The sequence below is a fragment of the Pieris brassicae genome, chromosome 2 (assembly GCF_905147105.1).
Source record: "Pieris brassicae chromosome 2, ilPieBrab1.1, whole genome shotgun sequence".
In the NCBI taxonomy this organism is placed as follows: Eukaryota; Metazoa; Arthropoda; class Insecta; order Lepidoptera; family Pieridae; genus Pieris; species Pieris brassicae.
Genome location: NC_059666.1, coordinates 11,148,374 through 11,284,483, shown reverse-complemented (window position 1 = coordinate 11,284,483; position 136,110 = coordinate 11,148,374). Strand labels below are relative to the sequence as shown.

The 136,110-nt window shown below is 35.7% G+C and overlaps 3 protein-coding genes and 1 non-coding gene across 9 annotated transcripts; 3 read left to right on the top strand and 1 right to left on the bottom strand.

The window, feature by feature from the left end:
• Nucleotides 1-13,193: 13,193 nt before the first annotated feature.
• On the bottom strand, nucleotides 13,194-13,266 carry Trnar-ccu. Its single transcript has one exon. It is a non-coding gene; the product is annotated as a tRNA-Arg (tRNA).
• Nucleotides 13,267-43,949: 30,683 nt separating this feature from the next.
• Nucleotides 43,950-123,991, top strand: LOC123720193 (ecdysone receptor). Of its 5 annotated transcripts, none has more exons than XM_045676727.1 (9): nucleotides 43,950-44,213; nucleotides 55,826-55,870; nucleotides 69,582-69,857; nucleotides 118,448-118,618; nucleotides 119,195-119,487; nucleotides 119,796-119,960; nucleotides 120,136-120,294; nucleotides 120,381-120,603; nucleotides 120,678-123,991. In XM_045676727.1, exons 3-9 carry the CDS (start codon nucleotides 69,635-69,637, stop codon nucleotides 120,971-120,973), a joined length of 1,530 nt encoding a protein of 509 aa, XP_045532683.1. In that variant the 5' UTR covers nucleotides 43,950-44,213; nucleotides 55,826-55,870; nucleotides 69,582-69,634; the 3' UTR covers nucleotides 120,974-123,991. The 5 variants fall into 5 exon arrangements, with proteins under 5 accessions (XP_045532683.1, XP_045532681.1, XP_045532682.1 ...); XM_045676725.1 differs by having other exon boundaries at nucleotides 119,781-119,960; XM_045676726.1 differs by lacking the exon at nucleotides 55,826-55,870 and having other exon boundaries at nucleotides 119,781-119,960.
• Nucleotides 123,992-125,139: 1,148 nt separating this feature from the next.
• Nucleotides 125,140-129,747, top strand: LOC123720194 (macrophage mannose receptor 1-like). 2 transcript variants are annotated; one of them, XM_045676729.1, is made up of 6 exons: nucleotides 125,140-125,300; nucleotides 125,510-125,776; nucleotides 126,684-126,878; nucleotides 127,119-127,367; nucleotides 127,489-127,669; nucleotides 128,924-129,747. In XM_045676729.1, exons 1-6 carry the CDS (start codon nucleotides 125,246-125,248, stop codon nucleotides 128,928-128,930), a joined length of 954 nt encoding a protein of 317 aa, XP_045532685.1. In that variant the 5' UTR covers nucleotides 125,140-125,245; the 3' UTR covers nucleotides 128,931-129,747. The 2 variants fall into 2 exon arrangements, with proteins under 2 accessions (XP_045532685.1, XP_045532684.1); XM_045676728.1 differs by lacking the exon at nucleotides 128,924-129,747 and having other exon boundaries at nucleotides 127,489-128,917.
• A 1,433-nt stretch (nucleotides 129,748-131,180) lies between these two features.
• Nucleotides 131,181-134,290, top strand: LOC123720797 (macrophage mannose receptor 1-like). Its single transcript, XM_045677558.1, has 5 exons — nucleotides 131,181-131,573; nucleotides 131,788-132,054; nucleotides 132,580-132,774; nucleotides 133,156-133,404; nucleotides 133,524-134,290. Exons 1-5 carry the CDS (start codon nucleotides 131,519-131,521, stop codon nucleotides 133,730-133,732), a joined length of 975 nt encoding a protein of 324 aa, XP_045533514.1. The 5' UTR covers nucleotides 131,181-131,518; the 3' UTR covers nucleotides 133,733-134,290.
• The last annotated feature ends 1,820 nt before the right edge of the window (nucleotides 134,291-136,110 follow it).

Here is a 136,110-nt window from a genome sequence, read left to right as displayed (position 1 = left end):
AGTATTTGTAATAGATTCTTTTTAACGTGTACATACCACCCACCCACTTATTAGCACAATAGGGGTAAACCATTTTTTACAGCAAACATATTTCTTTTAAACCAAATAATAAGCAGCCAGTGGCATTACACCCGTCTAGGGGCATATTTCTGTATCTGTTTCAATTATACATAACTGACGCAACTGGTCGATTTTTAGGTCCAAATAAGCCAGATTTTCCTTCATTTTAAAGAGCTCGTATGATCATTGCGTATAATTGATTTAATTATTTTTTCCTAACAGACTATATTTAAAAGACTGCACAAAGGCCGTCAAGTTCAAATCAAATCTAAATGAGCAAAAAATGCATTTCCGATATAGAATATCTATAAAAAATTGTTCAAAATATATTCCAATGTTACCTTCGGATTTATGATAATGTCAATCACACAAAGCAAGTTTTATGTTCAGTAAGCGATATGTCTTAGACCGCAAATGGGATTGCATTTGTAGCGGTTATAAGTTTCAAGTAACTTTGTTTCTTTTTACGAGCCCTTGGAGTTGACACCAATCCTGAAAGTATTTATTTCAGTATTATATTTCGTATTTTTTCGTGACGCGGCTATTAGCTTTTGTATGTGATTAGTCATAGTATTTAATAAAGTACGCAACATAGCTTTAGGTTTTCCTTCATCTGTGTCTGTTTCACGGTAGAAGAGGGGTCAGTTTTTGGAAGCACATAATCTGGAACACCTTGTTGTTAGAGATTATTTTGACGAAGTGATTTATTCACTTATAAATGGATGCAATTGAAGACAATAAAATAACATAGAACAATTCTGAAACCGTGAAAATGTTAAACAAATTGCACACCTTTAAAAAAAAATACTTTTTGTTTACATGTTACGTAATTGTAAAAATAAGATATTGAAGCAATTTGTTGGCGTCGCCCGTGTCGAACCGCACTATGGGCCATTTAAAAGTAAACTATGTACAAGGTAAGCTAGTCTCGTTAAAATTAAATGACACAGTTTTACTTTATTATTAACACATTCGTAAATCAATCAACGAGGAAAAGATGTTTTAAGGAGATCCTGATACCTTATATATCCTTCTACCTCAAACATAATTTGTATATTCAATTATTTTTCAATTCGCAGCCGGTTTATTTGAAAAACAGCTTTTTAAGTTTTTCAGTTTCCTTTATGACCTACGAACCTTAAATCTAAGTACATAATATAATACAAGAAATAAAGATGCTACAACAATGCGTACATTTTTATTCAGACGAAAGAAGACCAGGCTAAATCTAGATAAAAAGCAATAAAAATTCTTCGTCTTTATCCTCATAAAACTCGACCTTAGCGGGAAATTGTCCGGAGACAAGGATCATGGTCCTTGAGGCTGGATAGGACTTAGAGACATTTGTAAGCCGAAATGATTAAATTGCACAGAACATTCCGCACGCAGGGTCATACACCCACATTAAATAAGGCAAAAATACACGGCGCAATACTACTACTTCACTATTCAATCAATTATAAATATTTTATGAATTTCTAAATAATTGAGAGATACCACTGAAATTATGAGAAGAAAAATGCATGAGACGCAAATACATATAGTATGTCTAAAAAAATATTATCACATTCTATTTTTCCTTATTGCAATCGGAATATATAATTAAAAATTAATAAAACACATTCTTATCGAAAGAATTACACGGTTGAAATGCTTATACCTAGGGTTTTTTTTTAATAATTTGGATGTAGCGTTGCAAATACAAAAGTCCTATTAAGCCGATAGTGATCTTATAGGACTCATGAAATATCAAAATAAAAGTTATTTACTATGTAAAAGTAGAAGCAGTATTAGTAGTATGTAGTTTATTACTATGTAGGTTAAATTGTAAATACTGTACATTAGATTGTTATGTTTAGGTTATATTTCAATAAATATATTACTTTAAAGTTTTTATTTCAAATTTACGGACATTGAAAGAATATAATCCTTTGACAACGCTTAATATAAAAATACATGTTTCGTTTTAATTTAAATTTATCAACGTTGAAAACCATCCTTTATAAGTTTAGGATTTCCTATTCAGTGTCGCCAGTGGTGTTGGCGTGGCCGTAAACTGAAATAACTTGCAAGATGTAGACAACAGAAGATACAACTCACGGATGACAATAAACAACAACACTTCTTTTCTTCTCTACTCAAAGGTACAGCTACAAGTGCTTTTGAATAACTTAAAAACATTATTTTTAGCCCTCGTTATTTAATTTTTGAATTCATAATTGTCAAACTAATGCTTATTTAGAAACGATGAAATTGCAGGCAAATACTTAAAGTTTGGTAAGTATGCGTATAACTCATGTAAATGATATGCATCATTAATTATTATAAGGGAATTAGGGCATGAAATATATAATTTACTTTGATCATTAAACGAGACTAGTGTCCAACACTAGCAATTGTGCTAGTAATCCAATTTGCAATAATATTCGTAATTAATTAATGATACTTATTTACTAATCGTTATTCGAGTAATTTAATCGGTAAACTACTACACATAAATGTTATTTAAGTTTTATATTTCAAAACATGATTTAGGAGCGTCTAAAGTTATATACGAGCTGTGGTAACTCGGATTATTTAGTTGTCGTGCTTATGACCTCCTTCCGGCCGCATCACCGACGCCCATTGGAGACATGTGGTGTAATCACAGCACCCATTTCGCATTATAATTCGTTGTCTCTATACCTGAAAAGTTACTATGCCTTCCATAGATTTATTTATAGCTTATTAGGTTGCCCCATTGTTGGTTGGCGCATTGGCAAACACAGCAGTAAGGTAACCTAAGCCATCGAGGATAAATTACACCAAGGACTACAAATACACGAATTTATAATCGCCAGTTGACTCTTGGTGTCAAAAAACGCATTTACAATTCAGTCACACATAACATATAATGTAAAGGCCGTCTCATGAGAAGGATATTCCTATTAATGTAAAAATAATCTTACGATACCGTTGTCTAGGCAATAAAAACTACAAGATTTCAATAATTTTAAAAGGCATATGTACTACGAAAACTATAGAACGGGTAAGAAATCCCTTACTCACCCGACCTGAAAAACTTATAGGAGATTATATCTGGTAAAAGTAAAAAGTATTGTTCTAACCGCAAAATCGGGGGCGGGTCCGCTACTTACGAACGACTGGAATTAGCTCTACGCTGCGGTTGCAATGCGCCTGCGCCTGATGAGATCAAGTGCATTCCTGCACGAGATACTGTTGTGCACATTACTGTAACGGACATTACAAATATCAACTTCGTTGCAAACATTTTTTTTTCTCCTTTATTTATCAGGAATCGACTTCACTTAGTCATAATCTGACGTGTTCTCTTCTCTTGTTCTCTTCTTGGTTTACACTGTGTGGCTAATGTTCAAGTGAACATCATGCCAGATTCAATCCCTAGTATAAGTTTAGAATTTGTTTTCTTTTATTCTGATTACATCTTCATTACTATCTAGAAGGTTTTTAGTATATTGCTATGTTCCTTAAGCCTGTTCATGTATCTTGAACTACAAGGATTAAGTGTTTCTTTATAGTTTCTATTTCCAGGTGATCGTGGATTTCAGTGGTTCTACAAGGAGCACTGGATATGGTTCTCAGAGCGATATTTAGAAATCTCTGTAGTATTTCTACATTGGAGTGACTTGCAGAGCCCCAAAGTTCAATGCCATATGTTCAAATTGGCTTGATTATAACCTTGATCCTACAAGCCAAGATAGGCTCTTAAACTGTAGATTTGCTTCTTTTCGTTTGGTATTTATGTGGCTAGCTCATGTTAATCTTCTATCTAGGGACACACCGAGATATTTGATGCAGTTATTTGTTGCCAGTACTTCGCTCCCAGATGTACAGATGCACATTCTCCTCTTCTGAAAGTGAAAGTAACTTGTGTGGATTTCGTAGTGCTAGATTTTATGCTCCATTTGCATACGCAATCAACTTTATCAAGCTGAATTTGGAGTTCCTGTGAAGCTTTTCTGAGTCTTCGTCATTAGCAAGACATTCTGTATCATCTGCATATGTGGCAGTCTCTACATTAGTTTTAAGAAGGTCTGATCTATATATTGTGTGATACTGAGGCATTTAAACTACGCAAATCAGAAGTTTCTTCTTCATACTTTACTTGGAATTTTCGTCCATCTAAGTAAGACCCAAGGATCATGTAAAAGGAATTGGGTAAAAGTATTTTCAGTTTATGCAATAGTCCTCTATGCTAGACCCAAGGGCTAGCAACTGAAATCAAATGCCTGCTGAATGTCTAAAACTGCAGGAGAGCAACATTGTACTGTTCCACAGTTGACTGGGCTTGGCGAAAACCAAACTGATGGTCTGAAATTCTTTTGTCTTTCTCTAATATAGGTGTAAGTTTGGTAAATAAATCTTTTCAAAAACTTTTGATAGCCCTTCTATTTTCTTATCTTAAGTAACTTCTTATCATATAAGCCGGTCTATATGAACTGAGCTCTGAATCCGATTTCCCTGGTTTTAAGCAATGCTATTAAGCATATCTGAGACACTTTCCATAAACTCCAATAGTGTTGTATTCGAAGTATAGAATTAAATAACCTAGTTAGAAAGACTATCGGTTTCTTCGGCAACTGTAGTTATAACTGGACTATGGTCAGACAAGGTATCAGTTTGATGACTTGACATCCAAATATGCATCTAATAGAACTTTTATGATGAAAAAGTTCAGTAAGTCTGGAGTTCTGTGTGTATCTGTAGGTGTCAATATGTTGACTCTCCTATTATATACCCATATTTGGTATGGTGATGTTTATTATAACCATAATAAACATCACCACCAGGGTCCATAATATTGTACCTAGCTGTAAGCCTCATAAACATCTTTTGTAACGTTATGGAATGCAAATAAATACATGAATACATGAATATTGATAGAGAAGTTCGTTCAAGACTATCAATACACTTTTTTACTTCTCGCCCATGGGTGATCAACCTAGATCCCCAGTACAGGTGTTTGCAGTTACAGTCCCCACCACACACGTATTTGTTGTCAAGTTGTAGTGGCTTGTAAATATTCTTCCCTTAACTTACCATGTAGGTATTGCTTAATATTATGTTGTATTATTACTGCTGATGCTCCATGGGAAGAATCACCTGGATGATTTGTTGTAATAATCATTATATTTCACAGATTTTTGTTAATTTAGGTGTGTTTCTTTTCTTTTGCTACGAATGTGATCTATCATAATTTTATAATTTTCGATAGATTTTGTAGAGATAACTAGCTGATTGCTTGATATGATCTTATAAGTATAATCGGTTTCATTACGCACTCTTAAAATATGTTTTGTAAGTTCTTTAATACCGTCTTTATAGTTGGCGGTTTCGTAACATTTTTCTTAATTTTAGCTGTATTAGCATCACAGGCTACTGTCAGACGTGATAGCTATGGTATAAGTTATTCTCAGGAGACTCATCTATAGCTTCCTCACGTGAAGCTTTTGAGGGTTTATTTTGTTATTTCTCATTTGGTGAGCGATTTCTTTTTTGTTTCATTTTAGGTATTCTTTGCCAGGTTACATTAGACTTCTCATTCCAATTTTTCTTTTTCTCTATTAAGTGCCTGTTGAACAGGTATCATTTGTTTTTGTTGGACTTGGGAGGCGTCACTGAGTGCAAATGAACGAGTTCTATTAAATAGTGCAGGGTGATAAATAATTGACTATAAAAAAATATATTTTTTTCCTTCTTCGCTGTGGTTGATTCCGCCGAGGATGTATTGTGTGGAACCCGTTAACAGATCTGTACAGTACCCAGGGCATGCGACTGGGACGCTTGTGAATGGGTCTTACGCGTGCGAGCGATATAGCCAAGCAACACACTCGCAAGGCGTACGCTGGCAATCACAGCATTTTTTAAGCACTACTTGTCTACTTGACACCCTTCCCCCCAAATATATAATAATTATATAAATATAGTGTTAGCCTAGTCCATAAGGCATATTCTTTCAATGTGCGCCAGTAAAAGTGCCTCGAGAAGTGAAGTAGATCATTGTAAGAAAACCGGAATGTCAAATATCTACAATTGACGACGTGTGCCAGGCATATAAACAACATGAAATATATATATACCAATTTTAGGACAAATCCCTATCAAATAATCAGATAAGATATAATTTTATAAATTAAATATTTAAGAAGCAGCTTTATGTTGTGTATGAAGTTTTCTCGTGAACCTTCTAATGAACTATTAAAAGGTGCACATGCCGTTACACAAGCAGCATGTCAGCATGTTAACTCGGTGTTTTACTTAAAGCATCTTACAAATTGCTGCTTAACAAAGGTGACAATTGCATTGTTTTGATCAAAAGTGAAAATTATGCGTGTCACATTAAAGCCGAGGTCTGCGCCGTGTTCCGTCCCCAATTCGCATCCGAGCGTGAATACAATTGCATCATTTTAGACATAATTCTCTCAATCTGAACTCACTTTAACACTGGTTGGAATTTATCTAAGCAGTCAACTTTCGTACATGCGTGGTCGGTAGTGAGTAATTCCGATACATTGACCACTTAAGTTTCTTCCTTTTTCCCGACACGATGAAAACATTAAAGAGAGAGACGCTGCCTAACATAAACCCTGTCTAATATAACTCCATATTTTATCCGAACTCGTGTATTAATATCACCGACGAGGGAAGTTCTGAAAAATACTATCAGTGATTAACACTTAATATATAATAATATCTAAGTAGGTGTATCGTAATTCCATCGGATCAAGTTCTATTATAAGATCTCATAGGCCTCTGCAAGGGTCACAATGATTAATGGAGGCGGACATGGCCAATTTGGAGGACCCTCGGCACGTGTATTGGGCCCGTTAACTTGGTACAGAGATTCGGCAGAACGTAGCCCAAACCACCTTTTACTTGGTTATTGATGTGGGCATTTTTAAATGCATGTAGGTACCTATGCACGCTTGTACCATTGAACCACATACCCGGATGGTAGTGGTGCGGATAAGATATTTAGAATCTTTACTTCATTCATACCCTTCTTGCTATATTTTGGACAATATCATTTTTTGTCCAATGACGTTATTGTTGCGTTTAAATAAAATCCTACATCGTTAGTCATATAACTGTTAACTTAAGGCAAAGTATGTTTGCGAAGTAAATCAATTTTGCAATGGCTTTCACCTTTAACGTTACTCGTAACTGGAATTGTGTTCAATAAAAAATCGGATGGGATACCTAACTGTAAATACAGATAAAAATAACTTTCAAATTAAAGTATCATTTCCTTGTGTAAAAAAATATAGATTCACCGAAAATCAAACACAAAGCGTCCTGATTGTATGCATTGTTCGTTTTATGTGTGTGTCTATTTTTTCCGAGGTTCGAATACCAAGAAATACCTACCTAAAGTTATTATTTGCAATATCTTTAATGAAGTAATTATCAAGAATATTATTGAGTTTCTAATGTGTTGAATATTTTGGTCTGAATAACTGAGTATTGCTAAATAGTATATTCTGTACGTGTCTCTGCATATTTTTAATTCAATTAACACAAGAGATTGAGTAAAATTATTGCAGGTGTAATATACTCGGTCCGATAAATATACACATTTGTGAATGATAATATGTTTTTATTTTATAATAATAGATATCGCAACTGCACCAACACAGTTAACCTCATTGAAAACGCTAAACGCTAAAGTTTTAATGAATGAAAAAGTCTTTACATTTAATAGAATTACTAAACAGTAAGCAGAGGAGCGCGCATTGTCATCTATGTGCTGCTCTATGGCATATAATATTGGACGCTGCCAGAGAATTTGTCCAAAAAAAGAAGAAGCGTTCAAACTGACGTACAGACTTTGCGTAAGTACAGAAGACACATAATTTAGTATGTGGTGAAATACTAAATTGTGTGTTAAAAGTCGGCTTTTCGTGTATGACATAATGAAATTAATTCTCAGAAGTGCACTTCACTGAAGATAATCTCGGTAACGGCTTAGTTCATTAAGATAAACTCCATCCGCATCGTAATTCTTGGGCAAGTGCGTTCTAAGTGATTATTCAACGCGAGCCTAAGGTGACATCCGGTCATTGTCATAATTGCTTCATATGGCTATCGTATTTACCTTACGGATAATGTACAGCGCGTGTGTTTATAATACACACGCGCTTCGTTTGTTTCAGGAAATCTGAAAAACTGAGAAACTCAAAGCATGATCTTACACAAACTCTTGTCTTTCGGTAGGTCCAAACACCTCGGCATCATTTTCAATAATATTCGTATAGTCTAAATAAATTTCGCCGACCAATTGGAAGCATCGTTCGCTGGTGGGCATTATCTCACAATGTAAAAAAAAATATATTTTTATCTTAAGCTATAATTTATTAAATTTTCATTTGTGGTTCAATATAGAGTCTGTGAGAGTATGTGGCGGCATCAATGCGTCGGGTTGTCTCTCTCCCTAAAATATGGCGAGGGGGCCGATGGCTGGCCGTGCGTCATACTCGTGAAAGGGTGCTACTTGTGGTGACTGGTCGTACTTTAATTCGTGTATGCGGTGATGTTAGTTATTTGTGTGTTAAGTGTTGTTACCACGGGAACGTAAGTGCGTTCTCCTATTGCCCACGATGCCTCCTGCTGATGTAATGTGGAACATGGTGTGATGGTTGCAGGTCCTTACAAACATTGAGCAACACAAAAAAAAACTTGGCGATTAAAAAGAGTGGCGGAGAGTTTATTGCCAGTTCTTCCCTTCCGTTCTACGCCCTTGATTTGAGAACTGGCAGTAAATGTAAAATTAGAAGCTTTTAATGTATATTTCTCTTTATTGACGTTCATAAGTGTACATTGTGTTACCTATATGAATAAATGATTTTGACTTTGACTTTTACTTTGAGAGTATATAATACTAGAGAGGGAGAGAGAGAGGATCTCTTTGCACCATTACAAGTTATTCATTACAAAATATGTACTCTATCATATAGTTTTGTTCCCGTATACGATGATGTTTTACACAGAATAATTTAATTATCTATAAGCTAAGCACACTTCAACTATTAAAAAGGTCACCCGTAGACTATTATCTAACATATGTAAGTATTGCACTGACAGTGGCACACTATTCGAGTTTCAAATATTTTGATCACCCGTCTCTCTCGTTTGTAAAGTAAAATAAGAGACCGAGAGATCCCCTCTACTTTCTTGCACCTTCGTCTGCGCATGCTTCTGTCCGAAACCCACTGACATACTTTATGCCATCGAACTTAATACATAGACCCTTTGCATTACATAATAGATTACATTAATGTTAAAACGAAATTATTCTCGTAAATAACTTACGATTCAAATTCGCATCACAAGTCTGTATTTTTATGCGTATGCCTTACCTAGATTGTATCTGTCTAAATAAATAATATTAAGGAAATTGACGTAACCGCAGATAAAATACTATATTCTTACATAAATCATACAGTAGATAAGATATATTCCGAGATAAAGATTATTAGCGGAACATAAGATTGTGATCTATTTGCAAAATACAGTAAACATTAATGTCTAATTACTGCTGTGTGAGGATCTGAGTGATAAGAGAAAGTGAAAGGCTGATTAAGATGCGGAAGATTGTTCTGGATTAGTCTTGGAGGGCACACAGCTCCACGACAAAACATCAACTATCTACTAGCAACCCCAATGAAATTAATTAAGATTATTTTAACTATTAAGATGGCACAACAGAACTGTAAGATACATTAAGAAAGAGCTGATAAGGATTATCGAACCTCAAAGCTAAACAAATGAAGCTCTGAAGGTAGTCTTATAGTATACAAGGCATCTGGTGTATTGAGTTCGTCTAATATAGACGGCTATGTTAAATACTTTGTATGTTTGTTTGAGATTATGTTCCATTGTTATATGGCGTGTGCCGTATCAGAGCTGGAGTAATGTCGTAGCATGACGGTTTTTCCTCTTACATTACCCACCGCCGTGACTCACAAACGTCCCTGTCACGAACATTTAATGGTTTTCATTTCGTAAACACAACCTCTATGGAATTGTTAGGATATTTATTTAAAATCTTTTTTGGAAAGCTTTTATTGATAAATATCAAAAAGGTTTAAAATTCTGATATGCGAGTTCTTGGGTGATTCCTATTATTATTTACTTCGCTGTGCTGTGTTTTAGTAACAAATGACTATTTTTTTCTAACATACGCTTCTGTAGGCAATATTTTTTTTAATACTTTGACATAGTAATTATAACCACGAAAGGTGGCATTTATAATTATTAGCAACGCCTGGTGCTGTGAAAGTATGACATAATGGAATGGTAGAGGCTGCGGCTCGCGGACGCGTTTGTTTGCGAAACGCTAGTCCGACATTACGTCATATAGCACAGCTGTTTATGTCTTGAAAACTGACAAGACCAAAACCAGATCATCTTCAAACGTATAATTCCAAAATAGATGTACAGTGAAGAACTGAGTTCCTTCTCTTCACCGTCCCATAATTAGTTTACAATATTTTGTGAATGCAAAAATTATCAAGAGTTATTTTTTTAATTTACAATTTCTTTCCAAATAAATTTATAAGATACATGTACGATAACCCTCCACTACAAAGCAGGCGTCAGGGGATTCTCTATAATTACAAAAAAAACTGTTGTTGAGCAGGGGACTTGGCGTGGGTGTAAGGATTGAGCCGCCAGAAGACCTACAACAGGCTTTCTTTCCTATAATAGATATCTATGAAACAGATTTGTGTTTGTTTCCATTCGCTTCAATAAGGGTAACAGAACGGTATTTCGTATACATTAACTATTAATTTTATTTATATAATTAAAAAAATATATATTTTTATCATTAAATAAGGTTTCAAAATTTGTGCGAAATTAATTGTATGTGAGATGATGACCTCTTATGAAATATGAAATGAAAATGTCATATACGTTGTTTGACCTGAGAGTTGTTCATAGTCAAATATCCAAGAGCAACGGTCTTATTAAATTTTTACAATTGGGATGTATACAAGATTTATACAATGTCAAATTTCCCTTAAACTCAAATTCAATTCAATCGATACCATCATCGCTTTAGCCGTAAATACTCGTTATTTTGGTTAGGTTACAGCTTACATATTAAATGGGCATTAAAATCCTTTCAAGTTACAACTAAATCGATAAAGAAACTCAAATTCATACTGGTTTCGTCATTTTCCTTATTGAATAAAATCTGTCTTACGAATGTTGCAGTGACTCACATTCTTAGAAAAGTTTGCAAAAATCAAAAAAAGTATGCTAAAATGAAAACGTACCTACACATTCGTAAATTTTAAGTGTAAATAAAGGCTAATATGATAAAGGATAATATTAGCGCATATCAAATAGACTGTTTTATTTAGTATATATTATTGGTTACATTTGAAAAAAGTGACATCTAGCTTAACTTTTTTACATAATTTACAAATGCTTGATGTAGACAAATCACGATGATAGATGCCGTTGTGGTTTCTGCGTTGTAGTGTCAGGTTGTCCGTATAGATGTCACTATAACAAATTTTGTATGTAGAAGAAATGCTTACATTTCACGTTCTATTAATTAATTCAAGTAGTAATGGCGCGACTTTAAATAGTATGTTTGAATAGTTTTTATTAATATGGTTCTATGATGTAGTTTTATTTGCTATTGCAGTTTTGATTTTACACATATTAGTGCATTTTGAATATTATTTAAACCAACAAAGGAAATTCAATATTTATTTACATTTCCTCACTTATTACGCATTATTTTATAAGCATCGAATTTAACGGTCCGATGATAAGCGATAAAAAGTCATACGTAATTTGAAAAAGACAATTTAGGAAGATGTTTCTCTAAATTTAATCAAATCCTGTCAGACGAAATATTGTAGCAGGGTACTGAAAATGCTTACAACCTCTAGGTGCGGGCGTTGAACGCCGATGACTTTGATGTAGGGCGAGGCTTAGGTAGGCCTCACAAGGCCCACCCCACACCACCGGCTTTCGTCGAGGTGACAGACGGACTATGTATACCTATTGGCATTATATATTATTGGACTAATGCAGTCTTTGTTAAGCTATTTTCAACCCGTAGTCATTTATTGGTCTTTACACGAATCTTAAGTTTTTCAAAAGACTGAAAAAACCTCCTTGGAATAGAAACCGATTTAAGCTTCGCCAATTCTGTATTCACAAAGTTTTCATTAGAAAAAATTATAAGAACGCGTATTTCCTTATTTTGACACGTGTAGCGAATTAGGCTGTTCATTCAAGTCCTCTTCCCATTCTGAAAATAAATTATAGGCGTTTTGGGTCTACATTTATTAATAGCCAAGACTTGTAGTTCCATACCACTTTCGGCACAATAACGCTTTAGGATAATAGTATCCCGATCAATGTCCTCCTTTGTAATATTATCTAATCAACATGGTTAAAAAGATGAGTTCGATAGTGTTGTTTTATTTATTTTTAATTTAATATTTACTATGCATAAAATCATCGGTGATGCAAGTTAACCTTGATGTCACGTTGTATTATCATTATTTCTTTGCGAGACATGTTGAACAATGCTTTAGAAAATATATATGAGGATCTAGTTCGTGTAGGTAGTTCATACTACATCTTATTTATTTCGTTATCGATATTTATGACAGGTAAAACAATAACTTTTCAAAAAAATATCTAAAATTTTCAACAAACAATGGCAATAATAGTCAAGACTAAAACGCACTAGATAACGCTCTGTGAAATATCGACTGAAACGGTCCCACCCTCCAGCCGCCGCATTTTCCAGAGGCTGTTAGACGTCCGACCCTTTTCAAGGTCGCAGACGCACGCACACTCGCACGCCACGCACAACCACCTGCATTTTATGCCCACGTAAATGAAATGGTGAATATAATGTTCATGAAATACAAAATATTGTTTAGTACCTATGAGCTATTATTTCAGATATTGCTTAAGTGATTTGGGCGGTCTGCTGACTCTAATTATAAACCTTTAATTACAACAAGGAATTATTCATTTGTCGTTACAGAAATCAAAAACAATATGATGAATCTTATTGTATTGTTAAGTAAAATTTAAATTCACTTAATTTAGCAATAACGTAATAAAAAATGTGATCGTACCCCTGGTGGGACTCGAACCCACAATCCCCGGCTTAGGAGGCCGATGCCTTATCCATTAGGCCACAGGGGCTGCGAATGTACTATTCAAATTGATGATTTGATTGTCCAACTACCCTCGTAACTGTATTTTTCACACTTAAACATAGTTACTACGCAATTAAAGTATTTTTTGTCTTTAAACATTACGTTACTGATTTTCATGATTTGAACACGATTAATATGTGATTCGATACACGTACTAGCCGATGGATTTTATAAGACCTAAAACCATATACCTGCAATAGACACATGTTTTTATTCAATCGTTTTTGGATTGGAAAATTTCTCTGGCAAAAATTGTTGACGTCATGATAATGCTTCATCAAGGAGGCTCGTGCTCAAGTATGCTTCAAACAGCACAGCTACATCAGAATCAGGTCATTCTTTTTTAATCGCTTTTGGTGCACTAAGATATTAAGCAACTTAAAGAATCATTGTAATCTTCAACCAAGTAGTGCATTATCTAATGGTGGCGTTCGAGATGTTGTTTATTCGTTTCAACATTAAACTGCTCATCACCTTGTTGGTGTATTTATGACAGGAATCATGAGAAACAGATATGAGGAATATCTGACACAACTGGTGTAGACACTTCTTTTACACCGTCAAGTAAAATTGTCTATAAATCATGTAGAATAAAAAGCAAGTTTACACACAATAAGCGTATATGTCCTAATTATTGGTTTTGACGAATAACAATTAAGTAAATGTAATTTCAGAACACTTTGTTCCGTTCACGAAAACAATATTCTTTAAAATCTCCAGGAAACTAAATTTAATTCCTTAAGAATTCATTTTAATACTGGATTGGAAATAGACGTTGAAAAGTAATAAATCAATTTAACAAGATATCCTTTGCATTTGATTAATATTCCAAATGCAGCAGAATTTGATAATTGCATATTATCTACCAAAATGCAGAAGATTACTTTTATTGTACTGATGCAAATATAATTTCCATTTTCCAGATCCGATACAGGTATAGAGAAAACTACGATAAATGGTTGCTTCTTCTAGACTAGATAGACATAATATTTCACTCTTTTAATAATTACTATTACTTGAAACAGCATTCAGCATTAATTATTATTACTTGAAGCAGAATTCTTATTTACGTCTTATATAAATAAGACGTAAATAAGAATGTTTTTCTCCGTTGTAGGTGTCTGGAAGGTGTCGTTGAGTGATTGAAATGCGGGTCCATCGTTTAACATAATCTTGTATGCATTTGCGCTGGTTACATGGAGCAAAGATAAATATCATTGCGAAATTGGCCGTCACTAAAACTAAGAAGTTGGTTTCAATATGTAATTAAAATAATTATTTACCTCTAATGATATGTTAATTATAAAGTGTAATATTTTTTATGATGTTTATTAAAAAAACTTATTCGTAAACAGCAATCATGAACGCTAGCGAATTATTATTTATATTTACAATGAAAGCATCATAACAACGAAAGTACAGTGTTCTATCTGAGATTAGGGCGAACAGAATACAACGATATATTTAAATCTCTATTTTAGAGATTTAAAAGATATATAACTATATAAAATATAGAGATGATTCGTAGGTACAAAAGAATCGAATTAGTAAGCCAGGAAAGCTATAATCCCTAGTGTTAAACCTATCTCGGGGATTTGCCACGCAGTTAGCATTGGAAATTATAGTATTGATATTCTGTATGTGCCCAAGACGTGTCCGTTCATTTTACATGTGTGAATGATTCACTCGCACTTAAGCCAGGGGATAATAAGACTTTTACTTGCAGAGTTCTAATCGAGTTTTAATAGAAATAATATATTGTTTATGACACAAGATACAAGAATCGTATACACATGTGTACACACACAACAAATGTGTCTTATAGCAACTTGTTCATCATTTTGAGTTTAGAAATCATAGACATCCATTTGAATTTATTAAATGAATTATGCTCCTAACACTGTCGTGATTTCATACATATAAATTAAATTTTAATAATAACTTTAAATTCATATAGCGTAAACAACAGACGAACGATAAATCATTTTTATTGGTTGATCCTAAGTTTTTGTAGTTTAAAACTTTGTTATAAAAATAAAATATAATTCGACGCCTCAAGAGCATTTTATTGATGTACCTGTTAGGATTTTATTGCGCCTCATGCAATATTAAAATGTTTATATTTGAGAATTTGACGAGTAGGTACTTATGGAACTAACGCCTTTGTCCAAATTAATTAAACATATTCTTATCTATTATAGCATATGTGCTTTCATTGTAAGCTCGTAATTCAGATTCTTCTTCTAAATTCTAGTAAAATAGGATTGTTCGAAATACATAATTTCAATTTAATAATTTTTGAGGAGGGTGATCACAAATATTTTTTACACGGCCAATCGTCACATTTATTAGTTGAGTCATTGTTGAGATTTACTCGGGTTAAAGCTTTTTGTTCAATTACAATATATTTAAAGATGTCATTTATATAAACGATTTGTCGAGTTTCGCTTCAAGAGCTAAGGCCATTCCTAACATCTCCGCTAAAACAAAAGTTGATTAATAACTCAACATTAGGTTGTTAAAGATCTCATTAGAATCGCATGCAACAAAGCCACAGGGATTTAGTAGCTTCCAATAAATCATGTCATGTGTCTAAGGTCTGTACTCAAGCTGGCAGCTTTGTCTTTGTCTTCAGCTTGAAGATTTTTAATCATTAAAAGAATCAATCAAAATTTTCAAATGTGGTCTAGCATTAAATATTTTAGATATTCAATCAAAAAAATTGACGATCTAATTAACCTAATATAGTTTACTCCCGTTTCACATACAAGTACGGTTAGAAAGATCAGTTAAACGTTGAAACATGGAAAGAGGCTATTAGTAAATGTCGACGCTGACTGTGCTGTTGCAGTGTAATTTTGTAGTTAAAGCAAGTAATTGAACGGACTCTCTTTTAGCTGAAAATCAGGGATTGTATGACCTAGAACATAAAGAGAGGTTAGTCGACTGGGGCCAGACGTGGGTGGGGGTGGTTTAGCATCTCAAGGTCAATCTTAAGCTACGTTAACTTTGTAAAATATATCTTGAAGTCCTTTCAGCGTCGTACTTAGAACGCCCACAAATTATCCTACGCCACAGCGCGTACGTGGGACGTTGGTGATATTCGGTAAGGTTAAACTAAGTAGAGTGCATATTGGTAGGATTCGTAAGATTTAAAAATGAATATTAATTAAAATGTGTTTTAAATATTTATACCACACTTAGGAACTCACCTTAAGAAAAGAAAAAAGCTTAATATTATCATTATATAAAGATTGTTAAAAAATTACTCTTTGATACTGGCTACCATATCCGCTATAAGGTTTTACCTTCGTCTATGAATTGTCTACCCCGCGAGTAAACATCTGCTGGTGCCGGTCACTGGGGCCTACATTGTCAACTAATATTACCTAATACCCGATAGACGAGTTCAAGGTTGGTATTCCTAAAACAAAACGCATCCCTTTGCGCTTTTATCAATACCGTGGGCTGTAGCGCCGCCTGCCGGCCGGCGGCAGTGACGCTCCGGCCTCCAGTGCGCACGCTCCGTATCCCTGACGTACTGCATTTACATTGCCCACAACTCTTTTCCCTAAATCAATTCTATCAAAACAATCCAGTTTCTAAAACGTGTAAAATCACGTTCAGTGTCCGCGCGAAATGCGGATTCCATCATCGGAACGGAAGTCCAGAAGTCTGCTTCGTTTCGCGCTACTAATGTTTGTTATTGTACATCGCTGGATACTATTTTCGCCCTAAAAGAACAAACTGCAACGAAGCAACGGTAAGTGATCGTTTTCCTGTTGTGTTGCGTCTGCATTATGTTATGTGTATTCGGTGAAATGGGGTTACACTAAAATAACCAATGATTTTTCTATGTAAAGAGAATCTGCGCAAAGCGCTTTCGGACGTCAGTGCATCTCGAACTGTAATCGAAAGTGTTATGACCTAATTTCCATTGACAGCATATTTATCGGAGGGATATTAATAAATGTTTCATGTTAAAACTTCGATTCAACGCTAGAAAGATATATTACAACGTGATTAAGAGATTGCTACCTGCAACAGGTCCTAGTTTATAAACTTTCGGTATATCTATACCAGATCTTCCCTTTGGGCATCGTAATTTACTAAAAGTTTTCGTAATGGCATATTTAAATCATATTATGTTAAGTAATCACATAGAACAAACTTAATCTATACTATCTCATAAATATTCATCAATATTTTATATATTCATAACATCGCTACAAAATAAGTTTTAAAATTCAGGATAAAAGTAAGTATTATGTTTCAATATTGGAATGTACTTGCAATGACAAAAACACGAGGAAATATAAGTTCCGAGCTTATTACGTAGAAAGCAATATCTGGTTGCGTATTATGATATAATGGTGTGTACAGGAAGGTTACACGACCCTTTCAAGTAAAACAAACTCAGAAAGAACATAATCAGACGAATAAATAAGGTTCCGCAGAAGCACAACTATTATTTTTTGGGAAATTGTGCGTAAATTTAAATCCATAATTTTAATGACCATAAAGTATATTCAGGAAACTCAACCCTGATCATGTCCATCATCAGTTTAACTATGAACTATATGAACCTAGGAATGGTGTGTGTATTGAAAACGCACTTATTACAAGACATACGTAGGAACGTGATTTGTCCCAAAGACTTCTTTTGGCGGGCAAATTTAGAGATTTCTCTTTTGAACCCTAAGGGAGATCGACGCTGCTTGCATTACCCAATATTTACCAGCCTTTGTGCTCGTAATAAACGATGTCGTTTTGCATATTACACGTAATTCCTTTGTGTCCTGTTCAGCATTGAGTCGTGAGAAAGTAGGGCAAGTTCACGGCCAAGTATCATCAGCCATTTGAGTGTTTTTATTTTATTTCCAATAACGTAATCGAGGGGCTCGCGGAACCAGTTCGAATAAGGACTACAAGGTAATAAGCGTGTTCTATTTCACAATGAAAAACCTTGTCTAGTTTGTTGAGTCTAGTCAAAGGACAGCTGCTGAAACCTGTTTTATTTTTGAACTGAAACTCCCTTACTACTTTAGCAGCAGTTAGGGAGTTTCTTAGTAAGCTTGCTATTTTCATAATGTAACAGATCAGACTTCTACGCTATATTTGAGTACACAGATAAGTGAGGCATGAGGCTTCTATGGTTCACACACAGCCTCGATTTATTTCCTCAACGAACCAGTAAGTGTTAAATGCGTGTCAAATACTGTGTTAAAACTACAATTTACATATATTTATTAATATTTCGTTTTAGACAAACTAAAACAGTTTATCCATTAATAAAGCTACTGTGGAAAATGAAGACATGTACATCATACAAAAGTTTATTAGCTCGTCTACCTTGTGTTTTTAAGAAATTGAAAAGCTTAGATTGAGAACTTCATCCGTACGTCTATTGTAAAAAGCTATAAATAGATAATGTTTATCATCTGTACATTAATTGTTAGGAGGTTTAGGCTAAATGGTTTTGAATAGGATTAGGAGTATATTACATTGTAAATCTTTTGACGTCGGTATACTGGTATATTATTATATACCGTATAGACACCACAAAGACAATTATTGTCGATACAGTTGTATTTATAAGTTATTCAATGAACCTTAAAATCAAAGGTGTTTACTGTGAACTTTGTTATACATACTTTTACAGTTAAGTAGATGGATGAGGTGTTGTTTCAGGATTGTATCGCCTACGCCTCGCCATTACTTTTGTTTTTCCTTCATTCTATTTCCTTTGAGACGTCTATACGTATTTTGGCTTGTTATACTAATACGAAACCATTATTTCAATACCATTGAAGTGACGAAATATTCTAGAAGGTATTGTTAAAGATCAAAGGTTTGGCTAACATACGTACAAATCAATTACAAACAACATGAAGCCACGTACCGAATAACTTTCAAGTTTCAAAGACGAAAATCACAAAGTAAGCTTTAGAAACTGTTATATTATTTGTAAACAAGTCTATTCCAAGCCCGGAGTGTCCCAATTTATTTAGAAGTAAGTCCTTGATGCAATAAATTTTGGGATCTCCAATTAATTTGAGGGACACATATCCAGCGATCCAATATTCCCTCTCGTACATCACTTTGGGACTCTAAAGCAATTTTGTTGCAGACCACTAATTGTCTGTTGCATTTCATATGTTAAGACCACATATGATCATATTTTACACCATACACCCAGCACATATCTAATTTAATCTCTCATTTAAATAAAAGTGAAAAAGTTACACATGATAATATTTTATAATTATAATCCTGAGACTTGTCGTCCGAAGACCAAAAAAGCAAAGGCATCGACCTCACACTAATTTATTCCTTTCAAATTCAACACTATTGTGAGCTACACATTATTAACACAAAAAGTTTTCGACGAAAAACGATACATTGAAGTTTCGTCCTCTACTTTACCTTCACACTTAACGAAAACAATATGTCTACATGATTTTATCTTATTCATGATATCCTAGTCGGATAATTACATCTACTAACTGTTTGTCGATATACATAGGCTATATACAGGTTTTCAAATTTCAAGTAATTTACCATTGTACTGCTGCAAATAGAGAAAAATATAAAAACATTTTAGATTTTTGTTAAAACTGATTACGTAATTTATATTTACGAAAACTGTGGAACTGGTATTAACTATGGAAACGTACTTATTCATTTTTGAGCGCTGTACTACAAATATAAAATTGCGAAAGATAACAATATTTTAAACATTTTTACTTCATTTGTAAAAATAAACAAGATGGCCTTCTTCATTATGATAAATGAATTACTGTCGGAATTTAGGCCATGACAAACTGCTTCTAATTTAATTTAAACATTGTTGCGATGAGACCTGGCAATTTTTTTTTTAAGTTTAGAAAAGAAGAACGAAAGAAACTTTAGAGTCTTTGGTATTATTATGGTTATTTATGATTATTATTTAATCTGTGGTTAGAGCTCATCTGTCAGTGGACTCGTCTTCCGGCTGCGTTTAATAGTTCAATGCCTCGCCAGATTTGCGTGCGACTTTCTTAATTTTTGGCGCATAAAGGTAGGCCTATCTCGAATAGTTAGTAGTACTGCAGCTAGATAAAATAATAATAGTTATACAATTAAGCATTTTCGCCAAGAAGAGAACATACACTTAAACACAAACCTAACCAAACAGTTTGTAAAGGAACACAACTTATTCCTAAATATCTGCAACAATTACGAATATAATTTATAATACTTATCTTTACCTAGTTCATATTCAAGATAGATTTAATAATCCTAGGTTATATTCGAATTAATCGCTATTTTTCGTTGAATTCTTTGCAACATAATATCAAGGTTGAATAGAAAACAACTTCCACTTTACTTCAAATTGTAAGGATACTCACACTGCATTGCCAGCCTTTTAAGAATTGGTTCGGTCTTCTCTTCGCGAACCCTTAGTTGAATTGGTTCGGAAATAATTCAGTGGGCAGCTGGTTCCACATAGTGTGGTGTTAGTCCTAACAACTCCTCTGAACACTCTCCATGGTAAATGCAGTAGAAGATGCAGAGGGACCCCACATCTCTAGTAGAGATCAAGATTACGATGTGGGATCAAGCCGCTTGAAATGTGACTGGTCGTTGAAGATTCGAATCACTCTTCGTTGAATACTGTCAATCGGAAGGAGCTGGTACTGGCGAGCTCCCGCCCAGAGATGAAAACAGTACTCCATGTGGGGCTCACTCCCTTCCAAATGACCGCGAAACTGATCGTCATTCGATATGTCCACGCCCAGTATTCCGATGCTAACTGAGGCTTTTAGGAAGATGTCTTCATAGAGAGGAGTAGCGTCAAAGGGAGTTTTTTTAGCGGAAAACGCACAGACTTATGTCTTCTTGGGTTTAATTGGACTAGATTTAGTCTACCCCATTCCGAGACTCCACTTAGCAGAGTTTAGAATTCAGACATAAGTTTGTTCCGGCTCTCATCGACAACTGCCCGAGAAATACCTGCCCAGCCAGTGTAAAGACTATCACCAGTGCCAGTCGTCCGCATAGCAATGAATGTTGCTAAGTTGCAACATATCATTGATATGTAGAAGAAACAGGGTCGGGGATAGGACACAGCCTTGTAGGACCCCAACTTACCGCAAGCGCCTCCCCCTAGGACTCATTAGCCTCTTCCCACCTGTGTAAGGTATACACGAAGGTCACCAGCTGAGCTACCACGGCGAAGGCCCTCTAGATACCTCAGGAGCTAGCCGTTAATAATAGTTTCCTTTATTTTGGAGAACAAGGAAGTTATAGCTATTGGGCAATAATTGGACGGGTCTGAGCGATTGCCTTTTTTAGGGATTGGATGGTTTGAAGCGATTTTCCAGCACCTAGGGACTGTACCGAGCGAGTACAGGTGCCGGAAAAGGCGCGTTAAGTCCGGAGCTAACTCAGGAGCACATTTACGCACACAAAAATTGGAGGGATCCCATCCAGCCCGCTCGACTTATGAATGTCCAAGGAAGATAGTGCCTTGCGGACAGCACGTTGCCAGAATATAATTTCCGGCATCGAATAATCACACCGCGAAATGGTCGTCAGCGACCTCCCTTGGTCATCCAGAGTCGAGTTTGACGTGGAGAGACGGCCCAAAATGTCGGCCTTCTTCTTTGCGGCGTGGGCCAGTGAATCATCCTCCCTGTGCAGTGATGGCTGACAAAAATTCACTTGGACAGCTTTGTCAAGAGACCAGAAGGCTCGAGTCCAAAGGTGGGCCAATTTCTAGCCAAATTTGGCAATGTGTTCTGACTTTGCCATTTATCGTTTGAAGGACCTGGAGGCTGACTGCGATCATGGACGATGAATACGATCAAGTGAAAAAAACTGGGGCTGGGGTGCTCCCACCCAGAGGTGGCAACAGTAGATACTCAATGTAGGGTCGATTTGCACTTAATGTTTGGAGATACAATCAGAGTTCTCTTCTAATAGCAATGGATGTCATGACCCCCACAGCTTCCGTCGGTGCAGCCGAACCAAATTTCCAATTTGCATAGCTATCATCTTATTTACTCAGACGTGAATAAATTATTTTTTATTGCACCGCTGCAGCAGACGCTGTCGATCATTGGTTTGACATTCAAACAGTCTAGCTAACTCATTGCAACGACTCGGAACTCTGTACAAATATGTACTTTATTATTGGAGCACTTGAGGCTGAAATCGCGTATATTTGATCGAACCACTTAGAGGAGTGACGGGACGCTTTCAGTTTATTACACTACATTTTCGTATCCAAGGGCAAGGGTACGAATTGGTTTTTGTTTGTAGCGCGATTCTTCGAAACACGATAATAACTCAGCAGTTTTGCGGTCAATCTATTGTTTCTCCATTACTTTCAATAAGTCTCTCGATTCTAATCGCACGTACTGTTCTTGTCTTTGATTACATTTCACCGCAGTGTGGTGTGTATGAAATTACCTTTTTAGATTTATTGCAAATGGCTACGAATTTATACGTTTTATTTTCATTATTTATACGAAAATCTCTGGTTTGACTTTATAAGATCACTGAGATGATATAATGAACCTCAATTTTTACCTAAACCATAAAAAATAGATTTTATTCTCGTTCTTAGCACCTAATTTCCAGGTTAAACTAGGAACACAATCAACTTTAATCACTTTACTATTAAAGAAAAATGTTTTTTTTTTATTTCCATCTAAATATTAATTTGGTATTATGTATTGTTACAGGTCTAAATCTCTCTCACGTGCAACTTGCCCATTCGTCAATTGAAGCAATAATATAACTGCCAATTAATTCTAAGTGCTAGGTTAGTGCTTTAAACACAAAAGTGGAGAATTTTACGGCTCCCACAACCAACGCCGGGACAACTCCGGTGAGCGACAGGTGAGATTCCATTGATTTTACACGTTTACTATTTTGCAATATTAATAAATAACTTGAGCAAAGGGTCGATTCGATAATCCCTTTTAAGCCTAATTAGAGGAATTGCGCGCGAAGGTGAAGTCAGGTGTGATTAATTAGCCGCTGGCTCACGTTGCCACTATCTCCGTTCATTATCTAGTCGAGGCACGATTTTGTAGATTTCGCCGACGGAAAAAAGATATTTGCATATTGTAGAGCTAGGCTTGTTGCAGGACTCGATAACATACCTGAGGAACTCGGCTAGGGCTGAGAGTCACTTAAATCATAAATACCGAAGTTTCACAAAAAACACGATTCCAATTTTGAATATATCTTTATATCTGCTGCCCACATCCACACACCATAAGCTTCTCATAATAAAAAATAATCAATAGGTACTTAACTTACTTCACAAACACGTTTCCAAATTGTTTTCTTCACGCAACCCACCAGGCATACAGACGATACTATTAATGGTTTAAAGTAATTTATTTTATTACAAGCGTTTAAAAGTATATCTTAACAATGTGTGTCAGCCCTATCTGATGGATAATTATGCACACGACAGCTTTTCGATCTAATAAGTAACCCAACGACAAAGAATTTAATTACTAACTACATCGGTAATGAAATGTTGCCTTATCATATAAGTATACTTACTAATCAGCTAGCTCAAACTTTGGGTAAATAATAACTTAGGTAGTACTTGGGTAGTATAATTAGAATAATAATAATAAAAATAGAATGCAATTAAATAAAAACTTAGATTGCATTCGTAATCCAAAATACCTTACTAAAGATTCTAGAATGACCGACAGAATTCTTATAGTTTGATTCATTCGAAAAACCCTTAAATTATTTTAATACACAACAATACTTTATCTTTTGCAAGGGTAAACATCGATCTCGATTTTCGTTTCTTGGACAATTCCATTACACTGTTTTCGGTCACTGAGTCTTTACTCGGCAAACCGATGAATCATTTCTCGATTAAAATCGACATTAATCGAATAATGGCTCAATCGAATTGCGCCTTCAATTATTGACATCGGTTATTAAATTAGGCATAAATGACGTAATTGAATAACATCAAGATTGTGATGTGATGAAAACATATATTTTAAAAGCTCTATAAGATACAATTAAAACAAACTTATTGATGCGATACTTGATATTTATATATGTATCGTATGTTTAAACATTTAATGACCAAATGATTTTTTTTTATAATTACGTACAACCGTTATTATAAATTTGGTAATGCGTCTTTATTCCAAGCAGATGATGATTATGAGCGTAATGCAACGTCGATTGCATTGGAAAACACATAATGGTGCAAGGTCCTTCTCTATTGTAGTAACTGAATCGTGAAGGTCGAGCCAACACATAAAACATGTATGAAATATTATTAAACTCTGAGTTTGCTACAATTTATTATAAAAATCTAAAGGCTTTAATTTTTAGCACTGCATCTTATTATATCTCGAACTTCTAAGACAAAGGCCCTACAACAAAGACATAGACCATAGGATATAGACCAATTTCTGTCATGTATAAAGTTTTAATTATTTATTATTATTAAAGGAATTTGGAGTAGGTAAGAAATTCTTTATGCCTATCTTCGATATTCTCTCACCTATCGGCTTACATATAAACGATTAACCCTATTCAAAGCCTATTCGACAACGTTACACGTGGCATCTTTGCAGATCCCGAGTACAAAAACAAAAAGGTCAAAAGCCGACGACCTACTTTCCGACAAAGGTCACCCAGACATCGGCCCGGGAAGTTGATAACGTTGGCAAGGCTGAGCACTGCACGCGAATCTATGCTTGTGTTACGCAATATAATTTTAATACATATCTATTATATTATACTATGGAAAAAATATTACAATGCTTTTTTATTAAGACGTCATGTTAAAAAATTCTTGGCCGTTTTCATTACCTAACACAAAGACAAAAATCTTGTTTTTTAATTAAAAAAAATAAAACAAACATTCAAAATAATAATGTGCTCCAGAAGAAATAAAAAGATTATCTGCAAAACACACACATACATAAAATGATGTTACACTTGATATTAAAACAATCCCGCTGTAGCTCTTGTGTCTTGAGAACTTATTAAAGTTGAGCAAGTGTAAGGTGGGATAAAGCACCGAAGATCCTGATTTAGTGCCGGCGTTAGAAATAGTCCAGATAAATTCTCACTTCTATCGCTAAAATTGCATTTGAAATAAAACACAATACATATGTTTACAATATAATGGTTTTTATAAGCTATCACTACAATATTTTTCTACAAAGAAGATAAAATAAGGTATCAATCTAAATTGTATGATTAGGATTTCGGATTTTCTGATTTAATTTTTTTTCTTAAAATATTTTTTATGTTACGTTGTTAGAGGCTTTCACAAGTCCTTTATAGAAAAAACAGCGTATACGAAACGCTTTATTTACAAAGATAAAAGCTTTTATGAAACAGATTCTTATACAAAGCTTCATTGAATGTAATTCAAAAGGCACTTAAGTATTACACTCATATTAGATCCGTAATGCGATCTCGTAGAACGTAACAAAAGAAATAATGCCTTTATACATATAGTAATGTTATTGCTTTCCCCAAAACATATTGCCAAAATAATATTCACTAGCTGTATTCATTTCTAAAACATAATAATAAAGCCGATTTATTATTTTCATTTAACAACATACGTATATGGAAATCGTTATGCAAGTAGATTAGTATTTGTTAGGATATACAGGAGACTGAGTACATTTTATGATTGTTTAGTGAAATTATTTCATAATTTCAAACATATATATATATATATATATATAACATATGTCACCTCCAAAATTGATCTCGTTTGATTGATATACGATACAGTACACACATTGCAAATTCTATTGAATGCAGCTCAAAGCACGACCTACATTCGTCTATAGTCTTACATTTGATGTGACACAAGAAATGGAGCTTTTCGGATAATATTAATAAATAGCGTTGAAGCCGGGGTAGAGGGAGGCTCGACCTAGTTTTCATGACCTGGTCACGAAGCCCGGACCACCTGCTTGTTTAACTAGTTTATCGACTGTTGAATGGAATCCAAATACATCTGGCCTATAAAAACAATGGCTAACTCGTTAATGATCTATTTACATATATCCTGTGACACACTGGCTGCCTGTGCACTGTTACTCGTATTGTGACGATACATTATATTATTGATAGATTTGGCAATAACAAACCCAAAATATAAGCAAAATCCTTTTTACTTTGTCTGCAATTATGGTCAAAAATCTGCAAAGACTGTTGTGAAAGTTGCATCCGGTATTTATATTATACGATATTTATGAATGTTAGATTAAAGTCAACTTGATAGAACTTCATACATAGGCTTCAAATGACGCCTTTGAATTAAACATATCACAGTGAAAATTCGATGCCTCAGTGACATTTCTCATGTAATTGCTAAATAAACACCGTAACGATGTTTACACAAGACGACCGAGTAATTACAACTTCTCACTTCATAATGATACTTTGATGATTGGTTTGAAGATTTAGCTTTTATATAAGCGTTTTAACCGTATCACTTTATAATTTTCCAGCTTATGCTCTTAGAAACTCGTCAGCTTAACTTCAAAGCTCTCAATTTTAGTCTAAATAAAATATGCTGTAAAATAAATGCTGTTTTATTTTTTCTAAATATAACGCATTATACCCTATATATTTTATACCTAGATTTATCGGCTAAAACCTCTGAATGGCCGTTGATAATTGTTTATAAAGAACAAACGGAGGGGCATTCAATTAGACCGAATAATACAAAAAGACAATCGTACCATGAGGGATATCGATTAATTAGTTCGGGTGTGGCGTGCGACCACTTCATAAATCCGAATTATAGGGGTTGGAATTGTTGTGAAATCCACAGCTACGCAATGGTTTAACAAAATAAAACAATTTCGTTGGAATTAATTACCTTTAAAATTTTCAATTTCATTGGAACTTTACAGAAACCAGTTTGAATTTATATAAATATATAAATGGTTGAAATTGGTTACTACCAAACCATATAAAGTGTGATCTTGTAATTCGTTTTATTTTCATTCCAAATTACACATTGGCAAATTCTAGAGACTATTCAATTACTTCGTAATGGATACAATTGAAGGGTGGATCATGAATCTGGAAATATTTGAATCTTCGTGCTGGTCCGATTAAGTCAATTTTGTGGCATTCATGGTCCGTTTGTGGCGGTCACTTCCGCGCCAATGACCCTCGATCGCAATGTCATCACATGACAGGCTTTTTATCAATCAATCGCTTTTAAATCAATGTATTTAGTCAAGCCGGTGACCATACAAATACTATAATTAATTTACGTTAATATTAAAAACTTATATTATTATTATAAAAGAAACCGCCTCTATGTGATCAAATAAATATTTGGGCACTACCGGTGACCCATTTTTGGCAGCAGAAACTAGCAGCGAGATTGGTAATTTAATGAAAACCGACAAAAATGACAGAAAATGTTTTAACACTAGATTTAGTGCACTTAAATTTTATTTATATAACGTGCCGATTAAAATTGAAATTACTAACCAGCGATAAGCTCGAAATTAATGTCGGACAATGCTTGCAGCGAGTTCGCAGTCCTTGACTAAAGGCGTATGAGTCATACTTCTATTTCTTATTTTCTAAGAATACTTTGAAAACTGCATTTATGACGCACTGCGTAGGACGATGACCTGCTCTTATGTAAACATAGACAAATTATTAGACCGCGAGCCTGTTTCCTCAATTCATTAACAGATATTATGTAAGACGAGAAATAATTAGTCTTAAAATTCAAAAACTCGTTCGGTGAGAACTCAATTATTTTAATACGAATCTCGGTATAATTTACACTGAAATTTACCTAATGAGTTAGGCGTGACATCCATTTGTTTAAGTCATCTGGTTTAGCATTTGTATCTGTCAAAAAAGAATCCCTCACCGCGCCCTACGCTTTTTATAGTAATATTTATTTAATGCATTACGCGTCCATTTTTAAAGATTGAACGCGAGTGAAACCTCTGGGCAGATCTAGTCATTAATAATGATTATCTATCATCCATTTAACATTGAACTTGAAACTCACAATGTACAAGAGAATATTTTTCTAATTCTTTAATTGGTACAGGCGACGTGGAGTTGTATTTTCTAGAACAGTACAGCTTAAAGCAACATTCTCCTCGAAGCAAATACTTTCTTAGATGAACATTTTAACTTAACAAGAATTAAAGGGAAAGCGCTGTCTTTGATATTATACCTATTTATTTACTTTAGTTTGGGGTGAGGTGAGGTGAGGTGTGGTACGTGGGTGGATTATACTGAAGCAGTACAATTACAGACTAAAAGGGATAAGTACAGTTACTATTTTCATTGAGGATCCGGTTAAACATTGCAAACAATGTACCAGTAGACAACCTTTTCGTAGGAAAACATTTGTATTCCATAGAAAATGTATTATACTTATAATATTTACTTCCTAAAATATATCCAAAAAGAATTGTTTCGAAATTAGAAACTTAACTAAAATGATTATTTTTCTATGATCTCGATTGATAACATTGTTATAAATAAATAATATAGTACGAGAGAGCAATAGCCCTAAACGCTCTAAATCGCTCAGAACAGGGTCATCCGTCTCTGGGGTCGGTGTTCAATGCTCCGTTCTTATACAGGGTGTTCTAATGAAATGAGATAAGCGAATCCGATGATTTCCCTTGAGGTACACTCTAAATGCTTGTGATTGCTTTACTCAAGGCTGAATATAGAATCTTGACATGCGACATTGAATTTTACGGAAAACATTCATTATTAAGGATAACCTCTAGAAACCATCATGTCTCATCGCATTTAGAGGCGTGAGACCTGGAGTTCATGTTTATATGTTTATTAGGACTTTTATATGTAAAGTACGAGTTGAAGACTTTACTACGATAAAGATAAAAATCAAATGCGGTCACCAAGTAATCACCACGTAACTACTGGTATTTGAACTTGTGATAATTAAGATCCGTAGCTACAGGTGTTTATATATTTTGTTATTTTGGTGCTGTTATCTGAGATACACCAAATAAACTTTGGACACACACTCTTAAACTTTATACTAAAAATCAGAAGTACAGTTCCAATGCCGAGATAAACGTCTGGACTGATTAATTTCAATCTCAGCCTCTTCCAGAATAATGTGAAAAATGTCCACATGATTACGGGCTGATATAGCATGAGTTCGTTGCGATAATTGGCTTCCTGAACGTCGGCGAAACTATTCAATTTCCTGTCTACTTGGATATTGCAATAGCATTAGTGTAATACCAAGAAATTATTTTCTTGGCTAAATCTGAGAGGTTCTTTGTATGGTTCACATTCTCTTAAATAATTAACCGTACGCTAGGAAAGAACATATACATTATAAATTGTCATTATGAATGCTTCAGACTAGTTATTTAGAGAATATAGAAAATGTTAGGAATACTTTATCTAATCATGATTCTGCAAACTTAAATCTAAAATCGTATATACATCGATACAAGCCAAGGTCAGGGTCGAAATTGCAGTAACCGAGACGAGAATTCAACACTTTGAAGGGAGTTGGGCGGACCCCGAGGGAGGATTCGCCTCGAGCGACTCGTCGCTATAAAATAGAAGATAAAGAGATTCCTTTACCGCACCATTCAAAGAATGGACTAAGGAAAATATTAGAAACACGATCTGTTTTCTTTATACCTTTTTATTAACATCGTATTTTTCATTCTAGACAATCACCCCCATTTCTTTAAGAAATTAACCTTTAAAAGTGAAATCGCCTCCATATTAAAAATATTTCTGTCTTCAGCAATTGTGCATTCGAATACTGGAATCCGCCAATTCATGCAATAATATAAATGCACAATTAAAACCAACTTTGATTCAAATTATTCAGAAGGCTGGTGATATACCTACTCGCCTATTTTTACGAAATATAATTGAATGCAGAATGTCAGTGGCACAGTTGTACTAATAGATGATATGATTACAAGAGATATGCAGATAATTGATGAATAATAATCTGATATCGATACAATTTATTCCTTACAAAGACGCGATAAACGAGTAAACAGAATATTTAATTAAAATAAAACAATTACATTACATTAATTAATCGGAAAGTAATAAGTCATTATTTTATTCACATCGTGACTCTTTCCACTTACTCTTACGATAATGAAATATTACACTTAAAACTCCTGATTTGCTAATGAAGAAATAATACAATACACTCTGGAATTCTCACCTCCCCGAAAACATGTCATTGCTTTATGATTGTTTAAATAAAAGTGTGTTTTGTATATATACAGCTTCTGATTTTAACTAAATGTATATTTAGTTGACTATATATGAACACACATAACAATATTTTTGTCCATAGTGCGACTTTGTGAGTTATAGAATAATATTATTTCTTTGATTTAGAAAAAATGTAATTCTATGGTTTCACTTAGAAAATGAAATATGATTTTATGTATTAACAAAGTTGAACAGTTAATAGCTATTTTGAAACAAAATAATCTAAATTATACTAATTTTCTAATATCCAATTAAGATTTCGAAACACGCACACGACTGTGATTTGCATAAGTAAATATAAATAATCGCATCGTTCAAAAGCTTTAGGTCGGCAACAAATTATAATGTATTGCTTAACATTTAGAATATGTACTATGAGACTATAACTTTCATCTTTCACTGATATTAGTGAGTCTATGCATCCAGTTTAAGCCTTGATTATTTAGAAAAATAAATACAGCAGTGTATTTTTTTCAGATACAGTGTCATTCTGACGATATCTACCTCAACCTCCGACGGATACTCTTTGATAAACGGTAAGTCCGTTCAGTTCTTGTAGATGTAAGTTTTGTTGATTTCATTACCAAACAAACGTTTGCCAACGTACCGTTACTAGTTTCGCTGGTACCTATTAATAGTCATCTCCGCAGAAGCCTCAATGTAATGCAATTTCTGACTTAGAGTAATTCTGCTAATTAGACTTTCGTTTTCACCAAGTCATTGACATGAAATTCGAGTGGCCGCCACATTAATGAAATAATGAATCAGACGCACTCTTTGTTGCGGCGTTTTAAAATAAAGAGGACTTAGATTAGGATTATTTCATAAAATATTGACATTTTATTAAACACATTTAAAAAATTGGGTTCGGTCTAGATATAACTATACGGCTTAGATAGAAATCATATTAAATTTTCTATCGATATATCTATGTAATGTATATATATAACAAAAAAATATTAGAAATAATAGAAGCCGAAAAATCATGTAAGTACATTTTTGTTTACGCTCTCGCCATTCCAAAGTTATCTCAGTTTAATTACGTAAATATTTTCGCAGGATACATTAAAACTTGTGTAATTAATCCACAAAATAAATTATAAATGCGTAATATAAAAACATATCGCGTGTAAACATTTTCCTTTTTCAAATATAGATTCTCGAAATAGTGAATAACATTAAATAAGGCTCTACATGTAAGTTGTCTGGATTTTGAGCCGTAAAAGTTGCAGATGTCTTTATGAAGTGGGCTTTAGGCGGGAGGGCGACGCAAGGGCGCCGAATGTCAGACGGTCGATTCTCCCGGCTTTACTTGCCTAATTGCTAGCTAATAACTTGCCAGGGCCCGCATTTTATTGATTTTCATTAATGTCTCAAATTAAGAATTCGCTTCGATATAAAATGCAGTTAATAAATAACCTTGAATAGTATCCACTTCTTTTTTGTCTCGCGATAATGATGTGCATTCAAAAATACAATAAGTCAACTTCGACTGTGACAAAGCCGCAAGAATAATGGCGACCGACTGTGCGCTAATTTAAAAGGCGTCCTATTCAATGTTTGGAGCCTCATAGGATAAAGAATGGCAGGTTAATTGTACAGATGTAGCAGAGGCTCACGTTAGTTGCGAGGTGAGGCGAAGACGGGTGGCGCGTCAAGGTCACCCGTGACGTCATCACCCGCGCACAATGACCTCCCGAAACGAAACATTGACGGACGCAATTCCGTCGATACGACACTTGTTCAATGTTGACTGTTGTTATTGAATTTTAATGAAACGTTCAATTTACGATCACAAATTCATCAATTTTATCATTTCATCATCATGCGATTCAGATTATCATTATTTAATTGGAACTTTATTTGAAAAAAATGATTGGAATTTGAAAAGAAAACGCAAAGTATAATCTAGTAAATAATTAGATGTATATCTTGGTGATATGAATTATTCAGAAGTTACTATTTACTGTGATATTGGAAAAGCGACCGAGAGTTGAATGAAGTATAAGAAGACTCATTTGTTTGCCAAACAATGTATTATCTTAAAAAATACTCCAATAAAAGTGGCCAATGCTTTTTTATACTTTATTAAGTGCATTATTTTCCAGTTTTATAGATGTATTTTATCCGGGAAGTCTTTATATTTTTACTAACACAAAAGCAATTTAGAATTTTACCTTAATTGACCGTTAATTTTATTTATTTACTATTCTTCTTGATTCTATTTAGAGTACCGGATGAGCGCGAATTGTACATAAATTTGCTTTAATTATAGTATATGTGTAAACAGAAATACAAATTATATGATGCAAGATAAGTCATAATACAAATAAAAAATTACAAAAAAGATTTTTAATTACGTGCAAAAAACGTTATCTTGTATTATATATATTATTTTATTATCTATTGACATATGATGTATAAATAGGAAAGTTCTGTGTCTTAACTTAACCTATCATTTAATTTTTTTTAAGGAAAATAAATTACACTATTTTTTCCTAATTTTACATCATATAATAGATAAGTCATACAGTAAATTTATTAAGGGTACTTTGAGTCTGGTATCGACTTTATTAGATACATTTTTATTCAATGTAACGTCTAAGTGATAGTCGAAGCACATACAACTGGATTTACTGCCTTGCACAAAGTCAAAGGTCTTTATTGCCAACATAATTTACATATCATTGGTAATATTCAACTATAGTGTGTTATAAAACGTCTGTTGTTTACTTTTCGCTTTTCCTTATTCAGTATAAGTAACAACTACCAAAATTGCTACTACGACGTGCTAGATTGTGTACATGTACGATACATAACAGGGAATAATTTTGAAACGTCACAATTACAGTAAGAGACAAAGGCTGATTGATCTAAGTATTTTATTTTTATTTTGCAAATAAATTAAACTAAATTTTGAAGGAAACAAAATTGTAAGATTCACGTAAACACGACATTTGGTATCAGGAATTATAGTCATGGATATACGTCATCAATCACGGAACATGATCGGTTTTACGTGCTAACGTGACTACGAAATTATCCCTTGTCACATTGCTTCAAAATGTAGGTATGCGAAATAACCTTTCACCCTTTTCGACTAATAAAATTGAAACGAAAATGAGAATACATCAAATAAAAATATCAGTAATACATACCTAAGTTTAGTGGTGTTATCTCTATTTTACTTTCCTTCGCAAGTACGTGTGTTTACCTACTGCGTTGACTTTTCTGTATCCAGCAATACAATAGCTGAGCCGAGTTACTATTTTTCGGTCCGTATCGTATAAAGCTATTTCAGTTAAGTTTTCAGTACAGTATTGATCAGTTACACAGTTAAACTCCGCGGCGCTTCGCTCAGGTATTTATTGGTCCATTACTTACTCTTCGGTCTAATTGATTGCTTTGTTTACTCCAGCTGGCCTGTCTGGTAGATATTTTAATAAGGCATTCAATTTTGTCTCGCAAGTCGCATTTGAAAGCCGCTTTTCTCATATAAATCTCCAGACAACTTGATTGAGTATGATTAGTCTCAACGCAGACTCATTTTGTGAAAGGATCGAGGGTAGTGAAAATAGGTGAAAATAATCAACAACGTCGAAAAAGAAACTGTTTTTTATTATAATTTGTGAACGAATAAATACCAACTGTGGCAGTTGTTTCTAACCATGCAGACTTTGTTCAGAACACAAATAACATGTCTGAATTCTATTGAAAAATAACATCTATAACACATTCCTATCACACGCCGAGGTGCTAAAATAGTACATACACGTCCGCGATGACCGATAAACACAAGTACGAAATATGAGCTAATGTTTCACCGTCATTGTCTCCAGCCGGGGGCCATCGGAGCTTAAGCTATTATTCACCTTACTAACCTTAATGATGGGGAGAGAATAGGCTGAATAACGGTCAGCGACCGGCCTTGTGCTTCGTAATTTGACCAATATAATAGACCCTTGTCACGCATGTGTATCCAGCTTTAGGCTCCAACCGCAGCCAGCGATCGACGAGGCATGGTAATAATATTTTTAATTTTGCGGCGTCACCTTCGATATGTCAAACGTGGTTTACACTTTTCAGTTGTGGCGATTCATCGGTCCATTTAGTTTGCACTCCATTACAAGGAGTCTAAATGGTTCATGCGAGGTCTAGCGTTCAACGTGAGTACAACGCATGAGGTCATAGTTGCAGTTATACGGTTGCTATTTTGTCTGGCGGGTGCAAAATGGTCCCGATGTGAGCAAATTGGTGAGGCAGACAGCGCGTCGGATGTTGCAATTGTCATAACCCCACTTGTCGTACCCAAACATCAATTCACCTGAATCAATCGAAATAGGTTCGGACACTTGTCTTAAATTGACAAATGAAAAAAATTACTTTCGGTTTTGTTAAAGAGTCAACACGATTTGCTACTTTAACTAATTAACTATGCTAGTACTAACAAGGAAACTCTTTAAATGTTTGCTTTTTTGTCGTACGTGGCCATATTAGTATCTACGCGATTTAAATGACAAATTGATTATGAACTTATATTGTCATTTCGATACACATAATGATGTACTATTCGGACGTAGCCTTGAGGTGCGCAGGCGCATAACGTCGTCTATCATAGATCACACGTATTCCGGTACGTTGAAATATTACTCCTACACCTAATTTATTGTCAACCTTCAATATTTACATTGAGTATGAACGCTGATGACGATGTGTCAACGTATTTTAACTTCCGGCTCATTATTTTTGTCTCATAGATAAGGTTATTACATATATTTTGCATCATAATGAAGCCGATCGTTTAAACTTTTAAGTAACAACATCTTCTCACTTACTTTTTCCTTGACAAACCCTGACACTTGCCATACATTGTATTATTGGCATATCGAACGACCAGTAGCAGGAAAGTAGTTGTATGCGATATAATAAGTAGGCTTGACATAAAATGATTTATCGGATTCGTAGCTCAAGGTTAGAGATGTCAGCGAACGGTTTAGGACTTATATCCTGCCGTCGACGTCCTCTTCAACACGTGATTTTACAAGTGTCTTTAATAAAAATATGATCTAATATTTCACATCCTGTCTCGCGCCATTACTCTCTACAACATTTTTGTCTGGCAGCTAAAAGTAATGCTGTAGTTCATTTTCAATAACACTGACCCCACGATGACTTTGCTTTATCGTGGTCCTGTGCTAAGTCCTTCAGACGGATATAGTACATATTTACCTTTTGCTCTTTTAACTTTTTCCAATTAAAGAGATGTCAGTGAAGCCTTCAGAATACTAGTCACAGAGATAATTACGGTCAAATATATTGTGGAAAACATTACAAATGGTCTGCTATAAACAAGACTCTAATAAACAACAAAAGTACTGGCGCTGGTGTCAGCCGCCATTGTCATTATGTCATGTTTAATCAGTTTATAACGGTTAATGTCGTGGTTGATTCGAATTGGCAATATTGCAAGATCTACAAATTAACGACTATTTGATAGTCTACAATAATAGATATTTTACTACGGCCGGCAACGCACTCACGAGCCCTCTGCCATTGAGAGTGTCTATGGGCGGCGGAATCACTTAACATCAGGTGAGCGTCCTGCCCGTTTGCCCTCTATTCTATAAAAAAAACATTAATTATTATTTAATTTTTAACCTATGAAATTAAACGACAGTAAATATTGAAGTATGTAATCTTTGTGACTCGTTCTTATGACTGCCGTTTGACTCTGAACGAGTACACGAAATGTCACGAAACTTGTTTATCATACATATCCGTCAGTTCGATTGAGCGGTCGACCCAAGCAGAGGCCTTTACAAAGTAGACTCTTATGTCGAAATTAAATGGTCGATGCCAACAAACTTTAATTTTTGACGTCATTGTCATCAATAATTTATCTGCAGGTCTGTTAAAATTCAAGTCGTGCTTTCTTGATATTGTGCCTTTTCTCCTTCTAGTCTTTTTTTGTCTTACCATGTTTTTCCGTCGACTGTCTGTCTTTGTCATTCATTACGTCTTATCGTAATTGCTTACTATACATCTTTTTTTGAAATAATCTATTTATCTACAAGTCTGCCTTCAATTTACTACAAATGAAGTGTCAATATCAAATAAATAAAGCAAGCCGAGTCAAACTCTAATCTCAATTTCAAATTGTTTGATATTTTATTGGCAAATGTTATAGCATCAATTAGAAAATCAAATTTATATACAAACCCTAATAGCTAGTAAGTAGTTAAAACATAAACGTAAATTCACTGCAGTAAAAATGCCTCTTAATTAGCTTTTAAATAACTCACGTTGCAAGAGAACTTTGTTTTATTATGGCACTATAAAGTTTGGATTTAGATTTACGGAGCAAAGGCGGGGAGGGTTACTACCTATAATATACATAACGACAATGCAATAGTTGTACTATCAATATATTTATTAAGTGACGCCTTGATGCAATAATTCTTATATTTTTTATTGTTATCGTCACACATGTATTATATTCTAGACAAATGTACTTTAAAAATCTTCATGAAATGACTGCTGTAACCAAATAAAACGAAAGTCATACACTAAAATACAACCAGTGATAAACAAAGCAACAAAAGAGAACTGTCAATGTTCACATCAAATTATTTTGAATAAGCGCATGTGCAGAAAAATAAATTAGCTAAGGAGGAACGAAAATAAATCTTGAAAAAATATATTTTCCTTTGCTGTACCGATGTAAGCAGATAAGTGTCGTTGGCTGTCACTCACTTTTGGCGATCGTGGCAACACTCCAAGTCGATTTCATTACTTGCTACACAGGTTTTGCTATCCCAACTATAAATAGTTTTGACTCGAACTCGAAAGGACCATTCCTTTGCCATTGGCCGGAATGGTCCGGCCGAACTACGCTCGCCAAAACAGCCCGAGCTGAGCTGTAAAGCGAGATTCCATACAAAAAAAAAGAATGGCAAAGGAATAGCATCCATTCGTGCGAGGCATAGACGTCTAGATCTTAAAGAGCCCTATGTTCACTTTACGGCGATTGCACTTGCGATTTGTTTCGATCTTCTATAAGTTATAACATTAATCTCAAAGCTCAATCGTCTTATAGCAAAGCGATGAAAGTGACAAGTCTTAGAGCCAAATAAAGAAATCACGAAACTAATACAATCCGAGGCCATGAGCAAGGCTTCTATAATTTTCAATTCCCTTAGTATGAGAATTATTTGATATTAAAGATAGCGAAGGGTTGCATATAGAGATGTTATATATGGAGGCGCATAAATTAGTGACTAGTAGGTAATGTTATGGCGGACGCGGTTGCTTTGTGCCTCTTTTAGGTCTGGCCTGCACAATGTCTTAGTTTAAGATCAAGCCAGCCTATAAACGAAGTAATTGCTATTAACTATAGATACGTAGGATTAGTTTGAGTCTGTATTTATACGTATGTATACGTTATGTTGTAATTAATACAAATAAACAGCCTTATATTTTGGATATTACACATTATTTATTAGATTTCTTTGTGAAGCTCGTCTAGCTTTCAATATATTTGATTACTCTTCTCTAGAGCGTAATAGAAATAAATAAGTTATTATAACAAAGTAATATAAATATCTTATCTTATAAATGATATATTTGTATCGCATATATTAGTGACTCTTACACAAGCCTAAGGAGCACTTATGTTGTTATTCATTGAAATGATATCACATATCATTTTATTTCGCTCTCTATTAGAGTTAATAAAGTGTACATGTGTATAACGCATTCCGCTATAAGCTCATGAATCGCCCTTTGTTCAATGCCACTTATGTTTCGAGTATTTTAATTTTCTACATGAGTGTATCTTGATGTTCTTTGAGCATAATTAATCACGTGAATTGGATTTTTTTCCTTTGAATTTGCCTAATACATATTTAACTCGAGGTCAAACTCTAGCGATTTTATTATGTCAACGTGGGCTAAGTAACCTACTGAATGGCATAAATATAGTCATAAACTAATTAGGTACTAAGTTATATAACACACTAGAATTTTAATAAGAATTGGGAATTTAAAATGAGAATATAGCCACCTGCTCAGAATGATCACACCTATAGAATATCGACGAAAATAATAAGTCCTTGAGAAATGGAACGAGTGAGATATTTCACGGTCAAATAACCCTTTAAAACCTTAGCGGTCCCGTTACCGTTAATCGAGATTCGAGGCAGCGATTATAAGAAATGCTCGAGAAGGTATGAAGGCCCATGGCATGCGCCGGTTGTTTTGTTTGTCTATGTTACGTGAGCGGTCTTTAGCTTCGTTTTTATATTGAATCAGGTTAAAATTTGGGTTGAACTCCATATTATCGGGCGTTTGTTCACCTCTCTAGGTCAACTTAACAGCTATTGTATATTCATTGCGTATGAATTGGGTAATGTCAAAATTAACATAAATAATTCAATTGATTCATGAACATTTAAATCTAACTCGAATTGTGACCTACTTTTGGGTAATTAATGAGAAAGATTCATTCTTTTAAACAGATAGTGCATAGAAATAAAAAGCCTACGTCCCCTACGTCATTCGCATACTGACCCAATGGACGAGTAGGTTTGGTCTAAAAAGGAAATCCTACTTGCGCCCGCGCAAGCGATATGTGAGTCTAGCGCGTGTATCAACCGACCATTTCAATTATTGCGAAGATAAAAACCATTAATTACTTAACGTTACATTCAATTCGTTGCAGATTCTTCACCGGCGTTTAAACACTTTAGTAAATAATGACAATTTATTAAACATTCTGTGTCAAGTATACTAAGTATTAGAGTATATTATATTGCTTATACCTACGTCAATGAAATAGATTGACATAATTTTTTTCCAGCAAATGGAAAAGTATAATTAACATTCTAGTTGATTAAACACACCTACAAATTAGTTTACATCAAAACTGTTCAAGTAATAAATTCTTCTGACAATGATTACGACAAAACAAATATTGACTCATAAATGAATTATTTATAATTAGGAGCACTTATTTATGTGTGTTGATAAATCTGTATGTAACAATTCATTCGATGCTCACGTGGGCAGAGCGTGGGTTGGCAAAAAGGCGGTTTGACCTCTGCAGGTGTTAATTGCAGAAATGCATACAAAAAGACTGGTAGCGATATGATAGGCAGCAATTTACAACCATTAAATAAATTATAACCAGTAATTGAACAATAACACTTAACGAGTGGGATTCTATTGGTTGTATTTTTATTCAGCTGGAGGGAGAGGTAATCACCTTCATGAACGGTCGTTGGATTTGTTCTTGCATATCCCTGAAGCACTTTCTATTCGTATATTCTATTAGTAGTCTTACAATATATATAAAAATGCTACAGCAGAAACAATTGAAAGCCAGAACGAAATCTTTTGTTTGACAATTCCATTTAAATTACTGTGTACGTTATATTACTTACCGCTTTTGGGATTTAAAATGTTTTACGTATTATCCTTAACTAAATTTTAAATGAAAAATCTAATTTAGATCCAGTGTAAAAAAACAAAGAATAACCTTTGTTTTTAACAGTTGAATAAAATTAGAATCGACAACGTTCAGCGGTTTAGTCATAACAAAATATCGTAAAAAAAATATGTTCGTCCCACCTTACCATATCGGAAAGTTAATTATTATATTTATGTATCGTTCGACAGGCCAGTTTAATAAGCAATGTTATAAGTCAAGTCCCGAAAAGGTGGCTAATATCTACGTTGAAGGCATAAAAATAATTCGATTCGCTCGCTAGGTCGTCGACCTATCACTTTGTCGTGTGAAGTATGCCGATTCGTAATCAGTAACTTGAAATACATAATTAACGCCCCTTACGATGAGCGCTAACGACGTGTTACAAATAACGATTACTGTTCCTTAACTCTGATAAAAATTTAAGATTTCCTAAATATATATAGACCTGTGACTCGTTATTAGCTATCAGTACTTCAAGGAGACTGATTAGAAGTAATTATTGCCATAATTTTAGTTTGTCTATGCAGCATAAATAGAGCCTTTGAATAAGACTACTTTCAATACAATTTTTAATTGATCACTCGAAATGTTTAAAAAATAATGGCCAAGTCATATAGCTGATTAATATGTATTGTCTATGTTTCTATCATAAACTCAATTAGAACCCAACTAATCCTCCAAAGCCTTTCCTAATATTATAAGTACTTGTATTATTAAACATCGGCTCCGTGTCCTATTTGAATTAAAGATAGGTTTCGAAACATAACATGATAATCCTTTGACTTCGAGGTCTCTGCATTTTTCACAGCTTGAATGTTGTGTGTTTATAGTCCCCTCCGTTTGTCCAGTTCTTGTAAAACATGAAAACCTTTTGTCCGTTATATTTAAATGTTTATGTTGCATTGTACGACTTCAACTTGCCCATCAGACAGCGGCGTGGCAAAGCTTGTCTACAATAAAATGTGCAGGCCACGCCCAGACTTTCCATTCATTTTGGTCATAAATTACTTAGGAAAATATTTTCAATAAATAATTTCGATTTGGACTTGAATCACTTGCTTTGAAAACATATCGTTAAAATGATAACGTTACGATTATTTCGCATAATATTTATAAGAGAATTGTACACAATAATGGCGGACGGTTAAGATAAATAAAAAAACAATATGTAAATCTGTATTTATTATATGTTCAGTAGATGAGCGTAAAAGATGTTTATATTTATAAAATAAATATTTTCACGTCATATACTTAATGAATATGAAGTTTTATCATGTCGCAATACTATTTCAAGAGTCCAGTCAAGTTGCATGACACACCTAAGTCCAAGTTGTAATGTCCCTGTCGCCGGCGGAAACTCTGGCCATTCCCAATCCGAAGGGACCACCCTGCATGAACTATCCACGTGTTGTTTGCTCTAATATGTACTGTCACTGGATTTAAGGTTTAGTTTATACTATTATATATTAGGTTTGTTTATTTACCTGAGGGATTATACTCTAAAGAACTCTAAAAAATTATGAAGTTAAATTCTTACAAGTATTGAAAGAATAGAAAACAATGGTAGAATTCTATCCTTTATGAAAGGCCAAAAAACGCTTCCTTATTTTATAACTTAATATACGAAAAATTGTTTGTGAAACTTGATAAAATTTTAATTAAAATCTCGAAAATATCAAGGTATTCCGTGACATTTGACGTAAACTGAGACTTAATTGGCATGTTTTCTCGTCTCATTTATCAAATAATTTCTTTATGATTTTCTTTTTTAATTCTTTCCTTTTATCTATATTAGCATAAGGCTCAATGCGTTAATGTTGTTGTCAAAATACGTTCGTCGTCGTTGCAGATTCTATGTTTTGTGGAATAAATGTACTTATACTAAGTTTGTAGTTGTACAGGCCGCCGTAGACTAAAGAGCACTTTTATGGATTTATCTGCAAAGCTCAGAGCACTACTGCACACGTAGAGAGCACCTTTTTAACCGAACCAGTTTAACGAGTCGCATAGTTAACTATTTTATTAAATAGCTAAACTTTAATTTATTGCATTTCATATTTTTCTTTTAATAAATCCTTTTCCATGCAATTTCTTCTACAGTAATTTAAAAGATGAAACAGCGGCCGTAAAGTTCTAAATACGATAATGTCAACCGTAAAGAAGCCACGCGTTCGTAAATCAGAAGAAAAATAAAATGTGCACTGTAAAATATTGCCAAAATGTAAATGAAACTTCTTTTGTGACGGATGTGAAAAAAATAAGTCACAAGCAGTTTCTGCTTCGTAATTAACAGTCACGCTTGTTCTATATCATAATTATTTGTTATTTGAGATTCTTGATGCGGCGTGACGTCTGCATCAAATAATGTATCTTTCGACGTAAGCTCAATGTCACTTTCGCAAAATCCTTCTAAAAATAAAGAATTTTGATAACTACAATGTCATCCAATTAGAGTTTTAAGTGTTTTTATATGACGATTAGAGACCAAAACTGATTATGAACCTGTTGTAAAAGTGTGTGAAATACGCGTCGATTAAGCCCGCTTCTTGCTCTTACGAAACTTGGAACATCACAGTGACGCAATGTGCTCTATAAGCCACGCTTTAAATCCCAATTCACCCTCTATCATTGTTTATCTGCAAGTGATCGAAACGACAACGCTAGAGCGAATGAAGCGTTCGAGTGACGCTCGGCGCCCTCACTACGCTATCGGCTATTATTAAACGAGTTCATTGGAACATCTATTTGCGCAATTTGTAGCATCGCGCCTTCATAGCATTCCGATGACCTTACTATTCGCGCGTGCATTCATTCCGGCGCTTTGCGATTACTGTCAAATTACATTTTGGTACATTTCATTTTTGGAAAGGGTAACACCTTACTCTGTATAACATACAATTTATCTTATTCGGCATATTAGGTTTTCCTTTTTAGTGTTTAGTTTGAAGAAACTTATGGGTACCGAGACCGACTGAGTGATTGACGCATGCGCTCTTATTTCGCTACACGTTGCTCACTGCGCAACTGATCCGTCCAAGACATATTTTTAAGTAATTCAATAGATTCAGTTTCTTCGACGGACAACAGAATTTAAAATTCAAATTTAAGACGTTTAAAATATTATCGGTAAGTGCGTCGAGGAGCTGCGCTAGTACGAATGGAAAGCACTGGCCAATCTGACACCTCAGCGCTTGAGGCGCTTGCTTAAGTTAACTTAAAAAGCGCTTTCATAGATCCTACAGCTGCTTGACAAGATTTTAGACAACAACTTCATACTTCTTACTTTTTTCGCACACAGATCATAGCATTGATGGCTACTCTATACTCAGTGTTGAAGTGAGTGTAAGAAAGTGACGTTATAAAATTAACAAAAAAGTATTATGGCGCTTGCTCTTCGACAAGAGTTGAGAAAGGCGCTGCGTCGTCGCGTGAAGCAGCGCCGCGACTCGCGGGCGTCGGGTGGCGAGGTTCCGCGCCTCCCGACACAGGCTACTTATTATACAGATCTGATTTTACACATTCGAACCAACATTAATACAAAATTGCTGTTTCAAAACTCCGGCAACTAGTTAAATGGCACTATTGAATTAAGGAAGCGTTTCAAATGTAAAGTTATCTTCTCTCCCATAAAGAGGAATCTAGAATGTAAGCTTTTCAGAGACGTTTACATAGTTTATGAATTAATAAGTGCTAAAACAATTTTAGATACTCAAATAATTCATAAGAATGTATTTGAGTTTAACAGTCTCACTTCTGAACTGTTGGCAATCGGCATATACTTCACGTATACCATGTAGAGACTAATCAGCGTTCTCTACCAACACGGTGCCTCTGTGCGGCACTAGTCTGCGGTGTGAGTGCGCCATTGCGCGTGTAGTTGTGAGCGAGCGTTCGGCGTTCAGTCGGCGGCGGCAAGTCACGCGCGTTGTCTCGTCGCTCGTATTCCTGCACTTCCACTTTCAGGCTTCGGCACACGCCAAATCGACCTCGTCTTCAGTGGTTTCACTTGTGTTGTGACTTTGTGTGACAGTGAAATCGTGTTTCCGATTGCGGATGTGCAGTGATGGATAAATGACCGCGCCACTCGACGCGCGAACATACTTTCTGACTCCGCCAGTGGACCGTCAAAATTGAGCCCAAACTGTATCTCCGAGGTTGGTACCCAAATCGAATCCGAAATTTCATTTGCCCAGGTTGGAATTGTGCCGATCGGCTAGGCCAAAACGCCGTCTCTATCGATATTTAACCAAAGTAGGTATGGACGTCGAGCGTGTCTGACCTAACGTTTCAGGTCTACTCTTTTCTCTGCATAAAATAATAACGAAGAACTATAAATGTGGTAGTTTTTATGGAGTGTGGGCTATCCGCGAAGTGAGAGCGATGTCAGCGACGCGTAAGCTGAATATTTATAGCGAATAGCGATCAACTTGGAAAGTGTTCTTTAGAGGTTCTGGGACGCTCATGTCACATTTTTATTAACTCTGCAAAAAATGTAAATTTGCATCTTATAAGGTTTTCATCTAGGCTTCTTTTCTATAAAAGAGGTAATTGTCAATTAATTTGTAAAAAACATTAATGACTGAGAACAGAAGTAAAGCCACAATAACCACAACCTAGATTCAGAAGTTTATCCGAAATTAGATCGGTTTATTTATGACAATATTTTTTTTATGTATGCATAACTGCAACTTGTCGAGGACAGAAACCCTATTCACGGGTTTCTAGACATCAGCCAAATAATATCAATCTAAAAGAAAGCGGTATAAAAGGGCGTATTAAATCGGTTAAAAGTTGCGTAAAGAAAATACAAACATAGGTTTATTATCCAAAATGGTTGTTCTCCATAGCCAAGCAAACTACCTCTAACTAACACATTATTTTAGAAGAAAAATCGTCATAATTACATAACTATTGATTAATGAATAATCTAATCTGTAGCTTTAACTTATAAACTTCTACTAGTTTTTTTTTTTCAATAGAAAAATGACATTTTGACAGCTCAAGCTTATGAGCATCTCGTATCGAAGGCCTTGAAATTATTAACGGGTCTATCTTAAACCGGTCTCAAAATATGGCTGCCTACTTAAGACTAATTCTATTATTATTTATATAAAATGGTAAAATGCCTGTCGAACTCGGTTCAACGTAGCTGAGCATCGCACTCTTTATATTAATTATATACAGTGGCAATATTATGTTTTCTGTTAGGTTACGTGATAAATATAAATAAAAACAGTTTTGACATACATAATTTAAATCATTTGAGTCACCTTTGCATTTATAATACTGAATATACATTAGTGTATAGCTTATTATTCGACTCATTTAAGTTAATTTTATTTGAAAACATCGCAGTTAGGTCAACAACACTTCCCCCAGTAAGTCAGTACTAGTGCAGCTTAGCTCGGTATAAATTAAATTACATTGTATCGACTTCTATAAACTAGCATTACAGCTAATACTTTCATTGGATAACAGATATCGTGTAGCGTTTTAACCGGCTTTTTATGTTAACCAAATACCGTATATTATACAGACAAAAAAGGGCTAAGTGGCAGAAGTAGGAATGGCAAGTGAGATTGAACAGTAGAACGACGAATCGCATCGCTTCGTTAGTTAAAATCGTCTCTAGACGTCATGTGATTAAATGAAAGTCTAAGGTCATGAAAATCTAATAAAAATAAAGTCTCGTGAAAGAAGTTCAATATATCTTCTACATTTATGAAACACGCTTAAAACAGCACTTTACCGAAAGGAAACAATTTCTACAAAAACTGAAAACATTCTGTTGATTTAAAAAGTGAAATCATATTTCCCGTAGCGCATAACGCCAGTTGTATTAATTGCTGGAACTAATCTTACCTTACGAGGCGAAGCGGTGAAGTCTCATTTACATTCTATACCTACTCGTCTATCGGTCATTCGAACGAATTTATTTTTACATAATTTTAGTATGTCCTATGTAGCCTGAATATACTTCTTAAAGAATACCATTTATTCGAATTGGGATAAATTACAATATTCATATTCTATAATATTGGTCATTACAGATCCTATCGAGAAACAATATCTCAAACGGACTTGTTCATTGCTATTTTACGTACAAAATGTGAATTACAATTTAATGCCATATGGCTAGAGAATTTCCTGTAAATAATGGTTGGCATCATTACAGTCACGACGCGACGCTGCATCGCCTGTTAACAATATCAATACATTATAATCTGTACCCTATTGTCATCGTGCAACGATGCATGGATACTTAGGCCTGTACCTACTCTAAAACGTGAACTGTTCTTGAATATTCTTCTGTAGGGAGCAATGGCAATAAAGTTAGGTTGTTATGTTCTAAAGTGACCGCACTTCGGCCGTGATATAAAGAATAGAAAAAAAATGTGCCAATTTTTAGGAATCAGGACAAGGCTGTGGCCCCGATTCGCGGGAAACATCGCCTCGTAATATATCTGTTATACTTTTATCTGTCCCTCTAGTAACATAATATCACTCCTCAGATAAACAAATCTTTGTAAACTAGTATTTTTTCCATTTGTATCCTCACACTAAAGTAGAGGTCATGATATCGATGCTTAGCCCTCAAAATAATAAATCTTAAGAAACCCAAAGTCAAGCAATTTGAATAAACGCTTTTTCATAAGCGACTCGATATTCTGAGGTCGGTTTAGCACTTGATTAGACGAGTCGATAATTTTGCGTGGGTTCACCTGTAAAGCGAAACGATATTAATTTATTTTATAATGCATATTAAAATGTTTTTTATGTTTCAATAATTTATCTCAAAGTGAACAAATTTTAATGGGCTTTATTCGAATTTAAGATTTTCTTTGCCAAACATTAGTTAGTAGTTGATGTAAAGTATGTATGTGTGTTTTTCATTTTGATATCTCAAATTTCATCAAGCTGCTGACACTTTTGAGTGTTTGCAAAAAACCTCCTAAACACGTAAGGCGTACGTAGACATGGAAGACTCCGAGACATTCATTATCACTTCGGACGTCATGTCAGTTTCTTGTGTCAACAGTCGACGATTGCAGGTGCTCGGATGCGCGGTCGTTCACCTCACCCGTCACTGATATTTGGCTACTATACATACATATCTATAGTTCCAGATAACGGGCCTAGACGTTCCACTGCCCGGAATCGGGACGTGCCACATTTACATCACGTAATCAACTTTTTATGTACCTACTGTATTACATAGTAAAGGAAAATTTATTATTTAAAGTCAAGATTTATTTTTTAATTCAATTGAAAAGTATGTTATTTATATATATAGAATAACTATAACAGCGATATAGAGTATAACTTGACTAACTTATATTAATAATGTTTTTTGCACCGTATAGTACATTGACTTCAAAAAGCTAATTATTTCAATTTCCTCTGCATTAGAAAATAATCAATAAAGTAATTACCCATATCGCGTACAAAAGCGTTGTCAATGTCATTCATTGACCCAAAAAGCATTGTTACGTCATCCGAAAATTTCCTATGTGATTGGAACCCGATCTGGCACGCGATTGAAATTTTAATAATACCCGAATGCAAGAATGAAGTTACAAAAAAGGCTTTCGGGGTCACTAACACGGGGTTAAGATCCGAAGACGCGGCAAAAAATCCCGGTATCCAGAGGGCTTTGGTCGCTAACTGCGCTCGCGCAGGGGACTGAGCCGTAAGTGGGACACGTACGGGTTATTTCGGTTCCCGAATTGGAGCGGCCCGTTAAACATCGGGGTCTTCGAGCTGGAGACTGGGACGAAAACAAATACAAGTTATACGCGCGGTGGGCGTTTCCTAATGGATAGGTACGTAGATTTATATGCGTGGGCCTATTTAATAGATTCACTCGTGTTAAAAGATTTATTATTCGTAATAAATCTGGTTGCTCTGATAGACAGATTAGAATTAATAAAACATATTAAGTGGATTACCACTCCTTTCACGGATAAGCAGCGGGTTTATGACTTTTATGAAGCAATTTAAGTCGCATAACCTACTGATATGTCATACAATTAGAGGTATGTAAAATATGATTTTACTCAACAAATATTGAACATCCGCGTAGAAACCGTGCGACGGTACTTCTCCAAAGTGCGGATTATTTAGTTGACATGCGCCTTCCCCTTCTGTTAGTAGACTACCTACCTATGTTATTATCAATGGTCAAGTTGATATGCTATATTTCTACTTTACATATAAGGACTTTTTAGAGTATCAAGTTACAAGATTCGACACGTTTTTAACCTTTTTTCGATTGTTGCGAAGACGACGTATTATTGAAAAAATATGATAATTTTATTACCTTACGACTATATGATTTAACCTGTTCTATTGTATAATCATTATAGGTAATTTTACGCTACACGTACTGGAAAAAACTCACCGAGCGTCGACGAAAATCTATTATATATATCTGAAATGTAAAAACAAATATACAAATATGGCGGACGTATTGACGCATTCAAATAGGTAGGTAAAACCGATATTTTGATTAATAAGGGAGGTGATTTCGTTAAGTCGCTTACCGATGCTTTCAAATAGTGCCGCTCGGGACGGTCCCCGTGCATTCCACATCTTGCTCACCCACAGCACCGGACCGGTCTTTGATTATACGAAACTCTATAATGCGGTCAAATTTTGAAGCAAAGCGTTCGTTTGATGCTGAATGTGACCGCGACGCCTTTTGCTTCGGTGGGGTTATAAGGTGCGGTCTCAAGGTGAATCGCCCGGTCAACACTCGATTGAATGCCTAGACATTGCCGCGTCTCATAACTATTGATAATACAATTCTACAAAATTTTACAATGTGATTATGTGACGTGCAAATGTCTATTGTTTTGCCATAGATCAGAACAATAGGTATAGATTGTTTCCACATGAGACTTGAATAAAAACCATTTTGTCATTGATGCTCTTATCGAATTCTGTTAAAAGGATTTTCTTGTCTTATTACCCTATGTCTTATTCTTTCGTGTTGCTAAGACAATTAATAAACGTCAAGTGATCAAGTATTAAAAAGCTTAAAACAGTACAGCAGTCGCGCCCAGTGTTGAGTTTACTCTAGCTCTGAACTAATATGTTGAACAAAGCTCTAACCGAATAATGTAAAAACGATGACAGGGTGTGGATTTCATAATATGTATCGTAAAAATAAACTACACGTTCTATTTAATATTATAACAGCTCTTCTGTGTCGAAACAGAATAGGGGCCTATTACTTTTTATGTAAGACTGAATAAACGGACTGGACTGGACGGGTTTAACATGGATTTTCTATGGCGCTTAATAGTGTAAATTTTGTGCCACGTGCGCTGAATACTGTCTATAGGTTAATAATAAATGTATTGAAAGGAACCTTTTTTATATGCTCCCGTGTTAAGCAATCCTATGGAAGGAAGTCAATGGAGCTCACACAATAAGGCCAGAGGGCCGTTGACCGAAATAAAACGCAAAGCTTAATCGTTAGAAAACTGGAACCGGTATCTGTGCCGGCATTTCGCATTCAATTAACTATACTACAAGTTGTATTTAGTTCGTACCCTGGTATTATTTAACTCTGGGCATTGAAAAAATTGACGAAGTATTAGAATGAGGTATATTTATATCATAAATGTGAATAAATCTTTGATTGCCTTAAAATAGTACACAGCGCCTACTGCGTGTGTCACAGAAGACATTACACTAAGCTTAAGCCAGAAAAACTAACCTTTTTTCCGTTTTAAATTGAGGGTTTTAAAAAAGTATCATATTTATAAGAACGTAATATTTTCGTCGAATGAGTCTTATTGAGGTCGTTGAACCTTTAATTAAGGCTTTACGAACTCGATAATTTTTGGAAACATTGCAACTTGCTAATCAGTACAAAAATATCACAAACTAAAGCCCAAAGAATGTGGTAGTTCTTTCATTCAGTTACAATAGATTACTTACCAAATAGGTAAGTTCTGAAGTGATTTAGTAGTAGATTTTCTTGTAGATTATATCTCAAAGCAAACTGCAATAGTGTTCGAGCCATCGTGCATTAATTTATTCTTATTATGCGAAGACAGCGTATAAAATATGATACGGTACGGGAATTCGATTCCCGCTTAATATTGGTATCGAAGGGCCGGTCTTCTTATCTGATCACGAAACTTTTTGGAAATAATGACTGGTTAAATTCACTCTTCAATTATTAAAATATCCTCTCGCTACATAAATCTCTGATGAGCATAATGTTCGGTATTGCGCAAGCGCGCGAGACCATAGCAATGATTGACAATGGGCAATGGTGCTCGGACGACCTACATGTCCATTGTAGCGTCAAGATGGAAAAATCGGCCAAGGTAGAGTTCTGTAACAAGCAATCTAGATTTTCTTAAATGTTTACAACTGTTTTAAACAAATATTATTTACTTTTGCCTTTTTTATTTAAAATCATCTTTAAGCTATCTTGTTAAGTGTTATTTTATAGTAAATGATGTTCATGTGGAAACCGACTTCAAAAAACTGGAAGTAGGATAAGAGTGCATTTACCAGTAACAACCTATGGTGATGGAGTACAGATGTCGGTGGCGAAAATCAAAGTGAGAGTCTTATATTTGAATATCTATTTAGAGACATAATTGAGAATGACATTATGATGTCAGCCATTAGATTAAATAATTTTATACTCCGGTCTTTTATTATGTATCCTCTATAATTATTTAAAGCCAAAATTTTTCCTTATAAAATTAAAATAAAATCCATTTTATATTAATTTCAATTAAAATACCTACCAACTTTTTCACAGTGAGCTCGAACATGAAGCACACTTTTCTTTTTACATAACGTTCACGCCAGGTAGAAACCTTCACATATTTATTCTGACAAGACTAAGGTGTTTTGAATTATCTTCAGGATTTTTAAGTTTATGTAAATTGAACAATACCTCTTGTCTCTAAAACCGGTGTAACGTTTTTTCAAACGACACAGTTTCTAAATAAATCCGGTTCTTAATTTGAAGCTAGCCTATATTTTTTAATAGCGTGGCATCGAACGAACCATTTTTCGCAGTTGTGGTATTGATTTGTTTAGGTTAAGCTTAAAGTTTAGCTAAAATTTACGTCATTTACATTTCGCCTACAAACTACATCTTATAATGTTCAAGGCAAATTAAATTATAAAGTCGAGATGCGAAACAAGATTTATGATAAAAAAACTAATCGATAGCTAAGAAATTCACGACAGAAGCGGAAGTGCGACACGTGTAGTTATCTTGGCAACAAACATATATAATAGGCAACTGTACGACATTCTATTGATCGAAGACCATCAACGTTATTGTTTTACGAACTTACATTGCCGTTCTAAATGGAGTTAATAAAATGGTTACGGAGGAAACAAGCAATGGAAAACGTCGAAACACAACGCTTGCGTTGTTTAGTTACAACTTACATAACGCAATCGGTCACTAGCTGCACACTCACAACGACACATTATGTAGCTGTATAAATACTAAAACTATATACACTGGTGTAGCAGTATTTCTTTTAAATGTTTTTACGCTAAATTCTATTCAAAACGAAACGAGTCCATAATTATGATGACCTTGTTTTCCTAGATACACTTTTCAAATGTTTGTTTATACAAATATAAATTCGGCTAATAAGGCCATTTTATACTTAATTATATTCTGGATAATTTTGGATTTATCCGAGAGGAGCCTATATAGATAGAATTTTATTTCATTACAGACTGTTGATTTCTTGTTTCGAATATCTGTTTGTATTTGAATGGAATGAATAAAGCCTTATTAAGTATTATTATTTTTGATTGTCTATAATTAAAGGTTACTGACGGAGGAAATTGGTAAGTAGGAAACGGGTATTGATCAGAGGTTTAGACTAGTGGAGTAGTCAGGGGTCCGCCAACGGCTAGTGGCGTTCGCAGCGGCGGGACAGCGTTTGGGCGGTGCGTGCCGCGTACGACAGGGTCAAGGGCAAGCCCATTCAGCTCCGAACACGTGCCCGAATGTAAATATCGTACTCGAAACGCCGAATTCACCATTCTATAGCTTTAATTAAAAGGGACTATCACTGCGCGATCTAAAATTAAATGCACGTTGTACTTGTGCAGTCAAGAGTTATTTGTGACAAATGTTTCGTGTTTCTGTTTTTACTCTTAATGTAGGTAATGGTTGACTTGTAGTATTCGAGTTGGTATCAGCTGCATCATCAGTTGGCGGTATGCGCTAAAGCCTCAATAAAAGCTTCTGAAACAAAAAGAAAACAGTCGCGAAATAGCAAGCAAGGCTTTCAAAGGGCCCCTTGTTCGTGCTGTGCTATAATCATAAACATAGAAAACGCACAAAAGCCTCTCGGCGTGGCGTCGTGTTGCTGTCAGATAAACTTGTAGCATTTCTTTTGCTAGACGTGCGGAGCGGCCTACGGAGTGAGGGCGATACGCGGGAAAGAGACGGCTGCCTCACGCCGATCGTTAGCCCTGATCTTCAGCGCGCCACAAACACAGAGCCCGACCGAGAGCGAAATTGCAGCGAGAATTCACCTAGCTGTGTTATTAACACGAGCGCTTCAGGGAAAAAAGGCCTTCTTCCGTTGTCGAAGACGGACAAATCTGTAGCGAGTTTCAAGGCAAATAGGACGCAAATCCCTCGCACGCTAATATAAACTGGTTATTTGTCCCGGCAAGCCATTGTGGACGTTGTCGTCGGGACATAAGCTTCGTTCGCTCGCGTCGCGGCCCTGCGCTGTGCTGACTGGTATATTTAGCCCGCATTGCAACGACCGGCGTGGTGGGTGTATTAGGTCGCTCGCACGCACTGCTGAACTAGTCGGAGGGCTTCCTATTATCGATTTATGTTGCAGATGCCGCAGAAATTTACACGTTTTTTCTAACCGAGGCTTTGCTATTTTTCACATCAACGCGCTGCATTCAATTTCTCTTTCGAGAACTTTATTCACAAGAATGTTTCCGATGGAAAACATAGTGCTTTCACTCGTATCTTAAATTCCGTTCTCTCCGCGATATTTTTTTATTTGTTTCTGTCTAGCATATCTAGGTATCGCAAGCTTTCAAAAACGATTTATGGAATCTAAATAGGTTTACAACATCAGCGTGAACAACTTAATAACAACAATTTAACTTTTAGCCATAGTGAGCTATTATATACCAATATAAGTTTATATATGAATTGAATCATAGCCAGAATTGAACTACATTGTATATATATATATATATAGATCGTTGGAGTGTTCTAGTTGCTTTTACTTCGAAGATGAATTATTTGATCGTCAGGCAACAAACGATAAATAGATAGAACTAAAACAAGTACTAGTAAAACTTAAAATTACAGTGACACATTTATTAACGAATTATTTAGACCATTTGTCTTGAATTAGTTAGACTCAATGTAACACACATCTAAAAGGCTGGGAAGACAATGATTGCTTGAAAAGCTTGGTTTCCCCCACTAGCTGTCAAACATTACCATTTCAAAATATTACACGAAGTCGCTGGTTTCAATTAACACTTACATATCAATAACCACATTATTTCACAATTGACAACCGTCTCCATTGCTCGGTAAAATTGGCCAAAAAATAATTTCCTAACATCCGTAAGTAAAATGAAAAATTGGAAATAGTCCAATGTTTATCGATTTCGCCTTTTAAACGCCCTTTGTGGAGTTTTAAAATGCGGTTGCAATGTGGCATGTTCGGTGAAATGCTAAATATAGGCCGATAGCGGGGAAGGAGAGCCTGGTTGTGCGTGGTCAGGATTCATGCCCCCCTCGCCCCACCCCCGTGGCCCGCAGTTATAGGGCTGTCTGTCTCTACTCGACAGGAGAACAATGTCTCGACCGCACTGCAGCTCGGCGAAACAAAAAGGCTCGCTTTTCATTTAGATAATGAATAGTTTTTATTGAAAACTGACTGAGGCAAATCTGAAGTTATTTAAGTTTATTTGTCACATCTCATTCTAGAACCTTATAGCACTGCCCTGTAAAACAGGCTTAATTTTCATTTTCAAAACCGTCACTTTCAGAGCCGTGTTGTTAAACTGTGTAGCCCTAAGTCAGTGTATAGACTATGTTACATATAAAACGCGCGTGCGTGCAAAATATGTATGGTTATGCACAGAGTGTAAACAAGTCTACATTTAGAGTGCATGGAAAAAGTCGAGTGTACGGTCAGTGGGGGAAGAGTGTGCTATACGCTATGCCACGTAGCCATGTTGCTATAGGTCAGGAATAATTTGGACTGCGTGTTTCTGACTCGTTAGATTGTGAATTTTTATATTTCGTTAAATATAATATGTTATGCACTAAGTATGCTCAGCGGTTTGAATATTAATTAGTAATTTACACAGTTAATCTATACGTATATTATGAGGAGTAAATATTTGTTTTTGTATATCACCATTAGACCGCTTATTTCAAAGTAATAGAGGATGAAATTATTGCTCAAACATTTAAAAAATAAGCAAAACCAGGACGCGCTTGTTAAATATAAAAATCTATAGGCCGCTCAACATTTTCGTTTTAAACAGCAAAGATTTCACTTTGAATTTTAAAAGCAACAAAACTTAACATAACGAGGCCAGCAACCCGCGCATACTCGCGCAACCTGTGTCTGTGTGCGTAAACTTAAATTAAACGTGTCTAGAACTGCCTACCCTCACACTTGCGCGGCTCGTGTATTCGCAACCACACACATTTGCATGCCATAGCCTATGTTGCAAAAAGGCAGTCAGAGACAAAAGACTTTTTGAGCATAGCTATGAATCGAGTTGTGGTCGTTCTACAAACGCTTCGTTCATTTACGATACTGCTATATAATATGTAGCCCCATATATCTACGTAGGCTGTGACATTTATCTATTCTCATACCATTGCCATGACCAAAGAAATCTTTTGCTGATGTTGTATTCGTAAAGTGGTATAAACCAAACTAAAATCGTAGATAAGCTCTATTTGTAACGATACCAGACTAAGCAGGCGATTTGCCAATCAAATATATTATCCCTGCAAAGGTTGTTTCTAAATATACATTTGTGACTATGACGAGCTAATAATGTAGGTATTAACGAATCATCACTCTATTTTATCCATTCTAATAATAATATCTGGTCTTCGACGGCCTCATTGCCATCTTATTAATGGCATAAAAAAATTAATTAACATTGACATTACGTATTTTTTAAATATTATTTATTATATATTATTAATATTACTACGTTATCAGTATAAACTATTTATTACTTTACTTTACCAACGAAATTAAATGTAGTAACTTAACTAAATAGAATCCACAACATTGTTAGATTGAAATGTACCTTTTAAATACTATAACGGAACTTTGAAACCACAATAGAGCAAAATGTTCTGTCACTTCTAATATAAACATTGGAATCTACTGTTATTTTTAAGGTAATAAACAATTATAGTTCAATATAAAATACCAAAGGCTTTTACTTAATTTAAAGTACACTCAAATTCACCAGTTCTTCAAAGAACTGCCATATACACCGAGTTATGCACTTATGTTCACATTTTTAGAATAAAAACAGAGTATCTCGAATATTTTATTTAATATTGATAATGAAACACGAAATTTGTAATATTATAAGATGTATTATCAGAGTGAAAGACCACAGGCCAGGACTGTTCAATTTCTCAAGATAATTTGCAATTACTTCGACTTAAATTAGTATCGTAATTAATGTAATTTGTTACGATTAGACATTTAATTGGTTGTGTAACTTTCAGATTATAACGCCACCCCGCTGTTCGCCTCGGAAAACGCCTCCAGTGGTATGTACTGTGGCTTTACCTGCTTTTCTTTGGGATTTTCGTATCCAATTTCCATACACATATACATCCTTAATTTCGACTAGTATTTTAAGGACGAAATAAAGAAAAGCATTTCCTGTTTTAAGATTCGAAAGTGATATTATTTCAAAAGTGTTGGAGAAGGTCTTACAAAAGAACAATTGAGTACTTTATTAATAATAAGTTTAAATAATTGCATATTTAATTACTAGCAAAAAGGGCATTAACCTCAATATTAAAACTCGTATCGATTTAAAAGTCGTGAATCGCCGCCAGCATTCTGAAACGTGCTTTCTGGCTTTCTCCAACCCTTTTATTTTATAATCTATATCTAGATAATTCTAAAACGCTAACTAATCATTTAGAACATCTTAAAATTATGGTATATTTATCCGAAGATTTATGTTAGCTGTTAATATTGCTCCGCACACCTTGATTGCCCGTCTCCTATAAAATTGTTATGTTTTCTAATAAAATTACGTGTAACGGTTTACACGATGCGAAAAATGTTTCATAAATTTAATCTGAGCCGTTCCATTAAAATGGTAGGACATTCGAATGGTGGTAGAAAATGTATCGAAGAAAATAATATGCCCGCCCACACGCCACCGTTGACGAGACTTGTTTTCGAATTTACGAGACATATCTGCTCATTATATGTCAAGCAGTCGATACTGAAGATGAACTAGTGCGGTGATAAGTGTTTGATTGCGTGATATTCCCAATACGTGGCTATAGGTTATTAACCCAGTGAGATAAGGTATCGCCGTCGGCGCATACGTCCTACATACTTCCGCGCGCTTGTCGATGTTTTGTCGGGTACGTATCTATAGACAACGTACAAAACATATCTCGGTTATATACAAATTATGCAAATGTCACATATGATCTAGTCCCAATTACAATACGTTATTAGCGATATTATTGGCAAATCGGTTTACCATCTTTTAAAATCCATTGTAGCCAGTATAGCCACGTAAGGTAACAGTTGTGATGTAACATTGTTGCGGAACGATGTAAAATAAAAAGTTACAGAGCTAAATAGTGCGGCGCCTAAAGTCTAGACCTACTCTTTGCCTCTCGCCTAGAAACATGTCGAGTAACTTCGTCACTAGAGAAATTACCAACTGGTTTGCCATGCAACGGCCATTTACAACATATTCAACATCCAGAGTCGTATCATTAAATGAAAGTCGATGTGAACCAGCTGTCATTAGCTCGCTATCTATTTGCGGTCGGAGATAAATAGTATTGAAGGCACTTTCTCTTGTTAGCTAGCTCTTTCGCGGTTCACCACCGGCGTCACAATTTCATGACTTACACAACTTCAGTTTTAACAAACGCTCGAGTACATGAATCCCTGCGTCAGAGATATATTCAATAATTCATATAACGATCCTTTTATATCGAGATTTGACTTTGAAAATGTCCAGGTGTCATAGGGAATAATAAGACAAACATTCAGGGCATTGCATTTAAATATGTACAGAGTGCGTAATCCTTTTGGATTGAGCGGTGGCTACTAACGGTCCATTGAATAAACATTGGAATCGACGATTATTGAACACATTGAAATTGATGCAATCGTTGCGGCTAATGACGTCAATGTTTACGTACATACGTACATCTTACTAATACTTCGGTATGCGTTTAGTTAGTTATAGCATTTATCCAAACCCGACCACCTAATTACATGCACGATCCTTATTTAAAAATGATATTTAGTTAACTTACTTGACTTGTAAATGTTTTTCGAATGCCCGCTACAAGATGTTAATGACAAAATCATGAACTTCAAAAAAAGCAAAAGGCGATCATAAATTTATCAACGTCAGTGAAATGTCGTGCCAAAATACGGCAGGTATAAAATTGTTATCGGGAGTTGACAAATATAGCATGAAAAGGCGTGACCTCACGTTACCTTAAGAATTGAGGTTACATGCAAATTTTAATCAAATGGAAACAAACTAAGTTGATTAGAAATTAAGCTTATATGTAATACAAAAACTGAAGTAATCCAAATCCTCAAAAGTAAGTTCAATTATTTAAATTGGAAGATAACACATAAACAATTTACAATTTTTCATAATTTACAGTAACATGTACATTATGAAAAATTGCAAACAAATATTAAATAAATAAATCCTTGTTGTGTCTTGACTACGATAACAAGGCACACAATGAACACTGTTCCGAGCTGAGAGAAAATTAAAGGATTAGCTTTCCAACAAACCACGAAGGCACGTAACAAAGCTCCGAGCTTGCTCCTGTTTTGGATTTAAGAACATTATTAACTGTGTAATACTTCGACCGCGTATTGTATTATAATTCATTAGTTTTTTCGGTTAGTATTAAGATGAGCGATCTTTTTATTTGTTTTAGTATATATTAAAACTCATAGTAAACTTGTTCGATTGATAAAAACTAAGTTTACTCGTATGTTACTGTTATTTTTAATGTTTTTTCACGCATCGTGACAGGTCGTAATGGTCACATGCATCTTATTGTTATAAAAGAGTACCGACTGGGGTCATTTGCCTCGGATAAGATAGACCCGTGTTTTTATTACGGCTAATGAATGTTGGATTAAACATCACGTATTTTGTCTTCACGTTTGAACTGATGTCAACGAAGGCTGTCACTTTGCTGCATTCCATCATTCTCAATCACAAAATCCTATACAACTATAATTATATCAGAAGGCAATATGTTATATTGTAATTTAGAAATGCAATAAGATTGGGATGTTCGGTTTGATCTTTAGAAAACTTTTGCCATTTTAAACGGCGTAAGTATTTAAAATATTGTAGTTTCTGTGTAAATGTAAGTGTTTTATTTATGTTTGTTTGGGATGTAGGTTTATTACCCCATTCAGAAAAACATACCCAGCCTAATTGTACTATTTTAATTGAAAATACTTTACTTTCTCTTTTAATCACAGCCTAAACAAAATTTAACAAAAAGAGACACAAGAGTACTTTCGTAAAAGGAGGAAATTCGATGCTGATTTTGTCTGTCGACTTGGCTTCCAATACTTTGTTTTCTATAGTATATTGTGTAGTAAGCCAGCAGACTATAAGGTTCTGTAAATTAAGGTACAATTGCTACATAGGATATCGTTTCGGGTAGGTTAGGCTAGATGAGAGAAACCGAAAGTAACCAGTTCAAGTACAGAGGGTATGAGGGCGTGACTGGGTCGCGCAGCCTCCACATACCTCTCTTAAAATAACTTTGGAACTCGGTAAACTCTGCGGATCGCAATAATTATGGTATTCTTAATAAAATGATAATGTCGTGTTGCACTCAATCATAAACGTCGGTTATGTATTATATGAATAAATTTTACTGAACAGATAAACCATTATCCATTCCTTATTACTTTTTCATATTGATAATTTGTATTTATTTACCCACGATTCATATCCCTGTCATAATGTATGTATCATGAGTGTGTACTCAATCGTTTCAATTCGCTGAGTGGCCAGTACATATGTATATTTTATACGGGCTTAAAAGGCACAAACAACGGATGACGTTGAGTCTTCCAAAACACGAGGAGTATTATGCACATAAACCTAAATGTTAAAGTTAAACATGTGCGGCACAGTAATATCATATCAGCCACATTATGCTGCAATTCGATAAGTATAACATTACATTCACTTGGCCGTCTACTCGCTGACCTATATTATATATATTACTAAATTTGTTTATAACGTCTCGAATAACATTTGGTATAAAACAAATAGTTTCAGATGCCTACCTTACTCATAATAACGTTACGATATCAAATTAATAAAACTAAGCTTACCATAGAGAACCTATTTCTATCTTATATTTAGCTATTTTAGTTTGCGCTATGCGTTAACTATGGAGAGATATTGCTGTTATGAACACTGTACATGAAAATGTGTTAAATACCACAGATTTAAACAATCGGACACTTATTACTTCACTTGTAATGTAAATAGTTTCTATATGATTCAACGGAGGCACGAAGCTCTAAAGTGCGTATCGATTGTGTAGGATGTAGGTTACAGGCTCCCGGGTCAAAGGTCACGGGTAGGTCACCTCTATCAGGGCAACAGGCCGTCTGGCTCAACCGGCAAAACCTTGCGATATTCTGTGTATCACACAGTACAACCCGCTAGCTATAGGAAGACCACAAAATCGTTATATATTTTTATCACAAATTGTATGACTGTTTTAACAGCAAATACATAATGCATTGTTAGTAATATTTATGTATTATTACGAATTCATTGGCACATGATCCATATTTATGAATAATACATTTCAGTAATGAACGTTATACTAGCGAAGGATAGGCTTTTGGCCGTAATTATTATATATATATGTCTAGAACTGAATATCTCTTTCTATTAAGCCATAATTAAACTCGCCATAGGCACAGATGTTAAATTTATTCGAAATATATTCAGGTTAGAGAGAAACTCCGTAGTATGTCAATAGTTAGGGCAAGGAAGCATCTTCTTTTAATAAAGCACGCATCGGTAATGTAGATTAGGACATATTTATAATGAAATTAATAGCTACACGATCCGTGGAACGCAGATTTAAAGACTGTTTTGGTTCTATGAATGATTTTTATTTTATGAAAATACGAAATAACTATAAACATTTGTTGCTGACGCTTGTTTTCCTTACAAAGTATTTCACATAAAACAGCGTACTAAAATACAATGTAGTGGTTTAGCATTCAACGTATAATTTATTAATATTGCCTTTACAATTTTCAATAATAGTAAATTGAAAACTATTGGTCTTAAATTCCTGTATTTCATCCTTAAATTGTATTGTATATTTACTCTTTTATTTTCTGTTATAATTAATGTCGCCGTGTACCCTTTTCGAGATACGTAGAAATACCTACGAAATTTGTGTCTTCGCTTTAATAGCAACATTTGTGAAAGTGACAAAAATACATAGTTATTAAAATACTTATTATTTGAAAGGGACTAGGATATTATACAAAATATCGCCCTTCTTAATTTTCGACATTCGTGTTTATTACATATACATTCTGAAGACAATATTTTTTTGTAGTGTAACTAACAAACATGCCAATTATGTGTTCAGTTTCAACATTATATTACAAGGTAATAGCACATGTTTGTTCAATGTAAACACTGTTTATTACTAAAATTACAAAGCAATAAATCAAGCTGTGAGTACCCTGTACAGTGCATAATTATGCCTTTAGGATTTGTTTGTTTCGAAGTTCCCACCGGGTAATCAGACACCTAGGTCTTTAGTATCTACTTGTATGGTTGAATACTACATGGTTTGTCGCCTTCAGTACGAAATAAATAAATACGATATGCAATAGGCATACTTTATTCACTAGTTAACGGATTTATTAAGTGTTTATATTCTAAGATCCAAAATTTCGAACCGTTAGGCCGCCGTCGTCCAAGGTTTCTTGGTCCTTTAATTTGAAGAACAACGCAAACATATAATAATGCAAATGTAAATAGCAGCTTGCAAATAACAGCTTCCGATACATGCAACCGTATATTCACAAACTCGGGAACCACGACCAGTAATAAAAGACATTTGCATACAAATGCGATAGAAGAAAGTACGGTCTATTATACCCTGGTCGTGTTAGGAGCAACTTGAGCACTTTCTCACGCTGCGAATGCATAAAGCCAATTTTCCACAAGAGCAAAAATAACACAAATTCAATTAGGGTGAATGTTGCTGTTCTGCAAAATGAGATGCAGGGGGAGGGGGATTTATGGGTGTAATATAAATAGCGATGGCGAGAGGTAATCAACAACAGATGTAGATGGTCCTGAATAAACACGCTGTTGCTGCTAAGGTTAATTTATGTACACCATATGCATTGTTTCAGACTTGTGAATGTACTATCAGATGCTTCAAATAGCCCAAGTCACAGATAACTTATAATAAATAGATTTAATTAACAACACAAAACACCATTTCAATTTTTCCCGACTGGTGGTCTGATGGAATCATAAATCTAAATTGCAGTATCCACTTAACCCATTGAGAATTATTGGAGTTTTTAATCTATTAAATTTATTAAATTATTCTGTCTATTAAATTTATTAAATTATTTGTAACTCCAGACTAGAGCCGGTTTAGGAATTCCCAGAAACGTCGTTTTTGCATTTCAAGCTGAAGATGAAACCCCCCAAAGAAATACGTATATCCGAACATTCATGATGTCTCGTTGTTATTCATGTCATTACGTAACGTAGTCTCAATATAAGGAGGGCATATGGTCGGTCCAAAAACTGCTCTAAACAATTTGATTAATACGTCCGACTAACCTGCATATACTTCGGTATCTCTTGTAGGCGCAGTCGAGCCAAATGAGGGCGCGCGACGGATCGATACAAGACTTGAATAGCGGCGCTAAGAATGGCTTGTTTCGTTACGATTTAAAGGATTACTAGAAAACTTTTCGTATATGCGATTGCGTGTATGTAAGATAACATCGGTCTTGTTATTTAATGTGGATTCATGTTAGTAAACTTGGTAAGTTTGTAACCATGGTGACGATGTTATTTCTACTACTAACCCTCGTTTCATGATGAGGCCGTGTTTATTTTCAAAGTATCATTAAGATTCCTTTTTAAACCTTATCAATGCGATAGTTGTAAAAACATAACTAGACAATGATTTACGCATTTATATCAAGTCAATAATACTATTAAAATGTTGATCATGTCAAATTTTCGGCTACAGTCCTCGCTACGCTAAGCCCGGTCGTAGACCCTCTACAAAATCTGTAGCAGCCATGTTCTTGCATAGAAACGTGACAATATTTCTTCTAAATTAATTTAAAGTCTGTTGCTTTCTGTTATTATTTACACTGTATATAATACAAGGTATGTTTTATGTTAGCTAACTAAATAAGATAATGATTAAAAATATTTGGCGTTATTATAACTAAAAGGTAATGTGAAATAGTATAACATTAAATATAATCTGTTCTGATATAAGAAGTATAAAATACTGTGATATATTTCAGAGGAAGTTCCTTAATCAAAATAAAAGTCATATTATTCTATGCGCTAGTAAAATCGAGTGCTCTTTTGTTCTCAAATATTCAGTGTTTTATTTACAACCATCGACAGTAAAATATCATATCCATTGTTATTTCCTCCGTTACCGTGATATTAATATTCGTTTCTTTAGTTAAACGGTCGTTCCGAAAATATAAAAAATCCCCTTAATACGCAAATTTTATTTCTAGACATATCCTTCATATTCGGATTTTAATTTATTGTGCTGAATAAGTAATATGCTACTTAACAAATCATGTACTATATTTACTACTGAGTATATTTAAATGTAATTTGTCAAAAAATCAAAATCGTCCTAATAATATTTCGTATTAAACTATCTAGTCTATGGAATTTGCTTCTTATTAAAAGCAGATAAGGTAGAAATAAGTAATCTCTAGTTCTGTGTGCAATTTAACATTTTCCTATTATAGCAAAACCTTGTACTTGTAGATAAAAGAGGATAAGTTCCAGCGGGTGTCGGCGATTGCACATTTAGATGCAAAATTCAACTTGTAAAGATGACTTTGTGGCGCCACGTAAAGCAAAGAATCTCTGGAGTTTCCACACTGAATACTAAGATATACTAGCTTAAACTTATCACCTAGGATAAGAATTTGTTTTTCCTTAACGAATAACATTCACTTTACATATTAATTTATGCTCTCTTTTCGCCGGCAGACTGAGTATTTTATTTAAAAGAAATAACTTGTAATGTTAAAATTTAAGATTGTCGTGACAATGTCGAAACGGATTGAAAAATTATCCCCGTTTGTGCTAGTTCAGAGTAATTGTTTAATAACTGAATTTAAAATTCTCAATTATTGTTATTAAAGATTGTATTTAATTATTTGTTCAGAAATTACGGTTACAAAATTATGAAAAGGCGTGGGAAGCCAATCAACGTTATTTTTTCAATGCAAAGAACGGTTACTCTGAATATATCCTTATACAATAATAATTATTTAACAAAATTAAAAAAATTATGACAATACAGAAATTATGCCTTATGGACCACGAACCACATTGAAAGAGTGGGTACGTACACTACACCACTATTTATCAATATTACTCTAACCAATTTATTTTAGAAATACTAAAATAAACAACGAATTGTCATTTATGTGATACTTCCATCGATGAATTGCTCGACACGGAGAACGTTTTTAAAAATATTTTTCCGAACTATAATATTAAATTATAAATAAAATCTGGGTAGCGAGTTATTTCTAGACAAAATCTAAACGAAGGCATGACTAGGTAGCAATAAAGCCAACCTGGGTGTGGCAGTGCGTGGTTATTTACAGCAGCCATAAAAATATCCAAAGGACACCATGGAGATCTTCAATAATTGGAGTCAAGAGCAGTTGTGAAGCTTATGAGTAATGTACTCATAAGTTTTATGAGGTTTTAAATTACACGTTTATTTATTCTTGGCACTTGTCATGCAGAGACCAGAACACGACGAAGGACTTCTAGCGTGGTAAGATTTACAAAGTCGTAAATGATTTTATCGTTTTATTTAAACTTTGAAAATAAATAATCGCATTTAAGCACACAAAATTGCTTTATTTCAATTGACAAAATGTCTTCTCAATTAAAAGTATAGGCTGGCCTATGTTTATTTTAAGTATTGCGACCGGATGTTTGCAACCACCGCTCGGTTATCTTAAATCCGAATGTCGAACTTCATTAATATCTCAAGCTGTACGATTATTGCTCTTTATGCGCCATTTATTGAGAAATCGCTGAGATGTGTTTGGGCAAGATGTGATCAGTTGGCTTATGTATTTCATAACAATACTGACAAATGAAACCAGTTTCTATATTAAGATCTCGGCCCATACACTCCTAGATCCCTTTCTAGTTTGATCGTATCAATAAGTGACTTCTGTTTGACTATTATTTATTTAATTCTACTGTGTCATATCTTTTGTTATGGTGATATATTTCATTATTTATCTATTCTTAGACTTCGACTTATAGTTTTAGTTAAAAGATAATTTCCAAGTATTTTATGAGTATTGCGCCTATTCAATTCTATCTCACGTATAGTTAACTTGTAACTGTAATGTAAATAACTTACTGCTTAATGAGAATAAAACAAAATGTATTAGATTTTCACTACTAGCGTTATGCGAGATATTGGTAACCTTAAAAGTTAAAGTGTCCGTAACTTTCTTAAGGACACTTTAACTTTGTTAACAAAACTGTAGCTAGTAGGTTCTAGGCATAACACTAGATAGTAAACTCCAGTGGGGCCCACTCATAGTGACTCTTTCGAATAGACTGAGCTTTGCAGCATATGCAGTAAAGAAAATCCGACAGTTTACTGATAAGAACATGGCTAAAATAGTGTATCATAACTTCTTTCACGGCGTTATGTCGCACGGTATTCTACGATGGGGTCCTGTTGTTCAATCCATATTTGAGCTGCAGAATTGGGCTGTTCGGGGTATTTGTTGTGTTTCCCCAACAATACGGTATACGGAATAAGTTTAAGGAATTAAATATTATGACACTATCCGGTTAATATTTTCTTGAATCCATGTTGTATGTACAAATTATTTATTTGTTGTTATATAACGAATACTTTAATAAATTTGACGAATACTTAAATGTTCCTTATCCTTAAGATTGATTTGCTTCAGTTCAAACAATTTGTATGACTCAAAACTTAGCGATTAAAAGAGTGGAGGAAAGTTTCTTGCTGGCTCTACGCCTACGCTTGACTTGCGAACTGGTAGTAAAAGTAAATTTAGAATTGATTTAACTTCTTTCCTGACGTTCATAAGTGCACTTGTATACCTATATGAACCAAAGTTATTTTGACTTTGATTTACACAATCGTTCACCAGCACACCAGCCTCTATAGAAGCAATAATATTTACTTCTCATCCTTAATGTCGTAATACATAAAATGCAAATAGACAAAAGGAGAAAATATAGAATTGAACCCATCCCGTCGGTAATGTTGATAAACGTTGAAATGGGTACGTGATGCTCCGCGCGGATTTCACCAATCTTTCCATTTACGCTTTTCCGATCGTCTCAACTCGCCATTTTCAAACTGGAAATAAGACGCAGTAAACACGGACTGTCATCTGCTCGAAATATTCTTCGACGCGGAGTAAGCGTACTTTTAAAGCACTCCGGAGAATTCACATATGAGAAATAATAGTGCACACGACAGAAATCCCAGTCGCTTTTATAACGAATCTGACTTTTAATGGATTAAAAGAGTTTTCTAAAGTTTAATTCAAGTTATACAAGAACGCGGCGATAGTAAAAGATGTCATTCGAGGGAAAGTCATCCCATCCCTGAATTTCTCAAGAGCGTTGCATACGTAATGCAATGCAAAGCAGTTGCGGAGACGTCATTTAACTTTCTTAATTTATTCAGTATAATATCTGCTTGTCTCTTATTGGCGACAAGCTGTCACAAGTCTTTGTTTTTACGGTGAGATTCTTAAAATTATAATTTTCCATACCACAATCACTTTATTACGCTTCACAAGGCTCAACGTCAACTCAACACAGACCTTTAAGCAAATTTGTGTACACTTTGTAAAATTTGTTTTGTCTTACAGGCTTTTATTTAAGGTTTCGTTTTATTTTCAGCATAATTTTCACACTCTTGTAGCGTGCGGATATAGACAGTCTATGGAGCATTATACACCTATTAACCATCCACAGCGCTCCCACCACGTTGTGGCCCCAATGCGTTCAAACTCTCTAATTACGATGAAACAATCGTTGAAATCCCACCGCGCCGGTTATCGAACTCACCAAAGCTTACAAATCTGCCATAACAAGGCCAGCCGTCGGTGTATGTGACGTAATCATAACCTCCTCGAATGAAATATCAGCGAACGGCGAATTAGGCCATGTTTGTGTAGGCTCGTCATGTTCTACGAAATTCCAAGTTACGGACGAGTCATTTTGGGTTGATAAGACTTCTATAAAAGAGCCGAGAAGCGGTTAACTTTTATCCATCATATTTGTTTAGAAGAAAGATCTTTTTATTTTACTAAATAAGAGTGAATGCAAGGCATGTCTTTGGTTACTACGAATTTATAAAGCAAGGATTATCTAGAAAACAATTATTGCATCTGACAGCATCCAAGCCATTGACTATTTTAAAAGATCGACAGCATTGTTATATGCATATAGAATACAGATGTAGTACATGGCTGGCGCCGGATCGACTGATATAAGCATAGGAAAGTATCGGTTTGGAATAGACGTATGAAAATTATTGAATTTGTTATAATTCAAGTAATATCTTCCTGAAATACAATTTTGCTTTGAATTTATTTTCAAGATATTCTGAATATATCCTGTATCGTAAATAAGATAGCGAAAATTTGTATAAAAATGTGAATTTCTAGGAGAGAAAAATGTAGAAATGTTTGTTACGCGTTTTCCTTTTGAGATTTTGTTAAACATTTCAACGACAGAGTATTTGAAAATTTACAGCCTTAGAACTTCAGCAGCCCAAAAACAAGTTCACTTTTATTAAGCGTCACCTATAAAATAGTTGGGTTTGCATTTATAAGAGAAAACTCGTCATTGGCAGAAGTGGGTTGGTGCAACGAGCAAGTAGGTGAGCATGTCGAGGTCGTGACGTCACGCGCTTTCTCTGCGCCCGCGCTACTCTTGTGCAATCCCCGCCAGCGCACTTCTTGCTCTTGCACTCTGCCCTTACTTTATTACCTATATTATTTCTATGTAATGCCTATACACGTCACTATTTTATACTAAAAGTTGTATTTATTTAGGTACTTTACATAATCTTACTATTGTTCGAGGTAAATATTTAAACAATTTTTTACGATAATTCCTTAGTTTGAGTTAAAAAAGTAAAAATTCACGTATACCTATCATTATACGTAATGCGTAATGTAAATTAACGTTTCCTGCCCATTGTTTTCTATTCACTTAAGTAGTTACTAGTAAAAAGAAACTACACTATATTTTTTTTGGCCTCAGGTTTCATGTATCATGATCATCTGTTAATCTGATAGGCAACTAGGTGATGAGCCTCGTGTGCCTTACTGACGAGGCGGACGTCGTCGACTTTTTGTTGATGTTGATGTTTTCCTTCACCGAATTCGAGCGAATGATAAATGCGCACCTAGGCAGAAAGTCCATTGGTGCACAGCTGGGGATGGAACTTACGACCTCATGGATGAGACTCGCACGCTGAAGCCTCCAGGCCAACGCGAGCAGTGTTAGCTTAATAGTTTAGTGAATAATAATATATTCGTTGTCGTAACACGTTCGGTAAATGTCTGAGTCATAGTACGTATCCATTCACTACAATCCGCCCTGTAATGCTACAATAAAAGAGTTACATAGAAAAGAAGAAAAAACTATTTAAGAAAATGTGCCTTTTGAATAATTTCAATGGAATTACAGCGTAAATCATACAAGTTTTAACTAAATGAAATGTTTATAGTCGGCACTCTTGAAAATAGCACACAGCATATTTATATTTTATGTTTCGTCGTAAAACGTTTGTAACTATCCATATTGTGAAGCTAATAAAACATGTTCGACTAGGCACTAGGGATAATATACTACCTATAACAAACACATAGTGCGATACGAGGACGTATAACAATTGCATTTTTTCAATTTTACTTTACTATACCACGAAGGCTACATGCTAATTGAACGGGGCGGTTAAAATAAATAATGCATTTTTTTTCATTTCTTTTTTCTTTATAACCTTGGGTATAAACGAATGGAGATTTTGAAGTCCGATGCATGCTTATCTCCACATCGGTCACACAACCTACTTTGCGGTAAATGAAATTTCATTTTGAGATTTTTATTTTAGTTAATTGCAATATGCAAATTGGCGTGACGGCACGAACGACGAGATATTATTTTATTTTTATATTGTTTATGATATTTACGTAACCAGGCTAGCGCACTTTAAGTTGCTGTCATTGGAGAAACGTAGAAAATTAATTGATATATCGATTGCCCCAGACTTTTAACTTAATTAAAAAATTTCGTGAACCCTCTAGATATCCCAGGTATCCCATCATCCTATTTGTCCCTCCTTTCAGAAGAACGCGTTTAGGCCAAAACTCACCAAATTCCAGATTGAGCATTCTGAATAACGGCCTGGGTCTGGATATTCATAGTTGCTCCCATCACACTTTAAAATAGATTACCGTTTAGTTTTTATGATTTAATTGTTTTGTTTAATATTTGTATTATCTTTTCATGTATATATAACCTATAACTGCTTGTCACGTTAAAAATTCTATATTGTGGTTCTATTAAAAATGTATCAGTGTGCCGAGTGTTGGCTAGCTTTTATAAACAATTAAATTAATAAAATATAGCAATGTTGGCTTAGTGGCTTTAACGCATTTAACGTTCGATAGAACGGTGAGGGAAAACATTTTGAGGAAACCAGCTTGCCTTAGACTGAAAAAGTCGAAGATTAACAAATTATCATGAAATAGATACAGAAATTTGAGTAGTAGTTGTAGTAGTACTGATTAAAAAAATTTAAATATTAATATATTTCATTCTACACCTTAAAGTCGCGATTTTGTTGATACCAACAATAGTTGAATCAGTTGACCTAAATTAACTAGGCGTTGTTATTCCAGAAGTGTGGAGTGCGGGCGGCGGGGGTGGCTCAACAGCATGCGGTAGCAGCGGTATGGACCTGAAACACGAGGTGGCCTACCGAGGCCTGCCCAGCCAGGTTAAGGCCGAACCGGGGGTCAGCCACAACGGGCATCCCCTGAACGGGCACGCGAGGGATTGGATGGCTGGTGGCGGTGGCTCCCCGTCACCGGGTGCAGCCCAGCCACAACCGAACGGGTACTCCTCGCCGCTGTCGTCAAGCAGCTATGGACCTTACAGCCCGAATGGAAAGATAGGTAGGTTTATCTCTTTAGTTTGGATGTACCTTTCTCGTTGACACGTATTGGGAAGTAAACAAATATTTTTATAATGCAACCACAAAGTGTATTTCCCTCTTGGAGAATTTCAAGAACAAAATTGTGTAACTGTTTAAATGGCTACTGAAGCTGCGTCCCCCACTCGTATCATGTGTGACGGTAATTGCGTCACAGTGGGGAGTGTGGCCCACATAACATTAGCTTGGAACAACAATAGTCCATTTCCCAAGAGCCTCGCTGAAGGCCTGAGACCCCCAAGTGGTTATACGTGATTCGAATATTGCCATTTGTCGCTCAGAACTTCGAATACAAAGGATTGTTGGCTATTGGCACTCCATAATAGCTAATTTACTCAATTATAACTTGTTATGTAAGTGCAAAACGAGCTACTCTCCGTCTCTAATCTTTATGAAACATTTTACGTATAGAAGGCTAGTTTCACGCGTAATCATCAGAGGCACCAAGTTTTTTATACAAATATTTACGCAGACATCGTGTAATTTTCCGTGATCAATGCAATCCCTCATAACGTTCCAGTTCCAGTTTCGTATTACTTATATGCAAAATATCTTTTTAAAAAATTAACACAAATTTTAATAACTGTACCTTCGATTTTATGCCGCTAAACAAAAGTACATAATAATACTTCATGCCACACTTGCAATATACCTAACATAATACGCGATTGTTTAAACTATAATTACCGCAGTAGTCATTTACATATTTTAATATATACGTGACTTCTCTCGACCTCTTTGACTCCACCGACGCGTCAAGGACGTACATAATTTTGTTAATATTCTGTTACCACAACAAAAAACTCAGATAAAGAGCCCGAGCGCACGAGCTGATACGAGCAATTCGGGGCTCATTCGAAACTGGGCAGTGTTTTATCGGCGTTAAAAAGGATTTTTCCGTGTTTATCGCTATCACGCTACTAGATAATGAGGTCGTTGACCCGAGAATTGCTTAAGTGCGTTATTTGATAATAAATAACGCTCTGTTGATTTTTGTTCTATTTACTTACACAGGCTTAAAGGGCTCTTAAAAATCGCATTTTTCACCTTGCTCTACGCTATAACTAAACAAAAAATTTCCTCGGTCCTACCACACTCTGTATGTACACGAAATACCTAGTAACAGCCGTTTCAAATTTCACATAACACTCGAGTATTATTTATTCAAGTGATATTTTTCTTCAAATACAAATTGCGATATTTTCTTCGTATTGTGGGAGCGGAGTTCTGTTTGTCTGTTAATGTTTGAAGTAGCCAACTACACGTTACATTTCAAAAATCAAGCCTTAGATACTGGCTGACGATTTCGTCTTCGCTTAAAAAGCAAAGTTATTTACTTCCCAAAGCTCGTCCTCCTCCCTCCCAAATAAAATACTTATAACGTATTCGTATTGTAAATATTAGGAAGGTGATATGCTGAAATTTATAAAGCAGTCAATAGGATATTATTTTTAAATGAAATATTGATATTCATAAAGGGTCAGATCAGGGAAATTAAAATAGAACATTGTTCACGTGTTTATGTCTATGAACATCGTGTATCGTCGGTGACGTAGCCGAAACTTGACAGAATTTATTAAGCGCTAGAGATTCTGAAGGTCTTGAAACGAATAAAGAGATTTCCCTGAAAAAAATGACGGAATACTGTATAAATAAATCTAAGTACAACTGCGAATGTTTTAAATACCATACATATTCTTTGGTTTAGTGGAGTCCATAGTCCGGATCTGGAAGCAAATAAGCTAACTAATAACGCTGCGATGAAATTTACGTAATATATTAACGGAGTTGCCATAATCAAATCCACTATTATATGACAGTGTAAGTTTGTTGCCAGCCAAATTAAGTTCACTTCCCTTATATTCATTTGATCTGGAACTGGGCCGAGTTTCCAAGAACCAATTAACAAACTTGTCTCAACGAAAAATATTTGCGGCGTCGGAGCATCACGTTGCAGCGTCCCCTCATTATTTCCTCGTTAAGATTTATTTTACGGTACTGATGGACTGCTTAATCAAGCTTATTTTGTCTTTATAATTTTGTTGAACTTTTTGTATCAAATATTATAAAGAAATATCCACCTACTACGTCATGCAATATTGCTACTCCGATCCACTTTTCGATGAGTATTACAAAAATATTGTCAAAGCCTCTTAAATAATTTAATGGCGTGTAGTGTTATTTAGCCTTTATCTAATACGCAAACAGGATATACTACCTCTGATGCATCAATGCAATTTCCGCTAAACGCTACGCTGATGTCTATCGGTTGAAAAATCGGCTTAACAAGCAAAAAGTCTAGTAAATGCTTGTTAAGATCATCAAAGCGCTGGTTATTATCTTTTTTGTTTGTACCTTCGTCTCGGTCAAGTTTATCAATTTATGTATTATGTACCGTCATGTAATAAGTATGAAACCGAAGCTACTTAAGTTCCACTATTAAATTATATTTTTAATTAACATGGGGATTAAATGGCGGATCTTAGCTGTCAATTAGAAGTTAAACAATTGTCTGATTTGTGTAATTGCTCGAAACCTTAGAACCTTGAACAATAGTTATATTTTGGATATTCCATTGCTAAACAAACGGGAGACAATATATTTGCAATTGCTTTATAACAGTAAGACCTCGTTCAAAACTTGAAACTACTATAACACAAATATATTTCACATGAAAGCAATAAAATATTATTACTAGAAATTTCTAAATTATGGCGTAGAGAATCATATTGATGCTTAGAAAGTTCGATCGTGGTTTCGTTAATACCAAAACAGTTCTCATGATCTTTCGACCAACAATGTATACTCTCACTTTTGAATATAACTTTTTACTAAACGAAATGACAGTGAACCGAAGTACTCCAGAAAGGATAATTTACATTTATATACACACATGATGATGGAGAGCATCGTCAGGAAAGCAACACGTCTAAGACCCAGAATCTATTACCTACCCAGAAAGATTATCCAGAACAGATATTAGCCAAGATATAGTGTTGTAGTTGTAGTGTTTTTTTTATAACCAAATGTTGTATTTATCTGCTTAAATAAAGTTTCTACGCTGTCTTACTATGTTGTCATGGAAAATAACTTCCATCTTTTTTACTCACCAATAAATTTAATAATGACCTTACTTGGTCTAAATGAAGGCTTTAAATGACTTCCGCATTATAATCACAATACCTCATTAATAATACTGATATCGTCGTTAGTAAAACGAAGTTTTGCTGTAACTCTTATGATTGTGATTTATCAAAAACTTGATGTCTTAGTTAAAGGTTTAATTAGGCATTTGGAACTAAGAAATGGTAACAGCTCTGTTGCTTGACAAACTGTCAACGATTGTTTCATTATATATTATATATATTATTTATCTCTAAACATCTGGGTTCCTTTGCCCTGCCACAATGGTCAGTGAGAAACTTAAGAAGGTAAAGTCAGCCTTAGGCACAAAACAGACGTCATATTATTTTTTGATCCTGTATTGAGTCATGGGTAAAAGTGATATTATTTTTTCAACTAATTACAATTTAAGTAATACTTACGAAACGTGTGACACAAACAAAATTAATTAGCGAGAGCAGTTAAACAAGATAGCACGTGATAGTGTGTTGAGTTGGGTAGAATAGTGAATGAATATACTCGTGGCCGATACCCACTGACCCAAAAGACGTTGATTCGCATTTCGATTATTATATTCGACCTTATTAAAAAGGTTAATGAGCCAGTGAAAACATTGGGAAAACATGCAGTTTGCCAACTGGCAATCCCGGCCGGTTCGTATGTAATTGCATAATGTTACCGACCAAATTAGCCTCACTGTGTCAATTGTTTTGTATATTCATTGTGTACACAAAGTGGCTTATTCGGCAACACGTGTATTACATTTCATTAATTTGTAACATGTATTTACAAATGTAGCTTGTGGTGATTTTAAATTAAAATTAAATAAATTCATATGATTAATTACATCCCTCATTCACTCGACTCGTGTGGCCTGGGGGACCAAAAAAATGAGGTCACCAACCCTTCACAACAGTAGATCTGTTCATTCATTAATAATTTTCATGATTAATACTTTTATACACTTCTAAATATACATTTTATAAAGAATGGAACCATCTCGTTTTGTTAACAAACCTTGAGTGAACTCGAACTCGACGCTGAAAAGTTGGAAAAACAAAAGTTTTGAAAGAAACTCGGCAATGCAATCCTTACCTCCAACAGTTCATTAAATCGTTTCATAATCAGCATTGTCTATCGTGGAAGGGGCCAAGGCCAACTTTATCGCTGTTTGAACCCGTGTGAACTCAGCATGGCGCAATCTGCTCCCATAATGTGAACCCGTCTTAATCCTCTCGTTAGAAATCATTATACCTATATAGCTTATTGGCTGCATCTTTGCAACCTCAAAGGGAAAATCTGTGCCTAATTATAGAAGTACCTACTACAGCAGCTTTAATGTATTTTTGGAGTTTTACTCCTGTACCTGAGTATATTCTATAAATTCCGCTATTTTCGATGCTATGAAGTAAAAAGGAAATATGCAATGAATGAACGGATGTTCATTTGCGAGACTATACAAATAATTTTCTCAATACACATTAAATAAAACAGACATCGAAAAAGCTAGGAAGCTGACATGGGCTCTTCAAAAATCTTTTTAAGATAAAATATATTTGCATACTACGATTTTGTTAGGAAAAGTATACGGGCTGCATTGCACCGGAAGTGAGTGAGCTCATCGCACGGTGGGCGGGGCTCGTCCATAGAGTATAAACTACAAACGTTCCGCCAAAAGGCGCGCCATTGTCGATCCGTGAACAGAATTGATGTGCGAATTGAACAAAACGTTATTGACACTTAAATCGTTTACGTAGGTGTCGCTAGATCACTTTACTATTCACGTTTGTTTGTTTCGTACGAAATATCCTTGAGAAGCATGCTTTATGAACTCGAGTTATGCTCAATACAGTATAATGTATATTCTAGATTTTACTTTTAGAATTATTTATATGAACAATTTATGTACTCTATTTTTATTTAAGTATTTGTTTTCGTTATTGGTATGGGTCATTATTAATATACCTTAACGAAAAAGTTGCAAAAGTGCTAGTACTACCATTTAACGTATAGTATAAGTATATGATGTGTATATGTAAGTGGATTCATCCCGAATGAAATCTTATTGTTCATGAGCATCAACGCGTGAAATCGACCGTACTTCGTGCATGCATTGATATAATAATTGTTGACTATTAACTTTTGCTTGAATTGTGTTAGCCATAAACTGATATATCAATATAATATCCAGCTATACGAGTACGTATATATACATCATGTATATATGCAATCTAAGTGGCCGGGCGATGTAGATCTCACCAAAGTAAAATTGCGCACGAACCAAGTATGGTTTGCTAAATAGCTTCAGAATGTTAATTATCAATATTGATCTTGTGAATCACATTCACATGTCTGTAATTACAAAACTCGAAGTAAATTGAGTCGCGTAGGTTTCCAGTATAGATAAGAACTTTAATTGCCGCGTTGCGAGTCCCAGTCCCAGTAGGTCAGATATTATTAAAAATAGTTCTGCAGTTTTGTTTTTCTTTACTCACGTTAAGCAAAGGATTACTGATATGCCTCTGGATCTGTGTCCTTGCTCTCTCACAGTTGTGTAAGCGCAAATTTATTGTTTATATTTCTGGCTTTTTGGCCAAAGGTGTAATCGAATGTTTAAGGCATTGATATGATCTAGCCATCTCATACAATGAGACGTCGCTCATTGCAAGTGGGTCATGAACTAGTGGGCTAGGTCGGGAGGACCCATGCAATTGGGACGATCCGGGACTGTCCTACTTTCGTGTCCTGGGTCGGCACGGTGCGCTCGTTCGTGATCCTTCCATCACTCGTGTAGGGAATTACATTAAACAAACAATTGACGCATGTAGAACGGGAAAAAAATGACAAGTCTTTATGTTTTTGTAACAAAATAATCGTAATCACGTATTTAATAGATATGATGTCTCCTTTTGCTGTGTGTGTCCGCCACATTACACATATTACACTCTGCTTAACAAACCACTATGAGGTACATGTATGACCTGATCAGACTCATTGTACCGTTTTATTTCTAGGGTAATGAAGGCTTTCCTAATGAATCTATAAATAGTGACACGCTCTTAGCTTGATTATACCTATAAGTATTAAATCTTATCAATATTCTTTTCGGGTTTGCAGTAATTTAGCATTCTGAGGTCAAAACGTAAAATTATACCGCGATTGAGAACTGGTTTATTTTAAGAATTACTCGGTAACAAGTTATGCTGAAGTATAGCTGTATGTGAATTACTGGTGGAATTGTTAATCACGGAACATTTAATTTACGTCACTTATTAATTTAGAGTACTTTTGAATATTATGGACTTTATATCCATCTATGTAGAAGTGTTGTGCAGAACAATTAGAGTGATATGATAAAGTATAGTTGTTTTTATCTTTACTTCTGTTTAAATCGTCACTTGATCGTCACGTCATCAATAATATATGTATGGAATAAATCATTAATTTATTCCCGTTAAAGTTAAAATCGTATCATAATATATAACATTGAATCCGAATGATGTTCAGATAAACTTATCAATTTTAATTTACAGACCCGTTTTCTCTCGCGTTGCAATGAACAAGCTACATTTCTGCTAAAAGTAGTCACTGCTGTTAAGCGTGCGTCAAGTAAACCTATAAACTCTGTAAATGCAACGTATGCTGCGTTTTAATTAGCAAGAGTACTTCATCCCTTAACTATAATCCTATAGTCGTAGTTCACCAGACTCTTGAATGGTCATTGAAGTGGACATGAGTAAATAGTCTTTAACTAGTTAATTGCGTGTATGAGCACACATGCACATCTCTTTGACATGTTTTGAGAGTACTAAAATTAGCAGCAATATCGACATACTCCTTTCACTAGCCGAGGGCGACTGCAGCGCATACATAAACTATGAGCGGACACCGCCTCATCCGTATTCAAGGGCGTGTGGACTCTTGCGCACTGCGTTTCAGACGGTTTGCCCGACATCATAAAAATAAATTCTGTTGCGGAAATATCGCCAAAAGTTCAGAATCAACATCAATATGTTTTTAGTGTTTACGTCATAAAACGATTTAAGAAATGAATAGATAATAAAATAGCTATCACAAATATCAAATAATATATAGATACGATTGCTTACAACATCTTTTTCGGCTCTTTCTTTGCTGATGAATGTTAGATGTTTAGTTTGAACAATAAGTTAACATTTAAAATAAGTTTAAATGTAAACTAAAACAACCTTTCTCGCATTTTGGACAAAGTCAAAGACAAATCATTTATTCTAATTAGAACACCTAAAATGCTACTTTTGCTAAAGATTCTAGTTGCCCCTTTCAAAAGGTAGTTTCGTGTGGAGAGGAATGGGCAAGAAACTCCAAACTTACTCTCTTAAAATGTAAATCCTTACAATATCTATATACATTAGTTAAATAATTATATGTGAATTACTATACAGGTCAATTATTGAATTGTTAATATACATGTTCCTGACATATTTACAAATATCGAAACCGTAGAATGCTATACATTAAAGAGTAATAAAAAAAACAATAAAACAGTGTGTGAGATAATGACAGTACAAATTACATTAGAAAAATATATAAAATTAGACCTTGACAAAATCAAATTGGTTGATTTTGTCAAGGCTCTATGGAGCAGGACCAGCATGTTTCCAAGCATTCTTATTTTGAATACAATCCTCTAATTTGTCATATGCTTGTGTGTACTTTAAAACAAAAATTAATTCATTTAGTTTTAATATGTCACACGATATTTTATTGTAACATTTTACACACCCCATAAACGATGTTTGAACTTTAGCTAATCTGAAAGATGGTTGAGCTATTTTATATTTATTTCTAGTGCTAAAATTATGTCTATCAGTTATTTTACTAAAAATATGTAGATTCTTCCTTACGGTATGTAACACAATATTTAAATAAATGAATTGGCAAGGTACTGTCATAATATTAATCTTTTTAAATAGTTCCCTAAGAGAATCGTGACGACGTAGATTATAAATGGCATGGACATTTCATAGGGCTAAAAATTAATTCATTTAGTTTTAATATGTCACACGATATTTTATTGTAACATTTTACACACCCCATAAACGATGTTTGAACTTTAGCTAATCTGAAAGATGGTTGAGCTATTTTATATTTATTTCTAGTGCTAAAATTATGTCTATCAGTTATTTTACTAAAAATATGTAGATTCTTCCTTACGGTATGTAACACAATATTTAAATAAATGAATTGGCAAGGTACTGTCATAATATTAATCTTTTTAAATAGTTCCCTAAGAGAATCGTGACGACGTAGATTATAAATGGCATGGACATTTCATAGGGCTAAGCTAAATTATTAACTTTCTACATAAAAACTTGTAAACTATAAATTAAAATCTCTTGATACGTTTCAGTTTGTGGTAAGGATAACATTACGAAAGTTCAGCACAGTTAATGTTGGCTTACTTCGATTACGATCTTAACAAAATCTTAAACTAAGTTGCACTTAAGACGCTTACTTAGCTACATTATAACGTCAGACGGCTAATGATAGTCATCCAGTATTTATAACACGACATTTTCAAGCGTTCTGAATGTTGCCAATAGATTTAACTATCCGTAAGCTTAGCATTAAGTCTTGCTTATAAACTCTTGCAAACTTCTCTGTGAATTAATTGCGTCTTCGAAGCAGTGTTAAAGAAACATAATATTTGTTGCACTGCCTTAAAAAGCTTTTATACCCTTTTGAAATTATTTTTGTATCCACCAAATAGGAAGAGGGCTGAGGCTTTTATATAATATATGAAACGGACATAAAATGTATATACCCCATGTCCCAATGTAGAGTTACGAGACTTATCATGGAGTACCTAATGTTTTAAAAAATATAAGATAAAACAAGACAAGACATAATATTACCGGAATTATAACACCGACTGTAATTCAAGTAAAGTTTGCTTTTGTGGGCTTTCAGTTGGAAATAAATTGTGTTAAGTAATCTAAAGTACGAAAGTTAAACAATTAGATGAAAAGGAAAATTTATTGAAAAGAATATTACGTTACACGTACAAAGTACAAACAATATGCAAGAGAATAGCTTCTGCATGTCCATTGTTACGTACACTTCATTTCTCTTTTAAAGGCTTCTTTACAGTTTTCTTTCAGCATTACGGACCAGTCTTATTAAACTTATGAGACGTTACATCGACTTTGGTATATTTAAATAAGAGTTACCGTTTATCTGAGATGAATAAACCAGAGTTTCTCGCTCAATCCGAATCTAGATTCGAAAATTTGAAAAAGTACTATATTGTTATTCATGTTAAAAGCAAATATGTATCGGCATCTCAATAATTGGCATGAATTGATACAACGTGATGATTATTGTGTGCTGTCAAAGTGTCAGTATCCATCAAGGAAAAAATGTTTTGACGTGTCCTCAACAAGAGATCGAATCTCAGTCACGCCTTGATACACGGGTTTCGAACTGTTTAGGTATATATGTAAGACAACTAACAATTTTAATCATGAGCTAATTCAAATGAGTAATTCGCAAATCGCAATAATAACTTTTATAAAAAGTTAAAGTTTTAAAATAACATTGTTTTCTTTTTCAGGTAAGTCTAGTCTTTATAATGTTGATAATACAGGTAAGCGAGCTTAGTTTTCGAAGTATAATCTCTTTTATAGGATTTGTGTTCCAAAAGTTAAGTCACCTTTCTCTTTACAACTTAGGCTTTACTCTAATAAGAAATCACATCTGTATTGTGATTTCGTTGAATACTCGACCAGTAGGTGTGCATATCGCCCTAAATATGCCTGAAATAATACGTACAAGTGGATCGAATTTCATTAGGCCAGTTAAAGGACTGCGTAACTTGACGACCAATGAGTAATGGCTTCTGCCCGATGAGATCACTTTCAAATGGTGCTAATTTAGCCGACTGCGAACCCTTGCAGGAGTCAACACACTTTGTTATTCGCATGTTTACTAAAAGTATCATACCACCGTAAAACTTAATGCAAATAAAAATGAAGATCGCTGAGCGTCAACGTTCTATATTCCAATAAAGTGATCGTTATTTTTTTTTCATGTTTCATGGGTGCAATTTAAAGCACCCCGTTGTCACAGGAACCGAAGGCATTGAATTTTATTGATTAAACACTTTCGAAAAAACACAAAAAATATATTGAACTATTGCTATTAAGAGTTTTACTATATTTTTATATTAAACATTTCACACACAATAATGTAATTATTAAACTGATTGTAGCTTTTTTGGTAAGTAGCGCCATCTGTTGTGTTACCTTGTAACTTGTGTGCCAACGACATTCTGACATTGACCGCTAGATGGTGTTACTAGTGCGCGAAGCGAATGACGCAGGCCGGTAAATGAACGTTCTTGACTGCAACACTCGAGTTCATAGCATAGAAGTATGTTCATACTTCATAGCGACAATATACAGCAGTGGAAACCGTGTCGTAGATTGAACTCGCGGCAACCTTGACTACATTTTATTTACGCAAAGATCAATGGCTTTAATCTTTATCTATTTGAATTTAAAATACCTTATTGAATTTTACGTTCATGATACTCATCTGATTCAGTGGGATATTTTTAAATAATATGATATCGTTTTAAATGTATTCAATAATAAAACTGAGATTAGGATGGCTGTACACAATCATGTTGGACAAAACCATTAAACTGTACATCGCTAGATGGCGTTACTAGTCGTTGGCCTTGTTAAATTGAATCGTAAAAAAATAATTTTCAATAACAGCGTTCCATTTATCATGGTCGTTGTTTTATTTATAAATGTCGTATTTTAAATAGCATAATGATTAATGCTACCACCTATTATATTGCAGATGTTTTTGTTATTAATTTATTTATAATATTTTCGAAATGAGTAGAATCCTAATAACGTGTATTGTGTGTGTACCTAATTGCGTGGACTATGATCTGATACTTATCTGCCCACATTGAGATAATTATGCATTATTTAGATTCTACATACATCCGAAGGATCCTTGTGTCATGTTTTTGCTCATCGGGTACTCTCAGACAGTATCATGACAGTGATATCATATTCATGATTATGATTAATGCACTAGTGTCAGTTTTAGCGATTAATTTATTACTAGATGCTATCATCCATCTCTAATTGAAAGAATTGTTGCTATTTATTATATCTGCGAAATAAACATTCGTGTGGCTTTTATATCTGTAAGCAATAAAAAGTGCGAAGTTCCCCCGTTTATCTTATTTCATTGACATTCTTATAAACAAAGACTTTGTAAACAATAATTTATCAATAGCAATAATAGAATATAATGTATAAGATTCAAAGGTTAATTGAAAACTTAAGTAAATCATAACGTTGCTTCGTGAATTGAATGTAATTTCCACTTGTCTTTAGTCATTGTCAAATTACAACTTTAAAAGTTTCAGACAAAGTATAGTCCGATATCGTTTTTGATAAATTTAGCGAAGGTTTTTTTTCTGGATATGAAAGATAAAATATTCGCGAAATCGAATTCAACTACCAAATGGTACTATATCTTATTATTAATTACAACGTAAAAAACAATGTTACCTGCATGCTATATTTTAATTTGCATTTAAGAATTTAAGTCTGCAAGGTGCAGCCCTGTCTTTGATTAATTGTTTTCTTTCTTATCTTTATGTGCGTGTTAATTTTATAAAGAACAATCGTGCTTCATATAAATTATGAATGCTATTTCTGTATAAGTACTTTCTAAGGGTTCAGATAAAACGAGAACTCTTTCTGTTTCGTTCAGTATTATTATTTAAACATCACAATTATAATTAATAATAAAAATAATATTCGTTTTATAACACGTTTTGAAGCTGCTTTTGGCAGTAAAGCGAGAATAATAAAAAATAAATATTTTATACATATACAGCTGCATTAAAATGATTTATTCCTAAAATTCTTATGATCGTAATTCAAATTGAAGGTCAAACCACTTGACAGAGCAAATACCAGAGATATCTTCAGCAAATAATTTGTTTGCTTCAGACACCCTTATCCTTCGAGTTTCCAACTTAGCTCTAATGATTTGCTAAATAAATCAATGTTTACTTTCTTGCTTTTCAACAAGAAAATAAATATTAACTTCATAATTAATTCGCCTAAATCTTACAATCTGATAAAACTAGAAAACCCCAACTTATCATTCAAAAAACTTTTAGTTTAGGATTTTAATTTTGTTTAATTCTTGTCTAGGTTTTACCCTTTTAAATTAAAAAGACTAAAGTTTGCTAACTCATATTGAAGTATGTTCAAGCTTACGCAAGCAAATGAAAAACTAATGCAACTTCGCGTCTGTATTTTCCTGAACTTAGGTGTTAAAATTTAATATCATAAAAACTGACCGGTCATAACCATTAAAGGAAAATATTGAAGTGCGAACTGCTTTTAGGACATTGGCTACTCAAATTCCTCTCGCTCATTACATTCATCTTAACTTCGAATTTCCAAGATATTCAGAATCCCTCGAGTTAGCGAAATACTTCGACAAGATACCTAAATAAATAAGACGAGAAGCTGTCTTACAGTAGTATGTTAATTGCTGGTGCTCGTTTGGATCAATTTGTAACCCAGTAATAGAGAAGGAAGCAATGACACGAACTTATTTCGGCCACAGTTTTCCTGGAATCTGGTGATATTAAAAATAATACGAGTAGTAATATTGCATTTATTATCTTCATAACATCAACTCAAAGTAAATGGCGAGTTAATTTTTAATCAAAACAAGTTTTTGAAACTCTTGTTTTACTGTAAAAAAAATCTTAACATTCTGTTTTCATCTGTTTTTACAACGTTACTCATCTATATTTCGACGGATCGTAAGGAAACGAGCAAACATAAACTTTACAGTCCAGCGGGAAAAGTTATAAAACGGAGAAACGATTTGGGCGATCGATGACCCAGCGTTTAAATTCGGCCAAGGTCCCTGAGGTCACCGGCCTTCTAGAAAAAATTATATCCCATATTTGCGTTTCGAAGAAATAGCGATCGTTCCAAATTCTCAAAAGGTCTATACGACGAAAGTAAAATAAACGGCATGGAGTTTGTCGAACCGAGTCTAAATGCAGCCAAGGCCTTCGGCTGAAGGGCACCACGTCCGACCGCAGTCTGCGGCCATTTACACCGCCGATAACAAAGGGTACATGCCTGCCTCGCTGACTCATTATCAACATACTTTCTTGCAAGGTGAAAATTATCACCTATCGCAATGTGAAGTATTGCGTTTGAAAATTATCTTACAAAAAAAGAATGCTGCGCTGTTTGACTTCAATTTACATATTCTCAGGGATTAATAAATTCGATAATTAAAATGATTCCCGACCGTGATTCTTTGAATTCATTCCAAACATTAGCACTGCTCGACCTTATTTACGTCGTAAGATTCGATTAACATCGGCTCAGACCACCCGTCGACTTTAAAACCCCTACAAAACAAGTAAAGCTCATAATTATTTGCTTATAAATCCGTCCGTCGATGATATATCTGATGATTACGTGTTTACGAGCTCGTAGAGAAAGTAATGATATCATGTATATCAGTTTATTGAAATAATAGTGTAGGCAGAGTCTAGACTTGGTTTTGCTTCGCCGCACCGAGATGATATGGTTGCGGTGGGCTCCCGTGGCGTTCCCACAGAGCTCAACCAAATCATTACAAAAAAACAGTGTCGGTTTTGTTATTCGAGTATTGATTAGAGTGAGAAAAGGATCGCGTGTTCAGAATCTGTACCCAAAAACGTTAAAGCTAATTACTTAGTGGATAGATAAGACGAATATGATATGAGTAAAGGACAATAACCTCGACCTACCCTAACACACTGATAAACTTCATGCTACGGGCCGTCGGATAAGTGCAGTTGAAAGCAAAAAGAATTGTTTTACGCTTCGCAGGGCCGATCCCTCGGGCCTCGATGACCTATATACGCTCCCCCCGTACTTAGGGCTTACAGTGAGTGCCTGTGCCTGGACCTGACCTGCCTCAACGTTGACGTAGTTGCGGATTCGCAAACTAAAATAAACGGGACGCCATTCAGCTGCCTTGCCCTACACTCGGTCGTGTCACTTCCGCATTTCGAACTCACTTTTATTAAAATAATGAATGTTGACCAACTTTACCTTTAGTACTTAAAGTTAAGTTTTTATTTTTATGATTAGTACTGCAGGTACTTTTGTTTTGTTGTCTTTTAAATAATTTGGTTTTCTTTAAACACACATTATTGAGGTAAATCTCTATTTTTTTGCATCAAGTTACAATAAATTAGAAGGTTTAACATGGTTACATATTAAATAACATTAAATACCAAAAAGAAAAAACATTAAATGCAGATTGTCGATGGATGGATACTAAATTCCCGCCGTCTTGTCATTCACTATTGATTAGCAGTGTGCGTTGCATCGTCACATTGTTCAAGGGATCGATTCCTGCGCGTCCCTGTCGCCTCCGCTTCTATTTTTACCGCTTCATTGCTTACTCCCCTCGTTGCTTGTTTCCTGCCTTTTATTAAACTATCTGTATGTTAATTAAGAACGGCCTCGCCGCTATGGCTGATGTTTACTTTACTATAAGCTTCCTCGAACAAATCCTCATTTGCACGTGTTGACGAAATTAAACATTACGAGCATGTTCATTACTGTTTCAAACTCTGGCGAAGTGAGTACAGGTTCTCTTTAATTACTAGACTTGTGTGACTTTTTAATTTCAATGTGAAAATAGAAAAAAATATGTCTTACCTCGTTAAGTAAACCTCCTCCTCGTCGATTGCGTCTTGTTCAATTATAAGTTTGAAATGTATTTGCGTCTCTTTCATGTCGGGCATCTGGTGTACATAAACCTGTGTGTGTCTATAGGTGGTGTACGTGTGCGTGTGTCTAGGGTCGCGTGCATGTGTTGTATCGTAGCGTTGTGTCTACAGCTGTTGTGGGTTTGTAGGGCTAAGCCGCTATCGACTTCTCTATATTTATGCTTCCTCATGACCTACGCCCGACGTGGACTCCTCAACGCATTCATAAATTACGAGTCGGCTTCAGTCTATTTAAAATACAAAGCAAGGAATTAATAACTTACAAATTCAATCCAACAAAACTTGAAAAATACTTTAAATGGCTTTTATTTTAGTTTACATAAAGTGCTCGACGGAATATTTTATTGGAATTATAATGACTAGTCGGTCGCTCATGTCGTGTGATTATTATCGCCATCTCCTAAGAGGAAAATAATGATGTCATCATCCACGTCTCTTTTGTCACGGATCGTGTGTAGCGGAATCGCTTCTGTATTAACCCGTCTTGTGCACTTGTCTTCTTCCCAACAAACAGCTGGCCGGAGGTCGTTGACTCGGGCTAGGTGCAAATTGTATACTTATACATCGGATCGGGCAAAAAATCTTGGCTTTGTTGATCCTTATGCAGGCAGAGAATTCTCGGAATGTAACCCTCGCAAGGCGCGTGCAGTTTTGGGACTTTCTTTAATTGGATTCCTGAGTGGCAATTCAGCTTAACTTTCCTCTTCAATTAATCAGATACTGAAATGTGAATTCTGTAACGCAATTAAAATGAACCATTTTAAGTACAGCTGCGATCACCGTGTTACAATGTAAATATATGTGTACATGTTGCTGCTAACATAAACGGAAACCATTCTTTTTGATAAAATCAAGATATGCGTTATCAAGTAACGTTAAATTTCGAGGTCTCGATGCGCTTACGCCGAACATTGTCACTCGGATGACGTCACTGGTCTATGGGGTCGTTGTTCGGACCCCTACCTGCACTTTTTATTGCATCCCAAATGACGTCAGCGTACAAAAAAAAACAGGGATCTTTTCATTTGGTTTAAATTTGTTGGCCGCATTGTACCGCTTTAGTCTCATAATAAGTCTAAAATATATATCGAGTACATCGGCTACTCATTCCTTTTATTTTAATTAAAATTACTAACAAATAAAAAATCGAAATGGTGGCAGTTCTACAGGAGTATTGTTCGAAATTCAACGATTGTGTAAGAATTGAACAATAAGTTTTTTGGCACACCGTTCTACAGCCCTACTGATTGGCGACCGGGTTCCCGAAGGTTGATGATCTCGTTCAATTGGGACAACCGAAATGTGTCAAGTTTAACCCAGGTCGTTCACCTCTTACATCTTTATCAATCCTCGGTTGGTTACTCTTAGCTGATTTTAATTTTATTACATTTTTATTATCTACATACATGGTTTAGTCATTATGATTAGATAGTTTTTATAAGTAATCATTTAATCGGTATCGCTTAGAATAGAATCAAGTACCATTTGTTTTATTCTGCATTCGGTAGTTTAATAAAAAAAATGTTTACGTTGATTGGTAGTTTTACTTTATATAAACTGAACAAAATTCTATTTATCAAAGGCATTTCATGTTTAGTTACATGAGAATAATATGCAATTTGTCGATATCTTACCTACTTCACGGTTTTCTAACCCATGTCCAAGTGGCCAGTCTTGTGTATAGAATGCGAAGTGTCCGGTCTCTGAAACCTTTTCACCCTCTTCGTCTCAGTAGGTATACGAAAAAGGTAACGAAACTCTCCATTATCCAAACAACGCTGAATCAATTGACTGGATCTGTGCTGAGACGATGACCATAACGCCATTGTACACGAATTAAAGTAGAAATTATTATAAGTAAAAGGAAGAACTCAGAACAATATCATGTAATAATTGTAAAGCAAGAGAAAGTGAGCACACATCGCTGCACAAACTTCATTAAAACGGTTTAATTACTCTTATTACATACTATTACACTTTTATCTTAGCGAAGAGATGCATCAGAACTATTGCGATTCGCGAGTTCTTTTAAAACAGGTCCGTGGCGCTGGATAACTTAAGTCAGGCACTTATTATTCACTAGCTGTTGCCTTCGAGTAGAAAAGAAATAATTGTAATGGTGTCTACGTGAGAAATAAATAATTCATGGAGATCTTTTGAAAAATATCATGGTCGGTCGAGACTCGGCGCGGGCGCATTATACTTTTAAATTATCGTCAGAAGATTGTTGTCGACTTAATACCTTTATTGCTTTTAAGCAAAATGGGGCTTTTCGATATATTGCTAGACGGTTAGGTATCTCGTAAGAGATTTTACCAGCGTTCTCCACACGTTTTTTAAAAACGCTGGTTTGTTCATTTATCCTGTATCTTCATTATTTTTCACAAGTAATTAGATCCTTATTACGTAATCATATATTTTTTAAATAATAATATGCAATAGTTATTATTGGTTATTTGTCATATATTCTTAATAGACACAGTTATTTTCTGATAAAATGTTTAACTATATTCTACGTGTCAGTGAATACAATACAGTGAATCGATGTAAAGATATGCGTTACCATGACAACGCTTCAATGATTGAATAATAGGAGTCGAAGGGAGTGTTCCCACTTCCCTACACATGTTATCCAAAATGCACGCTGGAAATCCCCGGCACAACTTTTTGTTTATTTCTGTTAACCTAAACTAACTAAAATTAATTTATTCACAAACCCTACATTATTCACGGTGTAAAGATTTATTTGACACTGAGAACTTGGCAGATTCTTCGAATTAGTATTAATTTTTTAACGATGAGCTGTCTGTATTGTGTCAAAAATATTTAGATTCCATCGGTATTGATTAAATTCACATTCAATTTTAAAGAGAATTCGTTTTCTTAGATTTTGGGAGATGGTTAATATTTTTGAAATTTGCTAAATGGTGCGAAACATAACACTCAAATCTGCGTTAAATCAGGAACTATTTATTACACTTGTTCCATACTAAGCCTTCTATCTATGTATTTGGATCTTTTGTACTGTAAATTTCTTCTTGAGTACCAATAACTTAAAAATGTCGCAAAGTAGCAATCTCATTACGTTTATATTTACTCTTACAACTTATAGGTAAGATTTCAAAGATCAAAACTATAATACACGTTTGGTTTGGTAATAGAATAGCGGCATTGTAACGCATCTTAAATAAATATTTAAACTTATTTTAAAAACCTTTTCTTATAAATATAAAAAGAAAGTATCTCTTATGTTCATTGCAGAAAAATTTCAACGGGAATACCAATATTGTAATGAGAAACAAAGCTCTTAAAACCTCTTCTCAAAGGTAAAAAACAAGATCTAAACATTCTTTGAGAAAGCTTTATGTTGCACGCCTTACGAGTTGAAAGGAATGAAGAATAGGTCTTACAAAAAACTAATCCAAAATGCGACGCGGTCTGCAGGAGGACAACAAAACAAACTTATGCAACATCCTGCTATGTAATCTTACAACAGAGGGTTAGATATAAAACTTTTGAACCGAGCCTCGTTTCGTCTGCTGTGGCCTTGATTTTTTCCGAATCGACGACTTGACCTCGAGCAGGCAGGTGATTAGGTTACATAAACTAAGTCCTTCCCCACTTCCTGCTGGCGCGCTTTGCAGTTGTCGGAGGTTTCTAAGAAAAAAGCTCAATTCGCAGCCCGCCCCTCCTTTTTGTTCATATTGCTTTTCCAGTTTCGCCTCCTAAGGGTTCACGTACATGGCAGGGTTGTATTTTTCTCTTCTCTCGAGAAATATAAGAAAGCAATGTATTAACTCGGCATTCGGACTGATGAGAGCACCAACACTTTCGTGACGGCAATTACAACGACAATTATTTATAAAGTACTAAACGTTTTTTATAGTTAAGAACATATATTCTGTACGTATACGATACAATCAAATCATTAAATATTCAAAGCTATGAGACGGACTAGGAAACAATTTCAGACTCTGGCTGTAATCGATTGGTTTCCAGACGAAACTGTATTTAAAGATAATTTAAAAAATTAAATAAATAGTAAGTTAATGAGCTCGCTGCCTTACGGTTGCGGTGGAGTCCAACAGCAAACTGGTTTGACTGCACGCGATCCGGCTCGAACTAAGGAACATGCAACAAACAAAAAGAAACCTAAATGCAGACCAGCTTCAGCTCTAGGAAACGCTGACCTTGGACGCAACGAGCATGGCACCTGGTGTTTTTGTGCCCTCCGCAACTTGCGCAGCTATATTTGTTACAAATTCGCTCACCATTTGATTTACGCTTCGTTCTAAATTCGAGCGTATCCTGCCTTTTGTTAACTTTATTAAACCTGGCTTTTGTTTTGTTTATGTAGAGAATAGATGAAAGACATTGAGGACAGACGTGTAAATATGTCAATGGTGTAGACAGCGAAGCGCTTTCAAAGCGGGTATGTCGGCCGTAGTTGGTTGCGTAACCGGTGTCGTGAAGAAAGTGAATGCAGCATTTCGAGGTCGCGTAGAAAGTAGCCATCGCGTTCTAGCTCTGCACTGGCCATGGGGTTTTTTCTTCGACTACTTCATACTAACTACTACTACATACTACTTACATACATACAATGAGCGTCATGAACATTTTGTAGACAACCTTAATAAATATACATGTACATGTCACGCGATGATCCATTCAGCTTTAGAATTTGTCTGAAATTCCAAGAACACTACAAATTCGGAACATATTTTAGAATGCCACGAAGCTATTAATATATTACATAATAAAATATTCAACACACAAACTTCAGACGTAATAAAGAACTTTTGGAGTTTCGCACAAAAAGTTACACGTGCCAGTCGACTCAATCGCTCAGGGCTATTGAAATTTTGGCCATGGTCGCTCGATCTTGCTCGATAGGGCATCAATTCATTCTGGATCTGACAGATTTGAATTAGTATTATTTTGGAATTTATACATCTTGCCTACTTCCTTTTTTAGATCGGGTAAAAACATTTACTAGAATAACAAACGTAGCATCCTTGAACTGATACATTTTACATTGTTGAGTTCTTCGCTGACTGCGATGTTATGTAAATTGTAGCGCATGTCTTAGCAGAAATACGGGGTTCAAGTATTCACATTCATTTCAGTATTTGCATAAGAATAGATGCATATAGCTTACAGCTGTAATCTCTTATAATTGTGACCGATTTAGAACTTTGCCTAGCACCAATGGTCGTGGTTGAATAGTATTGAATTTCCATTTTAAGTGAACATTCCTTTGAAATTGCTTCCATATTCGTTTATGCTCTCAAGTACTAGACTAGAGTCAGGAAGGCATCGTTATCTGTCAAGTCCCACATCAAGTGTCCCGCTTATCTCCCCACATGTTTGATCAGGTGCCTGTACAGAGCCGACTAATACAAACCTCTTGTACAATATTCAAGGCCTCATTTATTTTGACCATGAAAACGCGATCCTGTTACGATAATATCAAGTTATATAATACGGCTTCACTTTTTGCCTATCGAATAACACCCTTTCTACTAGACTTAACTAGTTAAAAAGTTACGATTTTGGTGGAAAAGGACAATCCCTTCACAGTTTTCGATTGAGTTACCCATTCAACCGTTTCTGTACTTCAATAACATTACATGGTGAACCGTTACTAAATCGTAATGATCTATTTGTTATAGAGATATTGCACAAAACGATCAAACTCTAAATTGGCAATATTTATCTGCGAGCGGAAACACCCTTTACCTCATCGTAACAAAAGGAAATTGCGGGTGGACTTAAGGTGGATGTCGATCCACCTTGAACGAAAAAACACATGACGTAACTCAAGAAGGATTTGATCTTGACTTGACATTCGCCCGCTTTCCACACAAAACTTACACCATTTGCATAAACGGGTTTTGACGCAGTTACTTTAGTTTCAATTTTAAACCCAATACAATAATGTGCCAATCATAAATCCATAGACAATTATAACTCTGCTGTATTTGTTAGTAATTAATCTACTAAACTTTTTTAATAGTTTTAGTTGATTATCGTCAATGCCTACTGTTGTTGATTTAGCAATTCCTATTCTGATAAGATGTAACTACCTTCTAAAATGAGTACCTAATATTTCCCAAGTTGTACGAACCAGAAACATTAATGTAACGAGCCCATTAAGCTAGGCTAAATGTATGTAGGTTTAGGTATAATTAAATAAATTACTCAACGACGTTATTCTTACATTAGTCACTTATAATTGCGAAATCTTACCTGTTTTTATTGGACATAAATAATTAAAACTTTCATGGAATTGGAATTCAAAGCAAGAAACGACTTAAGCATAAAGTATTTTAGAATTGTACTTTGCCTTCAGTGATTAACTGAAACATTTCATATACCGTACGTGTTCCTTTGGGAAAATAAAGTTTATTAAAAGGGAATTATGAGTAACGGTTATTTTGTAAAACGATACCGTTCCTTTTATCTTCAATTGACTCATAAATATCGTTCAATAATACTTTATGGGCTGTTCTCTTCGAGATGCAAAAGTAATGAGCGGTCTTAAAGTGACTTCCGTTTTTAAATCTGAGACTGCGTAATCCTTAATTCTTAAATATGTTTGCTACTTTTAACCATTACACATTTTTGCGTTGACCCAAGAGGTACGCGGCGTTCATTCGAATGAACGTTATCCCTATATGGAAATAATAAGGCTTTCTATGAAAGGTATTGTTTAGAAGTCATTGAATTGCATGTTAGAAATAAAAAGTCTATTATCACGGATCCTTGGTTTTAGCTCGCACTAATTATGCTCCCCGCTTTACAAAAACTATAACGTGTTCTTTTCCCATGACTTGAATTATGTGTGACTATTTATTGTTCTATGGCGGACCGAATAATAGAAATGCTAGAAAAATAGACGATTTCACAGCGTTTATTGTTAAGTCCTAATTCAAAATTTTTACTAACAAACGTTTAAAGCATAAATTCTTAATGTACGAGACAGCATTTTGGCAAACTAATAAATATTTTGCCATCCAAGGCACTAAATGACGCCATGCAACGTGATATGTTTTTCAAATGCAAATTTTAGGGACCAAATGTAGTTTAGCCAGATTTTTATCAAACGAGCCATAAACTCTGATACATAAATGTGCCGTACGAGCACAACGATTTAATCTCGATTTAACAACTTCAGGCGGAACAATGTTTCTCGTCTCTCGCTTAGAGTTTTTTAAAAGTAGTGCAAAACAATAATCTCTCTCTTTAATCGGCAGATCATGCCTGGCGTCGTGGTCAGCAAGGAAGCAAAAATAAGCAAAGCAATAATACCTAGTTATAAATGTCTATTAGCAGATCGGCGACGGTTGATTTCCCGTTGCGTTCGGCCTTGAAATACACGGACAGACCTTGAGCCGAGAATATTCTCAACATTGCCGAACGACGAACGCGGCTAGGGGCACAGAACCGACGCAAACGTTCACTAAACTTAGATTACGTCACACTATTTTGGTCGGATACCAACTATATCTTTAACGTTTCAAGTCGTCTTTATGTCTATTAATCAAACAATAATAATAATTGCGATGGGGCATCTAAGGGACAAATGGAATTGATCCAAACTTTTCATTTTATAGCGATGAACCACGATCGAATTTTTCTCTTCTAGCGAGTTTGAACAGAAAAAAGCTTATTCAAAAGAATACCATAATAGGACAAAGTCTAATATTTTATATAGCACAGATTGGAATTTATCTGCTAAAACGACTAAATTATCGCCATGTAATCGCGTCTAAAGGAAATAATATTTTTTTAAATATTCATTAAACTATTTGAACGACCCACGTATACGTAAGGAATTATATTTGTTATCAGTATTTGCTCCGTCAATGTCACCGAGTTGTTTAGAGGGCAACGGACGCGATATCTGTAAACAACACTGATTCGTACCAACACAAATTTTCATCTTGAATTAGGATTAGTTAGCATTTTTAGAGTGCACTCGGAATTTTAATTTCAAGGTAAATTGCTATGTTGAGTTGACATATATGTAAAAAAAAATAAACACCTTATAGCATTGTTGTGCTTATTAATAAATATTAGATACCAGCACATTTGGCGAGCAAAATCTTCTATTAATAGGATGTGATTCTTATATAAAGTTCATCATACAAAATATCCTTATCTGACCCCATTCAAAATTCGTGTCATTGAAACATACAGTCCTTCCAGATAAAGATTTGCAAATAATTTTTTTTATTAGATAAGAATTATTTGTGGCATAAAATCATATAAATAATATATTTTTAAAGTTTACTGTTTCTCTTAGTGATAATACCGTATTTGTGTTCTTAGAGTCGTGTAGACTCTAATGAGAGAACAGATACAATATTTTCAAAATAAATCAGAGGCGCTACAACCCTTTATGTCTAGGCTTCAGATTTCCGTACCTGATTCAAGATCATTTGTCAACCTAATAGGAAAGTAGGTGATCAGCCTCCTCTGTCTGACACACGCCGTCATTTTTTTTTAGACAAAAAACCAAACCGTTCGTCATGATGTTTTCCTTCACCGTTCGAACTTACTACCTCAAGGATGAGAGTCGCACATTGAACCCAATAGGCCAACACTGCTACGTTTTAATGTATGAAGCCGTATTAAAACTTCTGCTCCTAATTATCGCTTTATCAAAAGCTAAAAAATGGTGTCGAGCAATAAACGAAGGTTTTATCGCAGACTGCGGCAGAGCATAAAACACAAAAAGCATCTTGACATCAATTTGCAAGCGTTTACGATTGTGAAATAATCAAACCTCATATTTGGAGCTTGAAGTGGGCTACCACGTGCCGTAGTAGAGCGAGACGGTCCATGCTCTGTATCATGACAGCATAAGCATGACGTGCACTTGCGCAACTTGCTTTTCTCTAGAATCAATCCACGTTATAAAATAGTGTTTTACTAATAATAAATAATTACTTATAATAAAATTCTCAGTTACTGAATTTCACATTGTGTTCGTCAACGTCTCATGTTGATATTATTCATAATAGTTTTTATGAATTTAAAAAGATTATTCGTGGTGAAGACTTGCAACCTGAATAACTTCTATTTTTTGTCATTAAATTTAATATACCTATATGTATACTGAAATGCTGTGTACAGGTGTAATTGGACTTCAGCTTTACAAATATTGTTCAGTTTGTAGTAACTTTATGTATTTAATCAATCTGTTGTATGTTTCTGTACCAATGTAAAAATGTAAAAATAAAGTAAATATAATAGTCGTGTGATGAACAAGCTATTCCAATTCTAAATTTCATCTCTGGTCTCTAAATTTCTTGTACTAATCTTTTACTATGCTATGTATATGTTATGAACTTTAATTTTAGACTAATAATCCAAATCGTTTCCGTACGTAATTTAGTGGGAACGTCCTAATTGCCGATGACCTTATATAATTTGAGATTTTTCTGTTCCGCCATATAATCATACAAACAATCAAACAAATTTTGTCTTCTCTGGAGATTTTAAGATTATTTTGAAACTTCATTAGTGGATGAAACTGAAAGATATTGTCCATAAAAAAATAAAATAGGAATGTTTAATGTTAAAGGTGTGTTTTAATTAGTGTTGTCTTTCATTATCTGCATTTGTTCGAGACAAAGTGCATCAACCTGTTATAGGACAGGTCTCAGATCATTTAAAATATTCCAACTGACCGCAACTCGTTTCGTTTTCTTGGGAATACTTTTTATGTTTTCGAATGAAATCCCATTAAGCCTAGCCTTCTAGATAGGCAGATGGGCGTGCTACTCTTTGTTATAAGAACAAACTTCGTGGCGTTCGTTTATTCTCAAGAGGTAATATTGACTCTACATTACTTTAAAGCAAAGAGCGGGACGATGTTGACTTTGTTCGGCTTAGAAGCTGATCAGTTTAATTTATTTTACATAGTTTCTTACATTTTCATATCAATAAACTTTTTTATGCACCTGAAGCTACACATGCTAAGAGATGACATTCGCATTATGCTTATAATACTTGCTGTATTACAATGCAAATTACAGCTTATCGATTCACACAGTGTACACTGAAAAAATATAATAATCTCGTGGTACATATAAGTTGAAATAAGTTTTGTAATATTATCATGATTAGTAATTAAGATGATTTGTAAACGAGGTCCTACTTTCAGAAATAACGTTGTTTTGTAAAAATTTAGTTGACAAGCGTTAACAGTTATTTTTAATGAAGTTAAACAAGGTAGGTAGGAAGGTACTCAACGTAACGTAACGTAAATAGACCTGCAAACTTATTATGAATGCAGTGCAGGTGGCAGGCACAGGCAGGTGTCACATTGTTGCCTGAATGCTTTGACCTTTGCATAAGAATACAGTTGACTACTATCTACTGACCATAGAGATACTAATTAGTAACTTCACAAACTATTAACTTTATTTTCTTATCTTCATGACATCTATATAACAGATGTCAGTCAAATGCCAATATATTAATAACCATATAAATGTTAAAGTTAATTACAGATTTTAACAAAAGTAAAGGCTGGCAACACACTCGCGAGCCACCTGGCATAGTGAGTGACCACGGGGAGGTCACTTAACATGAACCCGGTTCGCACAATGTATAAAAATATATGTATTCACATTTTACACAGTTATAAGTACAAATTATATGTTTTTTTATTTATCCGCAAATAATTAACGGATGGGATGATACATTAAAGTTGTGGTGCATATTTGCGTCGTAGAGAACCTCAAACCGCCCACAATAATGTGTTTTGTGGTTCACTAGCCATTGTATGCAATTTTTTATTAGTCTCAAATCTTTGGCGTGACGTATCTCATGAGCTAGTTCGATTGTAAAAAACCTCTAGAATAAATTGAATCACGTACCGATCAACTTTTTGCAATATTTTGGGTCTCTAATACTCTTTAGATGAGGTTTCTAAATGATGTCTTTGATTTTCATTGTTCTCAATCTTGAGTCGTTTAGTAGATGCTATAGTATGTCCTTATTTTTCTATATCTTTCCTCATATTATAAAGAGGAAAGTCTTGTATGTTTTTATGGAACAAAAACAAAAATTCTTTCACCATTAGAATGCTACATTATCCCTGAGTAACAGGCAAGATTGTTTATATTCAAAATATGTAAAAGAATAAATGTCCGGTCGTATTAATTTATGACAGGCCCCTAGTTAATATATCACTGTTATTATATAAAAAGAACCTTCTCCGTTTCGACGAAACACAAGTTCAAATCTCTATTACTAAAACCGGAGGCGTGAAAATTATCGTCTGTGAAATTGCGAGTGCGGTATGAAGTAGAGTTTATCAGATTCCAGCGATGTGCCCGAGATAGCGCAAGTGGACCAAGGGCGAGCCGCGATAATGCAAGGCTGCCCTACTATGCACTGACAGTTGCCTACAAATCGATACCACCGTTCACCGATTACGCCTCTAAACTGTTATATTCATTTATCATAGGATTTCTACGTCTATCGAATTTTCGGTTCCTACCCACGACCTATTCAAAGGTTCGCTAAGTGAACATTGATAATGAAGAGTTTGAGAATTTTGAATTTTACACGTGACAATTTGCTCGTCGAGATTCCAATAATAAATCATTACAGACTAAGACAGACTTTGAAGTATCACTTAATCTAAGCAGCCTAAAACAGGAAGGCCATACGATAACAGCGAATGCATTGTTTAATATTATAAGGCCATTTGATAAGCCCGGCCTCGTGAACACGGAAGAAACGGGTCAATACTACCGATTTATAAAATCATGATTATCCGTTACATATTCATGTTTTATACAAATACGTCGCCGACAAAGTCTCAAGGTTGGCTCAAGATAACACGATAACTTTAGGGTTACAAGCATCTTATGGGTTACACACATTTGAGATGTTAACAGATGTCTAGACAGGATTATGCTATATTTTTTGTCGCTCTTTGACGGCGAATTCATGGGGAACTTTTACAGTGGTATTTTAGACTCTCGTGGTAGCTTTCGAATTATAACGAAAGCCTGCATCGTTAGTTGCGACTGTGGCTTGTTTCTACCACAAAGCAATAAATGATTATTAAAATGCGCCGACCTGATATTTACAAATGTTTAAATTTGACATAATAATAACCTGTAGGAATATAGGTCTACAAATAGCGGGGCGTGAACTAACTTGATAGAATAATGTGTTTGCAGCCTTGTCCCCGTTCGGCGACCCAGTTGCATGTCCTGGAGGATGCTCTTTTACTAACACGCTTTAGAGCCAATTACGTCAGTTAAAAGTATTTAGGGTCTAATAAAGTGCCTAGATCTATTAATATTTCTTTCGCAATAGTTTTAATTGCAATGTGTACGGCAGTGTTTTATCCAACTAAGTGCTACTTTACTGATTCTAATGCTAGCACTAGTCAAATTACGACAATCACGAACAAAACCCATGCAACCGCAAAGGTTAACAACAAAACTTTTAAAACTAAGCCCCTTCGCTTAAAATAGGAGTCATATATGAGCTAATTGCATTGATAAAGTGACGCACGCGCGCTGCAGTGGATGCAGTGCCCTGAGTCAGGCGTGGTTAGGTCAAGGCTAGAAGATCTGCCCTGATCCGTTGACCTGCTTCTGAGTACCCAATTGTAACTAACCGTTTTATAGATACCGAAGGTTATCTGTAAACTATACAACAATCGCTTAACAGATTTTCGTTGTACATATTTTACTTCGGTTGAAAGCACAATTAATATAATTACACAAATACACTTTGTTAATAACTTTGGAATTAATGATTCTTTTACTACTTTTGGATTTTGGACTTTCGTGACAACTGCACGTAACATTACCGATCTGTTGCGGCCGAATTGTTAATCTAAAGCTTGGTATGCGTTACGTAACAGCATTATCGGGTTTCAAGGGCACTCTGATATGCAGGACATGGCGTTAGTGCTTCTTACTTTAATAGACACGCATTCCACAGATAAATAATTATTTCCACTAAATGTCTACGTGCCTTACGACATAGGTATGAATTGGGTCGGTTTTAATATTTCTGAATAGCTTGTGTTGTTATATTTATGACTTTTGTATACTTCTTAATGGAGTCTTGAAAGACTAGCAAATGTAGAGCTGCTTGATGGATGGATGGATGTAAACACCTAATCACTCCTGACAACCCAGGAATATCGAGTATTGTAAAAGAACTACAGCTTTTTGAACTTTCTCTCTTACAATGCAATGGCTTAAAGATATTTTAAAATATATGTAATAACATATAATGGATATTCTGAATGTACAATAATATTGAGTCTACATTACGAACATTAACTATAAACTAATAGCTAATGAAGATTATAATTTTTAAATTATGAAGTGTAGTACACAGGCACTGGTGGCCGTTGAAATGTCAAATACATTCAAGTCGGTTAAATTACCACTTATAATGTATGCTATAAACTGACTTTACAATTTAAACACGCCACAATATTTATTGCAGGTAGACGTGAGACAAGATGAAGAATCTTAAAAATGCCGCTTACAATATAAGCTTTCTTAAGCTCCGCATCCTTCTTGGCTCAAAAGAACTTATCTTTAATCGAAAACAAAAACAAAACACTTATTTCACGGTCATCGTTTATATCTTGATACAATGAGAAGGAATCGACTGTCGGAAATGATTTACAAGAGTTGATTAAAGGGCAGAATCGCGTTCGCAGCATTGTAACGTGATTGGAACGCAATTCTTGGGCGAAATCAATTAAATTCAAGGGCTTTTCGGTTAAGCAAAATGAGAGCTGTATAATGAGTTCAAAATTAAATCTTTAGCCGTTTGCCCGCTATCATGATGAATTGCTCTACACACAAATGCACATGTTACACCAGAAATATATTTTGAAATGCGTGTAGGAAATAGCGTGGATAGTTTTACGAGAGGTGGCAGTAAAACTCGTGCATTATACCCGTGCTGGCAGTTTAAACAAGTGCTCCCATTGGCAATGCTTGCAATACGACTTTTATTCCTAGCGTGAACAATAGCCGAGTCGCCAGCGCAGCCAGTTTTGTTGCTCGCAGCGCGATCACAGCTACGAGTTACGACGCTATAAATTTAATACACTAAGACGTGCCCGTGACCCGAGAGGCGTTCAGTTGCCGGTCTAAGTAACACGATCTATGTATTTACATTGAGCTATTTTTACCCCGTGTACAACAAACGCCACCAACTCCTGCACCTACATGACTGACAATTGTTTATTGTCTCACATAAGTGCACTAATTGCACTTCACGATTTTCGCTTCAAACTTGTAATTTTTACCTTGGCATCTGTCCAGCGTTGCATCTAGGACACACGTTCTGAGCCGTCAGTCGAGAAACCGTTGTTGGCAATCTCTTTAAAAGGCAATGCGGAATTCGCACTATTAGAATCGGGCAATAAATATTTGTGGGCTCCTCGAAGAAGGTTATTTCGCAAATCTCGATGAACATTTAAAATCGTCTTCAAGGCAACCTCATATTAGCACATATGTCATGCAGCGCTCGTCGTGCTCAATTGTGTAAATAAAATCTCGGGCCATTCAGTCAAGTACATATTTTACGTTAACCGATCTCTCTCGCACATATTACTTCGAGCACAGGCTCATTTTTATGTTATACTTTGCTGTTGCACAACACGCCACTTGTTAACATTTCCAGGAAGAGATGGGAAACTAATGTTTATATTAAAAACAAGTGAAGGCCTTCTTCTCATCGTGATGTGTAATAGCATATTGGTGCTTATTGGCCATGACCGTGACTAGCAATTAGATAGAATTATCTTCAATTTATCCCACCATTAATGTCTTCTCAGAGGTCTGAGATAATGGACTTATGAACAAACCTGCATTGACCAGAAAAGGCTGAACAATTTGTTAGAAAGAGATTCGTAATTTTTTACTCCCAAATAACAGAAGCCTGACGTAATTGTTGATACATTACAAATGGTAACGAATGATATCCTAGAAGCTGCCTTTATGGTCTGCACATGACAATGGAGTAGCATCTGGTTGCCTAATTGCTGTTCTAAAAAAAAACTGTGATCGCGCTACAGCCCACATGTTTGTTGAAATAAGAATACGTTATTATATTTTTAATTGCAAAGTTGGCAATGGTGTGGGAGACGACACAAGCTGTCAATCTTTTCTATAAAAACCTGCAGAACAGTATTTTGGCAAAAGAACTCTAGCTGGAGTCAACGGCTTGTGTGACAGCCGACACGGCTCATGTTAAAGAAATAAATTGCTATTTTATTTAAAATGTACAAAAAATGTTTATCTACGTATTGTTCCGCTGTGATTGAGAAAAATTTGTTCGCCCACACTCGTAATTCTATTCAATTAATCTGCTTTTAGTGATCCCCAAACCAAAACTTATTTATGCTATAAATTCTCTTTCTCTCTTTCTATAAGTAAGGTAAGTAGTTAATAAGAATACTTCGGAGCAAACTAACACTACATTGAAACCGACGATATATAGCCGATAGACTAGTCATTGGAATTGTAAGTATCCACGGGCGGCGGTATCACTTAACATAAGGTGAGCTTCCTGCCCGTTTTCCCTCTGTTACATTTAAAAAAAAATCGTTGTACGGAATCCTAAGTTTCCAGATTCAATTTGTTTTCAAATGATTAATGCCAGGCCATAGACCTCAGAGATTTAAATATTTTCTTTTTAATTTGGCTTAAACTAGATTATACCGCGTGACAAATATAAATTAGTTACATTATATGTTGAATGAAAATATGTCAAAATCTCACAAAACCTGATATTTGCCAAGAATAAACGTCGTTTATTATTAATAATAACATTTTATAACGGTTTGTACTAGCGTACCTTTTTACCTTTGATTACCATTATCAGTCCTGCATGGGCTAAGCAATTTTGAGGTACGAGAACGTCCTAATATTCAATACTGCTCTCTTCTCTGGGCCGGTGCTCCCAAATCTGTTCACCGCAGGAGCCATAATAATTACACCCGCAGCACCATCATAGGTGTCCATAGACTGCGGTGACTGCATTTTATGGTTGTCCTGTATGTTCGTTTTCGGGGGGACAAACAAGCCTCATAGTCATTAGATCAAGAGATTGCATAATTAAAACGAATATCGACTAAATCTCAGATTTAACCATATTCGTTGGAGTAATCGGGCCTCGGATAGTTGTGTCATCGTTTTGCAGCGAGGACAATGCGTTATGCAACCAATGCACTTTATGCATCTATATTCAACTCACGCACAAACAACGGTCGACGCTGTATTGCTTTGACCTATTTAAGTCCTGTGAATGCTATTCGATATTTTAATTAGCGAATTTCACAAGTGCGAGCTAAGTTTTGAAGGATGTGGGTTTTTAGGGATGACTTGGCTTAATAACAGCTTCTCGAAACTGGTGACTAATTGGCGAAATGAAAAAATTGCTTATCATTGTACGGAGGTTCATGAAGCACTGACTATCAATTATTCAATTTGCCGACATCGTGATTCACAAGTGTATAATTCTTATTTGATATTACCACATCTTTACATTTTGTTTATTAGTTTTTTTTTAAATAAAAAACTAGATCAATGTTCTCCCAGTCGTGGTTATTTGTTGGTTGGTCGTGGCATATCTAGTTTATGCATGTGTATGCAACCTAAAACAAGTGGGGAAATGACCAGGACGTTAGACATTTCCCACATTACAGCCAAATCTCGAAATAGACTGCCACATCCTTCGGACGCAGTTATATCACTTACGGGTTACAACCACCAAGTAACTTCAAATACTACGCAGCTAAGCTAAATGTGACTCTAACTCACAATGAACAAGATTCAATATCCTGTTCATTCGGTATGAGCTAGAAATGTGTTATTCGTTGCAGGCGAAAGTAAAACTAATGTTGAACACTAGAGAGGCTACCTTCTTCTAACACAGGCCGTAGCCTAAGCATTACATAATCGGCCGTGTGACTGAATAAAACGGTAATATGGTTTCACGCAACTGACATCAGTTATTGTCAAGTGCATGGAAGTCAACGGACAGGATTATCGCATTGAGTATGCAACAGATGCTTCGCAGCCTTGACTACCCTAAGCGACACCACATCGTAGAGGTAGCCCATACGTGTCATCACAGAAGCCAATATCCTGCCACAGTACCTGTAGCCTATAATGAATACAGGGTTACAGATACTCTGCAGTGACAAGCGTGTTGTCAAACGCTCTTTTCGATAATGAAGTATCATGTTTGCACTGGGAGCGTAACGAATGTCGAAGGCATTTTATGTGGGTATTTAAGGCGATGCAGCCGGCGTGTTAACTCCGCTATTATCTTTTAATACCATCGACTTCATTATTCGCTATATTTTTTTGCGACGGCATCGAGGCGCGGCGACACGGGTTTGATAACCCGGAGACCTTGGTCTTAATTGCGCTTCAGCAGACCATTCCGCCGAGCCACTTTTTATACGACTGCATCGCTAGGAACTACGTAAGCCGCTCGACTTCAAATGATACATAATACGAGCAGATACAAACCGGTCAGAGGCTCACTAAAAATAGCCGTCTAACCACAAGATCGCTGTACCGAGAAAGCTAGTCATAGCGATTCTTTACAGATTCGCTTGATAAATTGACATTCTCTTTCAATTTACAACGTAACAAAGGCAACGCATAGATTATTATCAGTTTCGGTAGTGTTGTATGATAACTTTAATAAAGTATTTTTGTTTCAGGTAACAACCCGCCCCAAATAATAGCAGTCCTACAATGAAATTCGGTAACATTACAATTGTAATGCTCTTAAGCATACCAGTAGGTAAATTCTGTTTTAGCGCAAAAGTATCTTATTTTTTTTTATGTAATAGGTGGCTCACCTCATGTCAAGTGTAAGCCCCCCCCCCCCCCTTCTAGCAATGTGTGCATCCATCCGCCTATGGATGCACACATTGCTAGAATGCCTACAAATTCAAATGCTTTACCACCAAATCTTTTAAGAATTGGTACGCTGTTTTCTTGAAGGACCTAATTCGAATTGTTTCGGAAATACTTCCGTTGGTTCCACATAGTGGTGGTGCGTGGCAACCTGCCTTCCCAATCTGCCTTATGGATGGTATTTGTATTCTGCCTTGACATCCGATGATGGAACTCAGCTGCAGGTATTCTTTCGAACAACTCCTCTGAACTCTCCATGGTAAATGCGGTAGAAAATGAAAAGAGACCTCACCTATCCTTGAATTTAATGGATTACACACATATACATGGACATTTGAGTGATGTAACAAAAGTAACTTTTGCAGTGGCCGGTGGACATATTTATGTTGTAAATGGAAACCGGTATAATCTAGGACCCAATTATGGCTTTTAAGTCCTTCAGTAGACAATTGCGATAACTTCAAAGTGATGACTTTTAAGTGGCGTAGAGTTGGGGGGAGGGGGAGGTAACTTTAAGTGCACGCACGACTGACTAACCTCACGACTTCAACATTATCTGTATAGGCGACAAAAAACGTTTATTTTAAGTAATCACGGCCCTGTTTACGAATTGAGAGGTTCTATTCACTGATTTCAATTACAAAAGTCAGAATTTAATTATTGTTTTGTAAATATTGGTTTGTACTTGAAACCCGATCTCTAAGCTACATTTTGTGGTGGAAAGGGGATTAAAGTATCGCTAAAAAATGGCAATTGCGTGTGTAGTACAGCCATTGTGTAGTTGGTATTTAGTTCTAAGTAATAACTTAGTATACATAGCCCATTCATACAATTGTTCAAGCGATTGTTTCTGGAATTCTCTAAACTTGATAATACTACCATTATACTTATAATATTTTTAAACAATTATAATGTAAGCAGGTAAGCACTTTGCTTTGCTGGTAGATACTTCCAAAACATTCAGGTCAACGAACGTGTGAACACGTGATGATGACGAACTTCCATCCAAGTCGAACCGAATTTTGCTCGCGTCGTCCAATCTTATCTAATAAGTAATTTTACCTTACCAAATTAATAATACATGGCCACCAAATCTGGGCAGACCTAAATGTTCTTATCTATGACCTTTCTTAAAATAGAAAATAATAATAATAACTTTTCCATTAGACGACGGCGATGAATAATGGTTTCTTTGGGGACAAGTAGTAGATACTCTGTATCCTTATTTAGTTAGTGGGCTTCAAAAATATATGAGTTTAGGTGTCGTTGTTAATTTTAGACACATGAAGCTATAATTCTGTGTTGATTGAGCATTGCAGCCGCTTATTATCGCTTTACAACTCTACATAATATTGGTGCTCGGTTCTCGCTTGGTTATGGCGTTAGCGGGGGCATTAAGGGGCGCGCGGGGCTGTGACGTCACAGTCGACCGTGGCAGTGAGTAGTGAGAGCGGCCGCGTCGTTGTTCGCTTCGCTCGTACTCCGTTGACGACGGTCGCGCGCGCGCAACGTGTTTTTATTTGTATTTTGCGTTCCCGATAAGTTACTCCTTTGGCTCTACCAACAGTCTAACTCGTGTGACTTTCCTCTTACTTGTAAATAACAAAAAGTTGGTTCCGTTCGAGACTTTCTGTCTTGTAAGACTTAAAACTGGCTTGTGTTAGAAATTTGTTTCGGTCTCGACGCGCCGGTACATAGTGGATGATAGAGCGTTTAGATAGTTTTTAGTGTGATCAAAAGTGAAGTGTTGGACATTCGGAGAATGTCCGTCGGTGATCGTGATTGCAGGAGCGACTGATGCGTTTCAGTCGTCATGAGACGCCGCTGGTCTAACAACGGAGGATTCCCGTTGCGTATGCTCGAGGAGAGCTCATCTGAAGTTACGTCTTCATCTGCTTTGGGTCTATCGGCGGCTATGGTTATGTCCCCAGAATCGCTCGCCTCGCCTGAGTATGGGCTCGAGCTTTGGGGTTACGACGATGGAATTAGCTATAACACGACACAATCCCTGCTGGGCACACATTGCACAATGCAGCAGCAGCAACCTCAAACACAGCCGTTGCCATCTATGCCGCTACCGATGCCACCCACAACACCAAAATCTGAAAATGAATCAATATCATCAGGTTAGTTTATAGACATGTTTCTATCTCGTACCCGTTCAAAGATTCTAGTGTTTACGTCAAATTTGGCGGTTAAGCGATTTGCTGTTGTCGGGAGAGAAGCGCCGCTGTCTGTCATCGACCTTTGGCCCGGATACCTTGACCGGGCGCCACGGGCCGATGTCTCTTCTACAACATAAACATTATTGCAATTAGCTAGTGTTTTGTTGACATAGACAATTTGAAGGGTTAAACATATGATAACTATTATGCCTTAAAAAAATAACTCAATTTTATTGTTGTTGGACTCGCCCAATATTAACTAAAAGACTGCTCTCTCGCGTTAAAGGCTTTAATGAGTTTAATATGAGTAAGATCTGGACAATATTTTTTAACTCGGTTGTCTTCCTTTGCGCACCATAACATTGCACTTTGCATAACCTATTTGATTAATGATCGTTCCCTATGAGAATTGTTTTGTCGTTTCCATGACTAATCTTAGTAATGACATAGTTCGTAGGCGGCAAAGATGTAAAGTGAAAATACGTCATCTATATTTATCTAGCCAAAGCGGTCTTAGAATATGATTTTACCGACTTACCTACTTACTTTACCTTTATTTTCAATTCGGCATTGACTGCTAAACGTTAGGTTGGAGGTGGAACATTATATATGAGTAATTCTTATCGCGACACGCTCAAGGTTACCGTGGAAAATTTAACACAGTCTATCCGGAAACAGGTTACGGCCAAGACGACTACACCAGCCCCGTACGATGTAAGCTGAAAACTATGTGTTCGACGATTCAATGACATATTAAGTCTTAATTATGATAACAGACGGACGGAGAACCACATGAAGACCACATGAAGACCACATCTCTATATAGAACTTAACTCTAATAAATTAAGAGCCCAATTAGTATTTCTCCTTAAATTAATTTTTTTCCTACATATTTCTTTGAATCTATAATAAAGGATTCCTATTACAAATCCATTCATCGTATCGCTATTTAGGTAATATTCGCCTATTTGCATGAAATTTATTAACAAATAAAGATGGAAGAAAAAAAAATCTTAAATTTTTCTAAGAAATACCTTTTTGTTGCCAGAATAGTACAATACTTAATCTATCATCAATTCTCTAGGGAGAGGGTGGCGATGGGGAGGCAGGATGATGGCCTCCCCTCCTATTACCATCAACTGTTGACGAGTTATGAAAGAAGCATTTTCTATATATAGTTCCAAAAAAACCTAATGCCTCCATTTATGTATTCGAGAGAAATTTCTAAGGCGCTAAATATGAATTTCTTCTCTCACACATTCGTCTGAAATGTGCTTGTATCGCAAGCATTAATTTAATAGAAATGCGAATTGTCCGATCCATTCGAAGCATTTTAAAGATAAATGAAAAGGTTGGAATCATCTAAGATAAGTGAAGTCAATTTAAAAGTGTATGCAGTGAGATTCGTCGAAGTCGCCGCTTGTTGGACCGGTTTGAGACCACTTCGGTAGTGAATCGCATAGCTTGACAAGCAATGTCCATGATATATGAATAAAATGAACATGCTACTAAAAGAAAATGATTTAAAGCCACTTTTGTTCTACATTTATAAGGTGCCTGCGATGATTATTAAGACAAAACAACACACTAAATTAATTGCAATACAAAATCTTTCTAATAACAAAACTGAGAAAAAGAATAGGTAAAGAAACACCTTTCGTTTATTATTACAAATTCTCACTTAAATGTCAGATTATTTTCGTTGAATAATAAGAAAAATCAAGCATGAATCTAATATTAAACATAATAAAAACGTTTTGCGGACATTTTCTAATGAGTTGCTGTTTTGTAATGTTATGACAATCGCCTTTAGAATTAGACCACGTTAGGTATGATTTAAAAATTCTAATTAATAATCATTATTCGCGAAAAGTACGATGATCGTGTAAAACAGACAATGAGGCAAAGTGATTAAATTTAAATAGTAGAAAAATCACATCGTATTTGAATATTCTATTATCTATTTAGTCATTGACCTCTTAAATATTCTTAATTATATTTTTTCTTCAACTGTGATTGATTAACGACTCGAAACGCGATTTAAAAGATTCTCTCCGAAACATTTCACATTATTATATCGCATATTAATGCCGTTCGTGTGATGCCTTCATTTATTAGATTATCCCCTTGTTAAGTAACCCGCATAAGTTGGAATTTACCTACATCAATAAAAGTTCACGACAACTAAAAGTATCACAGATAACAACAATCATGCGGGTGAGCATATTACGTATTTTTATTCGTTTAAAATCTGTCTTTATAAAATGGAAGTCATGAGAGGAATCGTGATGTTCGATTGCGATTCCACAAACAGACTCAATAACATATTGGACAAGACACTGTTGACCAATTACAATGGAACGGAACGCACGATCATTTTACCCCCATGGCCTTACGCGGCCTTGAATTAAAAAAAACTTCGAAAATCGAATCAAATATGCAGCGAGTTCTGTCGTTTACCGCGCAATGAATTAAGGCGGAATAGTCTTCTCCATCTGCTAAAAGTTGTACTTTAGAATAAGTAATGGGGTAATTTATTGTTACGGAAAGTCGTAGGGCATTTTCCAGCCCCACGGGCCTCACCTGAGGTGAACGTTTCACGCGCGCGGGGGCGCCAAGGTCACCGCGGTTTTTTGACACGTCCATTTATAACTGGCAACATCATGCAACACTAATTACTCTTACTATATATATGTGGCCGGAAATTATTTGTTTCTGCCTAACAATGTTTCTATTTTATTACCGCAATGATAGGGTTACGGACCGCCCAAGGTCTTATATTGATTAGAAATTTTGAATTGCTTCAAACAAACGCAAAAACCTATTTCCGGAAAATGCCAAGGGGAAATTACAATAGTTCTGTGGTACCGCTGATGGAGTATCTTTGACGTAGTGTGGTGAACAAGTACTTAGTAGGTACCTAAAATATAAATAAATGGTGTGACATGCGATGCCTATCCTGTTACACGAGCTGTGATTGATGATTCCTTAATCATAAGGTTCAGTAACCCCGACGGAGATAGCTTATGACTTCATATATTTTAAATAAAACATATTATGTAAGAGCAATAATATTTCCACGAACATATTATGATAATTTCTAAATAGGACTTGTCGTAATGAAGTTGTTTATTAGCATAGAAATTCGAACAACTTCGCAAGTTTCGACGATTCGGAATGTTTAGTGTTAGAATAATATTACTAATCTGATCCCCACGAGCAGCTGTCGTATAGAAGGGAACTTTATTTAATAGCGGCGTGATTCTGAACCCTTTGACTACATAATCTAATAGCTTTGACCCCTTTCAGTATCTGCACACACGGAATTGCCAATAATACTTGGAACCGAAGCCAAAGCTTGCTAAACTTGAGACGAGAATTAGTCATTGTATTCTCTTATGCTCGCTTAGATGTAAATACAACATACGAGTCGAGTTCATCGACATCCAAAATTAGTCAAACACTTGCTTTTCGCTTTTGTGTATCCGGATTCGCAATAATCGCAAAAAATCTCCTTATTATGATGTATTAAATATTGTAGAGGACATTTTTTTAATAAATCTCATAAACACGATATGGTAGCAGAAGGTTGTTAAAAATAGTTAAAAATGATCTAGGAAGGCTCTGGCGGATGTGCGGTCGAGCGCCTGTTTCGCTCGGCTGCGCGCGCGCTGCCATCGCGTCGCTTGTTAGTTCTATTATCTTCCTCGAGTCGGTCTTCGTAACTAGGATGCTTCTATCTTAATACAAATCACTACAATTAAAAAAATAATCTTTAGAGACTGCATTTTAGTTCTAAATCTGAAATTCAATACTCGTACGATGAGGTCATGTATATTTGGACAACTACCGCGTGATGAAAATTCCTAAAGCTTGGAGGCGCAAAAATCTTAATGTTTTTCTCGAAACATTATTTGTTCTCAAACTTATTTGCCTCCTTGGACGTGATTCGAAACGCAACGTTTTCTTTAGTTGGCTGATTTACTTGTAAGTTCTAATTCTTTTGACTATTCGACAAATGGAACTAAAAACGTTAGATTGTCCGATTTATCTTGAATTAACATTTAACTTCTGAAACTGACTTAACTGAGATTTTGATTTCCGATTTATTTAAACACTGTCCTACGATGTTCGTTGTTCGCCCAACAGTTTTTATTTCGTGATCATCTAATGATTTTATTTATCTTTTGGAGAACATCTGCTTATGATGTTTACAAAGCGGCTATTGTTAAGAGCCTCTGCGTCGGGTCCGGAATTAAAAGTACATTGATCTAAATCATTTAACGGATTCACTAAAAGAACGCTTAATTGTCGTTCGGATTGCCATTATTCCAAGTTTGGGGCCAAGATTCGAGGCACTTGACCGGTTTCGATTATTACAAGTCACACGTTTTGCCAAGAGAGAAACCTGTTGCCGAATTTCTTATACGAACAACTCAAATTGTAATTTGATTAATAACTTGCTTATAAACTGGTTTCTATAAATAGCAATCGTTTCTCGTCTATAAAATCTATATGTTAACAATGAGTGGTAAGGTTTTCGATTATGCACCTAGGTTTCGTAGTTTAAATACATTTAGGTATATATGTTAAACGGTTACACGTAGTAATAAGGAATGTCTACGATAATTTTCGGCAGCAGTAATTACTTAAAAAGCTAAGCTAGAGGATTGCCTGGAAGAGATAAGTTAGCGATAAGTCCGCCCGTAGCATCTCTTATAATTTTTATGTATTATGTTATTTATTTTTGCATAAATGTAATGTAACGTAAATGTAAATAAGAATCAATATATGAATGTTATGTAAGTTTAGATAACTTATACGATAGTAACTTTCCATCAGCCGCTACTTCCTAATATTGATAGGTTTCCTTAAAATGTCATTAAAATTCAGCGAGTTTGAGATCGTGAATTATGTCACTAGGAAAGAACAATTGAAGAGGAAATACACCAGCAGAATAACATGCGAAGGCAGATCACGTACTTCCCGGTGCACAACAAATATATTTATGATTGTATAACTTTTGTATCATTCTATTTTACATGACATATTGTAAAACAAATCAGGTTATAATCGGGAAAGGGTATAGTAACATTTACTTCACTTCGTCTATTAAAAATATGTTTGTATCCTAACATTAATGTTAATAAAAAAGGGGCTTTAACTATATTTAACCAAATTAAACCTAAATATGTATTTACAAACAACACAAGAAACATATTGAATTCGCAGTGCGATCGGCGGCCTTGTCACTAAGGAGCAATCTCTTCAACAAGTTTTATGACAGAGTTTAATAAAGTGTATTTAACGTAAAGAAACAAGTCTTTACATAACATAAGCAATACAAAATCGAAGGCTACCATGAGTAATGTCTGCAGACATTATATTCAATTGTATATATCTTGTAGCCGCCCCCGCACCAATGTCCTCGGACGTATTATACCTCCTTGAGGCCTATATTGTCCCGTCCCGAAATGTTTCCTGTGGGTGGCTTTACGTTTTCTTATTTTTAAAGGAACCATATTTAAATTCATACATTTGCATAAGTTAGTAAGATTAAGCGGTTTTAATAGATATCCAATAACACGAATCGTTTTGTTTCATTTTATTTCACAGATAGATATTCTTAAATATCTTATCAAACTGACTTATTTTTTTAGATCATTTTAAAAGAGGCGAACCAACCATTAATCAAACATCAAAGAAAACATTTGACAAAAATAAATGTCTGTCTGAAATTTCAAATATCTGCAAATTTGTTTAAACTTTTCTTGTCAATTAGGCTTATTTTAAAATTAATAACGTAATTTAATGGTGTGATCGAATATATTATCCACGCAGATGTTGAATAGTACATTAATTTTATGTCTCTATGTGCGTCTGACTGTTAAAGTGACATTCCAGATAAATATTCTTTCGTTTTATTTAGAATAACGCTTGTTTGGCATTTCTGGTGTTCGCCTCGCCTTGTTTATCGTAAAAACTGCAGTAAATGCATACTCATTTCAAAGTTATTTTGCATTTGTATAACAATTAACAAGTATAATGTCAGTATATTTGTGTGGCATGCATTAAAGCTGACTGATAATTTAGATTTGGCCTTGATCGTTGTGCATCGATGCACAGCGCGTTGGCATTCACCTTATCGTGTGTTGAACTGGTGTATCTCATGAACAGAGCTCCCCTAAAATCGGCTGCAGCCCGCCTCATTTTAAAAGCATCCTCGCGTCTTCAACTGCACGTTATTACGTGCATTTCATTTTCGACGAATAATATTTGGTCGATGTTTAAAATCTTTAAATATATGCGTGACGAATACATTCCTGTGTTACTGTGTGAGTGCTTATATACGAGCCAGTAGTCAAGGTCGACAATGTCATTGTACGGAGAGACGCTATTCACACATCGACAACCTGCATTCTTTGTGTGCAGTTGAGCTATTGAAGTAATCTTATCATATAGGTCACCTTATTTTGTATAACTAACGTCAGTACACAACACGACATGTTATGTTAGTTAGTACTGTTTTCTGTTTCTCGTATTATCACTGTATTCACTAAGATTTTATGAACTAATATGTTGCGCTAGCGTATCGTTTTGTAATAATGATACATTATCTAACACTAATGTACTCGTAATAAGAATATTTAGTATAAGAAAAGTTGAAGCGAGGTGTCCTAGAGAACTAAAGGTAAGCAGATAGAATCGTTCCGTTTCAACGTTTTCTTGGCTTCCCCGATGTTTGATGTGTTCTCAAAATAGATAAAGCTGAAAACATCAATGGTCGTACGATATGCAGGCTCGAACCGCTCTGCATCTCACTGACGCAGTCAGTTGTTTATAGTGCTACCGCTTTAGGTTATTAACATTGAGGTCACAGACACGCCGAAGGAGACTGTTTGATACCTGCACCTAAGAGTCAAGTGGCAACCGTTGGGTGAACGTGAACTAAGCGACAATGACCCCCTTTGCCGCCCCAGCCGTTTATGCAACGAATCTATCTAGGTGACTCTCGGGTTGAGCAAGGCCACGGCAATTCTTTTTAGCACGGCCCGATGGCAAATTGTTATCGTGCATTTTTTATCTAATGCTACGATATCAGCGTCACATATGGGGTCAACGTTCGACGCACCACGTGGTTCCTTACGCAACGCATCGAAAATTAACCAATTTCTGCGTCTTTGAGAAAGTTAGATAATGCTAAAGCTCCAGTGAAAGTGAAATCTTATAACGAGTCGCTGATTTTATCATAAGTGCTGCACACTTGCTTTTGTTAAATTGTCTTACAATGTCGAGGAGAATTTAAATTAATGCCAGGCCCACGTCGAGCGTTTAGTACTTATCCGTCATTCAATTGTCTTCAAATGGCTAATAACTCTATTATAATAATGGCCGAGTCAAACTTCAATTGCTACGTTGATATCGAAGAAATCGCCGAGGCATTTCAATTTACTCTGCGCTTAAGTTTCTCTCAGTTAAATTAAATAAAAATCAACTAGCGAACATCGTTTTATAAAAAAAGATAGTACATTCTTTGTTGTAGTCTTTCAATTGCTTTGTTTATTTTATAGAGGTGTAAAAGTAAAACATAAAAGCGATGGATGTTGCTGCATATCTATTTATATCTGGTCCGGCCGTAAACAGCCTGCTATTGGGAACCGGTCAGCCGCGCCGGAGGAATGCCATTCCTCTCGCTTCTTCTTAAAAGTAACTAATTTCAGAACAACGTACATCGCTGAATATGTAACAGGCGAGGAATTCACTTCCATCGCTCTACGTGTGCGCTGAGCAATGTAACAAACTCTATTCGATACGTGAGACGTTAGCGTGCTAACAATGTTTAGCGAATGCTGCCAATAAAATCCATTTTCAGCGCAGGAATTCACTTTGAATTTAGAAATGCAATGATTTAGACGATTTTAGAATCATTATGGCTTATTTCAAGATTATGTTACGGTTAGACATATATAATATGTAAGTAAAACTCTAATCTTAATTGCAAGAAACACTTTTGAATAAAGTATAAATTACGGGAAACTTATCTTTATCGGCATTTAAATTTGTGGTTAGATAAGAGATAATTATTATTTCCTTTCGCTCAAAAGATTCTACGTATATTAATTTGTAATTGTACTGGAGCACCTAGTTAAAAAAACATCTTAAAAGTGATCAAACACATTAGTAATTTGATCAATACACTGAAAGCAACTTGCATGATTTTATAAACAAGATTTACTTATAAAAACAAAATATTTTTAATATTGATATTTTAAATCCTTAAGAAACTACTTGAAGTCAATACTGTTTATTTACGGAACAGTTGTTCCCTGTGAAAGGGTGTATAAAAATGGTGTGTACCTATTGAACGTGTTTAGTTCTCGCTCCGTCATTGCCTGATCATCGATCATACTGGCATCACTTTAATGTTAACAGCTAAACTGACATGGTACCAGACACCAGTTACCAATGGAAAACATTTTCACTATGATAGAATTGTACTCAATACATTTCGTGGCCATACGTTGATGTAGACAAAAATGAGAAAAAGATAGATACATCTGCCATGGTCCACTCTGTTGATTGTCTAGATTATTTCAATATTTAGGCTATTTTCAATATTGAATTATGTATTCGGATCTATTTTAACCTACGTATTGATGAATGAAGCGACTGACGGCATGAAATTGTCACAGTGGCGACCTTACGACGCGCGTGGGCTGAGTCCATGACACAGTTCACTAGATGGGCCATCGGGCACTTATTTCTGTCTCCATACGTAAACCCTTAATTATCACTGGATTGTACACACGTAAATGCAGTTATTGAATAGAGAGGTCGCTATTCCTGAGAATCCCTTTCGCGGACTACCGAACAAATGATAAAGTATTGCACAATATAACTTTAGGTCGTGATCGATCATGAGATCCATGACTTGCTATTTCGTTCGTGCTCGATGCTTCATGTTTCGTTTTTTACGTTCGTTGTCGTCGAAGTTTTTGCTAGTTGCAATCTGGTCACGCCGCAAAGAGGCCCAGCCGGTGTGGTAACTTAAATTTATGGTCGTATTTATTTAAAGCCTTTCCTTTTTATCTGTTAAATGAATTAAAAACCAGCATGATTTTCCTAAAACGTTCCCATTATGGAGACACGCAAAGATCGCGTGACATTTAAAAGCAGGTTTAATTATTCTCTCCCCCCCCCCTACAGTGCACATACCGATGTTCTCATTTCATTGAATAACTGTTTTCGACAAATACCGGCCAATGTCACGCTGATAAGCTATGGAATCAAACAAATCGTAATCTAATCAAAAGCCAGCCGGTGAGATTCGTGGCAAATAAAGAGATTCTTTGTCACCGTCGAATTTCTTTTGAGTTATCGCGTCTGATATGCGGTCAATGACTCCAAATCTTCCCGGATTGGTGTTAGGTATTATTTCGTGTTTAATTGATAATTCCAAGGCCATTGGTATGCTAACTTCGCTCATCAGGCGACAAATCGGTTGTTATTTCAGACAATTCTCTCGACCTACTTACACCAAACTGTTTTCCTCGTTGAGGTTAAACGTGTCCTACCGTGCGTTAATGACCTAAAAATCCGCCGTTTAAAGAACAACTTGTATTCAATTATGAGGAAATATGCCATAGAGAGATACTATCGACGGGGCGCTCGAGTGAGTATACCCTGTTAAGCAAAACATGGGAATTTTTCTCTTGTGGTTGTGGCTGAGTTGACCCAGTCGAGTGGCTTAGTTCATCATATATAATGCACATTTATCAGACAAGCAAAGAGTCGTTGACCTAATTGGTGAGCTAGTCTTAATTAGCCCTTTATGACAACTCTACGATAAGACGTTTACGTCATGTGAACGCGCCTTGACCTACTTTACCATAAGCTGTCTATTTCATGGAACGAGGTTAATAAACAAACGTTGCGGTTATGAATAATTTAAAATCTTAGGAAACTAGGTGATAAAAGGGTTTATTGGATGCTCATGAGAAGCAAGGCCTCAGGTCATATGTTAGAGATGTCATATAGAACATGTTGTAATGATTGCAGCTCCTTACAAACGTTGTGTTAAACAAAAAACTTCGCGATTAAAAAGAGTGACGGATAATTGATTGCCAGTTCTTCTCTTCCGTTCTACGCCGTTGATTTGGGAAAAGGCAGTAAATGTAAAATTAGAATCATTTCATATATATATATATCTTTTTTGTCGTTCATAAGTGTACATTGTGTTTGTTACCTATATCAATATATGATTTAGAATTTAAAGTCACTGCTTATTCGTACCAAAGCCGTTGTAATTATAGAAGTTATAAAAAAAAGCAGCTGTTTCTCTGAAGTTTCATGTTCGTTACACATTGCGCCATCAATCCTAATTATACCTCCCTTCGTCTATTTACTTAACGTACCCATGTTTACTTGAAAAGACTGTGGCACCCACATTGGTGCCGGCTGTACTAAATTGGGGAAGAGACAGAGACAAAACACGCAGTAACTATTTAACGCGATGGGAATTGAGAGGCCCGACGTAATCCGAGTGCCGTCGGTGCAGTTAGATATATTTAACGTACATAGTTTCATACTAAAAGGCCGACACTCTATAGTATCGTTTGCCTATATTTGGCAGTGTTTATCAGCCCGGATGCGTTTCAGTCCGGATGGACGAGCCGGCGGATGTAAACACTTCCACGTGTTAGGCGTCTGTAATGGCGTCTTATTAGGGCCGCTCTCGCTTTGCATCCCCGTTTCCTGGTTCTAATTTTAACACTGAACATATTTTGTTACACGTTGCAATAGAATCCAACTAGGGAACGAAAACATAATGAGTTAAGTTTCCACATTAGCGTGTGACGTGAAAATGGCGATTTTCACCGCGCGATTTCTATTTCAATCCGTTTTCCCGACGCGTGGAGAAACCGATCGCTCTACTTGCGCCGGCACCGGCCCACATCTCTCGCTAGAAAGTATCGTAGAAAGTAACATTATAAGTCGATCTCCGCCCGAGCGATGCATCATCACGTGTGTATTTTTTATGATCACTTTTCGTGACGACCCATAACTGTCTCTAGTTGATTTTCAGCACTTCCATTTAGCGCTTGCGCTAGGAAATGCTATGCTAGTGAGTCGCGTAACGTTTACTTTCGCCAAATTTCAATGACGTATGTGAGTAGAGTAGAGTAGGCCCGCCTTGTGCAATACCTAAGTTTGGGTAACTTTCACTGGCTAGTGAGCGCTTACGCGTTTCGCCTGCGAAGTGATTGCGTCGCCCGATTCTCCAGGTCACAGAGAAAGTTGAGTATTGTTCAATCGGTGGCACTTAGCAGAATTAAAGTTTCTATTAAATGTGTCATCGCGCAAATGAAAAATTCACCATTTTCGGGTCTCTGTTTTCGACAAACGTTGTTTTTAACTAACGGTTCAACTTTAATGAACTTTTGACAAAAGTTCATTTACCATTTTACTGTAACTAAATCTTTCTCACGAGGCCATTAAAACTAAAATTATAATAATATCGTGTCAGTAATAGCTAAATACTCGTAACAGGAACTATTTAAGTGTCGACATGTAGCTAGATAATAATAATTCGGGCCTGCTTAATTGAATGAAATATGTAAATTCAAGTAATTTGCATTTTATCATATTACGCATGACAAAATAGGCATGCTGCTTTTAAAACGACCTTCCTGACGAATTTCCTGAAAAATTAAAACATTTATTGAAATGCCTTAAATAAGATATTAGCTTTAAAACATGTGTGTTATTAAATTAAATGAAATGGTGCATTTGCTGATCATTTGCAATACATGATGAGCGCCATTGTCGGCTGAGGCGTAATACATAAAAAGTGACGGCTTTACCATGTTAGGCATTAGGTGAGACCTAAAGAATGAAAAAGTCGAATCGCGTGAGAGGAAAAACTAGTTATTATTAGTTGGGAATCGCGAGCTTCGAGCTCTGATGGTATCATAAATAAGAAGGCGAGCGTAGCTAGAAGCGGTACGGGGCAGGGGGGAGAGGGGCAACGTAAGAGTCAAGGCCGCACGCTGCCCCCGGTCGACGCTCGCGCCCCACTTGTCTCTCGTCCCGTCATCTCGCTCTAGTGCCCGAGCAGAGCGACTCGGTCGCACACCGCCGAAGGCGCACGAACTAGACCTTAGATGCGCCGGCGCACACTGATGACTGAACAGCTGGGACGTAATAACATAACACACTGACTCGGTCATCCGTGCATTCAACTTTTGATTGGCTTTCTTTTTCAAGAACAACCTCTGATTGCTAAATCATTCTTTTAATTCACTAAATCAACAAACAGGACAGATTGTGTACGAGGCCAGACTCAGTATTATTTTATTTATTTACGATCCATCGGAGTATATTCTTCATTCATTTTCAAATTTATTCACTGTTATTTGAAATTTTAAGACTCAAAAGATATTTGTTATTTTTACATAAATAGAAAATTTTAACACTTGTAAATTGTAATCACTTTTTATATAAGCTTTTGTAACTACATATATAAGATCAACTTTTACCTTATGATACGACAACTATGCTTAACCTCATTTCTTTAAGAGCTAGGAGGAGTAAATTAAATAACAGTTGTTCACCTTCACAAATTAAACCTTTGAATGCTCGTCACCATTAAGGTTTCGTTTCGGAAGGTCGTACAATTGGCATAATTAGTGTCCTAGTCGGCTTTTGCATACGGACCTAAAATAAATTGCATACAAAAACGTTTGTAACTTCAAACTGTGCCAATATTATGTGTGCGACGCTAAAATCGTTGATTCGATTGCGAAAAATAAACTCGCTTAGAATAGTTGTTTATTTTTGTGAAAGGCGAGTAAAGCGTTCTGTTTTATGAGTGGCCTCAGCTTTCGTTACCACGTGGGACAGTCGAACTAGTTTTTTGGCAGCAGTATTTCGGTCGGTTGCGCAACTCGGGTACTCGTAAAGGCCGCCGACCCGCAGCAACTGTAATAAGCGCACTCAAAATTATTAGAAATAATTAACTTGCAAGTCCTCTTAACACATATGTACAATACGAACAGTTGAAAAAACTTAGTTATAGCAGCCATAGCCATAAAACTGATTCGACTTGTGTTCACAACGGACCGAGACATGTGTGGCTTTGATTAGATGACGATCACGCATTCGTTGAGTATTTACACCCAATGTAACATCGTGGCTACGTCATTAGTATGCCGACCGTAGCTCTAACCACCTTTTGTTGGGACAGGAAGCGTCCACCACCGAAAATTAGGTAGGTTACACGATGATGTTAGCTCGAAAACGTCTATTGGAAGACGCAAGGGAAATCTTCTATTATTTTTTATTAAAAAGGAGGCTTTTAATAGAAGTAGTCAAGTTTTCAAGAAGGATTTCGTTTAATTAATGTTTAAGCAGGTTTCTAATTATAATTTTATGTACATTTAAACTCGTAGTAATGGAAATTTTTGCCTTATTCCAGGCAGGGAGGAACTGTCACCGGCATCGAGCATAAATGGCTGCAGCACGGATGGCGATGCACGAAGACAGAAGAAAGGTCCGGCGCCGCGGCAGCAGGAGGAGTTATGCCTCGTCTGTGGTGACAGAGCCTCGGGGTATCATTATAATGCACTCACGTGCGAAGGCTGTAAAGGTAACTGGAAACCTTGCTTTACCTGCATCGTTTTGTTTACGGGGTACCGTGTAACCTCGCTCGTCACCAAATACTCTGTATTCGCATGAAGCATTGTGCTGGCGATTCGGTTGACGATATGTACGCACTTTAGCCCAGTCGGGACGTAACGTCACAATAGCCGTCTGTAGTCCGTCTACTGCTCTGAATCATTTGTTATTCAGAGCTTAATTTGGTTCATTTGAAAAATAATAAATGCATTTTAATTGAAGCAATTTGTTTCTCTGAATCAAAACTAATAAAGAAACACAGTACCGTAATTTCTCTGAAGCTCGTAAATAACTATAAAAAGTATTTAAAAAAACGTTATCTATTTAATATTGTGTTTGTTTACTGCGTTCTATTCAGCTGTCATTGACCAATGCCTTTCAGACAACCTTTGCTGATAAAGTTATGCACATTTCGTAGTATGCCTTCGTAGGCAATGGAGATTACCCAATCACGTCTCACTTTTGTCATATTCATGATAAATGAGATAAGAAAAAAATGTCATTGACATCTAAAACAATATTTTATTATATTTTTCTGATTTTCTAGGGTTTTTCCGACGGAGTGTCACCAAAAATGCAGTTTACATATGCAAGTTTGGTCACGCCTGTGAAATGGATATGTATATGCGAAGAAAATGTCAAGAATGCCGATTAAAGAAGTGCCTAGCGGTGGGCATGAGGCCCGAGTGTGTGGTCCCAGAACCCCAATGCGCATTGAAAAGAAAGGAAAAGAAAGCACAGAGAGAAAAGGACAAATTACCAGTTAGCACAACCACAGTAGATGATCACATGCCACCAATTATGCAGTGTGATCCTCCTCCGCCTGATGCAGCCAGGATCGTAAGTATCTCCTTTCCCAATAGAGTTTCTACCTCATGCTCGTTCTTGTTTAATGGTTGTAATTTGTCTCTATGGTATAATTTAAACCTCAACTTAGTATATTGTTACATGCCAAGATGCACATGTACGGTGTATGAGCTTTTATTGTATGAGGCGGGTGATCACGCATTGTTTGCCGAAATTATGTTATTTTTGGAGTTGCGGACCTAGAACCTCCGTCGCCGCTTTATATAGCAAAGATCTTTGTGAGCCATGGCAGCGAGATATTAACATATTTCGTTTCCTATGTGAAGCTGGAATGTTTGCAGCACGAAGTGGTCCCGCGGTTCCTATCTGAGAAACTCCTGGAACAGAACAGGTTGAAGAATATTCCGCCTCTTTCGCCCAACCAGCAGTTCTTGATCGCCAGGCTCGTCTGGTACCAAGATGGGTACGAGCAGCCTTCGGAGGAGGATCTCAAAAGAGTCACACAGGTAAGCTTTAGCTTAGGAGAGGTATCGTCATATGACATCTTCTTTTTATGGAGTCACCGTATTAACTATTCTTAATGTCGTGTACATTAAGCATAGCAAGATTTTAATGGCCATTACTGACTACAATGCAGTACATATTTGTGGTACAACTCTCAAGAATCTGTTTTTTTTTCAGACTTGGCAACACGGCGAGGAGGATGACGGGGACACAGACTTGGCCTTCCGTCAGATCACAGAGATGACCATTCTGACCGTGCAGCTCATAGTGGAGTTCGCTAAAGGTCTACCCGGCTTCGGGAAAATCTCGCAACCAGATCAAATCACTCTGCTAAAGGTAGAAAGCCCAGTCTAAATAGAATTCTCAATATTATTGAGTATGAACCAGCCCTTTCGACTTTAACACATTTTTGTTTGCGATAGGCGTGCTCGAGTGAAGTGATGATGCTGCGCGTGGCTCGGCGGTATGACGCCAGCACGGACAGCATTTTGTTCGCAAACAACGAGGCGTACACTCGTGACAACTATCGCAAAGCGGGCATGAGCTACGTCATAGAGGATCTGCTGCACTTCTGTCGCTGCATGTACGCCCTGTCGCTGGACAACGTGCACTACGCGCTGCTCACGGCCGTCATCATATTCTCGGGTGAGTCTTCTTCGAAGGGGAAAATTGCCTCGAAACGAGATCACTCTTTTGACTCTCACCGTCACACGTTACAGATCGGCCTGGGCTGGAGCAGCCCAACCTGGTGGAAGAGATCCAGAGGTACTATCTGACCACTCTGCGGATGTACATCCTCAATCAGCTCAGCGCGGCTCCGCGCTGCTCCGTGCTGTTCGGCAAGATCCTGTCTATCCTCTCGGAGGTGCGCACGCTGGGCATGCAGAACTCAAACATGTGCATATCCCTGAAGCTGAAGAATCGGAAGCTGCCTCCCTTCCTGGAGGAGATCTGGGACGTGGCGGACGTGACGTCGCAGCCACCCGCGCTGCTGGACCACCCGACCGAGCTCTAGCCCCCAGGGCTGCGGGGGCCCGAGGGGCCGAAGGGGCCGCGGGGGCCGAGGAGAGAGCGCTCACAGACTGGCTAGGTTAAGTGGAGTGACTTTACGTGCTGTTGGACGTTCGGAGTCTATTGGCGTCGTTCCGCGACCGGACTCGACGCGTTCGTGAGAGTTATATCTGATATATAGAGTTCTATTCGAAAGAGTTGATAGTTGTGTTTGTTTACCGAAATTCACCTTTTCGATTGTATATTCGTATATTCGCTCGGCGGACTTTGTTGATCTTTACTGACCGTTTGTTTCTATATAGTTTATGTCCCGCGTTACGTCCCTTCTCCTGCGCCCGTGTCCCGATTTATTTTATTATCGCTGTGATTACTTTAGAGTTCGATGCAGACAGTTTCGGTACATCCCTCTGCAGCTCGGAGGGACCTCGGCCGGGGTGACCCCGACCATGGATATCTTCGTGACGTGGCAAATCGCTGCACATCCGACACGATCGGTCGAAACCAGTTTTTTAAATGTTTAACTTGGGCATTTCACGAAACGATCGGCCACGTCGTGAAGCAATCTACAATCGGGTCCCGACATTTCTACCTTAAACGTAAGAATTCGTTAAATTCGAGCGAAGTCCCTCACCTCTATACATAAGTTAGATAAGGTTTGTGGGTGATACGTTTTCTAATTACTTTTCATCGTTCGCTTACTGCACTTCGGGACGCCGGAACCGCTCCAAACGAAGGAGTCAAGCCGTCGATTTAACGGGCCGTTTTCTTTTGCGCGGGTGTTTTCTCGCATCTACACATGACACTCATTTAAGAGAAAAATTCAAGGAATCCAAATCATCATCGAATCTTGTTATGATGATTTCGTGGCAAAAGTATGCGCATTTCACTTGGAGGATTTCACTTTCCCGACTGGGAGAAGAAAGACAAATTCATAGATTAATTATTATTGTGTGCATCTGCTCACTATTGCTCATTATTGCTTATTATTGTTTTTATTGTGCGGCAGCTGTTGAGACTGAGAGAGTTTCGCTAAATTAGAGTAAAACATTACGCTAAGGTTACGTTAAATGTGTTATCTGAGATATCACACATCTCGTAATTGGCAGCTGATTAGAGTTACTGGAGCGGTAGTCGCAAATGCACACGATACGAGAGAATTACAATAATTGTACTGCCATTTGAAACACACGGAATGCCTTATTTCACGTTACCTGTACTCAAGTACCTTCATTGTTGAGAATGGATATCATAGTATATAGAACATAATTAGTCGATCTCAATTACCCGTAAGCGTGCTTAAGCAGAGTGAGTGTCACCCCGCACCATCCCTAACGCTTGAGTACCGTCGAGGCGTGTTTGAGGTTTTGGAAATGCATTTCTAGTATACGTGTGAATCCGCGTGTCACGATCGAGCTAGCACCGCGGGCCGCGCGCTAGTCCGCTCGACGACATCTTTTCGACTCGTATTTATAATTAAGCCGTAGAGGTAGACGACCCATAGTAGTAATCGAAGCACAAACGCCACGGAGCGCCTCGGACGGATCGGGCCTCGGGGCGTATACGACACACTGCCATTTTATGTACGTATACGTAGCACGGTGCGAGCGAGAGCGCGGGCCTTCGCCGTAACTTTCGCTGCGATCCATGCCTTAAGACTCGGAGCGAGTCGAGACAACCAAAACTGCCATTCGGTTAGCGGTCGACGGACTCCGTCGGTGCGCAGCCGGTCGTGTTTGATACGTATTATTCGATTTCGAAATTGTAATAGATTTATTAAGTGTAAAAATCTCGTCGGAGATGAGTACCGTAATGTAATTTGTGTCTTAGCCGTTAACGGAAGCCGAGTTAGTATCGCCGAGGGTCGTCGAAGACGGCACCGGAGCGCCGCGTGGGGCTCGGGACGGACGGGACGGGTGGGACGGGAACGTCGAGACGGCCTTCCGTCGACGTCGGCCCTTCTTCGACGTGGAGTATTTGATTTTCGAATCGGGGGCGAGGGTCGCGAGAAATGGCGACCGGTCTCGACCGCGTGTCCATTTTTACTGTATATAGGTACCTCTAGATTTTATGGTCGTATGTTTGACATATGTTTAATTTTATTCATCTAATAAAGTACAGATGGCTGTTGTTATTTTTATATTATTTGGGTAGAATATATTTTTTGTAAATGACCTCTGTATTTATCTTTTGTAAGCTTTGTGAGGCGCGAGAGCGCCGAAGAGTATTTTGACCGACGGACGATTTCTTCGTTCCGACAGATGTTTCTCGATGCTTTGTTTCTTCAGAGTGCAATATGTACAAATAATTACGTAGAAATACGATGTACAGTCAAGTTTAGTTTTAAAGGCGCAATGCGATTCGCTCTCGGGTTCGTCGTACACTGGAAGCATAATAGGCCCTATCACACTTTACGTGTTTTCTTATACTTAAGCGATTAATTTTACATAGGCGGACTAGGTGATGTTCGTATTAAAATTTGCTAATTTTTGTAGCAGATTAGACTCGTCCTCTCGACGAGACGAGTGATGTACATTTTGAATTGACTTCAAGTGATTAAGTTATTATTTTAGAAACGAATTTTTCTTATTGATAATTCTGACTGGCAGCCTCGCAGCCAGTTCGCTGATACCAGTGTGATCGTGCAATGTCCATTAGAGAAATAAACAATATTGAAGTGTAACTCCTCGCACTCTCGCGCAGCCTCTGGCGGGTGCCGCGTCGGATGTCACCGGAAGGCTGATTCGAGAGATAGGATCCCATTCCGTGTTCTTGCATATTGTTTCGTTTTCTATGTAACTTTTTTTTCATCCTAACACTACGCCTTAGTGAATCCCCTATTTTATAATTTAACTACAGTGGTGAGGAGAATTAGTTATAGGGAACAGACATGACGAATGTGTTGAAGTTTTAGAGAGACAACTTTTATAAAAGAAACTATCTACAAAACAAATGATTAAAAGGTGTACAAAACGAGGAAATTTGTATGAAACATTGTTATGCGAATAAACTTACACCTCAACATAAAATATCAAATGTCTTTTATTTAACCTTAAAGTTCCGATCACAATCCCCGACCTTTCAATATTTTTATTCAATTTAATTAATTTCTTGATACGGCAACGAGCATTCTCAAATCGACCCAATCGCCTTTGAAAACTTGAACTGGGGAAGGTTCGCTGCAGTGCTTGCAGAGATGCATCTTCTTTTAGACGCGTAGAGCCCTGGTTCCCCGTTTGGGTGACTTTAAGGGGAAACTTTAGAAGGCGCCCACACTTGGAAGCGTTTCGGATGGGCTGCGGGATCTACCTTTCTGGCCCTTTCCTATTCTTGACCACAAAAATTTCCCACCAATACTTTCTAGTTGGATTTAGAAAAACGGCGCCTGAATTTGATGATACTGATTGTGTAGGTGTTTCGGGGGTCCTTGATTGGAAAAAAATGAAATATAATTTTGTTTATTGTGTTGAAATTGCGATATTCGAAACATGCATTGTATAGTTTTCTATTATTTATTATAATATTTCAAGAAGCGTGAATACCAGAACAGGTGAAACGAAACGCAAACCACTATTTTAAATGTAGATTTTTACATAAATTACACTGACAAGTGACAGATTCAATCCGTTACTTTCAAGCTACGTGAATGTGCTTCTTCGTTTATTTTGTATGGAACTTGTCTATATTTTACAATCGAGGTAATTGTTTTATAGCACTATTAATTAATATTTAATACATGTTAACTGTAACATTAATCTACATGTAAACTAAGATCTTGATTAAGTTAGGTATTATACAAGGCGGAGGCCGTAGCGCCCGTAGCTGGCCAAAATCCTTTCGAACCTATCTATTGTTAGGTTAGTTTTTTTTTAAATAACTGTGTCCGGCGCGTGGTAAAATACGGGCGAGATATTTCTAAATTTTTACCATCCTTTCAGTCTGCTAAACCCAATCTATTAAACGTACATACCTTTAACGTCTCTGGTCAATTACCTAATTAATTAATTTAACGCAAAACACGTACTAATATTTTTACATAAACGGATTGTATAGTCTATAGAGTACAGAAGAGACAAAGTCAAATATTACATTATCCTGTTCACTCATAATTATCTTGGGTCTGTAGAGGCCATTTTTTCAACGCAGAGTATATATGAAATATATAATCTTTCATAACAGTAAGATATATGTATTACATACGTTGATTAACCATATCCGTATATATCTCATTGTTGTGTCGTGAGTTGACTTCTTTACACGTGTTGTGGATACATCGAAGATGTTTTCAATAAAGTTTTCCTTTTTGTTAATAAGTACAAACGTGATAATGACTTGTAAGTATTCTCATTTACTTTTTTTTAAACACGACGATGTTTTTAATGTTGAAGGCTGCATCTCGTTTTATTAAAGGCTTTGAACTTTCAAACCAAACATGATAAAAGAAGCGAGTTCAGACGCGCAATTTATTTTCCCACAGATATGTGTTGTGATTTTTATAAGTACTTACTTTGAAATACTATAATTAAAATTGAATTGCTTTAAGTTGGAGAACAATCGCAACAATTTTTCCGTTCCGACTACGAGAAATACCTGCCAGAAACTGACAGCTTTTATAAAGTTCATGTGCTGCCAAAAACGTTCGATGGAGCGAAGGAGACTTGTGAAATAGAAGGAGCTGAATTATTTTATCCGGTAGATGAAGATGAGGCTAAGGCTATGATTACATATTGGAAAGAAAAACAATTTTATTCCACAATTTATATCGGCGTTTCCGCATCTTTGGTGTCTGACGTATATCAAACTATTCACGGTGAGTTCTCTGCAAATGATTTCTATAACATAATGTGCTTTAGATTGCGAACTACGTATATTTCTTATTACATTAATAAATATTTTTATATGAAAATTTATATTACGACTCAGTAATTAATAAAAGTTTTTATAACCCAAGGTGAGATACACAAAAATAATTTAGTTAAATATTGGCTTATGCCTTCACGAAGATTTTGATACAAACCTGTTTGAAAGGTCAAATACTCGTAATTTATATCGTAACGTATATTCGTATTACGAAGAAAATTTCACTTTGTAGACAACCACTAGGTTGCGCTACATTATAATACAATCTATAGCAGTAGTTAAATTACGATTTTAATTCAATGTGTTTTTAAAATGATCCTCAATCTATCTTTTATTTGTTACCGTTATTCCATTATTGTATATCGGCGACTTGAATGTGTGAATGAATCTGTGAACTTATGTTTTGATAATTAATCCATAACACATAGTAATATGTCCGACGTCTTCAGCGATAATAACGAAAATATCACTGCATGGAATGACAAGTTTCTTTATATTTACTAATTAATAAAATAGCATTAATCTGTAAGGTTTTTGTATTCAGAAATTTTATATAAATGAATATCATTTCTTCATTCGAGTGGTGTAAAACCAATCAACAATTCCATACCAAACATAATACTAACATAGTTATATAAATTTTCAAAATCTTCAAAGTAACAGTATTTTTAATCGTGTTCATAATTCTCTTTTACTGTTTTCGACCGTAATTCATTCAAAGATTTAATTTAATTTATCATTAAAACGGACGACAATTGACGAAAACTAGTTGAACTTTCCGTGTTAACATTATTCTAAAATACATATTTGATATAATTTATTCAACTCTTCGATTACTTATTAACTTTATCAATCAGGTGCTTCGATAGACCACGTTTACAATAAATGGGCCAAAGGTGAACCAAATAACAAGGGAGGCAACGAGCGTTGTGTGACTTTGCTAGACGACGCTACGCTGAACGATATAATGTGTGATACTACCAGAAGCTTTATTTGTAAGAAGAGAGCCAGCGCGATTCATTGGAACCTGCTCTGTGACTTACCCGATAAACGTAAGTTTTTAAATAGTTCTCAGTTTGCTCTCACTCTTTAGTCAAAATCCGCACAGTCGTATAGCCCAGTTACATATGTAGTTTCTTTCCTGATAGATCCACTAGTTGACTGAACTATAGGTAACATTTCTGATTCCTCCCAATCAGAAGATCCGTTTCTTGTAAACTCATGCGAGCTATTCAAAGAAGTAACGAAGGGGTTGTATGTAAGATAAATTATGTTTAAATTTTACTATCCAGATTACGAATATGTGGAACAATTAGGTAGATGTTACAAATTTCACACAAATCCAAAAAACTGGACGGAGGCATTCCGAGCCTGCAATGCCGAACAGGGCTACTTGGCTATTATAGACAGTCAGGCAGAAGCGGACCACCTCGTAAACATCACAAGGATGGCGAATAAAGAGGACGTGGAGGGCAGTTATCTTCGAGGTGCCATTCATTTAGGATTTGTTAAGAAGAATTCAGTGTGGCGCTCTATTATGGGTATGTTTTATAGACATTAAATGTTGTTTACATAATCATTTAATTGGAAATCGCAGAACAAGCACGAGCAATTAATAGGTTTTCTCCCCAAAGAGTCGGTCAGTCAAATAATTATTTCCAGGTCGGCCACTTAAAGCCCTCGGTTACAACACGTGGGGCACAAACCAACCTGACGGAGAAGATAGAGAGAACTGCGGCTCCATGTTCTTCAATGGCAAACTCAACGACATCGGATGCAATCAACAATGCTTTTTTATATGCGAAAGAGAGATACCGCTATTAGAAAACTCCATTAACTTAAGGTTTGGTGATTACGGTGATGTACAGTAATTATTAGTCAATTACTCGTTATTTGGTAATATTACACTTTCCGGTATACCAGCGGTCTTAGTTACATTCTATTTTAAACGAGTCAGCAAAAGGATAATTATAATTATTTTGATAAAGAGACCTTTTTAAACGTTGTTATTCTTTATCAAACAAACCAAAGCTTGAATATTATAAAACAAAAATATACTTGTTTCTTAAATAGTTATTTTATTCATCAAATAGAGCCTATGTTTCGGCTGGAAATGTAATTTTTGGCACGTAAACAACAAATGTCTATTTATCTAAGAATTACAAAATGTGATAGGAAATCTTTATATATGTACGAAACATTGACTTTTATTCCTTAACACACTTTTTGTGGCATGTCTGACCGCTATGTAAGAGCAAAGAGAAAAATAATTTGCAAAGCCATCTTGGACTTGTTGGCCCAAAGCACGCTGTTGAATGAAACTGCGAAACGGCTGCGAATGAATAGTAAAATAAATCTATAAAAAAATCAAAGAGTAATATAATTTATTATTATAACTTTTAATAACTCTCGAAAATTGAAAATTGAAACCTAAGAGAAAACTACTCCAAAATTTAGTGTAGATAAAAAGTTACTTGAATCGAGTAATCAATCACTATGTTATATATGAGTACATCACCCCTTCACTGATAAGTGATAACCTCTGTTCAGAGTAGTTCACCAATAATATATCCAACAATCATATTCAAAAAACAACTCCGACACAACGTTTTTATGTCTGTGTGTCTTACTTTATATTTGAATTGTATTTTTTTTAAAGAAAAACTTCTGAAAATATGAAGAGAAAAGAAAAAAGTCTGGGTTGTCAAAACTTGACTTGTATTGATTTGGCATATATGGATACTTGTACTCGATTATTTTAACCTTTCACAGCTCTGATTCGTCGATTTTCTATACAATTTCTATAGTTTATTTTAATTCGATCGATGTGTTGCTTACTTGAGCTTTAGTTCCATATACGCCCACGGAGCGCTGCTTAAATTCCCTAGAAAGGAAAATTTGATTTACGTATTGATCATATCTAGATTAAAAAATAGACATACTATTGAAAGCCAAGGGTGAGTGTCACTCAATATCAAGTGAGGTTTCAGCTCGTTTCCCCCTGTTTTTAAAAAAAAACCTCCCTTTCCGAAGTACATTTTCTAGAAAAATGCATGGCATTACTTTCTCATAAATAACAAGGGAAATTTTGTTTTAGGAAATGAATGGTGGAGTGGCTTTAAAATTCCTATCTATTAGGACATACCAAAGATGTAACAAAAGGCCGTGATGTAATAAAAGGCCGTGATGTTTTAGGGGCCTATTTAAATCAAATCTTATAATATATTTATTATCTACCGTTATTATCTAAGAGGTATATGACCTATGAACTATGATCATATAATATATTTTTAATGGACTGGGGTCAGACTTAGCTCTAAGTATCGAAAAAAAATTGTTGCATCCCACTCAGGAGTTTATCCCGAGACAACCTTAAACTACTACTACTTAAACTATAACATAAGTTGTCTTTTAAAAATATGGAACCGTGTTCAAAATGGTGAGACACGTCGGCGATTTATGGGCCTGAGATATACATACGGTTTCTAATACAACTTTCAAGTCAATTTACTAACTCCAACCTGTGTCGCCTTAGTTTCTAATTTTTTGATAGAATTTTATTCGAGGTTGTTTTGATATTATCAATTACTCGTATACATCAGACTAGTACTAAGTACCTACTGTTTATAAAAAAAAACATACTATACACCAATTAGATTATAGACAAACAACGATGTAAATCAGTGGTTTCCAACGTGGGTCCCACGCCCCACAGAGTGCAATTAGATTTTTAAGGGGGGCAATCGAAATCAGCTGGATATAACACAACGTGGAGACTTGAGACTGAAGCTAACCAAATTAGAACCTAATAGAAAATCTCTGTGCAGCCAGCATCAAGCGCATGAAACTCACTAATTTAATATAGAAATTTCTGTATCAAAATTATTTGTAATGTATAATTAATTATGTTTTGAAAATTTACTTATTGTTTCATTAACAACTTCCTTGTGATACAAACATATAATATACATTTCTTAAGTGAACAATATTTTTTTTAATATTAGGTCCTTACATATGAAAATGGCGTATTTCGTACTGGCCACTTTAATTACGATGTTCTCCTCTTTGGTAAGGAATTCCAAATTCAAATTTGTACAGCTATTTACTCATGTTTTTTTCTGTTTGCGTCACTCATTTTACAAAATGGAAAACTTCATAAGTATCGCATTATTTACGAGTACGAGTTCCGCCGTGGCACTAGTGCTGCGGAAACGACTCGAAGGGTGAATGATGTGTATGGCGGCCATGTTGCAAAAGAAAACACAGTTCGTTTTTGGTTCCAACGTTTTCGTTCTGGAAATTTCGACCTGCAGAACAAGCCCCGTGGACGGCCTGAGACCCAAGTTGATAATGAAGTATTGTAATAGTAAGGCTATTGTGGAAGCGGATCCATCGCAAACCATGTCCGAGTTAGCTGCAGGCTGCGGTGTTAGTGATAAAACTGTTTTAATTCACTTGAAGCAAATGGGGAAGATTAAAAAGCTTGAAAGGTGGGTACCTCACGAATTGACTGAAGCAAACCGGCAAACGCGCGTCGACTGCTGCCTTACATTACTGAACCGGCACAATAATGAAGGTATTTTAAACCGAATCATAACCTGTGATGAAAAATGGATTCTTTACGATAATCGGAAGCGCTCAGCGCAATGGTTGGATCCTGGCCAGCCAGCCAAATCCTGCCCCAAGCGAAAATTAACCCCAAAAAAGTTACTTGTAAGCGTTTGGTGGACTAGTGCCGGTATTGTTCATTGCAGTTTTCTCAAATCTGGCTAGACTATTACGGCTAATGTCTATTGTCAGCAATTGCAAACCATGATGGAAAAGCTAGCGGCTAAACAACCTAGGCTGGTCAATCGCTCCACGCCACTGCTACTTCACGACAACGCAAGACCACACACTGCACAACAGACGGCTACCAAATTAGAAGAGCTTCAATTGGAATGTCTAAGACATCCTCCGTACTCCCCGGACCTTGCTCCAACAGATTACCATTTTTTTCGAAATTTGGACAACTTCTTGCAAGGGAAAAAATTTAACTCTGATGGGGCAGTCCAAATCGCCTTCACAGATTTTATTGATTCCCGTCCGACTGGTTTTTTTAATAAAGGGATCAATGAACTACCTATGAGATGGCAAAATTGCATAGAAAACAATGGTTCATGCTTTGATTAATTAAATATATTATATTTAAAAATATTCGACTTTTTGTTCCTCCCATACAAAACGCCAATTTCCTACATCCTATGTTACATAGGGGCTTGGTGCTTTAGCAGCCAAGCAGGAATACCATTCGTAGACATATACATTCTGCGTCTACAAATCACAATGATGACGTCATGCTCTGAATCATGCTAATAATGTATTTCGACCATTAAGGATATATGTATACATCGTCTCGACATTAGCCACTGGGGCCTTCGGCCGGCCAGTTAGTTGTTTGACTGGTCTAGGTTCCACTTCTCACATTAATGTCATATAAAAATATATGTTATAATGAATATATGAAACTAAAAGTCTTACAAAACCAGCGTGACAATTCCACACGGACGAATTAGCTGGCACCAGCTTGCACTCTTATATAGCAGTAGTATTTACGAATATATATAACGTTACGGACCACCTGTAACTGTATATATACCTCATTGTTGTATCGTGAGTTCACTTCTTTACACGTGTTGTGGATACAGCGAAGATGTTTTCAATTAAGTTTTCGTTTTTGTTAATAAGTGCAAACGTGATAATTACTTGTAAGTATTCTAAGAATAAACTTTTTTTAATAAGACGCAGATGAGGTTTTTAATAGTGAAGTGTGTCTCGTTTTTACAAAGGCGTTTGAACTTAGCTTAAACCAAAACCTGATTAAAGGGGCGAGTTCAGACGCGAAATTATTTATATCTCCGAGATGTAATATTTTCATAAGTGTATACTTTAAAAACACAAAGTCATTTCAATTGTTTTAAGTTGGAGAACCACCAAAACAATTTTTCCGTCCCGACTACGAGAAATACATGCCAGAAACAGATAGTTTCTATAAAATTTACACGCAGCATAAAACTTTTGATGATGCGAAGGAGACTTGTGAATTAGACGGAGCAGAATTGTTTTATCCGGAAGATGAAGACGAGGCTAAGGCTGTGATATCTTACTGGCAGGAAACTCAAAGGTTCCACTGGATTATAATCGGCGTTCACGCACCGTTTGCTCCAGATGTTTTCGTAACGATTCATGGTGAGCCTTATTTGGTTAATTTTTTTTATTTATATTATTTAAAGTCACCCGCGAGTTCTTACATTTTTACATCAAAATTCTCTTGATTTATTAATATATAATATAACCACACACCGTTATGGCTAGGCTAGAATAGCTTTTTTTTATAAACCTGTTTAAAAGGTCGAATACTGTAGTATAATAGTAGTTTCGAGTGTGTTGTCGAGTTGAGTTGAATAAGAAAACAACAAATTGGTACAGCGACTACTCAACTCAGTTATAATTCGGTACAAATAGTTCTGCGTTTAATGGTAATATTTATTAAAGAGTGCTCTTCGACTACCGATCTCAGAAGAGACTCAAATCCTGCTGTATTTTCAGACCGCCGCGCCGTTATTAGGTACCTAATTTCTTATAAAATAAAATTTACATATTGAATAAATATAGTCTTATTCGTGATGTATGAATGATTTTTGGTGCATAATTTATCATTTGTATATATCGTTCAAATTCTTACCTAAGTTTGTTTATTACCTTTATCCGCAGGTGATTCGATAAACACTGTTTATAAAAAATGGGGTCAAGGTGAACCAAATAGTTTCCAGGTATTGAAGAAATGTGTTATTTTGCGGCATATTTTGAGCATTAGCGATGCTGTCTGCAATCATCTCTACCCCTTTATTTGTAAGAAACGAGCGAGCACGATTCGTTGGAATAGTCTATGTGATCTGCCAAATAGGAGTAAGTTTTAAAAGAGTTACTTTTTTTCAGTTGATGAAAGGAACGGTTACCGCCCAGACATATTATCGTTCTTTAACAAGTATGTGATCAACCCTGATAATAATTGCCTTCCAAAATATAATTATTTATATTTTTGTTCCCTGCAATATCTATCATGTGACGACGTGTGTGAGGTTAATTTTTATATAACAATTTTCACTGTTTGAACTGCCGCCGCTGCTTATGCATTGATCTGGCCTGACAATTTTATTACATGGCCATGTGAATTATTGTTATTTATTAATATGAAATGATGACCTATAACGTGAAAATTGTTTTCTCCCAATCGAAAGTTCTATTTTTTCAAATGTATATAAAAGATGGTTAAACTTTACTATCCAGGTTACAAATATGTGGAACAATTAGGTAGATGTTACAAATTTCACACAAATCCAAAAAACTGGACGGAGGCGTTCCGAGCCTGCAATGCCGAACAGGGCTACTTGGCTATTATAGACAGTCAGGCAGAAGCGGACCACCTCGTAAACATCACAAGGATGGCGAATAAAGAGGACGTGGAGGGCAGTTATCTTCGAGGTGCCATTCATTTAGGATTTGTTAAGAAGAATTCAGTGTGGCGCTCTATTATGGGTATGTTTAATAGAGATTAAATGAAAAAAATAATCATGTAATCGGTAATCTCAGAACAATACACTACGAGCAATAGGTTTTCTCTACAAAGAGTCGGTCAGTCAAAGTATTATTTCCAGGTCGGCCACTCAAAGCCCTGGGCTACAATATGTGGGGCACAAACCAACCTGACGGAGGAGATAGAGAGAACTGCGGCTCCATGTTCTTCAATGGCAAACTCAACGACATCGGATGCAATCAACAATGCTTTTTTATATGCGAAAGAGAGATACCGCTATTAGAAAACTCCATTAACTTAAGGTTTGGTGATTACGGTGTTGTACAGTAATTATTAGTCAATTACTCGTTATTTGGTAATATTACACTTTCCGGTATACCAGCGGTCTTAGTTACATTCTATTTTAAACGAGTCAGCAAAAGGATAATTATAATTCTTTTGATAAAGAGACCTTTTTAAACGTTTTTATTCTTTATCAAACAAACCAAATCTTGAATATTATGAAACACATGCAGATTAATTATACATTTTCGTCATGTTAAAAATGAATATGCCTCTGTATATAAGATAATTGTATGCAAAATATTATTTCGAGCATTGACTTTTATTTGTTAAGACACATTGTAGCGGGTTGGGCGGACGTCAGAGCGGAAAGGATAATTAATCGCGACGCCATCGTGAACTCTTACTCCAACGCTTCATATGCAAGATTAAGCGCGAACTATGACACCGCATGTCATGTTTGTATTCAGATCACTAGAAAGAAAAACTAAATGTTACACAATAAAAGGATATTTAGGTAAAATAAGATGCAGTAGCCCCCACACTAGGAATCCCCACTTTTGACATTTTAACTGTATTTAGAAATAATTGCTACATTTTCTACGTAATTTATAATTAAACAATTTTTGCTCAATAATAATACTTTCTGTATCAGCATAGGACACGTTGATAAGATGTTGTTTAAGATTTTTAGTGAATGTATGTATGTAAATTGTGTTTTGAAATGTTGGTAAAAATTTGGTTTTAAGAAAGTGGTTAAAGATGAAAGAAAAGGAAGAAAAAGGGTTGGGCGAAGAAAGTGCGTTTTGTGGGTTGCATGAAGGTTTGCATTGTGTATGTTTCCAAAAAAGTCTGCATATTGCTATTGAGTATAATTGTCTAACAGTTAAAAGTTTCCTATAGAGTATAGAGTATCTTAAATATAGCACGTTGGGTGGGCGCTCAACTCCATACCGATATGCAGTAAGATAATATCGACTGGCATAATGTAGTATACACTATATTGATTGCATGTGGATCGAAGGGTTTTATAAGGCGTCTTAAAACGTTTATAAGTTCGCGAACTCGGGAAAGGAGGTAGTTTATTTGAGGGCCCCAACAAAGTCTTGAATCAATAATTAATCCCAGGGATTCACAGGAAACCTCATCTAGTTGACTGCTATACCCATTAACACAAACCTTGCTTGCTTTCTATTGGATACATAGGACTGAAAGCAGCGGAGGGGATGTCTACGAATTCCTAGTCTTTATAATTTTAGGAGTAGAAGTGACCATGTCGAAAGCTTTAGCTAGCTAAATATGATCTACATCAAGAAAAAACACCGATACATCTGTCCTTCAACTAATTTGAAATTTATTATCTCAACTAATACAGCAGTCGTATGTTCTGTAGATTTATTATGTCTGAAATCAAATTGATTATTTTTCCTAGTAATTCAGTAATCTAATGTTAATGACTTCTTGGTAATCTGTAATTTCGGGTTGGCAGGAGAGAAATGGGACAATAAACACAAACTAACTGTATTTATAGGTAAACAAGTATACTTATGAACGTCAACAGAAGAACTGGCAAGAAATTCTCCGCCACTTCTTTTGATCGCTGAGTTTTGAATCATATAATTGCTTGAAGCAAATCAATCACAAGGATTAGGATCATTTAAATATTCGTAAAATTTATATTTGATAATAGTTGGACATTTCAATTTTATTCCTGATTTATAGACGGATATGATATTAGCAATTTTCCAGGATTCAGGGAAGATACCTGCTGTACTAAGATTGTAGATATAAGAAATTGATGCAGTAAGGATGTTTTTAATGAGAACCACGCGGTTAATTATCATCATTAACCGACAGAATTAGGCTAAAGAGAGCTTAGTTTTTTATAATTTCTCGCTCGTCACAGAGAAGGAATATAAAATAATTTTATTTACCTGTAATTGATAATCAAAGGTTTGGTTCAGTTTGATTTGCCTTAGACAATTTTCCAGAAGCTAATTTATTACATACCGAACATGTAATAGCCGTATATTGTATACGGCGTATATTATATCGAGAGATTTTTAAGGGTTCTCCTATAGATCAAGAAGTTCAGTAGAATTGGATTTAGTTGGGTTTGAGTGGCATATATTTTTGATAGATTTCCATATTCTTACCAGTATCTTTATTCTTAAGGATGTTAACAGCATGTTGTAAATTGTTGAGATTTTTACCGAAGCGTTGTTAGGTTGTTTTGTTGATTAAATATGTAGATAACCTCTTCGGCTACCACAGCGTAGCAACCGGAGTTATGCATGGCTTTCTAATACTTTTAGAATTTCGTTTATATATTTATATAGACTTTTGAATTGGTATTAATTGAATTCGAAATTGTACTTGTGAAATCATTAACCGTTCATTTATATTTTTGATATTATAGAATGAAT

Excerpts from the sequence above, each read along its gene's own strand:
- LOC123720194 (XM_045676728.1), top strand. The coding sequence starts at position 125,246 with ATGTTTTCAATAAAGTTTTCCTTTTTGTTAATAAGTACAAACGTGATA. Across the intron at positions 125,777-126,683 it reads CGTATATCAAACTATTCACG|GTGCTTCGATAGACCACGTT; the intron begins GTGAGTTCTCTG and ends TTTATCAATCAG. Across the intron at positions 127,368-127,488 it reads AGTGTGGCGCTCTATTATGG|GTCGGCCACTTAAAGCCCTC; the intron begins GTATGTTTTATA and ends AATTATTTCCAG.
- LOC123720193 (XM_045676723.1), top strand. The coding sequence starts at position 104,619 with ATGAGACGCCGCTGGTCTAACAACGGAGGATTCCCGTTGCGTATGCTC. Across the intron at positions 104,932-118,447 it reads AAATGAATCAATATCATCAG|GCAGGGAGGAACTGTCACCG; the intron begins GTTAGTTTATAG and ends GCCTTATTCCAG. Across the intron at positions 119,961-120,135 it reads ATCTCAAAAGAGTCACACAG|ACTTGGCAACACGGCGAGGA; the intron begins GTAAGCTTTAGC and ends TTTTTTTTTCAG.
- LOC123720797 (XM_045677558.1), top strand. The coding sequence starts at position 131,519 with ATGTTTTCAATTAAGTTTTCGTTTTTGTTAATAAGTGCAAACGTGATA. Across the intron at positions 132,055-132,579 it reads TGTTTTCGTAACGATTCATG|GTGATTCGATAAACACTGTT; the intron begins GTGAGCCTTATT and ends CTTTATCCGCAG. Across the intron at positions 132,775-133,155 it reads ATGTGATCTGCCAAATAGGA|GTTACAAATATGTGGAACAA; the intron begins GTAAGTTTTAAA and ends TTTACTATCCAG.